Source organism: Rhinoraja longicauda, chromosome 1, assembly GCF_053455715.1.
Source record: "Rhinoraja longicauda isolate Sanriku21f chromosome 1, sRhiLon1.1, whole genome shotgun sequence".
Lineage (NCBI taxonomy): Eukaryota > Metazoa > Chordata > Chondrichthyes > Rajiformes > Arhynchobatidae > Rhinoraja > Rhinoraja longicauda.
In genome coordinates, this window is record NC_135953.1 from 104619174 (window position 1) to 104763352 (window position 144179).

General features: G+C 45.0%; 1 protein-coding gene across 1 annotated transcript; it reads right to left on the minus strand.

Moving 5' to 3' along the window:
* Nucleotides 1–7258: 7258 nt before the first annotated feature.
* On the minus strand, nucleotides 7259–57444 carry pofut3 (protein O-fucosyltransferase 3). Its single transcript, XM_078403834.1, has 4 exons — nucleotides 57283–57444; nucleotides 42693–42972; nucleotides 13079–13914; nucleotides 7259–12095 (listed from the first exon to the last, which is right to left on the minus strand). The coding sequence occupies exons 1-4, from the start codon at nucleotides 57439–57441 to the stop codon at nucleotides 11871–11873; spliced, it is 1500 nt and encodes a 499-aa protein (XP_078259960.1). The 5' UTR covers nucleotides 57442–57444; the 3' UTR covers nucleotides 7259–11870.
* Between the last annotated feature and the right edge of the window lie 86735 nt (nucleotides 57445–144179).

A 144179-nucleotide genomic window follows, 5' to 3' on the forward strand; every position in this document is an offset into this window, starting at 1 on the left:
TGTCCTGGACCTCCTCCATTGGCAGAGTGAGGTCACACACAAACTGGAGGAACAGCAAATGGTATTCCACTTGGGTCGCTTACAACCAAACAGTATTAACGTTGAATTCTCCAATTTTAGGAAAACCTATCACAACCTCCTACCCCTCCCCTCCCCCTTCCCTGGGGATGGAACTGTAGTAGCATCCATCACCAGAGTGAGTGCAACTGTCTCTGAAGAAAGCATATTGTCTATCCCCACAGGTAGCTCTAGTGAGAAGATCCTGCTCAACATCCAATAGAGAATTATGAGGTCTACTCAACTTGCTGCCTAAAGTTTGACTAAATTAAACCCAATGTTATAAATGTAAATAGCCTCATTGTACCCATCCCATTTTAAACCAATATACTGTAAGTTCCGTCCAAGAGCCTGTTCCAAGTTGTCCCCCTGCACTATCACCCCCACAGGTGCAGCAAGATGACAGATCTGCTGGTATCTGACCCTCAGCTGTTTCCAGTCTGCGATCCTGGGCTCCAACCTTGAAACACAAAACAAAGCTCTGGAGAAACTCAGCGAGTCAGACAGCATCTGCGGAGGGAAATGGTCATTCAATATTTTGGGATCAGGACCCTTCAGATTGCTGAAGGGGGAATAACTCTCCAAAGGTGTCCATTTCCATTAGGTGCCCATAGCCTGTGCAATGCAGTATTCTCAAATATGGAATATTTTTTTCCTTTCATATTTGGAAGCTAGGCGATCTTGTTTTTTTTAAAACAATTTCTGCATTTTACTTGCACAAATTGCCATTTGTGTTTCCTACACTCTAATGTCACCTGTGCCTTAAAGATATCTCATAGGCTTTAAAATGACTTGGAGTGCCCTCAAGTCACTGCATTAATGCAAGTACTTTTTTAAACAGTTTGTGAATTTGGCTCAAGCCTCTTGTGACAATAATCTAAAAGGATGTGGTCACGAAGTGCAAAATGAAAACTGTCTTTGATGATCTAACTGAAATCTGGAGAAAAGGCTTTCCGCTGCTTTTGGAGTTCCCTGAATCTCAAACAGGAAAGTTTGATCAATCTGTCCAACTCTCAGACTTAAACTTCTCTTTAGTTTTGGAGAAGTTGGAGTGTTTTCTCCAGGTGCTCCGGTTTCCTCCCACACTCCAAAGACGTATGGGTTTCAAGGTTAATTGGCCTCTGTGAATTGTAAGTTGTCCCTAGTGTGTAGGATAGTGCTAGTGTACAGGGTGATCGCTGGTCGGCGTGGACTCGGTGGGCTTAAGGGTCTGTTCCTTGTCCTGTAGTTTTGGAGAATTCCTTGTCCCCTAAATCGCAGAGAAATTGTGTTCCAATCAAAAGTCTGCAAACGACGAAGAAGGCCTGCCGCCGGCCACGGGAGTCAAGATCGTCCCATTAATGGAAGGTTAGAGGCCTCCGACTGCTGGAGGACAAAGAAGGGAGAGATTGAATATTTCTTCGCCTTCTATCACACTGAGGAATGTGGAGGAGTCACTGTGGTGGATGTTTATGTTAAAATGTATTTTGTGTGTTCTGTTGCTTTTTATTGGTATGACTGTATGCCAAATGAAATTCCTCGTATGTTGCAAAACATACTTGGTTAATAAAGTATGATTATGATGAGAGCTTTTATAAGTGGGATTTAGATATCCTTGATAAATCGCAGCCTATTATGAGTATTTGAATTAGTATTCAGGTTCTGAATAAAGCTTGTAACATAGTAAGTCCATAAAATTTGTAGGTGTAAGATGTCTGGAATTAAGGAATTTTTCAGAAATGGTGTTTTACAGTATTAGGGGCAGCGATGGGCAAGCACCATGTTCACCAGTAATGTATGGAATTATGAACGTTCTTTTATAGAGCATATCCAATGGATCACTGCAATAGAGACAGAGATTGATGCATCTTTCTTCCAAGTCCTGGCAACAAACTCTACATTCATGCTGGCAGATGTGGGCAGGCATAACAAGGTGTGAGATTCGATCAGACGGAGATACTTTGGGTATTCTGCAGAGCAGATGTTCCATATACTCCACTGTCAATTAATAGTGTTTTCAATGACTACCACTTACCAATGGAATACTATGTACTGTGGACTTCTCCCACGATTCAGAAGTGCCCCACGCTAAATACAGGTCAAGCGAAGCTAAAAATAATAGGCTAAAAAATTGTAGGGGGCTCATGAACATAAATCATTAACAATCATGGGGAGGTATGATAAAGACCTTAACGTACAGAGCATGGAACCACAGGAAATTATGTTCTCACAATAACCCCATCTGAAGTACTGTGAGTGCTGCTTTAGACGCCAATAATTGGGAAAGGCATATTAGTCAATGGACAATAGGCACAGGAGTAGGCCATTCGGCCCTTCGAGCCAGCACCACCATTCAAAGTGATCATGGCTGATCATTCTCACTCAGTACCCCGTTCCTGCCTTCTCCCCATACCCCCTGACTCCGCTATCCTTAAGAGCTCTATCTAGCTCTCTCTTGAATGCATTCAGAGACTTGGCCGCCACTGCCTTCTGAGGCAGAGAATTCCACAGATTCACAACTCTCTGACTGAAAAAGTTTTTCCTCATCTCTGTTCTAAATGGCCTACCCCTTATTCTTAAACTGTGGCCCCTGGTTCTGGACTCCCCCAACATTGGGAACATGTTTCCTGCCTCTAACGTGTCCAACCCCTTAATAATCTTATATGTTTTGATAAGATCCCCTCTCATTCTTCTAAATTCCAGTGTATACAAGCCTAGCCGCTCCAGTCTTTCAACATAGAGGGAGTGCAGTGTAGATTTACCAGAACGTTACCTATATTCAGAAAGTTAAACTGTGAAGAGCAGTTACACCAAGCAGATTTGCATTTCTTGGAATTTAATAAAGTGGTGATTTGATGGTGACTTTTAAGATATTAAGGGAAACAGGCTTCCTGTTGGTTGCGATAGACTATTGACATTAAAATTACGGCCAAGCTTTTAAAAATTAAAATGGGAGTTATTTTGACATGCAAAGGATGGTCCCCTGCATACTGCTGGCAAATGTTCAAGCTATTGAGAACAAACATGGATGAACTTAAAGCGAGATTTACCTTAGAGGGGCAGCACGGTGGCACATTATTATATTCAGAATATTACTATATTCGGCACTTTGTATCTTCCTCTTTGCTCTATCTATCGTACTTGAGTTTGAACTGATTGTATCTATGTATGGTATATCTGATCTATTTGGATATCATGCAAAAACAAAGCTTTTAATTGTACCTCAGTACATGTGACAATAATAAGCCTAAACCTAGAAAGTTTCAAGTTTTGTTCAATGAAGACCAATTGATGTCAATTTATGAATTTAAAATGTCTTGATAGATTTTTCTTTACTGCAGTTACCAATGGAAATGAGGCAACTATTAATGCATTTGGAGCAGATTGGCCATGGCTTCCTGACTCCCCACCATGGACTCCAACTGTATTTCATGCAGCCTCAGTAAAGGAGCCAATATATTCAATGACCTTTTCCACCCTGGTCAATCCTTCCTCGCCCCATTCCCATTGTGCAGAAGGTACAGAAGCTTGAAAGCGTGCACCACCAGACTCAGGAACAGTTTCTTCCAATCTGTTATCAGATTCTGAATGGTCTTTCCATAAGCTTGGTTTCAGCCCGATTCTCCAATCTACCTCATTGCGGACTTTGGACCTTGACTCTGAAACTGTTACGTTACAATGCTGAGAACTATATTCTGCACTCTGTATCTTTCCCTTCGTTCTACCCATTGGACCTGAGTGTGGCTTGATTGTATTTATGTATGGTGTTCTCTGATTTGATTGGATAGTATGAAAAACAAAAGCTTTTCACTGTACCTCAGTACAAGTGGCAATAATAAATCTACACCTAAGGGAGACCAAGCTAGAGGACACAAATAGCCTACCTGTCCCTATGCAGTCTCACCCTTATCACATCATACCCTTGTCCAACTGATGAGATTTCATGCTTTGTCATTCCTAGTGTGAAGATAAGAACATAATTCACTGCCAGCATGGGGCAGCAAGAAATAAGTAGTAATTTTGAGACAAATTATTACTGTTCTCCATTTCTTGCACAAGCAGAATCACACACATTTCATAAATGATCCAAATGATAAATTAGGCACAAAAAAAACTGCAAATGCTGAAGATCTCAATTGAAAACAGTTTTGCCGGCAATACTCAACTGATCAGGCAGGCGGGCGAGTGGGGACAGGGAAGGGGAGAGGGTGCCACTCACCGCGGCCCCGTGCCGCCAGCGCTGCAGCCAGAGCGAGCCGTACCCTAAGCCTCTCCAGCATTGGTCGAACACCCTCCTCTACCCCCCACTCACCCCCCCTCCCCATCCCCAACCCCTCCCCCTCCCCAACCCTACTCCCTCCCTCCCCAACCCTACTCCCTCCCTCCCCTCCCCCCCACCCCCACTCTCCCTACCCCCACCCCTGCTCCCCCATCCCCACTCACTCCCCCCCTCACTCCCTCCCCACCCCTACTCCCCACTCCCCTTCACCCTCACTCCCCCTCTCCCTACCCCCCACCCCTACTCCCCCCTCACTCCCCCCCCTCCCCTCCCCTCCCCTCCCCCACCCCTACTCCCCCTCCCCCTCCACTCCCCCCCACCCCTCATTGGCCGTGACTCCCTGGGCCCCCTTCCCTCATTGGACGTCACTCGGGCGGGTCCCATTGTGATGTCACACGCTGAACACGGCAAGAAATCTTTTTTTAAGGTAATTTTTAAACTTAAAAATCTCTCTACCTTTAAAAATATAACACCAATTTGAATGAAACTTGGATGAAAGGGTCCCAGGAAAAGGGTGAGTAAGGTGGTCCTAACATTGTCACGCTATCGTGTAACAGGGGTACAAAAATACAGTTACATCACAGGCATCGGCAAATAAATATATCTCAGACTGACATCCCTCACACTGACAGAGTTTTAGTAATATAAAGATGAATCACGCATCATTTGTATTATAGAAAATATTTTATTTATCAAATCTTAAGTCAGTATAAAGATTATTCCAAAGTGTGCAAAATTAGTACATTTCACATTCTATCTGAGAGCAATGTAAGTTCAGTGGATATGTTACTGGTTGAGTAATCAAGAGGCCTAAATTGGGGACAAGAGTTGGAATCCAACCTTAGGAAATTTAAATTGAGTTAAATAAATAAACCTGCAATAAAATGTTGACAATATGAATGGTGATCAATGAATTACTAATAAAGCAAATCTGCTGTCCTTACTCAATATAGCCAAAGTGTGCCTCTGGATCCACAGTAAAGTGGTTAGATTTTAATTGTCTTCTGAAAAGGTTTAGTTAAGACACTCAGCTTTGAAAGCAAGTAGGGACAGGCGATAAACTGACTTCTGGCAGGGAGCTCCCATCCTGGCACTGCATGGTATCAGCGCAGTGGGTAATGCTGCCTCCTCGTAATACCAGCGTCCTGGGTTCAATCCTGACCTCTGGTGCTGTCAGTATGGAGTTTGTATGATCCCTGTGACTATGTGGGTTTTCCCCAGGTATTCTCCACATCCCACAAACGTGTTAGTTGGCAGATTTCTTGTTTGTTGTATAGCTTACACATAGTACAGGTGGGTGGTAGGAGAATCGGGGGTAAGGTAATGGGCAGAAGATAGACACAAAGTGCTGGAGTAACAGCGGGTCAGGCAGTGCCTCTGGAGAAAAAGGATGGGTGACATTTCAGGTCAGGACCCTTATTCAGACTGAAAGTAGAGGGGAGGGAACTGGAGGTTAAAAAAAACGCCATAACAATAGATGGCCAAGGAAGGGTGGAGCCCATAACAGCCCATTGTTAGCTGGGGAAGAGATAAAATAATAGGCATTTGAGGGAGAATGGGTCACAGGTAAATAACTAAAGGAAAAGAATTAAAGGGATTGCTCTGACAGCAGGCATAGACCCAATGGTTGAATGGCCTCCTCCTGTTATGTCTGAAGGGCATATATGAACCTTAACATTTTACAAGATCTTGGAGAGTTCTCACCTTACCACTTCTGAAAGAGCCCTGGAGAACTGGCATCAATTACTGTTCAGTATAGTTTCATTCATTCGTCAAAAATTAGATAATGCAAACATTTTGCGGAGTGAAAGACAGAAAATACAATACAATACAAAATCTGTATTTTTTTCAAAATTAAAAGCATTAATTCCCTACTGAGGGAATGAGAGACCACACTCGTAAAAAAAAAAGTTTTCAGGACAGAACGACTTGTTCAGTGGTACTGTTAACATTCAATGCAGTTAACAATTGAAATAATCCACAATATATCAGCCCTTAAGTTTTTAACCATCATTAGTGTAAAATCGAAGGCGGTACAACAGGGACACATCAATGCAGTCATTTCATTTACCGAATAATGAAAGGCAAAGATAGAGTGGATGTGGAGAGGATGTTTCCAGTAGTGGGAGTCCAGGACCAGAGGGCACAGCCTCAGAAAAAAAGGATGTAGCTTTTGAATTGAGATGAGAATTTCTTTAGCCAGTGGGCGGGTCATGTGTGGAATTCATTGCCACAGGCGACTGTGGAAGCCAAGTCATTGGGCATTTTTAAAACAGAAGTTGATAGGTTCTTGATTAGTAAGGGCTTCAAAGGTTATGGGGAGAAGGCAGAAGACCGGGGTTGAGAAGGAAAAATAGATCAGCCATGATTGAATGGCGAAGTAGACCGAATAGCCTAATTCTGCTCCTTTGCCTTATGAGGACCTCATTAGAACATCCTAACTTCTTTCTACAGCAGCTTTCCACCTTTGAATAGATACGCCAGAATCTGCTGTCCTAATTTGTAAAACAGAAAAAATTGGTCCTAAAACAGAATCTAATCCATGGAAGTCTTCAAGTTACATTTTTGTCCTGTATATGTGTACATCGCATGTGTAATTGTGCTGTAACATAACCATACATCAGGTCTAATGGTGTTTACTTGCAACATTTGGATTGCTCAAAAGGCATACTTTACATCTGTAGATGTATATTACCAATTTGTGCCTTACTTGTAAAAACATTCTTCTGAGGCTGTCAGATGTAACATTAATATCCAGCATATGATCAGTATGTTGGGAGTCAAAAAACTGTAAATCAATCAAGACATTCTGAAGGATTTATCATCATAAGCAACATGTAGAGATCCAATTACACACTTAAATCCCAGTATAACATATTATTTTGAAGTAGTACTGGAAACATCAATTACTGCTTTGGTAATGCTTTAATAACACATTCCATGGCAGTAACACTGCTCAACCAAGTACGACAATAGCGAATTATGAATTATCAATACATAATTGTCCAAGAATTGCAAGAGGCCATGTTAAATTTGGAGTATTGCATGTAGTTCTGGTAGCCCCATTACAAGAAGTTTGGGTACTGTGTGGAGAAGATGCAGAGGAGGTTTACCAGAATGCTGCCTGGATTATTGGATTTCTGCTACAGGGAGAGGTTGGGCAGACTAGGGGTTTATTCATTGGAGCTCAGGAAGCTGAAAAGTGATCTTATAGAGGTGCACAAAATCATGAGGGGAATAGTTAGGGTGAATGCACAAGTCATTTACCCAGGGTAGGTGGAATCAAGAACCAGTGGACAGAAGTTGAAAGTTAAAAAGGGCAGGATTTAATAAAAACATGAGGGGCAACTTTTTCTCTCAGAGGGTGATTCATATATATGGAACAAGGTCCAGAAGCAAGTACAAGAAACAGCATTAAAAAAAACACTTATGGAGGTACATAGGTAGGAAAGGCTTAGAGGGATATGGGACAACATGGGCAAACGGGACTAGCATAGATGGAACATCTGGGTCAGCACAGACAAGTTAGGCCAAAGGGCCAGTTTCCATGCTGTATGACTCTATGTACTAAAATTCTTTGCTTTGATGACATGGTGTCATGTTGAATTGCGAAGGCTATATGAAGAACAGGAAACCTTGGACAGATTTATTGTTATAAAGGAAGATTGGAGAAATTTGGATTGCTTTCTCTGGAGCATTGGAGGCCGCGGAGTGACCTTATCAAAGCATATAAAATTATGAAAGCATGGATACGCAGTCTTTTTTTACCAATGGTAAAAATGTTAAATAATAGGGCATAGCTTTAAGTCAAGAGAGTGGAAATTCAGAGTCAAACAGCATGGAAATAGGCTCTTCTGCCCAACTTGCCCACGCCGGCCAACATGCCCCATCTGCACTAGTCCCACCTGGCTGCTTTTGGCCCACATCCTTCTCATCCTACCCTATTCATGTACCTGTCCAAATGTTTCATAAACGTTGTGATAGTACCTGCCTCAACTACCTCCTCTGGCAGCTTGTTCCATACACCCACCACCCTTTGTGTGAAAAAGTTACCCCTCAGGTTCCCATTAAATCTTTCCCGCTACACCTTATACCTATGTCCTCTGGTTCTCGATTCCCCTACTCTGCACAAAAGACTGTGCACTTACCCGATCTTTATTTTAAAGGAGATTTATATTTTATTTTTCGATAAAGTCTTGGGTGCCAGGCACACGCTGCCAGGCCGGGTGGTGAAAGCAGATACGAAAGCACCATTTAAGAGGATTTAGGAATGCTCACGAACAGGCAGGGAATGAAAGGATATAGACCATGTGTAGGCAAATGGGATTAGTTAAGACTGGCATCATGGTTGGCACAGTTATGGTGGGCCAATGCTCTGTTCCTCTGCTGCACTGTTCTATATACTATGTTCTATATACTATGTATTTACTAACGAAAATAGCAAAACCCTCTCAACACCAAAAATTGAAAACCACTCATGTTGGGTAGGAGCCCTTTAAACACTCGATTTCATTCCTGAGGACATTACTCTTCATTTCCATTCACTGCACTAAACTAGGTTACCTTTAGAGGAATTAGATTTACCATTAGGGACTTTGTTGGAAGTACCCAATAAAAAGTTGTGGACATCTGATTTAAATGAGTATTAAAACTTTCCGTTTGAAGCTGAAAACACAGCTGATTAACATTTGGTTTGTTTTTGTAAAATACTAACAACTCTTATCTATGAAGATGTTTTTGTATACTAAACAAACTAAAGGGATTTATCATGTTTATGGAATAGAATTACACAGTGGAAATTTACCACTAGTTGGCATCACTGATCGCAAAGGAGGGACAGTGTACAATGTGCCAGGCATTCCACGCTAAAGACCAGGGATACATTTCTAGGCAAATGTATTTCAGCTTAGTGTGAATACCTGGAAGTGGTCTGTATTTCAATCTCAACAGGAAGCACTGTTAATCAGTTCAGGAATTATCGCACGCACAATGGTTCTTCATTGAAAGAGTGCGTCATCTGTTTGCTCTCACCAGGAGAATTTACGGAACAGATTATTTTGCATTAAAAGCATCGAAATGTAGGATAACAGGCTGAAAAGTGATGGGCAGTCAGGGCTATCAGGACAGACGGTGACGCTGATAGACGGGAAGGGAAAGTTGAAATGTAGTAGACATGTGTGTCCGTGTAGGAACAAGGAACAGCAGATGCTGGTTTACACAAAAAGACACAAAATGCTGGAGTAATTCAGCGGGTCACAGAGCACCACTTGAGAACATGGATAGGTGACATTTCAAGTTGGGACTTTATGTCTATCTCCGTCCTTGTTATCACCTACACAAAGGTGGCTGTGTATGCACAGATATCTCTCACTACATTTACGTTTCTTGCACAGTTCATATTTTCACATTTTTTGCCCTATCGTGCAGTTTGTTTAAATTTGGTGCCTGCTGTGTAAAAAGAGGTATGACAGACTGATTACGGTACAAAGAGCTAGATGTGGTTGGTCACTGCTAGTAAACTGAAGGTATTCAACAGTAGAAACGGCCAGGTCCCCATCTTCTTTGTCTGCATCCCCAAATATTCAGGTTCATGGTTTACTGAGGGATTTGAAGGCCAAATCCTACACTTCAATGTGCAGCTGGCCTCCACAACAGTTGAGCACACTCTTGCTGGGAATCCCCGCAATACATGAGAACCCACTGGTTTTAATTGCTGGACATATGATTAGGAACCAGTTACTCTGTACAAAATTATTTCAACTGAATGTTTCAGTGGCACAGTGGTGCATCTGCTGCCTGACAGTGCCAGAGATCCGGGTTCAATCCTGACTATTGGTACTTGGTCTGCACCAAGTTTGTACGTTCTCCTTGTAACCATGTAGGTATCCTCCGGGTGCTCCGGCTTCCATCCACATTCCAAAGATGTACAGGTTCATAGGTTGACACAAAATGCTGGAGTAACTCAGCATCTCTGGAGAGAAGGAATGGGTGACGTTTTGGGTCGAGACCCTTCTTCAGACTGATGTCAGGGGAGTGGGCGGGACAGAGATAGAATATAGTCGGAGACAGGAAGACTAGTGGAGAACTTGGAAAGGGGGGGGGGGGGGGGTGGAGAGAGAGGGAAAGCAGAGGCCAAGACATTACCAAAGGCAAAATCTGCCATTAATTTCTTCATAAATTTTGAATCCCACTTTCCAGCAGAGTTACAGTTGAACTAAAAATACCAAGTCAGCAAAAGTTAGAGAAGTCAATGTTCATACCACTTTGGTGTAAACTACCCAAGCAAAATATGAGGTGCTGTTCCTCCAATTTGCGCTGGGCCTCACTCTGACAATGGAGGAGGCCCAGGACAGAAAAGTCAGATTGGGAATCGGAGAGGGATTTAACGTGCTGAGCAACCGGGAGATCAGCCTGCGCCTGGTCTCGCCGATGTACAGGAGTTGACACCTGGAACAGCGGATACAGTAGATGAGGTTGGAGGAGGTGCAAGTGAACCTCTGCCTCACCTGGAAAGACTGTCAGGGTCCTTGGATAGAGTCGAGGTGGGAGGTAAAGGGACAGGTGTTGCATCTCCTGCGGTTGCAGGGGAAAGTACCTGGGGAGGGGGTGGTTTGGGTGGGAAGGGACGAGTTGACCAGGAAGTCGGGGAGCTAACGGTCCCTGCAGAAAGCAGAAAGGGGTAGAGATGGGAAGATGTGGCCAGTAGTGGGATCCCGTTGGAGATGGCAAAAGTGTTGGAGGATTATATGCTGCGTGTGACAGCTGATGGGGTGGAAGGTGAGGACAAGGGGGTTAATGGGTGTAATCTATCATGTGAATAGCAAAAAAAACTTCAGGAGTTGAAGTTTACCTAAAGTTCAAGGTGTGAAAGCATTGGACTAGTTGACTCTGGAGATAGTAAAAAGGCACTTGTTCAAATTCCACCTCCAGCAAGGCTAAGGGAGGGTAGGAGACAGGCTGAGAACTCTGAGTGTCTATTGCAAAGTTCATTTTTTGTCATTTAGTTGCTGGTCAGATTCAAGTTTGTATTGTGCTATTATGAAAAATCGTGCTTGATATGCAACTGTGTGCAATTTGTGCCATCAATTTAGCCTTTCCGTTAAGTCCTTGTCTCTGTGGTCTCGCACCGGTGGTGTGAGATAACATGTGTTTCCAAGGCTCCTATTTCTGCTGCTCCAACGATGTGAGGTTCTAGTCCTTCCAGAGGGTTAACACTTCATCGGAAATAGTAGGGCACTTTTCAAACACTTACCATACCACAGCATACTTCCAAGAGATGTGCAAACGTTCTCACTGAACTCTCAAATGCATGAGAAAACATTACTGCCTTTGAGATGTTTTCAGTTGACTGATCCTGCAGTTAATTGTTAAATCCACTTGAACTAAACAATCACACGGCCGCAATATGGCCTCTAGTCATTATTTTGCTGGATTTCATGTCAAATACAGTCTGCATTGCAGATAATTCCTGTCACTGAGTGCACATTATGGATTATGGTAACCCTCAGAAGCACTTGAAAAGCATTAATTTCAGGGGATGGAAATCTCAATGCCATTAGTCACTAAACACCATTCTCCAGAATTTTTCCACTGTAAAGTTTTGGTTCAGTTCCACTAGGTGCCTCAGTGCTGCAGCTTCTCGCTTGGATTGGTCAAAGCTTGGCTTCCACAGATCTTGGACAACTTTCCCCACATTTGAAGGCTGCAAGAAGGTAAAAGCCTTTGGCGCAGGGCAGCTGAGATGGTTGGCTTGTCCCTGCCTTTCAATTGGTGATAAGCCCTGTGATCAATGGAAATCAAGAGGAAAAAAAAGGTCACCTGGGCTGAAAGGAACAAACATTACAAAATCCCAGTTAAGTTTCCAACAGCTGTGGAAAGTTGCCAGCCTTTTTTTTATGAATCTCCAATTCAAGTTTCTATGAAAGCATTAGTCATCTGCATGTTTTCTGTAGGTCCCACCACTCTGGCATGTTTCAGACACCCTTGGAAGGGATGGGTTTCTTGAAACTTCTCAAGCCTGAGGACTTCAGAAGATCCCAAGGGATGAGTGACAGGTTTGAAATGATCTGCATGTTCTTTTTGGACGGATTATTTTCTCTGGAACACCAGAGGCCACGGGAAGACCTGATAGAAGTATATAAAATTATGAGAGCCATTGATAGGGTACACAATCAGCGAGGGCATAGCTTTAAGATGATAGGGGCAAAGTTTAAAGGATATATGCGGGCAATTTTTTTTACACAGAGGGTGGTGCCTGGAACGGTGGCTGAGGCGGATAAGATAGCAGCATTTCAGAAGCTTTGGGATAGGCATATGGATATGCAAAGAATGGAGGGATATGGATTATGCACAGGTAGATTAGAGGTGGTCATGGCACCATGTTTGGCATGGACATTGCGAGCCGAAGGGCCTGTTCTTGTGCTACGTTCATGCGTTATAGGAATCCTATGGCTGACTTGATGGTGATGTTGGAAGGACCATTGGAAGATTGGTTCATGCACCCCACTTTGCCTCAGTTCCCAATGCTGCTTGGATTTTGAAGCCTGGTTTACAATTAAATACAGCTAAACCAAACTGGATCTGAGATACCTTAAATATTTCTAACCTAACCAGGAAAATAGCAAACAAGTTCTCCCTCAAACCAGGAATTTCACTGCCACGCTAACAGTGAAGCATAAAGGGCATTATTCCCTTTCTCTTTTTTGTTTTCTGCAATGTTTCAGGCATTGTCAGCAGGTTGAGAGAACCTTACACACAGCGTACCTTTTGCTTTCTTCTGAGGTTTTCCCACACGCCGTTGCACACCACACACTCAAAGGCATCAATGTAGTTGTCCTGGGAAACATCTCGGACTCCCCACCTACGCTCTTTCATGGCAGTAAGCAGCTTCTGGTTGGAGATCAGGCCTTTGCGTTTCCACCCGAGAAAGACTTCATATGCCTGGTCATTACCGTCCAAGTGTATGATGTAGTCAGCCAGGTCCTTGGGGTGTGAGAAGTTTCTCACAAGTATTGCACTTTTGTTGCTGGGTAGCCAATCTGCTATACTTGGAGAACCATAGTAAACTGGAACCGCACCTAATTTGAATGGTCTCCACAATTTCTCAGTGACATAATCATCACAAACAGCATTCTCGAAAGCAAGAATGAATTTGTACTGAGCGAGAATCCCGTAGAATGCCTCGTCATCCATGGTTGTAGGATCCTTCAGGTTAGTCGGAAGGTCCTTGTTGTGTAGACATTCTCCGTAAGAGTCCACCTGGATGTATTTCATCAACTCCCGCACGTAGCTGTCCCGATCGGAAGGAGGGTCGCAGTCAGACTGGACGTACACCAATGGGGCCAAATGTTCCCTCAGCCGGTTCTTCTCAGGCAGTGGGAGCATGTACTTGAGTGACTTCAGCTCTTCGATGCTCTCGAGATACTGGGTGGTCAGAGGCAGATGAGAGTTGCGGCTGAATGTGGAGGTGTAATTAAACAACGTGACAGAGGGCTCATGGAAGAGCTTGTAATTATTCTTCGGAGACTCTTCGTGGAACAAGGCCCATTCGTGATGGGGTTTCCGAGGCAGCGGCAAACTATTAATTTGAAAGTCTGTGCCTAATCAAACGGGTAAGAGAAATAACGTCAAATGTTGCCAGTAAACCTGTACACTTACATCAGGTGCATGTGCAGCCATCAGCAAAATTCAAAGTGCTGGAGGAACTCAGCGTGTCAGGCATTATCTGTGGAGGGAATGGACAGGACAGGTTGGGACCCTTCTTCAGACTGCTGCCCACAGATCATAAGGTCATAAATGATAGGAGCAGAATTAGGCCATTCGGCCCATCAAGTCTACTCCGCTATTTAATCATGGCTGATCTATCTCTCCCTACTAACCCTTCTCCCCATAACCCTTGACGCCCGTACTAATCAAGAATCAATCTGTCACTGCCTTAAAAATATCCATTGACTGCCTTCATACCCTTCTGTGGCAAAGAATTCCACAGATCTACCACTATCTGACTAAAGAATTTCCTCCTTATCTCCTTGCTAAAGGAACGTCCTTTAATTCTGAGGCTGTGATCTCTGGTCCTGGACTCTCCCTCTAGTGGAAACATCACCTCCACATCCAGATGCTGCCTGACCCACTGAGTTCCTCCAGCACTTTGTGCTTTGCTCAAGGTTCCAGCATCTGCAGATCCTTGTGTTTGCAAGTAAAACTATCATTAGTTCTGACGATGCATTAATTATCAGTATGGCTCTTCATTCAGTGGACTCTACACTAACTGGGAATGCGGAGAAACTAACTTTGGACAAGAATGGTACAACTGAGATTCTGTACAGAGCATGGTCTTAAATTACTGTGGCTACATAGACCGCAAGCAGCGCTAGATCTCGTTAATGGAGTAACTTTAGAGCATTTTTTATATTTGGAAAATTAAGAAGTTTTAACTTTATTTAGAAATATTTAGCATGTATTAATTGATTCATTCATTATTACTAACAGAAAGAAAACTGAAATCCAACGTAATAAGAAGTCAGTTGTTTCAAGTCTCAACCATGATATAAAGGACTCTCTGAACAGCCAGCATTTCTGAAGCTGTTGGTCAACTTTTCAAAGTTTTGTGGGTTGGTGATGAAGTCTATTGCAAATGTTCAGACTCCAGACAGGTAACCAAACACTTGAACTAATGAATGTGAGTTCAAATCCCACCAAGAGAATTTCAAATCAGCTCAGGAATCATTTGGAAGTAGAAAAATGGTACCAGTTTAGTTGACTCCCGACGGGAGACACTGCCCACCGTGGAACCAGGAACCTGCCTGGAAGGGGAAGCTGCCGTGCCCGGCCCCTGCTCAACCCCAACGTCTGGAGTACCTGAGAGGAGGGTGGAGGGAGTCGGAGACGGCAGTGGATGCAAGAACAAAGGGCAAGAAAGAAGATCCGGGAGGGGGGGCGGTCTCACCTTCTGCGTCCTCAAGGTCACCTGCGGGAGGCGCCCCCAGGAGCACAAAGGCTGAAGGTGGCCGGGCGAGGGATGATCCGGATGGAGGTTACGGCTGCAACAGACCTTTATGGCACTGGGACTTGAAAATGGCGCCAAACCCTGGTGACTCTTGCATATGGTCTCAGTGGGCTGTCTCCATATACTCTGCACTAAATCTGGCATTGTACTTATATATAGTGAAAATTTACTAAACTATATACAAAAATAAATTTCACTGTACCTTGGCACATGTGATAATAAAAAAACATTGACAATAGACAATAGACAATAGGTGCAGGAGGAGGCCATTCGGCCCTTCGAGCCAGCACCGCCATTCAATGTGATCATGGCTGATCATTCTCAATCAGTACCCCTTTCCTGCCTTCTCTCCATACAATAGACAATAGACAATAGGTGCAGGAGTAGGCCATTCAGCCCTTCGAGCCAGCACCGCCATTCAATGCGATCATGGCTGATCACTATCAATCAGTACCCCGTTCCTGCCTTCTCCCCATACCCCCTCACTCCGCTATCCTTAAGAGCTCTATCCAGCTCTCTCTTGAAAGCATCCAACGAACTGGCCTCCACTGCCTTCTGAGGCAGAGAATTCCACACCTTCACCACCCTCTGACTGAAAAAGTTCTTCCTCATCTCCGTTCTAAATGGCCTACCCCTTATTCTCAAACTGTGGCCCCTTGTTCTGGACTCCCCCAACATTGGGAACATGTTATCTGCCTCTAATGTGTCCAATCCCCTAATTATCTTATATGTTTCAATAAGATCCCCCCTCATCCTTCTAAATTCCAGTGTATACAAGCCCAATCGCTCCAGCCTTTCAACATACGACAGTCCCGCCATTCCGGGAATTAATCTAGTGAACCTACGCTGCACGCCCTCCATAGCAAGAATATCCTTCCTCAAATTTGGAGACCAAAACTGCACACAGTACTCCAGGTGCGGTCTCACCAGGGCCCGGTACAACTGTAGAAGGACCTCTTTGCTCCTATACTCAACTCCTCTTGTTACGAAGGCCAACATTCCATTGGCTTTCTTCACTGCCTGCTGAACCTGCATGCTTCCTTTCATTGACTGATGCACTAGGACACCCAGATCTCGTTGAACTCCCCCTCCTCCTAACTTGACACCATTCAGATAATAATCTGCCTTTCTATTCTTACTTCCAAAGTGAATAACCTCACACTTATCTACATTAAACTGCATCTGCCATGTATCCGCCCACTCACACAACCTGTCCAGGTCACCCTGCAGCCTTATTGCATCTTCCTCACAATTCACACTACCCCCCAACTTAGTATATCTGCAAATTTGCTAATGGTACTTTTAATCCCTTCGTCTAAGTCATTAATGTATATCGTAAATAGCTGGGGTCCCAGCACCGAACCTTGCGGTACCCCACTGGTCACTGCCTGCCATTCCGAAAGGGACCCATTTATCCCCACTCTTTGCTTTCTGTCTGTTAACCAATTTTCTATCCATGTCAGTACCCTACCCCCAATACCATGTGCCCTAATTTTGCCCACTAATCTCCTATGTGGGACCTTGTCGAAGGCTTTCTGAAAGTCGAGGTACACCACATCCACTGACTCTCCCTTGTCAATTTTCCTAGTTACATCCTCAAAAAATTCCAGTAGATTTGTCAAGCATGATTTCCCCTTCGTAAATCCATGCTGACTCGGAACGATCCCGTTACTGCTATCCAAATGCTCAGCAATTTCGTCTTTTATAATTGACTCCAGCATTTTCCCCACCACTGATGTCAGACTAACTGGTCTATAATTACCCGTTTTCTCTCTCCCTCCTTTCTTAAAAAGTGGGATAACATTTGCTATTCTCCAATCCACAGGAACTGATCCTGAATCTATAGAACATTGAAAAATGATCTCCAATGCTTCCACTATTTCTAGAGCCACCTCCTTAAGTACTCTGGGATGCAGACCATCAGGCCCTGGGGATTTATCAGCCTTCAGTCCCATCAGTCTACCCAAAACCATTTCCTGCCTAACGTGGATTTCCTTCAGTTCCTCCATCACCCTAGGTTCTCCAGCCCCTAGAACATTTGGGAGATTGTGTGTATCTTCCTCAGTGAAGACAGATCCAAAGTAACGGTTTAACTCGTCTGCCATTTCTTTGTTCCCCATAATAAATTCCCCTGCTTCTGTCTTCAAGGGACCCACATTTGCCTTGACTATTTTTTTCCTCTTCACGTACCTAAAAAAACTTTTGCTATCCTCCTTTATATTATTGGCTAGTTTACCCTCGTACCTCATCTTTTCTCCTCGTATTGCCTTTTTAGTTAACTTTTGTTGCTCTTTAAAAGAGTCCCAATCCTCTGTCTTCCCACTCTTCTTTGCTATGTTATACTTCCTCTCCTTAATTTTTATGCTGTCCCTGACTTCCCTTGTCAGCCACAGGTGTCTCTTACTCCCCTTAGAGTCTTTCCACCTCTTTGGAATAAATTGATCCTGCAACCTCTGCATTATTCCCAGGAATACCTGCCATTGCTGTTCTACCGTCTTCCCTGCTAGGGCCTCCTTCCAATCAATTTTGGCCAGCTCCCGCCTCATGCCTCTGTAATCCCCTTTGCTATACTGTAATACCGACACTTCCGATTTTCCCTTCTGCCTTTCCATTTGCAGAGTAAAACTTATCATGTTGTGATCACTGCCTCCTAATGGCTCTTTTACCTCTAGTCCCCTTATCAGATCAGGATCATTACACAACACTAAATCCAGAATTGCCTTCTCCCTGGTAGGCTCCAGTACAAGCTGTTCTAAGAATCCATCTCGAAGGCACTCTACAAACTCTCTTTCCTGGGGTCCATTTCCAACCTGATTTTCCCAGTCTACCTGCATGTTGAAATCTCCCATAACCACCGTAGCATTACATTTTTGACACGCCAATTTTATCTCCTGATTTAACTTGCACCCTAAGTCGAGGCTACTGTTTGGGGGCCTATAGATAACTCCCATTAGTGTCTTTTTACCCTTACAATTTCTCATTTCTATCCATACTGATTCAACATCTCCTGATTCTATGTCACCCCTTGCAAGGGAATGAATATCATTCCTTACCATCAGAGCAACCCCACCCCCTCTGCCCACCTGTCTGTCTTTTCTATACGATGTGTACCCCTGAATATTCAGTTCCCAGCCCTGGTCCTCTTGTAGCCATGTCTCAGTGATCCCTACAACATCATACTTGCCCATGACTAACTGAGCCTCAAGCTCATCCACTTTATTTTTTATACTACGCGCATTTAAGTACAACACTTTAACTTCTGTATTTACCTCCCCTCTCACATCGTTCACAATTGGCCCTGCCCTTAATTTCTTTTCCGCTCTAGAACTTCTGTTCCCATTCTTCCGAGAGTCTTTTGCAATATCTCCTGTATTCCCTTTTACCTCATCTTCATATTCACAATTTGTTAACCCCTCCCCCCCACTACTTAGTTTAAAGCCACAGGTGTCACACTAGCAAACCTGCCTGCCAGAATGTTTGTCCCCCTGCTGTTAAGATGCAACCCGTCCCTTTTGTACAAGTCACCCCTAGCCCAGAAGAGATCCTAGCCCCTAGCCCCTGACTCCGCTATCCTTAAGAGCTCTATCCAGCTCTCTCTTGAATGCATTCAGAGAATTGGCCTCCACTGCCTTCTGAGGCAGAGAATTCCACAGATTCACAACTCTCTGACTGAAAAAGGTTTTCCTCATCTCAGTTCTAAATGGCCCACCCCTTATTCTTAAACTGTGGCCCCTTGTTCTGGACTCCCCCAACATTGGGAACATGTTTCCTGCCTCTAACGTGTCCAACCCCTTAATAATCTTATACGTTTCGATAAGATCTCCTCTCCATTGAACCATTGAGGGGAAAGCTATCAGATGTGCAAAGACTCAGTTGGTTTGCTAATGTTCTACAAATCTGATGTCCTTACCCAGACAGATAGAAGCCCACCATCAATTACTCAATGGCAATAGGTGATGGACTGGAATGCCCTTTCGAAGGCCAAATTCTGCTCCTATGACTTATGGTCTTATAAATCCATGCATCCAACATACTTCGTGTGGAGTGTCAGACCTTGCCAAAACGATACAACTTTAAAATTGCTAACCGATGCAGGTTTAATGATAGTCATTAACAGCTGTGGAATCAGATACAAACTATAATCAGTGAGTCTCATTTGCTCATGCAGAGCTGATAGCCTTAAAAGCGTTGGCCTGGCAATTGAGGCGGTGCAGAGCAAACCACTAAGATGATATTGGTGTAAGAATGATCTGTCTGGGGATGGGTAGGTCTGTCTGTACGTGTTCCAAGGATGGGGAGTTTGGTCATTTCAGGGTGGGATTTTATACACTCACCGAGGATGTGGAGGGAGTGGTTTTAGGTGAGCCTATAAACATATACAATGCGTAAATGCACAGAGTTGGGAGTAAGTAATCTACCAAGTACTTACACATACACTGCTATGCCGAAATTTCCTCTGGCTCTGGGCCCTCCCTCCTACCTTGGGGTTCTAAAACAAACATTGTTTCTTTCCTCTTCCCTCCCACCCCCTTCCCATCCTTCCCTCCAGAAGAAGCAGGAAGGAACTCCAGTTTGGGTCGACTTTCATTCCGTTTATCGAAACCTCTCTTTAGTAGTCACTCTATACAAGCAACCTGTCTCTTCCACCAGCCGAAAACTATAAACGTTGGCACACACCACTTCCTCCCGCACTCAAATTTCAGCGTTGAATATACAAGTGGGCAATCATAAAATCCATCAAACAGATTTAAACGTTCATCAGACAACACATGAAACCAATGGCTCTGTAACGGAATATGCATCACCGGGTCAGCTCAACAGATAAAGTTGGAAATTCTGCATTTGTGTCCACTGAACCTTTTAGTGGCTGGCTCAAGCTGTCTGCAACTCTATCAAGACTTTGTGTTCCATTTTGTTTACAGTCAAAGGACTGTGCTATGGCTTTAGTGCAATTTTATGCTCCATTGCCCACAATCCACAATGTCTCCTATTCCCTGTATTAAACAGTGGACTATACTGTAAATCTACAGACCTGATGGATTGTAAGCCAAAGGAAACCTATCTGCGTTGTTGTTAAATACTTTTCACGTTCTATCAAACTGTTTTATAACCAGTGAAGCTCTTATGAAACAATAATTGCAGCAATATAGCACAGTAACTAATTTGTGCACAGCACGTTTCCAGAATAAGCAATGTGTTAACATCCAAATAATTTACTTTTTAGTAATCGTGAGTGAGGGATTAATATGAGTCGATGAAAAGCCTTCATGCTCTTTTTCAACATGGTGTCACATCATCTTTTAAACCACCTGAGAGGGGAGACAAGAACTTGGCTTAATTACTCATCTGAACACTGGTAGTTTGTATTTCTTTATGGCATTGATAGAGGTCACTCAGCCCATTGAATTTAAACTGGCTCTCTGAATATTGCCATCAATTCCATTTCCTCCGCATTTCATTGTGTTGGGAGACCAAAAAGCTTCGGGCAGACCAAAGGTGCCCTTCACTGAGTTGATCGCCTTCCAGCAGCCCCTGATGTGCGTCTTCTTTATGTCTCTGGGAACATCCCGTATGTATTTGCTCGAGATGAACCGTGACAAGGACCCATTCATCCTTCTCCACACCCTCTTCACAAATCCACACTCTGTGAAAAGATGTGCAACTGTCAACCGTCTCCTCTACAAATAACAGCCATCCTGAGGACAGCGTGCGTCAGGAGCTAAGACTCAGACGGTACAGGCATATCACCAGACAGTACAAGGAACCAGCCCACAGGCTCCATCGAGGCCTTATCCGGCAGTGCGTGCAGGATGTTCCGTGTTGATCACTGCCTGATGGACTTGTGGTCAATGGTGTTGGTCTGGAAGAACTTTCCGGTCGTTGGGAAGAGGGTCCAGAGGAAGTTTATGAGAATGAACCCGGGGATGATTGGATTAACGTAAGATGAGCGCTTGACGGCATTAGGCCTGTACGTGCTGGAGTTTAGAATGATGAGGGAGGTTCTCATTAAAACTTACCAAATAGTGAAAGACCTAGATAGAGTGGATGTGGAGATGATGTTTCCACTAGTGGGAGAGTCTGGGACCAGAGGGCATAGCCTCAGAATAAAAGGACGCACCTTTAGAAAGAAGATGAGGAGTTTCTTTAGTCAGAGGGTGGTAAATCTGTGGAATTCATTGCCACGGACAGTTGTAGAGGCCAAGTCATTGGGTATTTTCAATGCGGAGATTGACAAATTCTTGATTAGTAAGGGTGTCAAGGGTTATGGGGGAAATGGGGTTGAAAGGGAATGATATATCAGCCATGATTGAATTACAGAGTAGACTCGATGGGCCAAATGGCCTACTTCTGCTCCAATGACATGAACTTTCCCTCATGGACAGGTGGTGCAGCAATGTCCAGCTGACCGACATGCTGCACGACAGCAGTGCCAGGCCCACCCTTCGCAACACCGGGGACAGGTCGAACCTCAGGAGTTGGTCCCACGTGGTTTGGATGGTAACCTAAAGTTTTATGCACCAGTCTCAGGAATGGGACTTAAAACTAGGACCTTTTGGTTTCGAGGCAACAACACAATACACATGACACCAGTTAATATATTACAACTTTGTATCAAGAGAGGAAATATCAATAACATTTCAAAGGCTGCTTCAATTCTTTAAACATATTTTCACTAATGGGATTTGGAGTGTTTTTTTTAATAAATAGCGATTTTTTTAAAAAAGGACGATATTTACGAAAGGTTTTAAAACAGCAATCAATTAACATACAATTGACATTTAAAAATGAAGAAACAAAGAACTGCAGATGCTGGTTTATACCAACGGTAGACACAAAATGCTGGAGTAACTCAGTGGGTCAGGCAGCATCTCTGGAGGAAAAGGATAAATTGACAGATTCCTGATTAGTACGGGTGTCATGGGTTAAGGAGAAAAAAGCAGGAGAATGGGGTTGAGAGGGAAAGGCAGATCAGCCAGAAGTGAATTGTGGAATATACTCGATGGGCCGAATGGCCTAATTCTGCTCCTACGACTTATAAACTTATGAACATGAGAGGTGATGTCTGAAGAAGGGTCACGACCTGGACCGTCACCCTGAACCGTCACTCCACAGATGCTGCTTGACCTGCTGAATTACTCCAGCACTTTGTATCTATCTTTAGTTGATATTTCAAGCTTTTTCTAACGTCTGGTTCAGTTCTATTATTAAGAAGCCTGAGGTGGTGCTGCAGTACTTGGAAAAAAAAAGCACTGTTCATTTCAAAAGCAAGATCAATTATAGAAGGAATGACAGCGAACAAGAGGTAGCATTGATGGGCAGGGCCGGCTTCCTCACTGCACACTCACAACGCGCAATGGGATTTCTTGGCTACAAGACACAATCATTAAGCTTGGACAGAACAGGAGATGTTTTAGTTTAGTTTAAAGATACAGCCTGAAAACAGGCCCTTCAGCCCAACAGGCCCTTGCCAACCAACAATTATCCCGACACAAGTTCTATGCCAATTAACATACAATCCTGCACGTCTTTGTGTGGGAGTGTAGGAGGAAACCAGAGCACCCAATGAAAACCCACACGGTCACAGGGAGAACTTATGCATAAGAAAATAACTGCAGATGCTGGTACAAATCGATTTATTCACAAAATGCTGGAGTAACTCAGCAGGTCAGGCAGCATCTCGGGAGTTTTTTTTTTTTACTCCAGCATTTTATGACCCGAGATGCTGCCTGACCTGCTGAGTTACTCCAGCATTTTGTGAAAAAAATCTCCCGAGATGCTGCCTGACCTGCTGAGTTACTCCAGCATTTTGTGAATAAATCACAGGGAGAACTTACAAACTGCACACAGACAACACCCGTAGTCAGGATTGAACCTGGATCTCTGATGCTGTAAGGCAGCAGTTCTACCGCTGCATCACTATGGAGTACCATAACCTCCCTCAGTCATAGCTGCCGTGGTAATCATTACAAATTCCGACTTATGAGGTCTATTGCTGAAGCTTTGTCTTCAGATCATCTGACAATCACAGCATTTTAAATAAACGATTTAGTTTTAACCTGTTCAACCAAAGTCCCAGCGTGATTTCAGTGGCATAAAATCTATAAGCAGCTCTTAAGAAACAAGACACCAGTCAACTTCAATACTGTACCAATGACATGCCAATTTAATTCTCTCAGTTCTCCCTCTCAATCACGCTTCCATCACTTGGAGAGTGTCTTTCACCCAGATTCAAACATCTCTGGTTTGAACGACGAAGGTCTTTACTTTCCATAGAAAATAGTTGTCTGGTCACCATCCTTATTTCTGCTTGTTCATCACTGTCAGCACTGATCAAAACGACGCCAAACTGATTAAACATATGCAATCTTACTTCTAACCAACCCACTGATTATAACGCAACACAAAAGCAGAGAAATAAAGGGAGAGAGGAGCACTATTGGCCTTGAATCATCTACTACAGCTCATCATGTATGTACATGGTTAAGTACAATTTATCTTTGATGAATAGCATCTCGTGTTCTACCTGGTTACATTGAAGCCTTTGGGAATCAACAGCAAATTGAACAGTTTTAACAAACTCACTTATTATGGAGACACAAGAGACTGCACTCTGTTCTCACCCTTGCTCCCTTCAGACAGACAGGGATAGAGTTCCTTTTGGTCCTTTGCCTTCTCCCTCACTGGCCTCTACATCCAGTGCTGGATCATTCTTTGACATTTCGCTGGCTACAACGTGAACATATCACCTGTCACATCTCCATCGCCCCACCCCTGTGCTTTCCACAGGGACCACTCTCCATAATTCCCTTATTTGTTCGTTAACCCCCCCCCCCCCTCCTCCTCCCTACCTGTCCCTCGCACATCCCAGGCAAAGTTGTAAGCATAACACCTGTGAACACAACCCAGACCATTACACAAACCAACCTCCCTTCCATTGACTTCATCTACACCTCAAGCTGCCTCAGCATGGCCAGCAGCATAATCAAGGACGAGTCTCACCCCTCTTCTCCCCTCTCCCATCAGGCAAGAGGTACAGAAGAGTGAAAACGCACACCTCCAGATTCAGGGACAGTATCTTCCCAGTCATTCTATCAACAACTAAGGAGCGGTCCTGAGCTACGAACTACCTCATTGGAGACCATCGGACTTTACTGGACTTCATATTGCACTAAACATTACTCCCTTTTATCATGCATCTGTACACCGTGGATGGTTCAATTGTAATCATTTATTTCCTTCTCCTGGCTGGTGAGCATGCAGCAAAAGCTATTCACTGTACCTCAGTACACATGACATTAAACTAAACTAAAGTATCACAACTCCTCCACCCTCAGCATAATCCAGGGATTCAAAGAACCCTCCAGGTGAGTGATTTAAATGCACCTCCTCCAACCCCATCTGTTACATTCTTCGCTTCAGACTCCCGCTTTGTCAGCATCATTCCCTCGCCTGCCAAGTCCATCAGATCGAACAAGGTGCATTCCTGCTGACTCCTCACCACGTGCTCTTCCTCCTCCACGCGCTCTTGCATTAATTTCTCTCGCTGTGGTCTACTTTACATTGGTGACACCAAGAGCAGACTAAGCAACTGCTTTGTCAAGCATCTGCACTCTGTCTCCCACGGCCACCTGGAGCTCCTGGTTGCAAACCAGCTAAATTCCTCTTCCCATTCCTTTACTGACCTGTCTTTCCTTGTCCTCCTCCATGGCCATGGTGAGGCCAAACTGAATTGAAATTAGAAAAACAGCACCTCATATATCCTGGTTGTCAAACATTTTAACACCCCTTCCCACACTGATCTTTCTGTCCTGGCCCTACTCCATTGTCAGAGTGAGGCCACACACAAATTGGAGGAACAGCAACTCATATTTTGCTTGGGCAGTTTACAATCCAACGGTGTGATTTCATGTAACCTCTGCATTCCCTCTCTCCCCTCCCCCACCCTAGCCGAACTATTAGTTCCACTGTCCACATCCCTGTATCCCCTCGTTATCATCTCTTCCCCAGCCAACAATGAGCCTTTATGGGCTCCATACTTCTTTGGTCACATGTTGATGGCCCTGATTTGTTCAGGCCTTTTCCTACCTCCAACACCCCCCCCCCCCCCCCTCCTCTACTTTCAGTTTGAAGAAGTATTGCATCCCAAAATGCTGTCTGACCCACTGAATTGCTCCAGCACTTTGTGTCTATCTTCGGTATAAAGTGTGAAACGTACACGTTCAGATTCAGGGACATTTTGTTCCAGCTGTTATCAGGCAACTGAACTATCCTATCGCAACCACAGAGGAATCCTGAACTACTATCTACCTCATTGGTGACCCTCGGATTATCTTTGATCAGACTTTACTGGGCTTTATGTTGCACTAAATGTTATTCGAGTTATTCCCTTCAACATGGATTAGTAAACTGTGGATGGCTCGATTATAATCATGTATTGTCCTTCTGCTGACTGGTTAGCACACAAAAAAAGCATTTCACTGTACCTCAGTACACGTGACAATAAACTAAACTCAACTCAACAACTGAAGGATTGCTTGCAGTGTCTTGTTTGGATCATTGGTAATAGGGAGTGTAAGGTTAGATAGGAGCCTTGCCCGGGAAAAGGTCTACAATGACAGAGGCAGCTTTCAAGGCAATTGATCTCCAAAGGCAGCTGGTTTTGGGACGCTACAATCGAAGGCCAACGTGGAGAAAGTGCCTGTCTTAGTACCTGAAGCAGCTTAGTAATGAGGAGAAAAATGAGGCTTGTTTAATTCATCGATGTGCAGAAGTGACAGTTGCCTAAGGAAAGATGGCTGGGGAATTCAGCAGGATATTTAATCACAATTATAATTATTCACAATGTCAAAGGTAACTGGCTTAATTAACTGAGCAATTTCTCTGATGTATGCTAAATCATTCACAGTTACCATTGCGCCTTAACCAGACTGAACACTCGGTGTTCTTGCATTAACTTTCACACTTAAGACATAAATCAGCCAATTTACTGAACCAGCCATGAATTTGGAAGTCTCTCCCCGTGGGAGACTCTGGTACCTTGCTCCTCAGGTAGGTGTTCTGCCTCACTCTTCTCCGCTATTTCAAATTTTGTTAACACACTTGGCAGCTGTTACCCGTCCTATAGCACACACTCATGACGTCTCCCAGGCCAAATGTTAACATGGATTTAATTCTGGAGCACACATGCCTACTTTGTGGGCATTTGAGCAGTAGACCATGCGTGCTTCATTGAGTGTGCATTACGTCGCATCTGTTGTTGTTGTTCGTCCTTCGGGTTCGAAGATGACCACGACTTCACTTTCAGTTGGAGGATTGGTATCTGTGGGTCCGGAAGTGACTGGTGAGGCCAATCCGGGCCCGGAAGGCACGCCCACACGTAGGACACAAGTGGATGGCTGCTGCAGTGGAAGTGGAAGTAGCCCGGGCCTTGCAGGCGGTGCGTTTCCTCTGGGTCTCTGCAGTGCGTCTGTTCTCTGCTGCACGGGCTCCTGTGGTGAGCTTGCTACGCCAGGTTGGACGGTCTAGAGCAAGAGACTCCCAAGTGCTGAGGTTGATGTCCAAGTCTTTGAGGGACACTTTGAGGCAGTCCTTAAACCGTTTCTTATGTCCTCCTACTGAGTGCTTGCCCTGACACAATTCTCCATACAGAAGCTGTTTTGGCAGTCGACTCTCGGGCATTCTGACGACATGGCCTGCCCATCTGGCTTGGGCTTTCCGTAGGAGTGTGTGGACGCTGGGGATTCCGGCCCGTTCCAAGACCTCTGTGTCGGGAATTTTGTCCTGCCACCTGATGTGAAGGAGTCTACGTAGGCAGCTCAAGTGAAAGTGGTTGAGCTGTTTGGCATGTCTGCTGTAGACAGTCCAGGTCTCACTGGCATAGAGAAGAGTGGTGAGTACCATTGCACGGTAGACCTTCAGCTTGGTGGTAAGGCTGAGTCCTTTCCGCTCCCAAACATTCCCACGGAGTCGCCCAAAGGCAGCGCTGGCCTTGGCAATCCTGCGTCGCATGCGTCGCATCTACTGCCACATCAGCCACATTGCCACAGAAGGCTGAGGAGGCCAAGTCAATGGATATTCTTACGGTGGAGATTGACAGATTCTTCATGAGACCAGATGTCAGGGGTTGTGGGGAGAAATTAGGAGAATGGGGTTGAGAGGGAAAGATAGATCAGTCATGATTAAATGGCGGAGTAGACTTGATGGGCCGAATGGCCTAATTCTGCTTCTATAATTCACAAATTTATGAAATTATCAGCCTCACTCATTTCACTCCCACCATTGGGAAGAAGGTATTGGACTTTGAAAACCGTGACCACTGGGTTCAAGAATAGCTTCTTCCCAGTCTGACGAAGGGTTCTGATCCAAAATGTCACCTATCCTTTTCTCCAGAGATGCGTCGATTTCTCCGAGACCTTCGATTGCCTTGCACACTCCAAAGACGTACGGGTTTGTAGGTTAATTGACTTAGTATAAATGTAAAATGATCCCTCGATGTGTAGGGTAGCGTTAATATGCGGGGATCGCTGGTCGGTGCAGACTCGGTGAGCCCAATTGCCCATCTTCGCGCTGTATCTGTAAACTAATCTAAAGTGAATCTAAGCTCTCCCACTTACCTGTCTGGAGCATTCCCTCTGTTATCCTCTGTTATTGAAGAGAATCCCCCTCTCGCCCCGTCCCAGTCCACTACCCATTTCAATAACACGTGCTACACGCCCAAACAGAACGCCTTCATTCAACACCAGGTCGGTAACACGGCACGGCAACAAGCCTCAATGAATTGAACTTCTGACTATCCCTCTTTGTTGCTCCATTTTGGATGCACCCACAGCTAAGTTGTACTGTGAAGGATTCGAACAAAAAAGGAACAAAAAGGTATAGGAGCAGGAGTGTACCACTCGGCCCCTCAAGCCTGCCCTGCTATTCAATATCATCCTGGCTGATCTACATTGGCCTCAAACCAAAAGTATTCCTGGAATGAAGGATTTTAATTATGGAAATAAGTTGCAGTTTGCTTTGGAAGGGAGGAGGTGGTGAGCGGATCTAATCGAGATGTTTAAAATCATGAAGAAAATAAACAGAAGAGATAGAAATAATTCTTCCTCTTCTGTATCAGTTTTCTTATCACCCTCAATCCCTTAGGTTTCAAATATTTATCTCTCCCTACCTTAAAAATATATAATGATCCAAGCCCCCAACCACAGGGGGCATAGAATTCCAGAGAATCACCATAGACAATAGACAATAGACAATAGGTGCAGGAGGAGGCCATTCGGCCCTTCGAGCCAGCACCACCATTCAATGTGATCATGGCTGATCATTCTCAATCAGTACCCCGTTCCTGCCTTCTCCCCATACCCCCTGACTCCGCTATCTTTAAAAGCTCTATCTAGCTCTCTCTTGAAAGCATCCAGAGAATTGGCCTCCGCTGCTTTTTGGGGCAGAGAATTCCACAGATTTGCAACTCTCTGACTGGAAAAGTTTTTCCTCATCTCCGTTCTAAATGGCCTACCCCTTATTCTAAAACTGTGGCCCCTGGTTCCGGACTCCCTCAACATTGGGAACATGTTTCCTGCCTCTAACGTGTCCAATCCCTTAATAATCTTATATGTTTCAATAAGATCCTTTCTCATCCTTCTAAATTCCAGTGTATACAAGCCTAGTCGCTCCAGTCTTTCAACATAGGACAGTCCCGCCATTCCGGGAATTAACCTAGTGAACCTCAATAGCAAGAATATCCTTCCTCAAATTTGGACACCAAAACTGCACACAGTACTCCAGGTGCGGTCTCACTAGGGCCCTGTACAACTGCAGAAGGACCTCTTTGCTCCTATACTCAACTCCTCTTGTTTTGAAGGCCAACATTCCATTGGCTTTCTTCCACTGCCTGCTGTACCTGCATGTTTCCTTTCAGTAACAGATGCACTAGGACACCCAGATCCTCTGGGATGTCTGATAAGACTAGTCTGATGAAGGATTCCGACCCGAAACGTCACTTATTCTTTTATTCCAGAGATGCTGCCTGACCTACTGAGTTACTCCTGCATTTTCTGTCTATCTACGGTATAAACCAGTATCTGCAGTGCCTTCTGATGCATTACCAAAACAATGTGTAGGAAAAAGAATGGTGGGATAAGTTTCTACACATTTTTAAATATGTGGCCCCATACCTTGTAGTGATGTTCCTTTATTTATGACTCTCCGCCTTGTGGAAACATCTCAACCTCTACCTTGTAAAGCCCCTGAGAATCTTATATATTTGAATAAGGTCTCCTCTTATTCTTCTCAACTCCAAAGAATGAGACCCAAACTATCTAACCTCTTTTAATAGGACAACCTTCTCTTCCCAATTGGGGGAGGTAGTCATGTTCATAAGTCATAGGAGCAGTATTAGGCTGTACAGCCCATCGAGTTTATTGCACCATTCAACCATGGCTGATCTACCTTTCTTTCTCAACCCCGCTCCTGTCTTCTCTCCATACCCTTTGACACCCTTACTAATCAAGAACCTGTCAATTTACCCTTTAACAATACACAATAACTTGGCCTCCACATCCTCTCCATATCCACTCTGTCCAGGCCTTTCACTGTTCAGTAAGTCTCAATGAGATCCCCTCTCATCCTTCCAAAACATATTCCCTGTACCTTTCCTTGAGGACAAAGAAATTTAATTGCACTTGAGTGAACCTGCTTCAGAATTATCAACGTGCCAAACCTACTCCTCCTGCATTTGCTGTTCAAATTCTACTCTTCCCTCCAGGAAGATGGATTTCATCACAGGCAGGACATGACAGGGAATAAATTCATAGGGAACCCAAATTGTTGTTTATGTGTATATTTACAATTATATTTGAAAGACGTGGGCAAGTGGTTCTAGCTCAGGTAGGCAAATTGGTCAACACGGATGAGTGGGGCCAAAGGGCCTGTTGCTATGCTGTATGACTCTATGATTTCATTCTTGTGACACTCAGCCCATTGAGTCTATACTAGCTCCCAGTGAAATATCCCAATACCTATTTATTTCCCTGTAACTTATTCAGCTGCACAGGGGTCAATTTGCAGTAACACTGGTTCAACCTTGGACAGATACCAGGATGAAGGAAGGGGCTACTGATTAGGGAATGGTCCGTGCCTTAACATTATAAACCAATCCTCTGTAGCTTTATTCAGGGGATTCGACAAACAAGATTAAAAATAGTTTTGGCAAGGGAAGAATTTTTCTTTCCCATCTCATACTGTTAGGTAGATGAAATGCAATTTTTCATTGAGCATGGCTCATTAAACTTGGCATTGTGAAACATATCTATAGCCAACGAGACAGGCACACGTTAGAGTCAAGAAGATTCCCTCCTCAGCCCACCTGTCTAAAAGGCAGAAAGTGAAACCGCACTACTCTGCCACTGAGTGGAATTAATTGCATTACAATCAGCTTGCTTAAGTGGATATGAAGCTCCCTCTACAGGGCAAAGGAATTGTTCAGTCATTGCAGTTTTACCTCCTAATCAGCAGCTCAGAGTTATGGTCAAGTCGATTCGTGTAAAGGGAAAGCAAAAGCACGAGGGAAGTAAAAATTGAAGGATTAATCTAACGTTAAAAATGGCCAAACAAATCTTCATAAAAGCCTGACCTGTATGTCCACTCAGCTGAACGCAGGATATTTCCTGCCGATATTCAAAGACCAATTTTCTCCTCGGTATTGGCCAGTATTTACTAACACTTCAATCGGTAAGCTGCTCATGTTGCTTGTGGGTTCTTGCTGAGTGCAAAAATGGCTGCCGCTTTGCCTGCACTATGGTTGTGACTATACCCAAAGTATCTATTACCTGTAAAGTGTTCTAGGGGTTCCTGAGACTGTGACAGGCTTCAACAGAAAATGCAAATTCCACCTTTTACTGAGCAATACAGCCCAAATAATTAATGAAACTATACTCCACATGATTAATTACAGATTGCCTTTCATTCAAGTCAGGCAGAAAGGAGGATGAGCTGTAAATCAGACCACTCATTTTAGCACAATTGCAAAGAATCCTTGACAAGAAAATGGAGTTCAATTAGCGGAAATTAATTGCAAAATTTGTTCTGCTCCCACTGGTCCCCACTGTTGGCTCTCCACACAAAGGGAACGTTTCTCGTTATCAAATGCTGCTGGAAGACTATCGATTCAGTGAAAGATGCTCTTTGGTTTTCCTGAAGTCTTGTTGTTCATCCAGCACAGCAAGATGCCTGTCAGGGAACGTTGCTGTCCAGCCCATTCCAGACTGCAGGAGTACGTGCTGAGGGATGCACTGAAGGCATTGTGGGGGAGGACCACAGTTTGGGCTCCATCCGCTGCTGGACATTGAGGGGCTGAGCCTATGAGGACACCCCAACGGTCTCCAATGAGGTAGATGGGAGCTCAGGACTGCTCTCTAGTTGTTGATAAGATGGATTAGTTGCCTGATAACAGCTGGGAACAAACTGTCCCTGAGTCTAGACATGAGCGTTTTCACACTTCTATACCTCTTGCCTGATTGGTGAGGGAAGAAGAGGTAGTGTCCTTGATTATGCTGGTGGCCTAGCCAAGGCAGAGTGAAGTATAAATTAAGTAAATGGGAGGTGGTTGGTTTGTGTGATGGTCTGGGCAGCGTCCATAATTCATTGCAATTTCTTGCTGTCTTGGATGGAGCTGCTCCCAAACCATGCTGTGATACATCCCCATAAAATGCTTTCTGTCAGTGCATCTGTAGGAGTTGGAGAGGGTTGTTGGGGACCTGTCGAACTTCCTGAGCCTGCTAAGGGAAGAATTCTAGGTTTGGAATCCCTGAGAAGATATCAAGCAACAACAGCCCACATTTTACAGGCAAGGTGGTACTAGAATTAATGAAAGTCTTGCAGTACAAACATCACTTCACTTGTCCGTATCAACCTCAATTGAATGCAGATTGCACGAGGAGACAGGACTAAAGTAACCAGAGGTGTTTCCACTGGCCCTCATGACAATGCGCAGCGCTCTGAACCGCGTAATAGGCTTCTCTCCACACAAGGTAGTATTGGGACATCCCATGCACTAACCAGTCATTCCTACCCTCTCTCTCACAGATTGGCATCCATGCCATGAATGATAGCATGTTGCAGTATCGTGCAGCATTAGCACGGACTCTTAAAAAGTTTCCAGCAACAGGTAACTGAAGCTCAGAAGGTAGTGTCAACTAAGGAGTGTCATACATACCGGCCCGGATATTGGGAATTCATGAAATCCTACCGACAGAAAAATTGCCTCGGTGGGAAGATCCATACCAATGGTGGCACGGTAGCGCTGCGGTAGAGTTGCTGCCTTACAGCGCCAGAGACCCGGGTTCAAACCTGCCTACGGGTGCTGTCTGTACAGAGTTTGTACCTTCTCCCCGTGACCGCGTGGGTTTCCTCACACACTCCAAAGATGTGCAGATTTGTAGGTTAATTGGCTTCCATAAATTGTAAATTGCCCCGAGTGTGTAGGATAGTGTTAGTGCACAGAGAGTTCACAAGATTTCTTTTGATCAAAATCTGTATAACAATTGACATTTCCGGGCAGAACTTTAGAGCAGTACGGTTACTGGGACTGTGCTGCTCTCCTTGTGCACAAGCAAATAAAGTGTGTCTGGAAAACACACTGGGACTGTGCTGCTCTCCTGGTGCACAAGCAAATAAAGTGTGTCTGTAAGTTGTCAGAGTCCAGTTGATCGGCGACGACAACTACACTTCTGACTCATGCCCTGGAGATAGTGGAAAAGCTTCCGTGAGCCAGGAAACTAATCAATTCCTGCAGAATATCCTTTGACTTTTATATCTGATCCTTGGTGTAACAAGATCCAGAACTCTGCCATACTGGAATGTACTGTGCTTTGGCACAGAATCCACACTGAACAAATGTCCCGAAGTATCACTTAAAGAGTCTTGGCAAAATCCTCTCCCATAATCCCACCTCAAAATGTCTCTCGATACAATAAGAGCCCCTCCCTCCACAGCCACATCCAATAAAAGAGTTCAAACCACACAAACGAGCTATTCACTGAAGTTGTATAAACACTAAGCGCTGGAGTATCTCAGCAGGTCAGGCAGCAACTCCTGACGACAGTTACTCCAAGCACTTTGCAATTTGCCAGAATCTGCAGTTTCTTGTGTCTACAATTCACTGAAGTTGGGGCCCACCAATGTAGATGTCCCTTAAAGAGACAAATTATTATATTTTAATCGCCTTATTAATAGTCAAACTATCAAGAGAAAATCTCAAGGCCAAAAGATTAGTTCAGAAAGAAAGGTAGAAGATTGGCTGCTGGTTGATTGATAGGGTATGGAAGTTGAGAATTCACGTGTTACAGATAGAGACCAGAGGGGGTTGGTGAGCCTCGTCAGACAGAGACTAGAGGGCGATGGTGAGACTCGTCAGACAGAGACCAGAGGGGGGATGGTGAGACTCGTCAGACAGAGACCAGAGGGGGGAAGGTGAGCCTCGTCAGATAGAGACCAGAGGGGGTTGGTGAGCCTCGTCAGACAGAGACCAGAGGGGGTTGGTGAGCCTCGTCAGACAGAGACCAGAGGGGCTTGGTGAGACTCGTCAGACAGAGACCAGAGGGGGGAAGGTGAGCCTCGTCAGATAGAGACCAGAGGGGGTTGGTGAGACTCGTCAGACAGAGACCAGATACTCAACTAGTCCCTTCAATTGGAAATTCTTTGATGTGCATAACTGCAACAACCCCACCATCCCCTCCACCACTATCCTGGCTTTCCAACTACCAAACTACAAGAAAACGAGGTTCATCCAATGCATTCTCTGAAGGATACCAGGGGACAGTTAAATATGTTCTGACTCTAACAGAATTGTGTCTACCATTTCATTCTGACAACTGTAAATATGACCAGAAATAAGGAACTGCAGGTGCTAGTTTACAAAAAAAAAGACACAAAGCGCTGGAACATGGATAAGTGATGTTTCGGGTGAGGGCTCTTCTTCGGACTGATTGTTGGGCAGGGTGTTGGGGGGGGGGAGATGGAGAAAGTTGGATGAGGGATGGGGGGCAAATAACAGGTTGATATCTATTCCTCTCATTAACATATCACCTCTATAAGATCACCCCTCGGCCTCCTGCGCTCCAAGGAATAAAGTCCGAGCATGCCGAACCTCTCCCTAGAGCTCAACCCTTCAAGTCCTGGCAACATCCTCGTAAATCTTCTCTGCACTCTTTCCAGCTTAAGTATAACACAAAACTCCAAATGCCACCAACTTGTATAACTGTAACATAACATCCCAACTTCTACTCTTCATATCCAGACTGATGAAGGCCAATGTACCAAAAACCTTTTTGACCACCCCCGTCTACCTGTGTTGCCACTTTCAAGGAACTATGTACCTATACTCCTAGATCCCTCTGCTTTACAACACTCCCCAGGGTACTGCCATTCACTGTGAAGGTCCTGCCCTAGTTTGACCTCCCAAAATGCAACACCTCGCACTTATCTGTATTAAACTACATTAACCATTTCTTAGGTAGACACAAAATACTGGAGTAACTCAACGGGACAGGCAGCATCTCTGGAGAGAAGGAATGGTTGACGTTTCGGGTCGAGACCCTTCAGCATTTCTTAGCCAACTTGCCCAACTGATCAAGAACCTGCATAATTTTTTTAAACCATCTTCGCTATCTACGATACAACCCACTTAATTATATCTGCATCTTACTAATCAATCCTTCTACATTCTCATCCAAATCGTTGATATAAACCACAAACAGCAATGGCCCAGCACCGATCCCTGAAGCACACCATTAATCACAGACCTCCAGTCCAAAAAAATATCCTACCACCTTCAGCCTCTGCTTCCTTCCATGAAGCCAATTCTCTATCTAGTCTGTGAGCTCTCCCAGGATCCCATGCGATCTAACCTCCAGAGCAGTCTACCATGCAGAACTTTATCAAGTGCTTTTAGATTTTAGATTTAGTGATACAGTGCAGAAACAGGCCCTTCGGCCCACCGGGTCAGCGCCGCCCAGCGATCCCCACACACTAACACTATCTTAGGGACAATTTGTTTTTTTACATTTGCCCAGCCAATTAACCTACATACCTGTACGTCTTTGGAGTGTGGGAGGAAACTGAAGATCTCGGAGAAAACCCACGCAGGTCACGGGGAGAAAGTACAAACTCCGCACAGACGGCGCCCGTAGTCAGGATCGAACCCGAGTCTCCGGCGCTGCATTCGCTATAAGACAGCAATTCTACCGCTGCGCCACCGTGCCGCCGGTAGAGTTTTTGCAGAAGTCCATATAGACAACGTCTACGACGTTGCCCTCATCATCCTTTTTGGTTACTTCAAAAAACTCAATCAAATTCGTAAGACAAGATCTCCCGTGAACAAAACCATGCTGACTATCCCTAATCACCCGTCTATTCAAATTCATACGTATTTTATCTCTCAGAATACTGGTTATGGTTTAATTCTCTCAAAATATTTCCACGTCTCATTTTTTTAAATTTTATTTTACCAGAGTCTGATATTTCAACATTGATCTTAATCATGATTATTTTGTTCTTGGGTAAAATTTTGTCAATCTACCTTTGTCAAAGGTAAGAGAGGCTCACTTCCTGGTTTGTTGTCTATAAGGATCCAACAAACTGACTGGCTGCTCATCAAGTGTGATGATATCACTATTACTGATGCCAGAATAAAGGGGTAATTCTGCTCCAGAAATCACCAGATCTTTGTTTCAAGACTGACGACAATACATGTCATTGTCTACCTATGGTTGGTTGCAGGAAACGTTTTTGTAAAATGTTTTTTTTGAGACACATTTCTGCAAGATAAAATCTTGATAGATTACTGTTAATGTTTTGTAAGTGGGTGGAAAATTAACTGACGGTGGAGGGGGTAATCTCTTCACAATCTCTAAATGGTTGAACTGTAAATCCAACATCCAATATTGGATGATGCGGCGTTTTCTCCAACTAAATGTTATGAAGATTGAGTACACTGCCTTTGGTCCCAGGCATATACTGTGTTCCCCATCACCAAATTCATCCTTCCCCATGCAATGTATCTGAAACCAGGTCAGACTGCTTGTACCCTTGACCCCCAAGATGAGATTCAAACCACACGTCTTCGCTACCAGTTAGATATTTCCACCCCTCTTTTGTGATCTGGCCCCACTGCTAACTCTGCTTGTCTGCTGTAGAAATCCGCATGGATGTCGTCGGTTTCTCTAGACTACCATTCCAGTGCATCACTGATTGTTTGCCTCATTCTTTTACTGTAAACTTAAGAGAGGCCAGTGCTTTAATTTACATCAGGTTCCATTTAGCCATCATTCTTGTGCCTTCCAAACATGTTGCCCAAAGTCTCGATTTCGGAATTCTTTTCATTGACTTTAAAGTACTGCTTTGTCTTACCCTTCCAAAATCATCTGCTCATGGTATATCTGTTTCTCAATTCTGGTCTCGTGATCATCCCTTTATCTTAATTTCTTCGCTGTTAATAGCGGCACCTTCAGCCGCCGAGGATCTGAGCTCATGAAAAAAGTCCTCTCCACTTTGCACGTTTTTGAGGTGGTCCATTACACCTGTCTTTCATCTCACCCAATAACTCTTCATGGCATCAACCTTTACTGATATTTTGCCACACCTTGTTACTATTTAAATGCAGATGTTGCCATTTATCATTCCATTAGAGCAATACAGAACGCAACACAGCACAGCGCAGCACAAGAACAGGCCCTTTAGCCCACGACTGCATCGAATAGAATGCCAAGACCATCATTTATTTACCCGCACATAACCCATTTTCCTGCATTCCCTGCAGATCCATACACCTATATCTTTTAAATGCCACTAATGTATCTGGCAGCTCATTCCAGGCACTCACTACCCTCCGTTAAAAAATAACTTTCCCTGTGCTTCTCCTTTAAACTTTGTCCCTCCCACCTTATAGCTATGCCCTCTATTATTAAATGTTTTCCATCCTGGGAGAAAGATTCTGAATGTCTACCCTATTTCTGCCTCTCATCATTTTATATACTTCTATCGGGTCTTCCCGCGCCTCCAGCATTCTAGAGAAAACAATCCGTCTGTCCAACCTTTCCTAGTTAATACCCCCTAATCCAGTAATCATTCTGACAAACTTCCTCTGCACTCTTTCAAAGTCTTCACTTTCTTCTTGTAATAGGATGACCAAAACTGCACGCAATGCTCCAAATGAGGCATAATGTCTTTTAGGAGCCGGGTGTACATACAATATGACTTCTGATACATTGCTGTAATGGATACTGCCATTTGCTGCCAGCCAGGGACCAACACAGGATGTTCTTGTGATAGCTCTAGTGATAGTGGTGGCCCGGTGGTACAGGGGTAGAGTTGCTGCCTTATAGAGCCAGAGACCCGGGTTCGATCCTGACTATGGGTGTAGTCTGTACGGGGTTTGTACCTTTTCCCTGTGACAGAGTGGGTTTTCTCCGGGTGCTCTGGTTTCCTCCTACATTCCAAAGACGTGCGGATTTGCAGGTTCATTAGCTTCTGTAAATTATCCCTAGTGTGTAGGATAGAACTAGTGCACAGGTGTAGTGTACAGATAATCGTTGGTCGACACTGACTTGGCGGAACCTATTTCCATGTTGTATCTCTAAACTAAACTAAACTCTGCTCTCATTTGCCTTTACAATTGTAACTGTATAGAATCTGCAGACACCACAACAACCTACAAACACCACAACAACCTACAGACACCACAACAACCTACAGACACCACAACAACCTACAGACACCACAACAACCTACAGACACCACAACAACCTACAGACACCACAACAACCTATAAACACCACAATTCAAAATAGCCGCAAGTCAATAGGATCTTCAAGGCCACTTTGCCATTCAATTGTATTATGGTTGGTCTGCACAGCAACCCATAGAATTATACATAGATACATAGACAATAGGTGCAGGAGTAGGCCATTTGGCCCTTCGAGCCAGCACCGCCATTCAATGTGATCATGGCTGATCATCCACAATCAGTACCCCGTTCCTGCCTTCTCCCCATACCCCTTGATTCCGCCAGCCCTAAGAGCTTTATCTAACTCTCTTTTTAAAACATCCAGCGAATCGGCCTCCACTGCTTTCTGTCCTCCACACAACTCTCTGTGTGAAAAAGTTTTTCCTCATCTCGGTTCTAAATGGCCTACCCCTTATTCTTAAATTATAGGCCCTGGTTCGAGACTCCCCCAACATCGGGAACATGTTTCCTGCATCTAGCGTGTCCAATCCCTTAATAATTTTATATGTTTCTAAATTCCAGTGAATTCTTAGCTCTCCTTCCACTGGCAACTTGTGGTAACACTAATCAATCTCAGTGTTTTTGACCAGGGATCTAATTCAGGAGAATTCAATTCTACAAATGAACTCAGTGGGGAAAAAGTACCTAGCTGCCATTTTTTTTAACTTTGTAGACTCCTTGAATCTAATAACAGAGGAAATGACTTGAGGATGTCTCAAAGTACTTTTCAATCTACGACACAGGCCTAACCACATTTGTTTAGCAGGACACACAAACTTGCAAACAGCAAGTCCCTACTTCACATAGTAACAAGATAACTCTAATCATTTCTGCAATACTGGTGGAGGAAGGAACACTGGTCAGGACACCGAAGTGAACTTTATTGATTTTAATTGTACTGCAAAAGTTGCCTGGTCCATTTGAAAGTGTGGACCATATAATGTTTTATCCAATGTTGCAGAATTTCATTAGAACATGTAACATAGAATGGTACAGCACAAGAATAGACCATTCAGCCCACTATATCTGCAACGAACATGATGCCAAGACCATCACTTATCTGCCTGCACATAATCCATATCCCTCCATTCCATGCATAATCTATATGCCTATCCAAAAGTCTCTGAAATGCCACTATCGTGCTTTAACCGGCGGCACGATCCAGGCACTCACCACCTCTGGGTAAAAAACTTTCCTTGCACATCTTTGTTAAACTTTGCCCCTCTCTTCTTAAAGCTATGTTCTAGTATTTGAATTTTCTAACCTGGGGAGAAAAATATTCTGTCTACCCAATCTATGCTCTCATTAGCTACTTAAATTTCAACAAAATCTAACTTCAAGACTCCTTTTCAAGATAGATTCCAATTTGATTTGTAGTTAAGACAGTTACCACCATTTATTTTGTTTCCCATGTCCAATAGGCAAATGCACGATACATATTGCTTGCCTTTTGATTACTTATTTGTCAAGGGCAATTCTTGGGAGACACCATTCACTTAAGAAAAAAAAGAGCTTGCCATTTATTGAAATAGAAAGACAGCCAAAGTGTGAAGTGCAAAGATGTAGCCGTGTTATCTGCGATAAATCGGTGCTACATTGAAGAGCTCTCTGTAGTTATTGTCCTTCAGCATAAACAGTTGGCTCCGTTTGCAAAATACTTTTTGCTTGAATGTCACATTCCCAGTGGGTACATGACAACAGGCCAAGAGAAGCTTGGTTTCACTCAAGCTGCAGCATCCATCGGGAATTCAGCTTTGTTTCCCCATAATTAATCATTAGTTTGAATATCATTCCATTTTAAGGAAAGGAATTAAAATTTGGTAAAACTTGGCAGTTCAATTCGTAGATTGAAAATGCATAATAAAGGCAACTACGAACAATGGAATATTTAATCAGATGCTACTGGGAAATTTAACAGTTTAATGCAGTCTTAATTAAGACTGACAAAGTGCAAATACTTGTCTTGATTACAGTTGGCACAGTCAACATCTCCCTCTCTCTGATGAAGGGTGACCAACAACCAATAAAGCCAAAAATCAACCAGCCTGAAACTGTTCTTCTTTCATGTCACCTGAGTACGTTTCAGAAAAGGGACTATACCAAAGGATTTATCATTGCAGTGAAGACAAGCCCAGACTTGATGCAACATCTCAGAGAGGTAGCTAGAGCCTCATTTTTGGGCGCTTTTGTGCACAGTCATGCATAACTCAACAAATAACGAGGACAAAGCTCTTTTTGTACCATTTATCCAGCTACATTTTGGCGTGAATGAAGGAAGTTATGATGAATAGAACATTTCTTCAAGCTTTAAATCTTTACAGCAAGCATTGTTTACTTTAAGATGATGTATAATATAACGGGTGCAGGAAACTGTTATACCCACAGCTGTACAATAATAGATTTCGTCATTCCAAACAAATTCTGAGCTGCTTAACAAAAGGATGAAGTACTTGTTTTGGTGATACATTTGGAATTATGTATCTACAGAACATACTGACACATAGAGGTGGAGTACAAAATACTGGAGTAACTCAGCAGGACAGGCAGCATCTCTGGAGGGAAGGAGCGGGGGACATTTGAAGACTCTTCCTCAGACTGAGAGTCAGGGAAGAGGGAAACGAGATATGGAAAGGTAAGGTGTGAAAACGACAGATCAAAGCAGATGCTGATCAAGGAAATGTAGAATGGTCCATTATTGGCTGTGGAGAAGGTGACAACGAAGCACACAAACAATAAAATTAATCAGGAGGACAGTGAAACTAGTTGGGAAACTAGGATGGGGAAGGGATGGAGAGAGAGGGAAAGCAACGGTTACTTGAAGTTAGAGAAATCAATATTCATACCGCTGGGTTGTATGCTGAACCCAGGCGAAATATGAGATGCTGTTCCTCCAATTTGCATTTGGCCTCACTCTGACAGTGGAGAAGGCCCAGGACAGAAAGGTCAGTATGGGAATGGGATGGGGAGTTAAAATGGTTAGCCACTGGGTGATCACGAAGGCCTAGGTGGACTGAACAAAGGTGTTCACCCTTGCTCTCCCTCTCTTTTCAGCTATTTCTTATATCCTGAAAACTAAAAACAAAACTGTAGCATTCTAGAAATCAGAAATAAAAACAGAAAACACTGGGGTTAATCAGGTTAACATTTAGGGGTTGATGTACCTTCCCTTCATCACAACTGAAAAATTGAGAAAACGGGATTTTTAGTTTAGTTTAGTTCAGAGATAGAGCATGGAAACAGGTCTTTTGCCCCACTAAGTCAACGGCAACTATCAATTACCCATTCACATTAATTCTATGTTACTCCACTTCCTCATCCACTTTGAACACTTTAGGGATAATATTACACCCTGCAAAGCCGCACGTCTTTAGAAAGTGGGAGGAAACAGGAGCAGCCCGAGGAAACCCACGGGGTCATGGAGAGATCGTGTAAACTCCACACAGACAGCACCTGAGGTCAGGATCGAAGCTGGGTCTCTGAAGTTGCGAGGCAGCAGCTTAGACAGTGCCGGCACAGGGTTTTGCATTCGAGAGACGAGGAGGGTGGAGAAAACGAAAGGAACATCTGTGACTGTGTGGAGACCAAGATTGTCCAGACAAATCTAAGAAAGGAAAATTAATGTTTGTAAATTATAGCTGATCTGTCTGTTTTAGACTTTAGCTTTAGAGGTTCAGCATGGAAACAGATCGTTCGGCCGACGGATCCGCACCGACCAGTGATCCCCTACCAGTGATCACCAGTGATACACTAGCACTATCCTACACACTAGGGACAATTTACAATCTTTACCAAAGCCAATTAACCTACAAACTTATATGTTTTTAGAATGTGGGAGGAAACCGGAGCATCTGGAGAAAACCTGCACAGTCACAGTGTGAACATACAAATTCCATGCAGACAGCACCCATAGTCAGGATCGCACCCGGGTCTCTTGCGCTGTAAAGCAGCAACTCTACCGCTACGGCATTGTCCCATCTGTTGGAATAAATAGAGAGAGAGAGATGGATGAAGACAGTATAGAGAAAGAGGGGGAAAAAACATGCTGGAACATAGCAAGTGGTGGAAATACGAAATCAAAGAGAATTCTGGAAATACTCAGCAGATCAGGTAGTACCTGTATAGGAAAAAAAGAGTTCATGTTAAAGATGCTTGACTTTACATCAGAACACGCCATTTGCGGCAAAAACTGAAAAGTATGGTTACCTGGAATTAGTGAATTGGATATTGGGTTTCAAGGAATGTTTCTGCGATCAAAGGGATCAAAGAATTTTGCGTGGAACAGGAAAATGGCATTAGAGGTAGATCACCCATGATCTTGTATGACGACCAGGCTCAAGGGAGCAAATGACCTGCTCCCACTTCCTATATCATAAGGATGCTGAAATTTGACTTTGAAGAGAAAATAGGTGTTGACAAAGTGGTTACATGTTATCTGGTTCCTCACCCATTAGCTTCTACATAAGCAGACAGCTAACAATTACAGCCAATTTTGTGGTCTGATCCTAGTCTGATCCTACCATCTCCAACAGTCTATGCGTTGGTATACTTAATACTCATCAGTTGACAACAGCAGACCATGAATTTTGAAGAAAACTTACCATAAAACAGGAAGGCTCGTGTCTTGTGATGATCGCGATAGGTCCTGTTAACAGTGAAGAAACAAGTATCTGCTCCACACTGGCCTAGTCGCCCTAATTCTCCAGTCAGTGGCGACCACCAGAGAATAATGGGGCAGTCAATTCCAACGTCGGAATATTTCTTCACACTGTTCCGTAAATCATTTGTTTCTTTCAACTGACTCCAATCTTCCACTCGGCCGCTGTGCAGTTCCTCACCTTTTATTTCCTTTGTTTCGAATTGTCCCAATTCTACCATCACCTGCAGATAAAAGCACTCCGGTTACACAGAGCTTCTGGCTGGCACAACACTGTGAACTCAAGCACCACTTTGTTGGGCGAGGGGAATACAGTGCAACACAGACCAAACCCGACAGCAACAATTCCCAGTGTCCAAACCTTTCAAATTGGACTGTCATGGAATTATATGAACATTCAACATGAAGAAATATTGATGATAATTAATAGAAACATAGAAACATAGAAAATAGATGCAGGAGGAGGCCATTTGGCCCTTCGAGCCAGCACCGCCATTCATTGTGATCATGGCTGATCGTCCACAATTAATAACACGTGCCTGCCTTCTCCCCATATCCCTTGGTTCCACTAGCCCCTAGAGCTCTATCTAACTCTCGCTTAAATTCATCCAGTGATTTGGCTTCCACTGCCCTCTGTGGCAGCGAATTCCACAAATTCACAACTGTCTGTGTGAAAAAGTTTCTTTTCACCTCAGTTTTAAATGGCCTCCCCTTTATTCTAAGACTGTGGCCCCTGGTTCTGGACTCGCCCAACATTGGGAACATTTTTCCTGCATCTAGCTTGTCTAGTCCTTTTATAATTTTATATGTTTCTATAAGATCCCCTCTCATCCTTCTAAACTCCAGTGAATACAAGCCTAGTCTTTTCAATCTTTCCTCATATGACAGTCCCGCCATCCCAGGGATCAATCTCGTGAACCTACGCTGCACTGCCTCAATTACAAGGATATCCTTCCTCAAATTAGGAGACCAAAACTGTACACAATACTCCAGATGTGGTCTTACCAGGGCCCTATACAACTGCAGAAGAACCTTTTTACTCCTATACTGAAATCCTCATGTTATGAAGGCCAACATGCCATTAGCTTTCTTCACTGCCTGCTGTACCTGCACACCAACTTTCAGTGACTGGTGTACAAGGACACCCAGGTCTCGCTGCTCCTCTCCCTTACCTAACCTAACACCATTGAGATAATAATCTGCCTCCTTGTTTTTGCCGCCAAAGTGGATAACCTCACATTTATCTATATTATACTGCATCTGCCACGCATCTGCCCACTCACTCAACCTGTCCAGGTCACTCTGCAACCTCCTAACATCCTCTTCACAGTTCACGCTGCCACCCAGCTTTGTGTCATCCGCAAACTTGCTAGTGTTGCTTTTAATTCCCTCTTCCAAATCATTAATATATATGGTAAATAGTTGCGGCCCCAACACTGAGCCTTGCGGCACTCCACTCGCCACTGCCTTCCATTCTGAAAAGGACCCGTTTACTCCTACTCTTTGCTTCCTGTCTGCTAACCAATTTTCTATCGATGTCAGCACCCTACCCCCGTACCATGTGCTCTAATTTTAGTCAATCTGCCGTGCGGGACCTTATCAAAGACTTTCTGAAAGTGGATACACTACATCCACTGGCTCCCCTTCATCCATTTTAATTGTCACATCCTCAAAAAATTCCAGAAGATTAGTCAAGCATGATTTCCCTTTCATAAATCCAAGCTGACTTGAACTTATCCTTTTACTGCTATCCAAATGCACCGTTATTACCTCTTTAATAATTGACTCCAGCATCTTTCCTACCACCGAAGTCAGGCTCACTGGTCCGTAATTCCCCGTTTTCTCTCTCGCTCCTTTCTTGAAAAGTGGGATAACATTAGCTATCCTCCAATCCACAGGAACTGATCCTGAATCTATTGAACATTGGAAAATGTCCACTATTTCTAGAGCCACCTCCCTGAGGACCCTGGGATGCAGACCATCAGGCCCAGGGGTTTATCATCCTTCAGTCCCATTAGTCTACCCAATACTACTTCTCGCCTAATGACGATTTCTTTCAGTTACTCTACCTTCTCTTGTGCCTTCTCTTCTATGCAATGCATCAACCCATTCCATTTACTTGTTTTGCATCCAGCAGATTGTGTTCTGGGTTATTATTCCAATCACATATTTTTTTCCATAAGTAGTAAAGAACATAGAACTTTGAAATGTACAGCACAGGAACAGACTCTTCAGTTCAAAATGTCTGTGCCGAACATAATGCCAAGATAAATTAATCTAATTTGCCTGCACATTACAGTTCAGAAAGAGGCCCTTCAGCCCACTGAGCCCATGCCGACCAGCAATCACCATACACTAACACTATCGTACACACTGGGAACAATTTACAATTTTTACCGAAGTCAATTAACCTACAAATCTGTACATCTTTGGAGTGTGGGAGGAAACCGGAGCACCAGACGAAAACCCATGCAGTCAGGTGGAAAACGTACAAACTCTGTACAGTCAGCACCTGGAGTCAGGACTGAACTCGGGTCTCTGGCGCTGTGAGGTTGCAACTCTACTGCTGCGCCAACGTGTCACCCCACGTGATTCATATCCCTCCATTCCTTCCAAATCCATGTGCTTATCTAAGCAATTCTTACACACCACTATCGTATCTGCTTCCACCACCACTCCTGGCAGCATGTTCCAGCACCTAACACACCTTATGTAAAAACAAAACATGCCCCACACATCTCCTCTAAACCCTCTCGCCTTAAAGCTATGCCCTCCAGTCTTTAACATTTTCACCCCGGGAGAAAGGTTCTGACTGTCTACCCTGAGTGTGAATGATGTTTTTAAGGTGAGGTGAGTGTTATTCGGTAATTGAACCGCGATAATCCTATTGCTGTAAGTAACATCACCTATTACAAGATAAGAATTAGGAGCAGAAGTTGGCCCTTTAAGGCTGCCCCACTTTAAGTGACGTTGGAACAAACCACAGAACGTATGCCCAACACCATCCGCCACTTCCACGATTTCTGGCAGAAACATCCTGCTCGGATTGGGAAAAGAAACTGCTGCCCTTTCGTACAAATTTCTGTGTCTTTTAATCTTTTATGAGATATCTTATGGCGTAAACTGACATATAGCCCAACTCCCATCAAATCAATCAGCTTATGCCAAGTTGTCGACAGACTGGTCCTTACGTGGACTGGTCCTTGGTCTGACCTACAACCTCTTACTGGCTACACATGATGGGGTTCGGTGTATTAGTATTGGTATTGGTTTATTATTGTACATGTACTAACATACAGTGAAAAATCCTCTTTGCATGCTATCCAGTCAAATCATACCATACACGAACGAGTACAATCAAACCATACACAAGTACAGCAACCAGGTAGCACAAAGAGAACAAATATCAGAATGCAGAATATAGTGTTGCAGCATAATAGTGTTATAGTTACAGAGAAAGTGCAGGAAAAAAGAGCAAGGTCTGTAATAATGTTAGGATGGAAGATCGAGAGGGACCAACCGGTGGTACGTGCTTTCAAGCTTTTGTTTCTTCTGTGCAACTGGAGAGAGGAGAAGAGAGAATGACCAGGGTGAGAGCATCCACCACATTTTTGTCAGACACAAGAACCTCACTGGATGATATCTATTGTTTAGTTCAGTTTAGAGATACAACGCAGAAAGACCCTTCGGCCCACCGAAACCGTGCCAACCAGCATTCAACCCACACAATAGCAGTAGCCGACACACTAGGGACAATTTACAATTCTTACCGAAGCCAATTAACCTACAATCCTTTACGTCGTTGGCGCGTGGGGAAAAACTGGAGCACCCGGGGGAAACCCATGCGGACGCAGAGGGAACGTACAAACTCCGTGCAGACAGCACCCGTAGTTAGGATCAAACCCGGGTCTCTGGTGCTGTGAGGCAGCAACTCGACCGTTGCACCAAAGTGCTGCCCTGATGGGTAATAATTAGATATTTGCAGGTTATATTGCATATTGGTGATGGGTAATGGATCTACTCCCATGTTCAGAGAGGCTACCTGAAGTGTAACTTAAAACCATAAGCTTCCAATTACAAGAGGTAGCGATGCAGCCATAGTGCAGAGGCACACTCCTACACCACACAGGTACATGAAAGCAACGATGGAAGCTTATCATCAAATACACATGCTAAAGCAGCTTTGTTAATATCTGTCAGCTTTGTTAATATCTGTTTTAAAAAGGCTCATGTTTAACTCGTCTAGCTACTATAATGTTCTTCTCTTGAAAAGGTACAGCCAGAAAATAAAATTGCCTTTAACCATAATTTATAAATATTCAAATTACATTTAAATAGTCCCCATCAAAATAATCAGCAAGCACATGTATCACACAAAGACCCATCCATAGTTCGGAGATTTAGGCACAGCAGACTATTACATTCCTACCAGCTATGATGTTCTACATCACTCCTGTTGCTACAATAAACCCCTGCTGGACATGTAAGAAATCCTCAGCAGAAGGAAACGTTAGATATTTGCATATTTTGTTATGCCACATTGTATCATTCATAAAGCTTAGCCTTATTGTTAGCTGTGAAGGGATCAGCTCATCCAATCGACATTCAATCTGCGCCACCAGCCCTGAATGTCTTTCCATCTGCACAATTTGCATAGATCACAAAACCGTACAGCACAGGAACTATATCTGCGGCGAACGTAATGCCAACTAAAGTAAGCTCCACGGCCTGCATGTGATCCATATCCCACTGTTCCCTGCATATCCATGTGCCTTTTTAAAAGCTTCTTAAATGCCCCTGTGGTATCTGCCTCCACCACCACCCCTGGCAGCGCATTCCAGGCATCCCCCCCCCCCCCCTACACTCACTGTATAGAAAACCTTGCCCCACATATCTCCTTTAAACTTTGCCCTTCCAACCTCAAATCTAGTCATTGACATTTCCATCTCGGGATAAAGGTTCTGACTATTTTTACATCTCTCATAATTTTATATACTTCTATCAGGTCTCCCCTCAACCTTCGAAGTTCCAGTGAAAACAATCCAAGTTTGTCCAAACTCTCCTTATAGATAAGTTAACATGCTCAAACCAATATTTTTTTGTAATCGACAAGACCAAGAGTAGACTCGTCGACCATTTCACTAAACACTTGCACAGTCTGCCAAGACCTACAGGATCTCCCGGTTACCAACCTTATTAACTCCCCTTCCCATTCTCATTCTGACCTTTTTGTCCTGGGCCTCCTCCATTGCCAGAGTCTCTTGCACAAACTAACCCCCCTTTCTCCCCCACAATTCCACCTCCCCTTTTGCCCCAACCAAGACTTGGCCTATTTCTACCCTCATCCTACATTCCATCAACTGGCTTCACAATTTGCATCTCTTCAATCCTTTTATCTCACACCTTGTTTTAATTTCTGGCCTTGATCCAATCATCTGCCTATCAAAAAACTCCGCCACCTGTGCCCATCTAGCTCAACTGGCCCATCTGCCAGTGTTGCTTCTGCCTCTCATCGCTCTCAGCTTTCTTCCCCCCCCCCCCCCCACACACCCCCACAATCAGTCTGAAGAAGAATCCCAACACAAAACGTCACCTATCTTTGTTCTCCAGGGATGCTGCCTGACCCGCTGAGTTACTCCAGCATTTGTGTCTTTTTTGGTAACCCAGCATCTGCAGTTCTTTTGCCTCCATGGTACTGGCATTTTATTTTGTTTTTAGGTCCTAGAGATAGGATGTTGGACGGAACGCGTTGGTCCATGTGAATGGTATTCTGGCCAAAATAACTTTTCTCATCCTGTCAACATAACCTTTTAATCAGCTTCACATATTAAAAGGGACCATGCATTCACACATTTTGACTAAATAACAATTAAAATAAAGGTTATATTACTCAATGCACTCAAAATCTCGTTGCGGCCTGACATTCAATACATTTGTGAATTTTATCCACAGTAATTAAAAACAGTGGTTGATTTGTCCAGAAAATACAAGATAATGCAGATCAACAGTGCTTTTAATTCTTTTAATTTTGCTTTGATCGAAGATGATTAGATTAAAAACCACAATCCCAAAATAACAAATTCAGCATATAATTATTAACACGACTTGCTAGTTTATGGAGAAAAATAATCTTGCCAAGCTAGATTTTAACCACTGCCAACAAATAGCTATCACATGAGTCGTCTCAAGAATCAACATGTATCGAGGCAGCAACAAATTTAATAAGGACACAAAGTCACATTTGTTTGGCATTTCAGAAAGTTATTTTTTACAAGTTGTACACACACAAAACTTGTATTCAAAGTTCAAAGGTCAGTTTATTGTCACGTGTACAAACTACGGTACACTGAAACTCGAATTACTTCAAAAAGATTTTACCAAACAACAGTACTCTAATACACTCACATTCAGTCTGGGGCAGGATTCAGATTGGAGGCCCAAAGCACAACTAAGCCTAGGGAGCTTTATTCACAATTACTGGAGTGCACACTTTGGAAAGGGCACACAGTACTGGAGTAACTCAGTGGGTCAAGCAGCATCCCTGGAGAACATTGATAGGTGACATGTTGGGTCTGGACCCTTCTTCAGACTGTGTAAACCAGCAACTGCAGTTCCGTGTTTCTGCACATTCAGAAAGGTTGCTTCAATCAACCCATCCTATGCACACAATAAACCTGTACACTTGGGAAAGGAACTGGAAGAGGTTTCCAATGATTACTTGATGAATATCAAAGCATTTTAAAGGGGCATCCTCTTCCTCAGTTATGGACCAGCCTAACACTTAAAGACCTTGAATTAATTTTGGTCAATGGCAGAATACAATCCACATGAACAAGTGACCTAAGACAGCCCACACAGGCACTTTAGATGGGATAATGTGGATGTGATGGGTCAGGGTGTTGAGGCATGATGATAAAGAGGTCTTGTATGAGAACAGACAAGGTGAGGAGGGATAGATTGCAAAGTTTGAGAAGGCAATTCCATATATTCATCAAAAGGAACTCCTTCCATCGGGCAGTAGATTAAAGGCCTTCTACGCCCGCACCTCCAGACTCAGGAACAGCTTCATCCCCAGGGCCATAGCTGCTATGAACTGGTCCTGCTGAGCCGGATGGTCACATCGCACAATGATCCAGCACAGATCTACTTGCACTTTATTCTGTCTTAAAACTGCTACAATTTGTTTTGTTGGGTTGTTGTTGTTTAAATTAATTAAATTATTGCATCGTATGGGAGGCGCATTCCCAATCTCGTTGTACCCCTGTACAATGACAATAAAGATATATTGTATTGTATTGTATTGTAAAAGAGAATTGAACATTGAATTCTCCAATTCAAAGATACTTTATTGTCACATGTACCTCAGTACAGTGAAATGGTTTCTTTTGCATACAACCCAGTAAAATTATATATTACCGACCTCACCTAAACAGTACACGAGTCACCATGTTCCTGGCGCCGACAAGGTTACAAAAAGTTCACCGAACAACCCTACCTTCTGCCTGCCTGGTGGTGCCCCCGCCAGGTCCCCCTTCGATTTTGGCAGCCCACCCCCGTCACGTCTCATGCGTTCTCCCAATTTTAGGTAACCTATAACAAGCCCCCCCCCCCCTCCCTTCCTCCCCCCCACCCCCCCCCCCCTCCCTTCCTCCCCCCCACCCCCCCCCCCTCCCTTCCTCCCCCCCACCCCCCCCACTCCCCCCCACACTCCCCCCCCCCCAACTCTACCCCCCCCCCCAATCTACCCCCCCCCCTCCCCTGTGCCCCACAGGCTTGACAATTTGCAACTCTTCAATCACTCTGTCTCTTACCTTCTGCTTTAATCTCAGGCCTTTGTTCCAACCACCTGCCTATCAAACACCCCTGCCTCGCCTATGTTCAGCTATTAGTTGCCAGTTTGTCCTGCTCTCCTGATTCCAAACGTGCACAACTCCCCCCCCGCCCCCCCCCCTGATCCATGTTCGCCAGAGATGCTGCCTGACCTACTGAATTACCTCCCCTCTCAACTCCATCCAAGGACCCAAACAGTCTTTCCAGGTGAGGCAGAGGTTCACCTGCACCTCCTCCAAACTCATCTATTGTATCCGCTGTTCCAGATGTCAACTTCTCTACATCGGCGAGACCAAACGCAGGCTCGGCGATCGTTTCGTCCACAGTCCGCCTTAACCAACGTGATCTCCCGGTGGCTCAGCACTTCAACTCCCACTCCCAGTCTGACCCTTCTGTCATGGGCCTCCTGCAGCATCATAGTGAGGCCCACCGCAAATTGGAGGAACAGCACCTCATATTTCACTTGGACAGCTTACAGCCTAACGGTATGAACATTGACTTCTCTAACTTTAGATAGTTCCTCTGTCCCTCTCTTCCCCTTCCCTTCCCAGATCTCCCTCTATCTTCCTGTCTCCACCTATATTCTTTCTTTGTCCCGCCCCCCTGACATCAGTCTGAAGAAGGGTCTCGACCAGAGTACGTCACCCATTCCTTCTCTCCAGAAATGCTGCCTGACCTGCTGAGTTACTCCAACATTTTGTGATACCTTCTGAATTACTCCAGCACTTTGTGTCCTTAAGTGTGAACTAACATCTGTAGCTCCTTGTTTCAACATCATGACCAGAGGGGGTGGATTGTTGGGAAGCAGGGGGCTGGGGAGGGGTCATTGATTGCTGTATGAGACAGTACAGATAAGACTAGAGGCAGATGAATGGTTTACAGGAGGAGTTTGAAGGGCTGGAAGAGGTTACATTAACAAGGAGGCAAGGAGCATTTCTAAGGGAATAAGAATTTAAAGTTTGTGAAGAAGAGAATGCAGGTCTGGAAGAACAATGAAAAAGTATCACAGAGATGCCAAACAGTCTGAATCAATCTGATTACAATGGATGGAAAAATGAAATTAGTGACAAAGACACAGAGAAGACTTACTTCAGCCACTTTAGCATCTATTCTCTTTCATGTAAAAGGGAACTATCGCTTACTAAACAAGCGTGGGACTGAAGATGCCCTGTGTAGGTCAACCAAAGCAGAGTCAAGTCAAGACTCAAAAAGCTGGAGTAACTCAGTGGGTCAGGTGCATCTCTGTAGAAAAGAAATAGATAACATTTCGAGTTGAGACCCTTCTTCAGAAACGTCACCCATTCCTTTTCTCCAGAGATGCTGCCTGACCCGCTGAGTTACTCCAGCTTTTTGTGTCGAACTTCGGTGTAAACCAGCATCTACAGTTCCTTCCTACACATAAGTCAAGTCAAGTTTATTGTCACATGCACAAGTATGGTGAGGTACAGGTACAATAAAAATCTTGCTTGTAGCAGCAACATTCCGGGAACATAGATTCAGACAACACACAAAACAAATTATACAAGAGTGTGAAGAGAAAACGACAATAGTGCAAAACACAACAAGAAAACAAGTCCTTGATAGTGCAAGAGGTGGTTCATAGTGTTCCATTGCTGAGGTACGATTAACATCTCAAGAATCACAGAGGGAAGCACAACCTGCACCAGGTCACACTCTAAAGATACTTCATGGAGATTGCAAGATTTCTTCTGAGTCTTGGACAAGGACAAAAGTTCGTAAATTATCAAATCAATAATGCGCTCACACAGGGATCAGTGAATGCTGTTGTGAGCATTGCTACTGTCCTATTCAATATTGCACTTACACAGACTTCAACCTCGTTGGTTGGATTGAATCTCAATGCACACACCATCTCAACATCCTAGCCTGCTCTGTACAACCTTCCATCCTCAGCATCAAATTCACAACTTCAGATTAGAACTTCTGCCCTAAATTTCCCCAGACGGTTGGTATGGAGGTACTTCCACTGTTGCCATTCAAGCCCTCTTTGATTTTGCCGTTGAGTATTCCCTTGCCCCACAACTATCTCCTTTTCAAGGTATCACAATCCCATCCACCAGGCCTGCTCTCATTTCACCCTACTCCCCGGCCTGTAAATCTATTTAAATGCCTTTAGTAAACCTCTAACATCTTCAAATTCTGGCTGGGGTGAAGGGTCATTAAACCAATGTTTTGACTCTTGTTTCTCTCCCAAAAGATGTTTCTTACTGTTCCCATCCTTCTGATACCTTGCATCGGCAGTTTTCTGCTTTGATTATTACATGGCTGTTGGTTATTAAACGCTGTCACTGTAAAAGAAAATTAGTGGAAGCAATGAAATGTCAAGTTATGCTTCATAAATGTATATATAGACACATATATACGAGGAGGAACAGAGTGAGGTTAGAAGAGTGTCCACAGGCTGTAAATTACAGGATCAGCAATGAGAAGCAGGAACTGGTAAAGGCTGCTCAGGGAGAAAGGAAAGCCTGGAAGAGGTCGCAAACTACTGTAGAATATATCCTGCAGAAAGAGAGCAAAGATAAGTAATATGCATCATCCACAGAATTTCCAATAACATCCGTTTAACTGCATGATGTAGAAACCAAAACCAAAATTTAGACATAGAGTCACACAGCGTGGAAACAGGCCCTTCGACCCAACTTTCCCATGCCGTCAAGGATGGACGGCATCCCATCTACCGTAGTCCCATTTGCCTGTATTTGTCGCACATCCCACTAATCCTTCCTGATCCATGTACCTGTCCAAAAGTCTTTTAAATGCTGGTAATAGTACCTCAACTACCTCTTCTGGCAGCTCATTCAATGTATCCACCATCCTCTGTGTGAAAACCTTGTCCCTCAGGATCCTATTAATTTTTTCCCCTCTCACGTTAAACCTTTTTCTGCAGAGCTTGAAGTTGATTTAGAAAACAAAACAATTAAGTAAGTGAAAGCAAACTACAGTGCCCACCATAATGTTTGGGACAAAGACTCATCATTTATTTATTTGGCTCTGTACTTTATAATTTGAGATTTGTAATAGAAAACAAATTACATATGGTTAAAGTGCACATTGTCAGATTGTATTAAAGGATATTTTTACACATTTTGGTTTCACCATGTAGACATTACAGCTGTGTTTATACATAGTCTCCCCCCATTTCAGGGCACCATAAAGTTTGGGACTCATGGCATCACAGGTTTTTGTAATTGCTCAGGTGTGTTTAATTGCCTCCTTAATGCAGGTATAAGAGAACTCTCAACACCCAATCTTTCCTCCAGTCATTCCAGAAACAGATCAGAAACACTCTTCAGGAGTCAGGTGTGGATTTGTCAATGACCACTGTCCGCAGAAGACTTCATGAACAGAAATACGGAGGCTACGCTGCAAGATGCAAACTGCTGGTTAGCCGCAAAAATAGGATGGCCAGGTTACAATTTGCCAAGAAGTACTTAAAAGAGCAACCTCAGTTCTGGAAAAAGGTCTTGTGGACAGATGAGACGAAGATTAACTTATATCAGAGTGATGGCAAGAGCAAAGTATGGAGGAGAGAAGGAACTGCCCAAGATCCAAAGCATACCACCTCATCTGTGAAACACGGTGGTGGGGTTGTTATGGCCTGGGCATATATGGCTGCTGAAGGTACTGGCTCACTTATCTTCATTGATGATACAATTGCTGATGGTAGTAGCATAATGAATTCTGAAGTGTATAGATGCATCCTATCTGCTCAAGTTCAAACAAATGCCTCAAAACTCATTGGCCGGCGGTTCATTCTACAGCAAGACAATGATCCCAAACATACTGCTCAAGCAACAAAGGAGTTATCAAAGCTAAAAAATTGTAAATTCTTGAGTGGCCAGGTCGATCACCCGATCTGAATCCAATTGAACATGTCTTTTATATGCTGAAGAGAAAACTGAAGAGGACCTGCCCCCAAAACAAGCTTAAGCGAAAGATGGCTGCAATACAGGCCTGGCAGAGCATCACCAGAGAAGACACCCAGCAACTGGTGATGTCCATGAATCACAGACTTCAAGCAGTCATTGCATGCAAAGGATATGCAACAAAATACTAAACATGACTACTTTAATTTACATGACATTGCTGTGGCCCAAACATTATGGTGTCCTGAAATGAGGGGACTATGTATAAACACTGCTGTAATTTCTACATGGTAAAACCAAAATGTATAAAAATGGCCTTTATTAAAATTTGACAATGTGCACTTTAACCACATGTGATTTTTTTTCTCTCAAATCGCAAATTGTGGAGTACAGAGGCATATAAATAAATGTTTATATATAAACGTCTTTGTCCCAAACATTATGGAGGGCTCTGTAGGTGTAAGTTTACGTTTTTCAACTCATACAGGGGAGTTACTTAGACAGAACATGATGCAACTTGTATATCAGTACAGCTATTCCATCTTCACACTTTAATGCAAGATCCCACTCCATTTTAGGTAGGTAAGGAGACATCCCTTCAAGATTGCACATAGTGCTGAAGTAATTCAGTCAGTCAGCATCTCTGGAGAACATGAATAGGTGATGTTTCTGAAGAAGGGTCCTGACCTGAAATGTCACTTATCCATGTCCTCCAGAGATGCTGCCAGACACTGAGTTATTCCAGCACTTTGTGGTTGGGTTTTTTTAATATATAAACAAGCATCTGCAGTTCCTATTTTTTCCTCAAGGTTGCATTTCCACAGCACTCTGTGTACATACCGTTCCATTGAGCAGAGTGGGATTGAAAGGTAACCAGGGAATGGTGTGGGAATGTTGGATCAACAAAATTGTCAAGGGCACAAGAGGAACCGGCTGTAATTGGCCACAATTATTTACATTCTTTGGGAGGATCAAGCATTTAAAATGATCTCTACAAAATCCAGGTAAATACAGCAACTTCCCGCTTATTTTATAAATTACAATTAAATTAGAAATAAACATACCCATACATCTAAAGTCATCCATTGTTATTGGCAATTCCACCTTCCCATCACATTGCTCCTTAGTACTATTTGTTCCATCCAAATATGCTCCAAGCATTATATCTGCATTCTGAAAACCATTTTCTTAATGTGACTGACATTACAACTCGTTAAAGAAAAAATTGAAAGCACATGTTTCGGAATTGGTAGAGGGTGTCAGCTGGGGTCCACCTTATAACTGCAAGCCACACCACAACTTCAATCAGGATGGAGCTGGAGGAAAGACCAGCTCTAAGGAGAACGGAAGATAGGCACAAATTGCAGGAGTAACTCAGTGGGGTCAAGCAGCATCTCTGAAGATAAAGGATGGGTGACCCTTCTTCAATTCTTTTTCTCCAGAGATACTGCCTGACATGCTGAGTTACCCCACTACTTTGTGTCTATCTTTGATATAAACCAGCATTTGCAGCTCTTTGTTTCTAGGAACATGGTCCCTGTAAAAACACTTCCTTGAAGAAATGTTTATTCCACATAAATGGGAACAATGTACAGTCATCATTCATTCATCAAATAGAAATATATCAAACCATAACTTTTGCTAATGTGAAAATGAGAGGCTTATTGTTCAATAGTAAAAGGAAAGACATGGCAAAAACAACCCCTTTTATACTATATATAAAACATGAATTAAGATCAGATCATCTGCTCGTATTATTTGCTCCCAGGGGACAAGTGTTTTTTTTTCCATTTATTATTAAAGATTCAAAAACTTTTCCCTTGCAGGCCACCATGATGGTGCAGAGGTTAGTCCTCTTGGCTCATAACTCCAGGACCCATATTCAATCCTGACATTGGGTGCTGTACAGAAATTGAGTGGTCTCTTCATGACTTGTAAGGGTTTCCACTCCAGTTTCCTTTCACAATCTGAATGTGGGTTAACTGACTACTATAAATTACACCTCAGAAGTGGCAGAGTATTAAAAGGGGATTTGATGAGTTTGTGGTGGAGTCAGGTGCAGATCAACAAAAAAAACGTGCATTTGCTCTGCTGTGGGCTGGCATGGATGTAACGGATCAAATGTCTTCTGCATCTTGGCAAGAAAGTAAACTGCAACGTAGACATCAACATTTTTGCAACTGGATTTTTAATTAATGGGAAACTTTTAAATGGAGGAAAATGGATTTTGTAGATTAACAATTTTTGTATGGCGATCATTTAAATGTCTAAACTATGGTTTATCCCAGGCATTATTCATAAAGACGAAGCTTGCACGTGTGCACATAAAAATCTTACATGTGCACACATTTACCAGTCAACTTTTTAATTCGTGAATTCCTGTTCCACTTTTATAACCGGAGTGCATTTGTGAATCTATCCAGTAGTAACCACAAATGCTGTGATTCCAGTACTTGCTTTGATTATGCAATGCCTCGAACCTAACTGACTGGCCGAATTGCACTTTATGGTCTGACCAGGGTGGTGAAAGGCGCCACGTAAATGCAAGTTTAATGGCACTATGTGGGCAGCGAGACCCATTGGCAGGAATATGCAAGTTTACTCGGAGCTTGCATTAAAAACGTGGACGTGAATGCAAAACGAAGTACAGGAAGGACATGACCTTTTACAGAGAGGGTGTTACTGCTGCCCCGCAAACTTCTACTGCAGATGATCCATCCCTGCACCGTCTGGTCTGATCAGACTGGGAGGGTAGGGAGGTGGCAATGGGGCCTCTGTCTCCAAATGGGACAGAGCAGCAAGAAAGCGCCTGACCTGCAGAGTCACAAGGAGGAACAGCAGCGCGCAGCAGCACAAGCAGTGCAACCAGAGGCATCTCCTGCCGCTGCTGCTGCTGCTGCTGCTGTTGTTGGTGTTGTTGTTGTTGCCGCGCCGCTGCCGCTGCCGCTGCCCCCTCGCCCACGGCTCCTCCATCTTGCTACAGTCACAAAGGGGGCCTGGTCCCGCCCACTTCGCCAGCTCCCATTGGCCCGCCTGCTCCCTCCCCGACCCCCCCTTTGTGACGTCCACGCAGCCTGCGTGCGAATGGCCGCCTCCGCTGTCAATCAATCGCGCCCCCTCTCCCCACGTGACCCTCTCGGTGGACCACCTACCCTCTGAGCTCTTTCTCCTGGGCTGCCAGATGGTTCTCTGTTTGTTCAGCCAAGCCTACATCTGGCAAGGTGTGCCAAGCGTGCCAGGCATGCACAGAGGTCGAAAGAGCAAGATAGTTATCCGCCTTTCCGCATCAATTGAGAATTCTAACCATATTTGTGCAAAGTCATGAAGTAATTGGGCACGGAAGCAAGCCCTTCGTCCCAGCTTGCCCACGCCAACTAAGGTGCCCCATCTACGCTAGTCCCACGTTGCCTGGGTTTGGCCAATATATCCCTGCAAACCTTTCCTGTCCAAATTTAAATCTCCAAATCTCAGTGTTAACTTGTTGAATCATTCCTGCGATAGATACAAAAAATGGAGTAACTCAGCGGGACAGGCAGCATCTCCGGAGAGAAAGAATGGGTGACGTTTCGGGTCGAGACCCATCTTCGGACTGGAGAAGTGTCTCGACTCGAAACGTCACCCATTCCTTCTCTATGGAGATGCTGCCTGTCCCGCTGAGTTACTCCAGCATTTTGTGTCTATCTTCGGTTTAAACCAGCATCGGCAGTTCCTTGTTACACAAATCAATCCTGCATCTCACTCCCAAGACTGTATAATGTTTCTGAGAGATGTGGTCACAACAGAATAAAGATTCAGAATGGAAGACGGGCTGAATATTGCTGTTTGTAAGTGAGGCATAGCTCCTGATGTTCCAACCTGCTAGGCATTAAATCCATAGTATGCAACCTTTTAAGTACTCTGTTGCTGAACAGTTCCGAGCTCCTCGTTAAATAGCTCAACCCAGTTGCTCATTTAGTAGATCTGCTGCCTCACGGCTCCAGCAATCTTGGTACAATCCTGATCTCAGTGCTGTCTGTGTGGAGTCTGCATGTTCTCCGTGATTGCATGGGTTTCCTCGAAGTCCCCCAAGACATGCAGGTTGATAGGTTAATTGGCCACTGAAAATTGCTCCTGGTATGAACATGAGTATCATGTATCTTTGGGGTGCTGGTGAGAGCGTGCAGAGATTAAAATGGCTGAGGATAGGATTAGGGTAAAAATGAGTGGTTGATGGTCGGCGTGGACCCAGTGCGCCGAAGGACATGTTTGCAAGCGGTATCTTTATGACTCTGGAGAGAACCCGGATTTATCTTAAAGCAAACTCATGGAAATCCTGGAATTTTGAAATAAAAATGGTTCAATGGTTCTTTATTGTCACATGTACAGATGTACAGTGAAATTTATTTTTTGCATACAGTTCAGTAAAGCATCGCCATACCTAGGCACAATCCCCGATTAGTACAAGGTGTGGAGGAATAGTCCACTGAGCCTGCATGCAATAGTTGGTAGGTTTAAAAAGCCATTTTCATAAGTTCATAAGTGATAGGAGTAGAATTAGGCCATTCGGCCCATCATCTACTATGCCATTCAATCATGGCTGCTCTAGCTTTCCCTCTCAACCCCATTCTCCTGCCTTCTCCCCATAACCACTCTCACCTGTACTAATCAATAATCTGAGCACTCGATCTTCTGGAGCAAGGGCCGATCCAGGAGAGCCGCAGGCTGCTGGTACAAATCGATTTATTCACAAAATGCTGGAGTAACTCAGCAGGTCGGGCAGCATCTCGGGAGAGAAGGAATGGGTGACGTTTCGGGTCGAGACCCTTCTTCAGACTGATGTCAGGGGGGCGGGACAAAGGCTGCTGCGGTTTCCGCCAGCCATAACTTCCATCCGGATCGTCAAGCGAACCATCGTCCCTCTCCAAGCCTGGCTATCTCCAGCCTATGCTCCCAGAGTTGCTCCCTGCCATCAACCTTGAGGGTGCAGAGGGTAAGACCCTGGTTCACCCTCTCACCGGCCCCTGCTTTTGTGTCCGCCGTCGCCGGCTCCCTCCAACCTCCTTTCCGGTTCTCCGGTCCTTGAGGGGCCGAGCAGGAGCCAGCTCGGCGGATTCCCTCTGCAAGTCTCGGCCTGCCAGTGCCTTCATGCTCGCTATGCGACCCGCCATGACTTGACACTTTGTGCCTGCTCCACGAACATGGAGATCAAGGCTAATCTTCTCCCTCAGCACAATTTTCTAGAACTATCCCTATATCCCTTAATGTGCTTAATACCCAATAATCCATCAATCTCTGGTATGAATGAACATAATTCCAAACTTCCATGCCCCTCAAGTGGTCTCTCTGTCATAAAAGCCTTATTCTCAAACTATACACCCACAGCTTCAACTCCTTAAGATGCAGTCAAGCAAAATTTTTGTTTTGCTTGTTAAACCAGATCATATAATACAATAATTTATTCATTAACCATTAACATTAACCATATCTAGTTTCAGTTCTGAGAAAGGGTCTCTGATCTAAAACAAATAGTTTTGTTTCTCTTCCCGCATACACTGGCTGACCTGCTAAATGCTTCCAGTAGTTTTGGGGGGATTTTTAAATCTCAGGTATCCAGCATCTAGATTTTTATTTAGTTTTCATTTACTTCAGATTTCTAGCATCAGCATTTGTTTTAAATTTGATTTTCATTTACTCTAGAATCCGTGCTGCTCATTTAAGGTCAGCTTTCCAAAGACATGAGGAACATTCCTCCTGAAGAATTTTTTTTTCAGAAACCCCACAAAAAGTAACATTGTATTCAACTCCAACCCCACTCTACTGTGAAGCTTTCAACAGTTCCAAGCATTAACTTCAAAAGAACACAAACTGTGCTTGTAAATTTGGAGGGGATTAACTAACTCTTGGCTATGTGCCTGATGATTGATATTCTGCAGCTGCAATTTGCTTGAACCAGCAATGAAGACAAACCTTTCCATTTTTTTTCTCATTAGCGCTTTTGTGCATTAAATCAGTTCTTCAAGGATGACATGGAACCATGCCAAGGAGAGATGGCACTGAGAGATAGTCTTTCCATTTAAAACTTTAAGCTAATCGTTATTAAGCTTCTCTGCCCCAAAAGCAATTATTTTTGATAACATTTTGTGTTCAGTAAATCGAATATATCAACATAAGAAATAAAAGCAGGAGCACACTATCCAGTCCTTTGTGGTGCACTGCCACTCAATAAGATAATTTGGCTCAATGCCACTTTCCTGCACTCACCTCATATTCCTGGATTCCCATAATATCTAGAAATGAAATCTTGAGTATAATGAGCATGTGAGCCTCCACAACCCCCCTGAGCAGAGAATTCCAAAGATTTGCAACCTTCTTGTTGAAGACATCTATTTTCTGAACGCATCGTGTGGATAGAAGGAATGGGCGATGGGCAGTTCACACCCCAGCGGTATGAATATTGACTTCTCTAATTTCAGGTAACCCTTGCTTTCTCCCTCGCTCCAACCCTCCCCCTTCCCAGTTCTCGGACCAGTCTGATTACGGTGTATCTCTGTTTGTTTTGTCGTTACCTTCTCCTAGCTAACAATGATCTATTCTACATTTCTTAATGACCTTCATCTCTTTTGATCTCTTTCACTTCCTTATCTCTGTAACCCTCTCTCCCCTGATGCTGTATGAAAGGTCTTGACCAAGACGTCACCCATTCTTTCTATCCAGAGATGCTGCCTGTCCCGTGGAGTTACTCCAGCATTTTGTGTCTGTCTTCAGTGTAAACCAGCATCTGCAGTTCCTTCCTACACATTTTGAATGCATCATGGCCTGGTTCACCAACTTGAATGCACACGAACAAGGGAGATTACAGACAATGGTAGATACGGCTTGGCCCATCACTGATAATGACCTTCCCACCATCAAAGGGATTTAGAGGAAACACGACCTCCAAAAGCTAGCTGATATCATCAAAGACCCATACTTATTAGATAGAGCTCTAGGGGCTAGTGGAATCAAGGGATATGGGGAGAAGGCAGGCACGGGATATTGATTGGGGACGATCAGCCATGATCACAATGGAGGGTGCACAAAGGCATGCATTTTTATGATGGACTTACAGAACCTGTGGACAACCTAAATAATTGTTCTGTTGAAATAAAGTCACTGTCGTGACATAGCATTCACTCAGCAGGTGAATGACTTGTAAATGCCAACATGCTATTAGTAAAAGGGTAGCTTACCATCAAACGGAATGAACATTGTATTCTCCAATTTTAGGTAGCCTCTATCAACCATACCCACCCACCCATCCCCCTTCTGCTCCACAATCCCTCTTTCACTTTACCCCTCCCTCCCCCGCCTCCCCCTGCCCTGCGTCCCACCTGGACTCTGACCTATTTGACCTCTGACCAGAGACCTGGGTTCGATCCGGACTATGGGTGCTGTCCGTACGGAGTTTGTACGTTCTCCCTGTGAACTCATGGGTTTTCTCCAGCTGCTTCAGTTTAGACAATAGACAATAGGTGCAGGAGTAGGCCATTCTGCCCTTCGAGCCAGCACTGTCATTCACCGTGATCATGGCTGATCATCCACAATCAGTACCCCCTTCCTGCCTTCTCTCCATAACCCTTGACTCCACTATCATTAAGAGCTCTATCTAACTCTCTCTTGAATGCATTCAGAGAATTGGCCTCCACTGCCTTCTGAGGCAGAGAGTTCCACAGCTTCACAACTGTCTGAGTGAAAACGTTTCTCCTCACGGTGGCGCAGCGGTAGAGTTGCTACCTTACAGCGAATGCAGCGCCGGAGACTCAGGTTCGATCCTGACTATGGGCGCCGTCTGTACGGAGTTTGTACGTTCTCCACATGATCTGCGTGGGTTTTTTCCGAGATCTTCGGTTTCCTCCCACACTCCAAAGACGTACAGGTATGTAGGTTAATTGGCTGGGCAAATGTAAAACAATTGTCCCTAGTGTGTGTAGGATAGTGTTAGTGTGCGGGGATCGCTGGGCGGCGCGGACCCGGTGGGCCGGAGGGCCTGTTTCTGCGCTGTCTCTCTAAATCTAAAAAAATCCTCATCTCCGTTCTAAATGGCCTACCCTTTATTCTTAAACTGTGGCCCCTGGCTCTGGACTCTCCCAAAATCGGGAACATGTTTCCTGCCTCAAGCGTGTCCAATCCCTTAATAATCTTATATGTTTCAATAAGATCCCCTCTCATCCTTCTAAATTCCAGAGTTACAAGCCCAGTCTTTCAACATACGACAGTCCCGCCACTCCGGGAATTAACCTTGTGAACCTACGCTGCACGCCCTCAATAGTAAGAATGTCCTTCCTCAAATTTGGAGACCAAAACTGCACACATTACTCCAGGCGTGGTCTCACTAGGGCCCTGTACAACTGCAGGACCTCTTTGCTCCTATACTCAATTCCTCTTGTTATGAAGTCCAACATTCCATTCGCTTTCTTCACTGCCTGCTGTATCTGCATGCTTACTTTCAGTGACTGATGAACTAGGACACCCAGATCTCGTTGTACTTCCCCTTTTCCTAATTTGACACCATTCAGATAATAATTTGCCTTCCTGTTCTTACCACCAAACTGGATAACCTCACATTTATCCACATTAAACTGCACCTGCCATGTGTCTGCCCACTCACACAAACTGTCCAAGTCACCCTGCATCCTCATAGCATCCTCCTCACACTTCACACTGCCACCCAGCTATGTGTCATCTGCAAATTTGCTAATGTTACTTTTAACCCCTTCATCTAAGTCATTAAAGTATATTGTAAATAGCTGCGGTCCCAGCACTGAGCTTTGCGGTACCCCACTAGTCACTGCCTGCCATTCTGAAAGAAACCCATTTATCCCTATTCTTTGTTTCCTGTCTGCCAACCAAATTTCTATCCATGTCAGTACCTTACCCCCAATACCATTTGCTCTAATTTTGCTCCCACACTCCAAAGACATGCTGTTTTGTAGGTTAATTGGCTTTGGTAAAATAGACACAAAAAAGCTGGAGTAACTCAGTGGGTCAGACAGCATCTCTGGAGAAAAGGAATAGATGACGTTTCAGTTCGAGACCCCTCTTCAGACTTAGATATAAGTGTACTTTAATTATTGTCACGTGAACCAAGGTACAGGAAAAAGCTATGTTTTGTACGATATCTAAATAAATCAAATAATACTGTATATAAATACAACCACATCAAATTCAAGTACAATAGTGTAAAAGGATGCCACTCGTAGGCAGAGTCTTTTACTATATATAAGTTTATTCATAACACTGCACATACATTATGCCCTAGCTGTCCGTGGTCATCACTGGCACTAGAGAGCGAGCTGGAGGTGGGGAAGTTACAATTATACCAAAGACAATGGGGAGTGGTTAGTAGTGGTGAGGTCACTATGTTAAAGGAACATGCACTGATCTACATCCTTCCTCTTGGAAACAAAGTGACCACGGCTCATGCGCTAGGCTCAAACTACAAACAGACTACTCGTACACACCGTACCGGACAGGCGGCCTGACCACTCTCCCAGAGCGGGTGCGCAACCCACCATCCCCGCCGGTCGAAGGAGCAGCATGAACGGGTGCGGGTACAGAGGCCGGGGAACCAGGGGAAGGAGGAGGACTGGGAAGCGATGCACGCACAGGCGAGGGAGGGGTAGGTAGCTGGGGCGACTGCGGATGTACCGGAGCAGGAGGCACATCAGGCACCTTGTAGTGGACGGGAGGCGAATACGGGATCGCGGGGGGCGGTGCAGGTTCGTTTACCAGCATCAGGTGCTGGCGGGTACGACGGTACACGGTACCCTCGTAGTTGACCAGGTACGACCGTGGAGAGTCAGCATTGCCGACGACCACGGCCAGCCGGTGGTGGCCGGAGGACGACTCCATCCGGACAACCTGGCCAGCGAACAAAGGTGGAAGGGGACGGGACGATTTGTCAAAGGAGCGCTTCCGAATGAGCTGCTTCTCAGTGATGCGCTCCCTGACAGCGGCAGGGCTCCGAGCCGTGGGTTTCAGGGATTGCTGGGAGACGGGGATGGGGGGTCTAGTGGTGCGGGACAGGAGGCGTTGCGCAGGGGAACCGAGCGCGGGGTCCCGGGAGATGTTGCGGAGGTTGAGGAGGGCAAGGTACAAGTCCGAACTGTCAAGCCGGCAACGTTCCATCAGCTCCTTAGCGCTGCGGACAGCGCGCTCTGCAAGTCCATTGCTTTGCGGGTACTCGGGGCTGCTGGTGATGTGGCGGAAGTTCCAGCGATTTGCAAAAACAGCAAACTCCGCGCTGGTAAACTGGCTGCCGTTGTCGGACTGGAGAGATGCCGGGGAACCAAAGGTCGAGAAGTGGCGGCGAAGCTTCCCGATGACGGCAGCAGACGTGAGGGACGGCAGCAGGTCCACCTCGAACCAGCTTGAGTAGGAGTCCACCAGGACCAGGTAGTGTTTGCCACGCCACTCGAAAATATCGGCGGCAACAGCCGTCCACGGCAACTCGGGAGCCGGCTGCTGCAGGAGAGGCTGACGCTGCTGATGAGGTAATAGGCTGTTGCTGGCAGCGCAGGCGGAGACCCTGTCCCGGATCTCCTTGACCATGCCAGGCCAGTAAAACTGTGCTTGGGCCTGGGATAACGTGGCCTCCACCCCTGGGTGTCCGTTGTGGGCAGTGTGGAAGTAGTGATCTCGCAGCGCAGCCGGCACCACAACCTTGTGACCCTTCACCACCACACCCGCGTGCAGCACCAGTTCATCCCGAACCAGGAAGTAGGGCACGGCACCAGCCGGCAGGGAAGACCGTCGTTCAGGCCAGCCACGGCGGATGACGCCCGCAAGCTGTTGGAGGTCCGGATCCGCGGCAGTGTGTGTGACCAGGGACTGCAGCTGCCAAGATGGAACAATGTTGACGTTCAACACCATCAGGTCCGCCGATTCGTACGGATGGCGGGAAATGGAAGGTAGTGGGGCGCGGGACAGAGTGTCTGCCACGAACATCTCCTTGCCTTTGCGGTACACGATTTCGAATTGAAAACGCTGCAGCTGCAGCATCATTCGCTGCAGGCGGGACGATGCTGCGTGGATGGGCTTGTTTAAAATCGAGACCAGCGGCTGGTGGTCAGTTTCGATGGTGAAAGTTTTTCCCAGAACGTAGTCTCTGAACTTGGAGCAAGCGAACACCACGGCAAGGAGCTCCTTCTCAATCTGCGCGTAGCGCTGTTCAGCAGGGGTCATTGTTCGAGAGGCATAGGAGACGGGCAGCTGTCGGTCGTCGTAGAGCTGCAGGCAGGCAGCACCCAGTCCGAACCGAGATGCATCGCAGGTGAGGACAATTGGCCTGTTTAAGTCGAAAAACCGCAAAGTCGGGGTCCGCGCGAGTCTGGACCTCAGGGCTACGAAGGCCGATTGGTGGTGAGGGAGCCAGACCCAGGCATTGTCCTTCTTGGTCAGCTCTCTCAGGGGGGCACTTAGTTCGCTGAGGTCGGGTATGAACTTACCCAGGTAGTTGACCATGCCCAGGAAGCGCTGCAGGCCGGGCACGTCAGTGGGAGCGGGCATTTCGGTGATCGCCGCCGTCTTCTCGGGGTCTGGCTTCAGGCCCCCCGCCGTGAAAACGTGGCCTACGTAGGTGACTTCCGCAACGCGGAACCGACACTTCCTTCGATTAAGCTTGAGGTTTATCTCACGAGCCTTGTCCAGGACTTGGCGGAGGTGTCGGTCATGCTCAGCAATGTCCCTCCCGTACACCAGGATGTCATCCACGATGATGGCGCACGGCAACCCAGCAAACAGCTGCTCCATCGTACGCTGAAAAACCTCGCTTGCCGAGTTGATACCAAAAGGCATGCGGAGGAAACGGAACCTGCCGAACGGTGTGCTGAAGGTGGTCAGGAAGGAGGAACGTGCGTCCAGCGGGATCTGCCAAAAGGAGCTCTTGGCATCCAGGACCGAGAAAACTGTGGCTGGACCGACCTGTGCCGCGACGTCCTCCACCGTCCGCATGGGGTAGTGCGGGCGTTTAATAGCCAGGTTCAGGTCCTTGGGGTTGATACAGATCCTGATCTCGCTCGCGTCCTTCTTGGCAACGACCACCATGGTGGAGACCCACTGGGTGGGGGCACTCACCTCCTTGAGGATGCCCAAGTCCACCATGCCACGTAGTGTGGACTCCACGCGGCCCTTCATGGCAAAAGACACACGGTGGGCCGGTCTGACCACTGGGTCGACCCCCGGGTCCACAACGATCTTGTAGGCACAGGGCAGCTTCCCCAGGACGTCATCAAATCGGTCAGGGTACTCGACCAGGGGGTCCATGGGGGCCTGCACCAGGTGGATGTCGCGGTGAAATGAGACCAAACCAAAGTCCTGGCATGCACGGGCGCCCAGCAGGGTGACGTTTTCAGATGCTAGCAGGAGGAACGTGAGGGGCCGAGAGGTATCCAGAACAGTACAGACAACCGTTGCCTTTCCCACGGCAATCAGAACGCCTCCCCCATAGGCATGGAGGCGGGAGTTGTCAGGAGTAACCCTCTCCCCCGAATTTATCTGCTCGAAGAGGCCCACAGACATAACATTGGCAAACGCCCCAGTGTCGACCTTGGCAGGGAAGGAGTGTCCATTGACTGTAACTTGCACGGATGGATCCGTTATCAATGCAGGTGCTCCCAAGAGCGAAAACACCAGAGAGTCTCCATGGGAGGAAGTCGTATCTGAGCCATCGAGGACCTCATGTTGGTACCGGGAACCGGTTGCGTTATCGCTTGCAAGGTTGTTTAGACTCCCTCTAGGAGCAGGGACAGGTCTCCCACGAGAACGACAGGCTGCAGAAAAATGGTTCTGCTTCCCACATGAATTACAAGTTTTGCCCTGCGCTGGGCAAATGTTATACCTGTGTGACGAGAAGTTGCAGTTTGGGCATCTGCGAGGGGTGGCCATAGTGGGCGCGGAGGGGGCGACCCTGGGCTGTGGGTCATTCAATCGCCGGCGGCTGGTGAAATTTATGTCCTGGGGGGCCGGCCGGGATACTGAGCCAACAGCAGAGGCCATTCGTGCGGCATGTATTGCGTCCGTAAGCGACAGGTCAGGCTTCATTAGGAGCTCATCCCGCAGCCTAGAGTTTAGGAGACCGTTGACCAGGACGTCCCTGATCATCTCGTCGGGTGTAATCGTTTGAAGGCGGCACCGCCGAGCCATATGTCTTAAAGATGCAATAAAGGCGTCAACGTGCTCCCCTGGAGTCTGACGCCGCGAGAAAAATTTAAAACGTTCGATGATATTGTTGGTGGGTATGTCGCACAGGGCAGTGAACTTAGCAATGAGACATACCGGGTCGTTGCGGTCCTCTGGAGGGACGAATTGGAACGACGCATAGCGTTCCATTGCCTCCGGACCAGCCAGGTTGAGGAGCAGGTGGGCTTTTATCGCAGCAGTCGCATCAGGATGGGCAATGGCTATATAGTGTTCGTAGTCCCGCTGGAAGACAGTCCAGCGGTGCACGATGTCCTCATCGAAAACGAGCGTGTCCGGACGACGACACGAGGAAGACATGGCAAAGTGGAAGGAGGGGACACAATTGGGAGAAACAAATAATAAAATAAAAAACCGATAAACAGGAGGCGCAAGTCTACCGATCTGACACCATGTAAAAGGATGCCACTCGTAGGCAGAGTCTTTTACTATATATAAGTTTATTCATAACACTGCACATACATTATGCCCTAGCTGTCCGTGGTCATCACTGGCACTAGAGAGCGAGCTGGAGGTGGGGAAGTTACAATTATACCAAAGACAATGGGGAGTGGTTAGTAGTGGTGAGGTCACTATGTTAAAGGAACATGCACTGATCTACAAATAGGTAGAGTAAAGTGGAAGATATAGAGTGCAGAATATAGTTCTCAGCATTGTAGCGCACCAGTTCCATACAATGAAGAATGATCGCAGATCTAATCTCATAACATGTAACACAGGGTCAGTTTCTAAATCCTAAAATCCTATTGGTATTAGCTTGGTAAATATTAATACAATTTAAATCCCTTGTCATGTACAATTAATGATAATGGGTTTCAACATGACTGCCTCTTTCTTCCTGCACCAGTCTTAGTTTAACGCTGCATTCTATTCCTCGATGTAACATCAACTCATACACAGGAAGCTGAAGGGAATGGGACTTTTAAATTTACAATTTGCTCAAGAAATTTGAATGTTTTATCAGATAATTCAATGAACGTCCCATTGAATGAGAACAAATTTGTCTGAAATGGAAGGGAATTGATTCTGTGCCTCAGCATTTCTCAGCTTCAGAAGTGACCTTTTCATACTAATTATTTATGTCTTTGTCGCAAATGACAGGAGAACGTAAAAACACCTAATGACTATCTTTAGTCCCATTTATCAAAACACATTGATATTCCGAAGCAATTTCTTCCTCCAGATTGATGACACAGACTTTTGAAAAGAAAATCAAAGTTAAACGTTGCATATGATAATTAAAAGTTTCCACCCACCGACTCAGTTCAAGGGAAACAGAATGGAAAAGCATTGTGTTTAAATCATACCTTCCTTAGAAATATGTGAACAGTTTCTCGGAGCTTAAACCCTGCATATCACTGACCTCACCTACCTATTCAAGGTGTTAATGTCATTGCCAGAGTTGGCAATTGTGGGCCACCTCCAGGAGCCAGGCTTTGCTGGACCTCTTCAGAGGTAGATTAAAGACCATAAGGCCAGGACTCGAGGGTCTGAGCTATAGGGAGGGGTTGAGCAGGCTGGGACTCAATTCCTTGGATCGCAGGAGGATGAGGGATGATCTTATAGAGGTGTACAATATCATGAGAGGATGAGATCGGGTAAATGCACTGAATCTCTTGCCCAGAGTAGGGGAATCGAGAACCAGAGGACATGGATTAAGGTGAAGGGGGTGGGAAGATTTAATAGAAACCTGAGGGGTAAGATATTTACACAAAAAGCAGTGGGTGTATGGAACTAGCTGCCAGTGGAGATAGCTAAGGCAGGTACTATCACAACATTTAATAAACATTTTGACAGGTATATGGATGGAATAGGTTTAGAGGGATATGGGCCAAACGTAGGTATGTGGGACTAGTGTAGATGGGGCATATTGGTTGGCATGGGCAAGTTGGACTGAAGAACCTGTTTCTACTCTGTATGGTTCTAGAAGACAAAGGAGCAGAATTAGGCCATTCAGCTCATTGAGTCTACTCTGCCAATCGAGCAATTATTCCCTCTTAATCCCATTCTCCTGCCTTTTCCCTGTAACCTTTGACACCCTTACTAATCAAGTCAGTTGCATTAGCGCGGAATTCAGGTGCAAGATGTGCCAACCAGAAGGCTGACACTAAATCCTCTGTCCAGGGGCAATAGGCTGTAAATGGTGGCCTAGCTAATGATGCTCACATGAATAAATATTTACAAAATGGATGTCTGGTTCCAAAAATGACAACAATACACCAATTTCAGGGTCAGTTATGCTGATAGGGCCCTTAAAGTTCTGGGTTGTGCTGGGTCGAGGAGCAGATCGGGTAGACACACAGAGCCTCTTGCCCAGAGTAGAGGAATCAATAACCAAAGGTTTAAGGTGAAGGGGGAAAGGTTTAACAGGAACGTGCGGCACAGTGGCACAGCGGTAGAGTTGCTGCCTTACAGTCTACTCCGCCGTTCAATCGAGTCTACTCCGCCTTTCAATCATGGCTGATCTATCTTTCCCTCTCAACCCCATTCTCCTCCCTTCTCCCCATTACCTCTGGCACCCTGACAAAATCAATAATATTTCACTCAGAGAGTTGTGAATCTGTGGAATTTACTGCCACAGAAGGCATTGGAGGCCAATTCATTGGATGTTTTCAAGAACAAATTAGATTTAGCTCTTGGGCCAATGGAATCAAGGGATCTAGGGAAAAAGCAGAAACAGGGTACTAATTTTGGATGATGAGCCATGATCATATTGAACGGCGGTGCTGGCTCGAAGGGCCGAATGGCCAACTTCTGCACCTGTTTCTATGTTTCTAAGAACCTGTCAATCTCCACTTTTAAAAATACCCAAAGATTTGGACTTCAAAGCCATCTGTGGCAATGAATTCTACCGATTCATCTTTAAATTAGTTCTTCGAGCAGATTGTTTGTAGCTGGCGATTCCAGCATCTGCAGTCTCTTACATCATTTTGGGTTGGGACCATTCATCTGGACTCCTGAAACAGTTTGTTTTTGCCTATTCCTTTACTCCAGAGAAGCTGCCTGATCCACTGGGTTTTATCAACATTTTGTGTATAAATTATACATAACATTTCTAAAAACAATTAAACGTTAGAATAACTGTAAGGGGGCAAACATGTCGACGGGATCCCGAGGAGGTAATGGGCAGGTAATATTTCAGGTCACTCCTTTCTACCATCTGAAGAAGGATCCCAACCCAAAGACTGATGAGACTGAAGGCTGATAAATCCCCAGGGCCCGATGGTCTGCATCCCAGGGTACTTAAGGAGGTGGCTCTAAAAATCGTGGATGCATTGGTGATCATTTTCCAATGTTCTATAGATTCAGGATCAGTTCCTGTGGATTGGAGGGTAGCAAATATTATCCCACTTTTTAAGAAAGGAGGGAGAGAGAAAACGGGAAATTAAAGACCAGTTAGTCTGACATCAGTGGTGGGGAAGATGCTGAAGTGAATTATAAAAGACGAAATTGCGAAGCATTTGGATAGCAATAACAGGATCATTCAGAGTCAGCATGGATTTACAAAGGGGAAATCATGCTTGACTAATCTTCTGGAATTTTTTGAGGATGTAACTAAGAAAATTGACAGGGGCGAGCTGGTGGATGTGGTGTACCTTGACTTTCAGAAAGCCTTCGGCAAGGTCCCACATAGGAGATTAGAGGGGAAAATTAGGGCACATGGTATTGGGGGTAGGGTACTGACATGGATAGAAAATTGGTTGGCAGACAGAAAGCAAAGAGTGGGGATAAATGGGTCCCTTTCAGAATGGCAGGCAGTGAGTAGTGGGGTACCGCAAGGCTCGGTGCTGGGACCGCAGCTATTTACAATATACATTAATGACTTGGATGAAGGGATTAAAAGTACCATTAGCAAAGCTGGGTGGTAGTGTGAACTGTGAGGAAGATGCTATGAGGTTGCAGGGTGACTTGGACAGGTTGTGAAGGCGGATGCATGGCAGATGCAATTTAATGTGGATAAGTGTGAGGTAAGAATAGGAAGGCAGATTAATATCTGAATGGTGTCAAGTTAGGAAAAGGGGACGTACAATGAGATCTGGGTGTCCTAGTGCATCAGTCACTTAAAGGAAGCATGCAGGTACAGCAGGCAGTGAAGAAAGCCAATGGAATGTTGGCCTTCATAACAAGAGGACTTGAGTATAGGAACAAAGACGTCCTTCTGCAGTTGTATAGGGCCCTAGTGAGACCGCACCTGGAGTACTGTGTGCAGTTTTCGTCTCCAAATTTGAGGAAGGATATTCTTGCTATTGAGGGCGTGCAGCATAGCTTTACTGGCTTAATTCCCGGAATGGCGGGACTGTTATATTTTGAAAGACTGGAGCGACTAGGCTTGTATACACTGGAATTTAGAAGGATGAGAGGGGATCTTATCGAAACATATAAGATTATTAAGGGGTTGGACACGTTAGAGGCAGGAAACATGTTTCCAATGTTGGGAGAGTCCCGAACTAGGGGCCACAGTTAAGAATAAGGGGTGGGCCATTTAGAACGGAGATGAGGAAAAACTTTTTCAGTCAGAGAGTTGTAAATCTGTGGAATTCTCTGCCTCAGAAGGCAGTGGAGGCCAATTCTCTGAATGCATTCAAGAGAGAGCTAGATAGAGCTCTTGAGGATAGCGGAGTCACGGGGTATGGGGAGAAGGCAGGAATGGGGTACTGATTGAGAATGATCAGCCATGATCACATTGAATGGTGGTGCTGGCTCGAAGGGCCGAATGGCCTCCTCCTGCACCCATTGTCTATTGTCTATTGTCTATTCTCTATTGTCCACTCATCCACAGATGCTACCTGACCTGCTGAGTTCCTCCAGCATTTTGTGTTTTGCTCAAGTTTCCATTATCTTCAGTTCCTTGTGTCTCCATGTAGAGTAGATAGGAACATGGAACTCACTCACAGAGATACTGAATGCTCCTCTTGAAAGCAGCGTGTATTGTTTTCACTGTAGGTACATCTCTCTCTCTGTTTGGCATTCAATGCAGATTTTGATTATTGAAAACCTGAACAGTTGTGCTTTGTAGCCAAACTATTTTCTTGAAGGACAATTAATATTTCCTTTCTAAATAAAACTGTTGTTCTCCATTGCTTTGTGTTATGGTCTCCTGTTAGTGTAAATGTACACCAACAAACAGAGATGTTGGATGACTCAGAATTTGAAGGGAAGAGATGGTAATAAAGAACTTTTTAATTTCATTCCAGCTCATCCGGTGGAATTTCATTCCAGCTCATCTCATCTCATTATTCACTTGAAGATGAAACACTAAACATGTTTGTCATTTAATGAAAAAATACAATGGGGACCAATCTGATGTAGAACGTGCTTTGATACATCACCGGGAATATAAATGCCAAGGCAAAGGAAACAATTAAACATTGATCCATTGCCATCTGCAACTGCTCCCAACACAGGTTTATTGAAAAGCAAAGCTTGCTTTAAAGCTGCAACAATAATGCGCCTTTCTCCCAATGTGGTGCAGTGGTGCAGTGGTAGAGTTGCTGCATTTTATCACCAGGGACTTGGGTTCGATCCTGACTATGGGTGCTGTCTTGGGCATTCTCCCTGCGACCGCGTGGGTTTTCTCCAGGCGATCTGGTTTCTCCCCACACTCCGAAGATGTGCATGTTTGTAGGTTAATTGGCTTCTGAAAATTGCCCCTGTACGCAAGATGCAAAAGCATCCTGAGCCATAATAATTCTTTGACTTAATAAATACAACCCAACTTTCATTGTTTGGTGTGCATGGGTTGAGAGGGCTTAAAGTATAAGGATGCACAGTACACAGTTAGTAGAGCTGCTGCTTCACAGCTCCAGTGACTGGGTTCAATCCTGATCTGCGGTGCTGTCTTTGCGGAGTTTTCACAGTCTCTCTTTGCCCACATGCGGTTCCTCCGGGTGTTCTAGTTTGTTCCCAAAAATGTGCCATTAGAAGGCTAAGTAGTTAACATTAGTATCGAGATCTGAAGAGCAGATGTTCATAAGTGCTGGGAACAGAATTTGTCATTCAGTCCATTGTCTATTCCGCCAATGGATCATGGCTGATCTATCTTTCCCTCTCAACCCCATTCTCCCATCTTCTCCCCATAACCCCTGACACCCTACTAATCAAGAATCTGTCAATGTCCGCCTTAAAAATGAATTCCACAAATTCACCACCCTCTGACTAAAGAAATTCCTCCTCGTCTCCTTTCTAAAGGTACATCCTTTTATTTTGGGGCTGTGGCCTCTGGTCCTAGACTTTCCCAAAGATAAAAGGGAAGGTCACACAGGACCCACCAACCTGTCTATTTTAACTGCCTGCCTGATTTTCGCTGGGTAGTTGAGGGTTAAACTTGCTCTGCTATTTAAATCCTGTCTTGTAATTGACAGTCTGTTCATAGTTATTGCATCTTTGTTGTGTGACCACAATGACAAGGGTAGTCCAGATCATGGAATGCTTTTCCAATCATCATGTAGATGGTATTTTAGCGTTACAGTACGGAGCGATGTGCATCAGTCATTTCCTCACCCTGTCAGCAGTCTTGAGGTCAATCTAATTATGAAGCAGATTTTAATACCATCACACAATTGCAGAAGTGCTTACAGGCAAATCTTTCTTGCACTGCTGGTCCTGACGGTTTATTAAATTCCATTCTGGAAAATCACTGCAAATGACATGTGGCTCATTTTTTTAACCGGACTGCTGCTTTATATTAAGCTTGCCGAAGAGCAAGTAAAGTCACTATAACTTACCCACTGTCATATTTAACCTTTTTTGTTATCGGGCCCTGCCACACTCAGGTAACCTCTGGAGACCCCACTGTAGGGAGTGAATGGATTTTAAAATAATCTTTTATTTGGTAACTAATTATAAAGACAAAAAGGACGAGAGGGGACATGTGGGATGTTGAATACAATACTTACTTTTAAGTGTAATAATGTTTAAGGCAATGGACCATTTTACAGATGCAATTTACAAGAATGAACCTGGGGATGATTGGGTTAAAGTATGAACGTATTAACAGATGGTTCTGGGCTTATACTCACTGGAGTTTAGAAGGATAAGGGAAATCTCATTGAAACCTATAGAATAATGAAAGGCCTGGATATAGTGGATGTGGATAGCATGTTTCCAGTCATGGGAGAATCTAGGACCAGAGTGCACATAATAAAAGGACAATCCTGTTGGATAGAAATGAGGATGAATATTTTTAACCGGAGGTTGGTGAATCTGTGGAAATTCATTGCCATTGATCTTGATTAGTGAGGGTGTCTAAGGATATGGGGAGAAGGCAGGAAATGGGATTGAGAGGGAAATATAGATCAGCCATGATAAAATGGTGGAGCAGATTCTGAGCCAAATGGCCTAATTCTGCTTCATTGTCTTATGAACATGAGCTGATGCAGACCAAACCTTTTCAAAGTAACATTTCTGTTCTTATTTGTGTACTTTTACTGCAATTTCCTCTCTCCAATAAACACATGAAGAGTGCCATTGTAAATATGGCATGCTGTGAATACATCTTCCTGTTAGAGAAAGGGTGAAGTTGTGGCTTGATGGTCCAGAAACTCAGAGTCATAGAGTCATACAGCGTGGAAACAGGTCCTTCAGTCTAACTTGCCCGCACCGGCCAACATGTCCCATCTACATTAGTCCCACCTGCCCATCTACACTAGTCCCATGTACACTAACACTATCCTCCTACATACTGGGGACAGTTTACAATTTACCGAAGCCAATTAATCGACAAACCTGTATGTCTTTGGAGTGTGGGAGGAAACCGGAGCACCCAGAGAAAACCCGGGAGAACACAGGGAGAACGTACAAACTCCATAAAGACAGCACCTGGAGTCAGGATCGAACTCGTGTCTCAGGTGCTGTAAGACAGCAACTCTACCACTACACCACTGTCAAATTGTCAAATGTATGGAAATGGAAGCATGGAAGTCTTACTTGGAGCAGCACAACAGATATGTAGATATAGTAAACAACAAAAAGGAAGTTCAATATATAAAAACAAACAAACATACTGTATAGTGCAAAAACGAATACAATGCGCCCCAACCCAAGTCCCTCGTGTAAACAAGGCAGTTTGTCATTCAGAGTTTAGTTGGAGTTCATTGTGTTCAATAGCCTGATGGTTGTTGGGAAGAAGCTGTTCCTGAACCTAGATATTACAGTTTTCAGGCTCCTATACCTTCTTCCCAATGGCAGGAGTGAAATGAGAGCGTGGCCAGGATGGTGTGGGTTCTTGAAAATACTGGCTGGCTGCCTCCTCTCGATCCCTTCAATGGTGGGGTGGTCAGTATCGGTGATGGACTGGGCAATGTGATTTAACAGAACTGGAACATCATTAAACTTTGTTCTATTGATTCTTGATCCCTTCAATGATTTTTCTGCTTCATAGCAGAGTACAATTCCATAAAGGTGAACACATCTTTTAGAACACAGTCTGGTGCTACTGTTTAGTTTAGTTCAGTTTATTATTGTCCATGTGTACTGAATTATGGCGATTAACTTTTTGCTGTGTGCTATCCAGTCAAAGAAAATGCTATACATGATTATAATCAAGCCGTCCACAGTCTGCAGATAAAGGATAAAGGGTACAGCATGTAGTGCAAGATAAGGTCTGATTAAAGATAGTTCAAAGATTTTCATTGAGGTAGATGTGAGGTCAGGACAGCCCTCTAGCTGGTGAGAGGATGGTTCAGTTGCCTGATAACAGCTAGGAAGGAACTGTCTCTGAATCTGGATGTGTGCCAGTTCAAACTTCAGTACCTCTTGCCTGATGGGAAAGGGGAGAAGAGGGAGTTATCGGGGTGAGACTGATCCTTGATTATGCTGACAAACGTCGAGGCAATATGAAGTGTAGATGGAGTCCATAGAAAGGAGGTGTTGCGTGATTTTTATTAGCACTTTCCTCTTGGTGTTCTGCTAGTTTCTGACCAGCAAACTGTTCCCGTTGCCAGAAAGGGGAAAGGCGTAACAGAAGTTTGATTTTTTTAGAGATACAGTGTGGAAACAGGCCCTTCGGCCCACCAAGTCCATGCTGACCAGAGATCATCCTATACACTAGCACTATCCTATATGCTAGGGACAATTTTACAATTTTACCAAAGCCAATTGACCTACAAATCTGCACGGACTGTGGGAGGAAATGGAGCACCCAGAGAAAACCCATGAGGTCACAGGGAGAACGTACAAACTCCGTTCAGACAGCACCAGTAGTCAGGATGAAACCCGGGTCTCTAGCGCTGTAAGGCAGCAACTCTACCGCTGCGCCACTGTGCCGACCCTATGTTGTCACGAGGGATATGTTGATCACTGAAACTATTCCCCACTATGAGACAGCACCACATTGAGATGATGGAAGACGAGCAGAGAGTAATTGATTCAAGGGTCAGACAGATGATTCATTACTTTCTCAGTTCTCTTTAGCTCGAGCCCATTCAAGTTGTGGATCAGTAGCATTAAGATAGTAAAGTTGGACCGTGTTCAGAGACCGAAGTTGAAGCTGTCAGTGCAGTGCAGTGAGGCTTAACAATGTATCCAGAGAGCATCATTATGTTAGCTCAGGGACCTATTACTGTCAGAATCAGCTGCATAACCTTTTGCCTTTCCAAAACATTGAAGCGAGATGCTTTGCTACAACCGTTACATTAACGCTCTCCCAGCGTGTACTGAAACATCTGTCCTAAAAGGTTAGTTTAAATGGACAGTCAACTGAGGGTTACGCTCTTCACACTTTCTGATGAGGCCGTGTTCTTTTGTGTCGGTTAAATCAAAGTAATTGGCTTCACAGTGATCAGATCACACTTCGGACCGAAATCGCAGAGTGACATGATGAGACATGGGCCTCACTAGATTTCCTCTGACAATGTTTAACCCTGTGAAAGGTCACCAGCGGGGGAGAGCTACCTTTAGTAGTTCAGCGGGATCCTGCAGATGCACATTGCAGTATCTGCTTAGAACATCAATCAGCCACTTACCCCTGAGGGTGCTTCTCGGTAAAGCGTGTTGCACTATCTATTAGGGCTCTGCACAAATAAATCCCACTCTAACAGATTGCCTTTCGCATCATTTCCAGCACATTGACCCTGCGACGAAATTTGCTATTCTCGTAGCATAGACTGGATTAAATGGAGATGGATTAGATTTAATTGATGATGCAATAATGTTACACTTATGGATGCAATGTGAAGGAGGATTTGTACGAAAATAGTGGTTGCATTTAAACAATGAGATTCTTCTCATATATTATTTTAAGGGGACATCACCTGAATGTTGGTGCTCCCTATTGCTATAATAATTTTAATAATTTTTATTATCAATTTGAGAACCAGAGGACATTGAGAACCAGAGGAGATAGGTTCGGGAACCAGGGGACGTGGAGGCCTGTGACTAGTGGTGTGCCTCAGGGTTCGGTGCTAGGTCCATTGCTGTTTGTTATCTATATCAATTATTTGGATGAGAATCTACATGGCATGATTTGTTTGCAGATGATACAAAAATGGGTGATATTGTCGGTAGTGAAGATAGTTGTCAAAAATTGCAGCAGGATCTTGATCAATTGACCAGGTGGGCTGAGAAATGGTTGATGAAATTTAATACAGACAAATGTGAGGTGTTGCATTTTGGGAAGTCTAATATGGGTAGGTCCAACACAGTGAATGGTAGGGCTCTGGGGAGTGTTGGAGAGCAGAGGGATCTAGGAGTGCAGATGCATGGTTCCTTGAATGTGGCGTCATAAGTAGATAGGATGGTAAAAAAGGCGTTCGGCACATTGGCCTTCATCAGTCAAAGTATCTATACACTAAAACTCTCGTTTGTTTGTTTGTTTGTTCCTGAACTACAGCCAAAATGGTACACGATAGCGCGACAATTTTAGGCCCACCTTACTCACCGTCGTCCCTTTGGTGCTAATGGAAGAAGTTTCATTGAAATCGGTGTTTTATATTTTTAAACTTATGCACATTTTAAAGTTTAAATCTATCTCCTAGGTAGGGAGGGAGGAGGAAGGGAGGGAGGGCGGTGGAGGGAGGGAGGATAAGGGGGGGTTGAGGGGGATGGAGTGGGGGGGAGAGGAAGAGGGAGAGGGAGGGGAAAGGGAGAGGGAGGGGGGAGGGGAGGGGGAGTAGCGAGGTGTGAGGAGGAAGGGAGGGGGAGGGGGAGGGGAGGGGTGGGAGGAGGGGGGAGGGGGAGGGAGGGGAGGAGAGGGTGCTGCACCAATGCAGGAGAGGTTTGGGCCCAACGAGTCCACTTGGTCTAGTTGACTATAGAAGTTGGCAGGTCAAGTTGCAGTTATATAAGTCATTAGTGAGGCCATATTTAGAGTATTAGAGTATTGTGCTCATTTTTGGCACCATGTTATAGGAAAGACGTTGTCAAGTTGGAAAAGGTGCAGAGAAGATTTACGAGGATGTTGCCAGGACTCGAGGGCCTGAGCTATACAGAGAGGTTAAGCAGGCTGGGACTCTATTCCTTGTAGCGAAGGAGGATGAAGGGTGATCTTATAGGAGATCTTATGGGAGGAGTTGGCTGCACCTAACGGCTGCGGCTCTCCGGCAGTCTGTTTGTCTTTTTTGTCTTTTTTTCTTTTTTTTTGTTTGTGTCGGTGTTGGGATGGTTTTTGTTTCTGTTTTTGGCTGTGTATGTGTGGGGGGGGGGGGGGGGGGGGGGTGGGTGTGTTGGGGGGGGGTGGGGCGGGGGAAACCTTTCTTTATTAGGTCTCTTCCCCGGGGCGCAGCTCGCCCGCGGGGCCTTCCATCGCCCGGCGCGGCTCGGCCGCTGGACTTAACATCGCCGGCGCCGCTCGGCCGCGGGACGTTTCAGTGCCCGGTGCGGCTCGGCTGCGGGACTAAAAAAAATCGCCGGCGCGGCTCGGCTGCGGGACTTAACATCGCCGGCGCGGCTCGGCTGCGGGACGTTTCAGTGCCCGGCGCGGCTCGGCTGCGGGACGTTTCAGTGCCCGGCGCGGCTCGGCCGGGGGGCCTTCCATCCCCTTGCGGGGGCTGTGCGTGTCGGTTGCCTCGGTAGGGGTCGAGCTGTCTGTCCGTGGGTGCGGGGGGAGGAGAGGGGAAGTTTTGTTGCCTCCATCACAGTGAGGGGGTGTTTGGAGTTACTGTGATGGATGTTGGTGTTGGGGTCGTGTGTCCTGTGTTCTTTTCTTTTTTTTGCTGTGACTGCTGAAATTTCGTTCGGTGTTGTGCCGAGTGACAATAAAGTTTTGTTATGTTATGTTATGTTATAGAGGTGTTCAAAATTCTGAGAGGAATAGATTGGGTAAACAGAGTCTCATGCCCAGAGTAGAGGAATCAAGGACCACAGAACATAGGTTTGTGAGGGGGGAAAAATTTAATAGGAACCCGAGGGGCAACAATCTTACACAAAAGTTGGTGGGTGTACGGAACGAGCAGCCGGAGGAGGTAGTCGAGGCAGGTACCATCACAACATCTAAAGATCTTCCTTCCTGAAAAACATGAGTGAAACATCTGGGTTTTTAAATCAATCTCATAGTTTATGATTATGACGTGATTTTTTTGTATTTATTCCAAATTTATTTAATTACTTTAAAGTAGGTTCCCAGCTGCCATGGTGCCTTTCAACATCTGTATGAATATAGAATATAGAACATTATCGTGTAAGGAAAGGCCTTTGCATATCTGTGCATCTGCCTGCACATAATCCATATCCCCCCATTTACCAGAGTATCTGGATTAATGGCTCAGACTGCTGGTCCAGGAAATTAACCACTGTGCTACTGTGCTGGGCATAGTTAGCAGTATCATGCTGGGCGGTACGGTGGCGCAATAGTAGAGTTGCTGCCTTACATACCCAGGTTCGCCAGAGACTATGGGTGCTGTCTATACGGTGTTGTACGTTCTCCCTGTGACTGCGTGGGTTTTCTCTGGGTGCTCCAATTTCCACCCACACTCCAAAGATGTACCGGTTTGTAGGTTAATTGGCTTCAGTAAAGCTTGTAAATAGTCCATAGTGTGTAGGGGGATAGTGCTTGTACGTGGGGATCGGTGGTCAATGTGGTCAGTGGGCTGAAGGGCCTGTTTCTGTGCTACATCTCAAAACTAAACTAAAAACCATGTGAGGAAATAAATGTGTAAAGGAGGAATTGAGTACTTTTTATTTGATCATTGCAGATCAGAGTGTACAAAATAAGCTCATACACACATGTATACAGTTTAATAAATCAATTCCAGTGTCAATGGTTGAGGTGGAATTGAAGAGTCACATTGAAGACAAAAGAGGAAACTGAAATTGGAATAAGAATGGAAAATTGATTTGCACATAATGAAGTCAAACACTGACTTGGTGCTAACATGCTGTGCTGTAACAATCTATTCCTACATTCCTCCCTGGAGTCATGCTGCTTTATAAGAGAGTCGTTACATATAGGGTGGCACAGTGGCAGAGCTGGTAGAGCCGCTGCCTCACAGCGCCAGAGAACAGAGTTCAATCCTGACCTCAGGAGCTGTCTGTGTGGAGTTTACTCATTTTCCTGTGACTGCGTAGGATTCCTCCGAATGCTCCGGTTTCCCCCACTCCCAAAGATGTGCATATGTTTAGGTTAATTGGCATATGACATTTCCCCTAATATGTCGGGAGTGGATAGGAAAGTGGGATTAAGTAGAACTAATGTGGACGTGAGATGATGGTTAGCTTAGACTCAGTGAGCCGAAGGGACTGTTTCCATGCAGTATCTCTAAACTAAACTAAAACCTGGTTCAATCCTGACCTCGGGTGCTCTCTGTGTGGAGTTTGCACATTCTCCCTGTGACTGCGTGGGTTTCCTTCAGGAGCTCTAGTTTCTTCCCACACCCCAAAGACAGTGACACAGCTGGTAGAGCTGGATAATACAGTTTAGAAGATTGAGGAGGGACCTCATTGAAACTTACAGAATAATGAAAGGCATAGATAGAGTGGATGTGGAAAGGATGTTTTCACTGGTGGGAGAGTCTAGGACCAGAGGTCATAGCCTCAGAATTAAAGGGCGCTTTTTTAGAAAGGAGATGAGGAGGAACTTCTTTAGTCAGAGGGTAGTTAATCTGTGGAACTCATTGCCATAGAGGGCTGTGGAGGCCAAGTCAGTAGATATTTATAAGGCAGAGATAGACAATTTCTTGATTAGAACGGGTGTCAAGGGTTACGCGGAGAAGGCAGGAAAATGGGATTAGGTGGTAGAGATCAGCCATGATTGATTGGCGGAGTGGACCCGAGGGACCAAATGGCCTAATCCTATTCCTATAACTTGTGAACTTGTGTGAACTGGTGTTCGATGGTTAGTGAGGACTTAATGGGCTGAAGGGCCTGTTTCCATGCTGTATCTCTAAACCTACAACTCCTGGACCCACTAACTTAAGGAGACTAACTTGATGCCACTAATTTTGCTGTGTTTAATTGTTGTCTTAAAGTAGTGGTTCCCTGTTTCTGTTAACATGATATGTTGTTTCACTGCTTTCCAACAAATTAACTATTGTAATGTTTAAGAAACATTTAGACAGGTCCATGGATGGGACAGGTTTAGAGGGACAGGTTTAATGGGCGAATTGCAGGCAGGTGGGACTAGTGTAGATGGGCATTTTGGTTGGCATGGGCAAGTTGGACCAAAGGGCCTGTTTCCATGCTGTACAGCTCCATACAACTGAATGCACCCAGTCTGAAGAAGGGTTCCGACCCGAAACATCACCCATCCTTTTTCTCCAGGGATGCTGCCTGGCCTGCTGATTTACTCCAGCACTTTGTGCCAATCCATGCATCTATATCCTTCCATCCTTTCTTCCTTATATTTTCCCTTACAATGTATGTGCTATTTAATTTATTTTGCTTGCAGTGGAGGATTCTCAGCTCCCCAGTCTTCCACTATACAGAGGGAAAGTCCCAGAAAATATATTTGTGCAACATTGAGACACGGAGGTTGAATAGAAAGGGATCTCATTTTGCTGGGTCTTCATACATTTGTTGAGATTTAATGAAAATGAGTTTGACAGTAATCCCCATTTTCTGAAAGGAAAACGAACTGGAGGTTTAATTTTGATCTTGTTTGTTGCCTCTCGATTTCTTTGCACTTTGTCTCTGCAGTCAAATTAAGTGCCCCACTTGTAGTTTTCCTACTTCATCGATCAAGTCCTCTTGGCGCCAGCACTTCAATTCATCACTGCCGCGTGTTCACTAGAGCTGGCCCACTCTGTCTCTTTACTGTGCAGTCAGGTGAGATGAAGTTGATTGTGCAGTTTTTTGATGGATTTTCAATCAAACATCAGAGTTGATGTCAGGAGATGAAAGATGAATGATGCTCAAGGGTAGCGTGGCTAGTTTTTAGAAATAGTTTATTCCCACCACCATCTAGCATATGATCACACATACACGCACAACCACACACTCACCTGTACACACACCCATACACACATACCCACAAACACACACACACCCACACACACACACACTCCCATACATGGGGAAGGGTATAAAACAATTTCTGCAGCATTGCAGGTCCCAAAGAGCACAGTGGCCTCCGTCATTCTTAAATGGAAGAACTTTGGAACCACCAGGACTCTTCATAGAGCTGGCCACCTGGCCAAACAGAGCAATCAGGGGAGAAGGGCCTTGGTCAGGGAGGTGACCAAGAACCCGATGGTCACTCTGACAGAGCTCCAGAGTTCCTCTCTGCAGATGGGACAACCTTCCAGAAGGACAACTATATCTGCAGCACTCCACCAATCAGGCCTTTATGGTAGAGTGGCCAGACGGAAGCCACTCCTCAGTAAAAGGCACATGACAGCCCGCTTGGAGTTTGCCAAAAGGCACCTAAAGGACCCTCAGACCATGAGAAACAAGATTCTCTGGTCTGATGAAACCAAGATTGAACACTTTGGCCTGAATGCCAAGCATCACATCTGGAGGAAACAAGGCACCGCTCATCACCTGGCCAATACCATACCTATGGTGAAGCATGGCGGTGGCAGCATCATGCTGTGGGGATGTTTTTCAGTGGCAGGAACTGGGAGACTAGTCAGGATCGAGGGAAAGATGAACGGAGCAAAGTACAGAGAGATCCTTGATGAAAACCTGCTCCAGAGCGTTCTGGAGTGTGTAGATTGACGATAACATTTTTTAAAATCCATTTTAATATAAGACTGTAACGTAACAAAATGTGGAAAAAGTGAAGGTGTCTGAATACTTTCTGAATGCACTGTAAACACACCCACACACATACACACACCCTGTATGGAGTTTGTACGTTCTCTCCGTGACCTGCGTGGGTTTTCTCCGAGATCTTTGGTTTCCTCCCACACTCCAAAGACGTACAGGTTTATAGGTTAATTGACTAGGTAAATGTAAAAAAATATCCCTAGTGGATGCAGGATGGTGTTAATGTGCGGGGATCGCTGGTCGACGCGGACCCGGTGGGCCGTAGGGCTTATTTCCGCGCTGTATCTCTAAACTAATCTAAACACCCACACAGATACCAATAAACATGCACAACCTTACACACATCCCCCCCCTCCCCCCACACACATACACGCACACAACTTTTATATCATATCATATCATATATATACAGCCGGAAACAGGCCTTTTCGGCCCACCAAGTCCGTGCCGCCCAGCGATCCCCGTACATTAACACTATCCTACACCCACTAGGGACAACTTTTACATTTACCCAGCCAATTAACCTACATACCTGTACGTCTTTAACACACTTAATCAGACAGAATAGTGCCATTTCTGGATATCCCAGTAACATTTGAAGACTTGAAGAAGGAAAATAGAGATGAAATTAAAAATAAATGCATATGTTGGCTAAAATTGGAAAATGTTGGAAACACTCAGCTGGTCAGGCAGCATCAGTGGAAAGAGAAACTGTTAACATTACAGGTCTAGGATCCTTCAATCCGAAATGAGAAAGAGAGAAATCAAATTAGTTTTAGTTTGAAAGAAGGCAGGAGAGACATGTGGATATGCTGGACTGGGAAGGACCAGCTGACCTAATGCAGCAGAGGCATGGATATAGAGAGATACCCAGATGACCTTGCATACCTAAAACTTTTTTTTGGTTTTTGCCCACCCTCTCTTATTGCTAGCACGTGGGGTTTAGTTCTGCTGTCAGTTCCTGTACTTCCCAACATGGTCTACCCACCCTCATGAAGATTACTGTCTCGGTGACAATGCCTAGCACCCATGACGAGCCTCACACTTCTTTGACTTAATGCTAAAACACAGCAAACCACTGGCCTGGGGATTTGCAGTCGACAAATGACCAATTGATCGGTATTGGTCACTATTATTCCTTGAAACTCACTGCAACGCTGTCATCCCAAGGTTGCCGTCAACGAATCAAGTGGGTGCCATAGACTCCTTTAATTTTGTGCAAAATACCCTGCAAATGTTAAATGTTACTCATAAGAGTTACAAGGAACTGCCGATACAATCTTGAGCAAAACACTAAGTGCCCACAAAACTCAATGCATCTGGCAGCCTCTGTGTTTAGTTTAGTTTAGTTAATTGTCACGTGTGCCGAGGTACAGTGAAAAGCTTTTGTTGCATGCTATCCAGTCAGCGGAAAGACAATACATGATTACAATTGAGCCTTCCACAGTGTACAGATACATGATAAAGGAAATAACATGAATAACGTTTAGTGCAAGATTAAGCCAGTAAAGTCAGATCAAAGATAGTCCAAAGATAGTCTCGAATGAGGTAGATAGTAGCTCAGGACTGCTGTCTAGTGTTGGTAGGATGGATCAGTTGCTTGATAACGGGTGGGAAGAAACACCATGTATCAGGCCAAACTCAAGTACAATAGGCAGAGCATAGGGAAAGCTGCAGAGTACAGAATGTAGTTCTCAGCATCATAGCACAACAGTTCCAAAGACTTGAATGAGATAGAGGGGAATCGGACAGTACCCTAGCTTATGGAAGGACCCGTTCAGAAGCCTGATAACAGAAGGGAAGAAGCTGTTACTGAGTCTGGAAGTGCGTGCTTTCATGCTTCTGTACCTTCATCCCATCCGGGGCAGGGAGATGAAGAAATGACCAGGGTGGGAAAGGTCTTTGAATATGTTGGCTGCTTTCCTGAGACAGCATGAAGTGCAGATGGAGTCCATGGTGGGGTGGCTGATCTGTGTGATAGACAGGTCTACATCCACAACTCTCTGCAATTTCTTCCGACCTTCCAGCAACATGCAAAAACTTAGATGGGGCATTCCTGTCATTTCCAAATGTGCAAGGTGCAAATTGACATGAATCATGTTATTGACCAGATTATCACATTAAACGATTACATCGCCATCAACGTGGTCATGAAGACTAAACGATGTAATGTTTTTTCAAGCAACATTAATTCTGTCATTAGGCACATTCTGCAATAGTGTTTCTGCGTTGCAAATCTGGCATGAATTATATTTATTTTTGAAAGCGATTATCTACACTTCACAACAAATATCATTTTATACCTCACCACAAGAAGGAGCATAATCTGAAAGTAAATGGGATTCTCTTTATAGCTCTCTGATATTGAAGAATCTCTTAATTGCACTTACGCTAAGTGCATGCTGTGCAGAGACTGGCGGAATGCCTTGCAGTCTGTAATGAATCTCATTGATGTGACAATTTTACTTAAGTGAGCCCCTTTGTGCAGCTAAGTGAGCATTTTTGAGCTGCACCAAATTAGCGATGATCCCGATTGCTCCACGATATCTTCATGAGGCTCTGCAGATCTGATCAGATCATTTTGATGAGTAATGTGCAGCATAACTAACTTTATGAAGACTTGTGAATACGTTAGCAATTTCACAAGTTAAAAATGTAGACACAAAGTGCTAAATTAACTGTGGGTAAGGCAGCATCCCCGGAAAACATGGATAGGTGACGTTTCGGGTCAGGACCCTTCATCAGACCCGAAACATCAGAGTCTGAAGAAGGGTCCCGACCTGAAATTTCACCTATCCATGTTCTCCAAAGATGCTGCTTGATCAGCTGAGTTACTCCAGGACTTTGTGTCATTTTTTGTAAACCACCATCTGCAGTTCCTTGTTTCGAAGCTAAAAATGTATTCAGACTTTAAATATGAACTAATTCCTGGACATAGATGTCATCGACAAGCCCAATGTTACTCAAATAAATTGCATGGCTTGCTATATAATTTCAGAAGCAAATTGTCTCTTATTCATTCATGGTAGATTACTGGAGAAACTGGCATTTCTTACCCACTATTCGGCACAATTCACAGCTGAGGAGGGTCTGGAGTTTCATATAGTTGACACAGGTTGAGGACTGCTGCTTTCCTCATTAATAAGCCATAATGAACTAAATGGATTTAATAGCACCACTTTCCAGATGCATTTATTTCCTCCTGTATTTCTCTATCATGCCTTCTTGCGAGAAGGGAGAAGTTGATCACAATATTTCCTTTTCATAGGATATTGGACCTGGCTGGATTGGGAGTGGGGGGGGGGGGCATTGAGGAATGTTGTGATGGCCCCCATGGTTGAAGCGGTATTGAACCCAACACTTAGTGAGCGCACAGCCCACAGATAATGGTAGATGGCCATCTACAAACCAGCATTCTCCCCCATAAACCAGTCAAACAGCAATCTCTTTGTAGAGCCACTCTCCGACTTACGCAAAAGGCAACTTATGTAAACTCACACTTAAGCAAACAATTCTATACTCAGTCCCTAATGCAATCGAGGCAGGTTGTAATTTAGTTTAGTTTGGTTTAATTTATTTATTATTGTCACATGTACCGAGGTACTGTGGAAACCTTTTTTGTCGTGTGCTATCCACTCAATGAGAGGACTCTACATGATTAAAATCAAGTCATCCACATTGTTTAGATACAGGATAAAGGGAATAATGTTTAGTGCAATATAGTCCAGTAAAGTCCGTTTAAAGATAGTTCAAAGGTCTCCGATGAGGTAAATGGTAGGTCAGGACTGCTCTCTAGCTGGCAATAGGATGGCTCAATTGCATGATAACAGCAGAGAAGAAACTGTTCCTGAAACTGGAGATATGCGTTTTCACACTTCTGTACCTCTTGCCTGATGGGAGAGGGGAGAAGAGGGAGTGACTCATTCCTTGATTATGTTGGTGGCCTTGCCGAGGCAGCGTGAGGTGTAAATGGAATTTCCACGACTCTGAAGGACCACTCAAGTTTACATCGGAAACAAACCAGCAATGGCGGCAGTGCTTGCCCAGAAAGCCACGGGCTGCAGAAAGTGCCCCAGACACAGCTGGACACAGCTGAGACAGTCAATTCTCTCAGTGAGTTATTTCGGGCAGGGAATGGGGATGGTGATTATGACTTACATAAATTCTGACTGACACATGTATGGGTTCACTGAACGTAACACTTATGTAGGTCGGGGAGTGCCTGTATACAATTTTGTCTATCAATTCAAAGTCACAGTCATAGAGCACCAAACACAGGCCCGCCAGGCCACCATGTCCTTGCCAACCATCAAATACTCATCTATACTAATCCCATTTACTGAAACTCGGTCCAAATCCTTCGATGCCTTGGCAACACAGACACTATCTTTTACTGCATTAAGCTGATTAGCAATTTTCCAGTAAAGTCAATCATTTCTTTTTAATTACGAATATGTTCCAAATATAACCTAACTGCATGATAATTAATGAGAAGTACTAAAAATACCGAATCAAATGATTATCGTTTCAGAAAGCAAAGGTCGGTCTTTGTAAGGAACTGATTGGTTTAGGCATTAAGCATTTTAAAAGATTTTACTGTATCGATCAGTATGCCATTGGGAGCATTTGTCTGTCCTTGACATAGAAAGTAAGGCTACAAAGGACTTGAATGATGAAGAAATCATTGCAAACTTGATATTTGTCTTACTTTGGTCTAAGTGGGAGAATTTAAGCTAACCTAACAGTTTTCAAATTAATTTTGCAATTAATAAAATTGGCCCTGTCTGTTCACTGAGGCAAGTTTCAAAAATTAACAGGCACGTTAGTGAGTGCTTAGAGTAAATGAAGCTTTGCGGCAGAACAATTCCACAGATTGTAATGAGTGAAACAAGATACCAGGAACCAACTCAAAAGGAAAATCTAATTACAGAATTACACAAACATATAAAGTACCCACTGAGAAGCGTGGATAAAAGATACTGCACAGAAACAGGTCCATTGGTCCACCATGAATCAAGAACCAGAGGACATAAGTTTAAGGTGGGAGGGGAAAGATTTAATAGGAACCCGAGGAACAGCTTTTTCACGTGAAGGGCGGTGGGTATATGGAACAAACTGCCAGAGGAGGTAGTTAAGGCGGTACTATCACAACATTAAAAAAATATTTGGACAGGTACATGGATAGGAAAGGTTTAGAAGGATATAAGCCAAATGCAGATGTGGGACTAGTGTAGATGGGGCATGTTGGTCGGCACGGGCAAGTTGAACCGAAGGGCTTGTTTTCACGCTGTATGACTACGACTCTATAATTCTGAGTGCTGGAGTAACTTAGCAGATCAGGCAGCATCTCTGGAGAACATGGATAGGTGATGTTTTTGGTCGAGACACTTCTTCAGACTGAAGCTTCAGTTTATGTTAGGGCAAGTAGAAATGGCCGGCATGGGCAGGTTGGGCCGGATAACCTGTTTCCGTGCTGCATAACTCTGTGACTAAAAGTCAACATCAACGATCAACCATTCATTTACACTAATTGTACATTAATCCCATTTTATTTTATTTCCCTTTTATTCTCATTGTTCTCTTCCAATATTCTACCATTCACCTACACACTAGAATAGCTAATTAAGAGTAGCCTAATTAACCTACTAACCCGCACATTTTGGGATGTGAGAGAAAACCCACACAGTCACAGAGACGACATGTAAACTCCACACAGTCAGCACCTGTGGTCACGATTGAACCCAGGTCTCTGGCGCTGTGAGGCAACGCCTCTAATCACTGTACCACTGGGTCACCTACCTGCCATTTCAGGAAATATCACTGTTTCTGTAGGTGAATATAAAACCTGGTTTTGAGATTTGTCAGATTTAGCTTGTTGGACCAAATGTGCTTTTCCTAAACTTTCCTTCTTTCTGAAGGATTATATTTACTGTGCAGTAGCAATGCGATCGGTTAGCATACCCAGATAGTTTTTCTGGTGTATATATTTTTTTACCATGGTTAGATAGTGCAATAAAACAAATATTTTTAATTTGAGCACTTTAACAAGTAGGATGAGAATATTGATGCGTTGGAATGCAGATGCTGGGATCTTGAGTAAAACACAAGGTGCAGAAATCTGAGAAGCTTTTAGATAGGCACATGGTAAGGCTTTTTGGTAGGCAGGGAATGGAGGGATATGGATTATGTGCAGACAGATGAAATTAGTTATCTTGGCATCATGTTCAGCACAGACATTGTGGACCATTGTGGTTCCGGTGCTGTACTTTACTATGTTCTATATAACATCACACAAACCAACCTCTCTTCCATTGACTCCATTTACACATCACGCTGCCTCAGCAAGGCCACCAGCATAATCGAGGACGAGTTGCACCCCAGCCACTCCCTTTTCTCCCCTCTCCCATCGGGTAAAATGTATAGAAATGTGAAAACGCACACCTCGAGATTCAGGAACAGTTTCTTCCCAGCTGTTATTAAGGCAACTGAACCATCCTACCAACAACTAGAGAGCAGTTGTGAACTCCTATCATTGGAGACCTTCGGACGATCTTTGATCAGACTTTATTGGCTTTATCTTGCACTAAACGTTATTCATGTTATTCCTTTTATCATGTATCTGTACACTGTGGATGGCTCGATTGTAATCATGTATTGTCTTTCCGCTGACGGGTTAGCATGCAACAAAAGATTTTCACTGTACCTCTGTACGTGACAATATATTAACCTAAACTAAACTAAACTAAACTAAGCTAAGCTAAGCTAAACTAAACTAAATGGAGCTAAACTAAACTAAACTTAGCAGGAATCAGGTTGAAGAAAGGTCCCGACCCAAAACATCGCCTGTCTATTCCCTTCCCAGATTCAGACTGACTAGTTGAGTTTTCCAGCGCTTAGTGTTTTGCATGAGAATGCTGTTAATTAGAAATCCAGTTTATGTTCCATACCTTTTCAGAACCTTAGCGAGTGCAAAGCACTTGGATGGGAGATGACACTGTTCACACTGGGTCACACTCTATGAGGGCAGGCTGAGAGTCCAGTGCAGACCCAGGGTGAATCATTACACCACGGCCCCATCCTCTCACTCACATCGACAGAAAGGACCCCGTACTAACATTCAACGGAGAACAGGAAAGTTCTCCTGGTTTTACTGAACACCATTTAATCCTCAAAGGGCAGCACAGTGACGCAGCTGGTAAAGCTGCTGCCTCACAACACCAGAGATTTGAGTTCAATACGAGCCTCTGTTTGCAGGGAGTTTATATTCTCCCTGTGACTGTGTGGGATGCCTCCTGGTGATCTGATTTCCTCCCATATCCCAAAGATGTGTAGTCTGAAAATCACGACCTCCAGGTTCAGATTCAGCTTCTTCCGAAAAGCCATCAGGCTATTGAACACTACAAACACCAACTAAACTTCAAACTGCAAACTGCTTTGGTTGCACTAGGGACTTTGGGCATTTGTTTTTGCACTAATATTGATTTCTTTTCATTTGATTTTTTTGGTTGTTTTTATTATGTTACCTATGAAATATTGTGTTTACAGACCTGTGTTACGCTGCTGCATGTCAGCATTTAATTGTTCAATTTCAGTACACATGACAATTAAACACTCTTGACTTTTGACTTGTACGGGTTGTAGTCCCTTGTAACTTGCCCCAGTGTGCAGGAAGTGGATGAAAAAGTGGGATAACTTAGAACTAGTGTGAGTGGGTGTTCAATGGTTAGAATGGACTCAGTGAGGGCCTGTTTCAATCATTCAATCAAACCCACTAAAACTTTTCTTATTTATCGAGAATGCTTTCTGAAAATTTGGTGGTTTAATAAAACACATTTGTTGTTTTATTAATTTCCAAAACTACAAAGTCCACACTTCAAAGGCTCTGAAACATTTAGAATATCTTAAGCTTTCACTGGTCCTCCCTTGGTAATGAATGTTTATGGACTTACAGATACCCTGTACATAGGTTCTAGGAGCAGAATTTGGCTATTCGACGCATCAAGTCCTCTCCATCATTCAATCATGGCCGATCTATCTTTCCATCTCAACCCCATTCCCCAGCCTTCTCCCCATGACACCTGACACCCTTACTAATCAAGAATCTGTCAGTCTCAACCTTAAAAACATCCATTGACTTGACCTCCACCACAGCCATCTGTGGCAATGAATTCCACATACGAATGAGTATTGGTTGGATGGTTGGGGATGGATTTGCCGGCTGCTACAAGGCTGCAGGCATCGTCTGCTAGGTGGGAATGGGGCATTTCAGCGTGCCTTCCCTCCCCACCTCCAACCAACCCTCCCTCGAGCCGCGCCAGTCGGGGGCTGGGTTGAGTTGAGCAGATTCACTGTGGGCCAAAGGGCCCATTCCCCTGCTGTACTGTTCTACGTTCTTAACTTTGCACTCCACAATATAAAATCTTACAGTATTCTTGTTAAACGTCGTTTCATTTGAATTTCTAAATGATTCTGATTTCTGTTCAGCTCTTCTAGTTTTGAATTATATTTAAAGCTAGATATATCCTTTTTTTCCCCCCTCGGGGAAACAGTGAGGGAGAATAGGAATGACACTAGGTCAACGGGAGCTATTCAGCCTTGCAAAGAAATGAATTGAGTTTTGTACTGCCTGGAGAAATAATTCAGTGCTTTAGATTTGATTACCCTGGTAGGTCAAATTGAAAACTGCCAAGATTTTGTGGTGCTGGCTGCACTCACATCAATAAACAAATTTCATTCCTTTCAGTTTAACATTTCTCCTTAAATAGTTCAATTCTTTTCTCCAGGCTTTCGAATATATATGCAGAGCTAAATGCCTGCACCTGCAAGTTTTACCTCTAACACATTGTTTTCTGTTGTGATCCTTTCACTGGAATTTTGAAGATGTGCGCAAAATGGGTGACAATACTTCACTATTTATATTTACAATTTCATTATGTCCATATCATTCATTATTATTCCCCATCTATGTCTTTCTCTTCCCTGCTGTCTTCTCCCGCGGTCAGGCTGGTGAAATTGTCATGTCGGGGCAATTTGACCTACCAGGGTAATCTTGTCCCCTCCCCCATCAGGCAAGAGGTACATAAGTGTGAAAACATAGACCTCCAGATTCAGGGACAGTTTCTTTCCAGCCGTTATCAGGCAACCGAACCATCCTATCACCAACTAGAGAGCAGCCCTGACCTACCACCAACCTTATTGGAGACCCTCGGATGATCTTTAATCGGACTTTGCTGGTCTTTATCTTGCACTAATCGTTATTCCCTTAATCCTGTATCAACACTGTGGATGGCTTGATTGTAATCATGTATAATCTGACTGGATAGCACGCAACAAAAAAGCTTTCCATTGTAGCTTGGTACATGTGACAATGAATAAATTAAACGAAACACTGTTCGATTATTGAAAAAAATGCTCAGCAAGTACTCTGAAGAAAATGCTGGAATGAACTTTGCTGATACAGCACACAACAGAGTTGATCTAATCAGCAGAGTGCATCAGCAAAGAATATAATGTCATTGTTGAGAGAACTCATTTTATTTACTTCAATGTATTTGATCACTTTGGTGATGAGAATGTAAAATAAGATATACTAAAGCAATCCAGACTAAATAGGACTTTGAAAAATGCCTCATTCAAAAAAAAACCAGCTAAAAGAAGGAATTGAATATTTTTGCGAAGAGAATAAGTTGATGCAGGCAGCCACCGCATAGCAAAGGATTGATTGCGTTCTGAGAGTATGTCCTGTATCATGAACACTTTAAGCAGAGAGCATGAGCCAAAGCAGTTCCAAAGTCTGTGAGCAGGTAAGGACTTGTTGTTTTCAGACCCGACAACCTTTGCAGTCTGAAGAAGGGTCAAGATCCAAAACAGCACCTATCCATGTTCTCCGGAGATGCTGCCTGACCCACTGAGTTACTCCAGCACTTTGTGACCTTTGCAGAAACTAGAATGGAGAGGGGATCCAGCAGATGTGTCCATTTGGAGTGGCCATTTGGAGAAGGCCATTTGAGGTGTAAGTGTTGCTGGTACGTTTCCCAGAATGCTGCCTGCATTAGAGGATATTCCTGTCAGAATAGGTTGGACAAACATGATTTATTTTCTCTGAAAATTTAGAGGATAAAGGGAGACTTGATAAAAGGGAAGCTAAGGACAGTATAAAAATAAAAAAGAAGACGTGTAACAAATTAAAGATGAGCGGGAAGCCAGAGGATTGGGAAACTTTTAAAGATCACCAGAAGGTAACTAAAAAGGCAGTACAGGGAGAAAAGATGAAATACACTGGTAAGCTAGCCAAGAATATAAAGGAGGATAGTAAAAGCTTCTTGAGGTATGTGAAGAGGAAAAAATTAGTTAAGCCAAAAATGGGTCCCTTGAAGACAGAAACAGGTGAATTTATTATGGGGAACAAGGAAATGGCAGACGAGTTGAACAAGTACTTTGGTTCTGTATTCACTAAGGAAGACACAACCAATCTCCCAGATGTAATAGGGAACAGAGGACCAAGGGTGATGGAGGAACTGAAAGAAATTCACATTAGTCAGGAAGTGGTGTTGGGTAGACTGATGGGACTGAAGGCTGATAAATCCCCAGGGCCTGATTGTCTGCATCCCAGGGTACCCAGGAAGTTGGCTCAAGAAATCGTGGATGCATTGGTGATCATTTTCCAATGTTCTATAGATTCTGGATCAGTTCCTGTGGATTGGAGGGTAGCTAATGTTATCCCACTTTTCAAGAAAGGAGGGAGAGAGAAAGCAGGGAATTATAGACCAGTTAGCCTGACATCGGTGGTGGGGAAGATGCTGGAGTCGATTATCAAAGAAGTAAAAGCGGCACATTTGGATAGCAGTAACAGGATCGGACCAAGTCAGCATGGAATTACGAAGCGGAAAATCATGCTTGACAAATATTCTGGAATTTTTTGAGGATGTAACAAGTAAAATGGACAAGGGAGAGCCAGTGGATGTAGTGTACCTGGACTTTCAGAAAGCCTTTGATAAGGTCTCACACAGGAGATTAGTAGGCAAAATTAGAGCACATGGTATTGGGGGTAGGGTATTGACATGGATAGAAAATTGGTTGGCAGACAAGAAACAAAGTAGGGATTAACGGGTCCCTTTCAGAATGGCAGGCAGTGACTAGTGGGGTGCCGCAAGGCTCGGTGCTAGGACCGCAGCTATTTACAATATACATTAATGATTTAGATGGAATTAAAAGTAACATTAGCAAATTTGCAGATGACACAAAGCTGGGTGGCAGTGTGAACTGTGAAGATGATGCTATGAGGATGCAGAGTTACTTGGACAGGTTGGGTGAGTGGGCAAATACATGGCAGATGCAGTATAATATGGATAAATGTGAGGTTATCCACTTTGGAGGCAAGGAAGATTATTATCTGAATGGTGTCAGGTTAGGAAAAGGAGAAGTACAGTGAGACCTGGGTGTCCTTGTACATCAGCCAATGAAAGTAGGCATACAGGTACAACAGGTAGTGAAGAACGCTAATGGCATGTTGGCCTTCATAACGAGAGGAGTTGAGTATTGGAGCAAAGAGGTCCTTCTGCAGTTTTATAAGGCCCTGGTGAGACCACACCTGGAGTATTGTGTGCAGTTTTGGTCTCCTAATTTGAGGAAGGACATTGTTGCCATTGAGGGAGTGCAGCATAGGTTCACGAGGTTAATTCTCGGGATGGCGGGACTGTCATATGATGAAAGAATGGAGCAACTGGGCTTGTATTCACTGGAATTTAGAAGGATGAGTGAGGATCTTATAGAAACATATAAAATTATTAAGGGATTGGACACACTAGATGCAGGAAACATGTTTCCGATGTTGGGGAAGTCCAGAACCAGGGACCACAGTTTAAGAATAAGGGGTAGGCCATTTAGAACTGAGATGACGAAATCCTTTTCACCCAGAGAGTTGTGAATTTGTGGAATTCTTTGCCTCAGAAGGCAGTGGAGGCCCATTCACTGAATGCATTCAAAAGAGAGTTAGATAGAGCTCTTAGGGCTAGTGGAATCAAGGGGTATGGGGAGAAGGGAAGAATGGGGTACTGATTGTGAATGATCAGCCATGATCACATTGAATGGTGGTGCTGGCTCGAAGGGCCAAATGGCCTACTCCTGCACCAATTGTCTATGTATCTATGTATCTATGTATACATAGATCACGGGCTCATCACGGGCGACGAGGACAGGGCGTATAGAGAACTGATCAAGGAGTTTGTGGACTGGTGCCAGCGGAACTGCCTCCGGATCAACGTGGGGAAAACCAGGGAGATGGTGGTAGATTTCCGCAGGCGCAGCCAGGTCCCCCCGACACCGGTGAACATCCAGGGAATGGACATCGAGGGGGTGGATTCTTATAGGTACCTGGGTGTCTACCTCAACAATAAACTGGACTGGACTGAAAACACCAATGCGCTATACAGAAAGGGCCAGAGCAGGCTTTATCTGCTAAGGAGATTCAGGTCCTTTGGAGTGCAGGGGGCACTCCTAAGGACCTTCTATAACACGGTGGTTGCATCGGCCATTTTCTATGGAATGGTCTGCTGGAGCAGCAGCATCTCAGCGACAGAAGGGAAGGGACTCGACAAGCTGGTCAGGAAGGCCAGCTCTGTCCTGGGTTGCCCCCTCGACTCAGTGCAGGTGGTGGTAGAGAGGAGGATGATGGCAAAACTAACATCGCTGCTGGACAACGACTCCCACCCCCATGCAGGACACTGTCACTGCACTGAGTAGCTCCTTCAGTGTCAGACTCCTTCACCCCAAGTGCGTGAAGAATAGATATAGGAGGTCCTTCCTTCCCGCTGCTGCGAGACTGCACAACCAGCACTGCTCCCAGCAGACGAGTCAACAATAACAGCTAAGAACACAGAAAACTGATGACAATTTATGTATCTTTTATTTATAATGAATGATGTCTTGCTCTCTTGCTATCCACTTTGCTGCTGTAACACTGTAAATTTCCCCCGTGTGGGATGAATAAAGGAATATAATATTATTATTATTATTATTATAAGGTAGATAGTTAGAACCTTTATCTCAGGGTGGAAGTATCAAGGACTAGCGGGCCCAGATTTAAGGTGTGAGGGACAAACTTTAAAGGAGATGTGTGGGGCAAGTTTTTTAACATAGAGGGTGGTGGGTGCCTGGAACACACTGCCAGAGGTGGTGGTGGAGGTATATATATGTGCAGGGGATAGAGGTTTATGGATCACGTGCATGCAAAGGAGTTTAGTTTCACTTGGCATTATGTTGGGCCAAACATCTTGGGCCAAATGGCCTGTTCCCATGCTGTACCATTCTATGTACGTCAAGGTGAGAGGCTTGGTGAATATCTGGGCTTCAGTGAAGAGGGAAAAGAGGAACATAAGGCATTTAAGATTTTACCTCTTTAAGTTCACAATGTTTATTTTAATAGAGGTATTAAGGGGCAGTGATCGCTGTCAGTGAAGTGGTTGCTCCTTCTCTCATGTGTGGGAAGTCACAGATCAGTCACGTGTCCTTGACGACTATGACTGCTGGAAGTGTGTCCAGTGTGCAACTCTCTTAGTGAGGACAGGTGGAGGATCATTCGCGGAGGATAGGCGAAGGATAATCCTCAAGACTGGTGCCCCACTAGGACCTCCCCACTACTGAAAGGATCTACAAGAGCCGCTGCCTCAAAAAGGCAGCCAGCATCATCAGAGATCCACACCACCCTGGCCACACTCTCATTTCCCTCCTGCCATCAGGAAGAAGGTATAGGAGCTTGAAAACTGTAATGTCCAGGTTCAGGAGCAGCTTATTCCCTACAACTATTAGGCTATTAAACACTCCAACCTCCAAATAGGATCAAAAGCATATAAACTTGGGGGGCATTATTTTTGACTTGCACTATTGTTGTTTATTGTTTTGTTTGTTTATATGTATATAGAACGTCCGTTATGGGTTTGACAGAGTATTATGTACTATGTATATGTATTATTTAACTGTAAATAAGAATTTCATTGTTCAGTTTCGGGACATATAACAATAAGCCACTCTAGACTCTGGACTCTTGGATGTGTACTCAGCACCCTATTATACTCCTTATACATTCATGACTGTGCAGCCGAATACCAATCCAACTCAATTTACAAGTTTGCAAACCACACCACCGTAGTGGTCCAGATATCAAATAATGATGAGACGGAAGGAGACTGTGAACCTCCTAACCTGGTGCCAAGACAGCAACCTTTCCCTCGATGTCAACAAGACAAAGGAGATTGTGATTGACTTCAGGAAGTGAATAAGTGCACAAATCCCAGTACACATTGATGGTGCCAATGTAGAAATGGTTGAATGCTACAAATTCTTAGGAATTAATATCACCATTAATTTGTCCTGGACCAGCCACACCAAAGGTTTCAACCAGATGGTAGGTGACCACCACAAGAAGAAGGCAGGTAGTCTCCAGCAAGTATACTGTTTTGGATACTAGTGGGGGGAATGGGGGGCTGGGGAGGAGGAAATGGCAGATAGCAGCAGCTGCTAAAACTGTGGCACCACTTCAGGCTCCATTGAACAACAGAGTAGAGTTAAGTCTAGATGAGCAGTAGTGAAAAATAACTCATGAGTTCATAAGTCATAGGAGCAGAATTAGGCCATTCGGCTCATCGACTCTACTCCGCCGTCCAATCATGGCTGACCCATCTTTCCCTCTCAGCACCATTTTACTGCCTTCTCCCCATAACCATTGATACCCATACTAATCAAGAATCTGCCAATCTCCACTGGCTAGGACTTTAGTCCTTGGAGCACAAGAGGTGGAAGGGTGATCTGATGGAGGTGTATCAGATCATGAGGGGAATAGATAGGGTGAGTCTTACCCAGAGTAGGTGAAAAAAGAACGTCACCTATTCCTTTTCTCCAGAGATGCTGCCTGACCCGTTGAGTTACCCCAGCTTTTTGTGTCTGTCGTTAGTCACGGATAGAGACAGTAGTTTCTGCTCATTGCAGGAAATTGTTATTTGTGCTATAAAATTTGTTGAGAAGCTGATATTATTAACAAGTTGGGGAGTTGCAGCCAACAGTGTGAACTGATGCCACCTCTCTCACCAACACTTCACTGTCTTTGTCTCAGATTCCAAACCTATTCCAAACCTATATTCTATATTTCTCACGCTGAGTAAGTTTTCAGCCTTTTCTATTAAGAAAATGTAATGCTACGGTGGTTATGGGAGATTTCAACATGCAGGTAGACTGGGAAAATCAGGTTGGAAATGGACCCCAGGAAAGAGAGTTTGTGGAGAGCGTTCGAGATGGATTCTTAGAACAGCTTGTACTGGAGCCTACCAGGGAGAAGGCAATTCTGGATTTAGTGTTGTGTAATGATCCTGATCTGATAAGGGGACGAGGTAAAAGAGCCATTAGGAGGCAGTGATCACAACATGATAAGTTTTACTCTGCAAATGGAAAGGCAGAAGGGAAGTGTCAGTATTACAGTATAGCAAAGGGGATTACAGAGGCATGAGGTGGGAGTTGGCCAAAATTGACTGGAAGGAGCCCCTAGCAGGGAAGACGGTAGAACATCAATGGCAGGTATTCCTGGGAATAATGCAGAGGTTGCAGGATCAATTTATCCCAAAGAGGCGGAAAGACTCTAAGGGGAGTAAGAGACACCTGTGGCTGACGAGGGAAGTCAAGGACAGCATAAAAATTAAGGCGAGGAAGTATAACATAGCAAAGAAGAGTGGGAAGACAGAGGATTGGGACTCTTTTAAAGAGCAACAAAAGTTAACTAAAAAGGCAATACGGGGAGAAAAGATGAGGTACGAGGGTAAACTAGGCAATAATATAAAGGAGGATAGCAAAAGTTTTTTTAGGTACGTGAAGAGGAAAAAAATAGTCAAGGCAAATGTGGGTCCCTTGAAGACAGAAGCAGGGGAATTTATTATGGGGAACAAAGAAATGGCAGACGAGTTAAACCGTTACTTTGGATCTGTCTTCACTGAGGAAGATACACACAATCTCCCAAATGTTCTAGGGGCCGGAGAACCTAGGGTGATGGAGGAACTGAAGGAAATCCACATTAGGCAGGAAATGGTTTTGGGTAGACTGATGGGACTGAAGGCTGATAAATCCCCAGGGCCTGATGGATTGCATCCCAGGGTACTTAAGGAGGTGGCTCTAGAAATAGTGGAAGCATTGGAGATCATTTTTCAATGTTCTATAGATTCAGGATCAGTTCCTGTGGATTGGAGGATAGCAAATGTTATCCCACTTTTTAAGAAAGGAGGGAGAGAGAAAACGGGTAACTATAGACCAGTTAGTCTGACATCAGTGGTGGGGAAGATGCTGGAGTCAATTATAAAAGATGAAATTGCTGAGCATTTGGATAGCGGTAACAGGATCATTCCGAGTCAGCATGGATTTACGAAGGGGAAATCATGCTTGACAAATCTACTGGAATTTTTTGAGGATGTAACTAGGAAAATTGACAGGGGAGAGTCGGTGGATGTGGTGTACCTCGACTTTCAGAAAGCCTTCGACAAGGTCCTACATAGGAGATTAGTGGGCAAAATTAGAGCACATGGTATTGGGGGGTAGGGTACTGACATGGATAGAAAATTGGTTGACAGACAGAAAGCAAAGAGTGGGGATAAATGGGTCCCTTTCGGAATGGCAGGCAGTGACCAGTGGGGTACCGCAAGGTTTGGTGCTGGGACCCCAGCTATTTACGATATACATTAATGACTTAGATGAAGGGATTAAAAGTACCATTAGCAAATTTGCAGATGATACTAAGCTGGGGGGTAGTGTGAATTGTGAGGAAGATGCAATAAGGCTGCAGGGTGACTTGGACAGGTTGTGTGAGTGGGCGGATACATGGCAGATGCAGTTTAATGTAGATAAGTGTGAGGTTATTCACTTTGGAAGTAAGAATAGAAAGGCAGACTATTATCTGAATGGTGTCAAGTTAGGAAGAGGGGATGTTCAACGAGATCTGGGTGTCCTAGTGCATCAGTCACTGAAAGGAAGCATGCAGGTACAACAGGCAGTGAAGAAAGCCAATGGAATGTTGGCCTTCATAACAAGAGGAGTTGAGTATAGGAGCAAAGAGGTCCTTCTACAGTTGTACCGGGCCCTGGTGAGACCGCACCTGGAGTACTGTGTGCAGTTTTGGTCTCCAAATTTGAGGAAGGATATTCTTGAGGGCGTGCAGCATAGGTTCACTAGGTTAATTCCTGGAATGGCGGGACTGTCGTATGTTGAAAGGCTGGAGCAATTAGGCTTGTATACACTGGAATTTAGAAGGATGAGGGGGGATCTTATTGAAACATATAAGATAATTAGGGGATTGGACACATTAGAGGCAGGAAACATGTTCCCAATGTTGGGGGAGTCCAGAACAAGGGGCCACAGTTTAAGAATAAGGGGTAGGCCATTTAGAACGGAGATGAGGAAGAACTTTTTCAGTCAGAGAGTGGTGAAGGTGTGGAATTCTCTGCCTCAGAAGGCAGTGGAGGCCAGTTCGTTGGATGCTTTCAAGAGAGAGCTGGATAGAGCTCTTAAGGATAGCGGAGTGAGGGGGTATGGGGAGAAGGCAGGAACGGGGTACTGATTGAGAGTGATCAGCCATGATCGCATTGAATGGCGGTGCTGGCTCGAAGGGCTGAATGGCCTACTCCTGCACCTATTGTCTATTGTCTATTGAAAACAAACGTTATTATTACGAATGTGCAAATGACTAGACAGACATCAGAATCTTCTTGGAATCTAAAACATTGCCTGGAAAGCACTTACCTGGAGGTTAAGTTTTATTAAATATTGTCTTGCAACATTGGTTTCACCTGGAATAGATGGCATAAAGGATAATTTCTACGTGAAATCGCACCAGTCGTTAAATTGGACTGCAGAATTTCAGCTGTTATCCACCTGCATACTTGCATATTTTCTTGGCTATAGGTACACACCTAAAAGAATCATAGAGTTATACAGCATGGAAACAGGCCCTTTGGCCCAACTAGTCCATGTCGACCAAGATGCCCTATCTGAAGTAGTCCCATTTGCTCACGTTTGGCCTATATCCCTCATAACCTTTACTATTATACCTGTCCAAGTATCTTTTAAATGTTGTCATCGTACCTGCCTCAACTACCTCTGGCAGCTCGTTCCATGTACCCACCACCCTCGGAGTGAAAATGTTGTCTCTTGGGTTCCTATTAAACCATCCCCTTCTCACCTTAAACCTATGTCCTCCAGTTCTTTTTTAACCTTCTCTCGGTAAAAGACTGTGCATTCACCCTACCAAGTCCCCTCATGATCTTATACACCTCTATAAGATCACTCCTCCGCCTCTTGTGCTCCAACTAAAGTCCCAGCCGGCCCAACCTCTCCCGACAGCTCAGGCCCTTGAGTCCAGGCAACATCTTCTTACATCTTCTCTGCACTCTTTGCAGCCTAAATCCTCTCTGCACTCTTTCCAGCTTAATACTGTACATGTAATTATGTCCATGTTTCTTCATAAACTGAACCTCTACAACCTTTGTGGAAGTCTCAGGCAAGCTAGGATCACATTATGATAGCTTATGACATTCCTCACTATTTGGAAGAACGAACTTCTGTCATTGAGAGACCTGACTGGGTGACATTAAAACCCAGAGCGGACTGTGTTGCAGCAAACAAGGAAGCCAAATGCACACAGCAACAATATAATAATAACCAGGTAAGGGTTTAAATATTTAAGGGCTATATGTTGACCAAATACATCTGGAACGACACGGCCATGTAGTTTAGTTTAGTTTATTGTCACGTGCACGTTAAGCATGAAAAGCTTAAGATTTAAGCATTCACGAACAGGCAAATAGGTTGTCATTGTTAACATCAGGGGGTATGGGGAGAAGGCAGGAATGGGGTACTGATTGACAATGATCAGCCATGATCACATTGAATGGCGGTGCTGGCTCGAAGGGCCGAATGGCCTTCTCCTGCACCTATTTTCTATTGTCTATTATCTCACTGAAATAATGGCACCACTCATAGCACCCCAGGGACTTAAATTTCAAATTATGTTCTATGCACAAGTAACTCAAGGGATTTGAAACCATCCTTTATAAACTCATTGGGTAAAATTTGCACATCTATTCAATCTTACAATTGCGACAGAGGTCAAGAACATGAAGTAACACCACAAAACTCTGGAAACTCTCAGCACATCAGGCAGCAGCTGAAGAGGGACATTTTGGGCTCAAAAGGAGTCTGTCTCCACAGATGCCAAAAGCAAACCACTGGAGGAACTCAACGGGTCAGGCACCTTCTGTGGAACAAAATGAACAGACCACATTTGGGAGTGAAACATCGTCTCACCATTTCCTCCCACAGAGTATAGAAGTTGGGAGGTCATGTTGCAGTTGTATAAGACATTGGTGAGACTGCATTTAGAGTATTGTGTTCAGTTCTGGGCACCATGTTATAGGAAAGATATTGTCAAGCTTGAAATGGTTCAGAGAAGATTTACAAGAATGTTTCCAGGACTAGAGGGTCTGAGCTATAGGGAGAGGTTGAGTAGACTGGGTCTCTATTCCTTGGAGCGCAGGAGGATGAGGGGTGATTTTATAGAGGTGTATAAAATCATGAGAGGAATAGATCGGGTAGATGCACAGAATCTTTTGCCCAGAGTAAAGGAATTGAGGACCAGAGGACATAGGTTCAAGGTGAAGGGGGAAAGATTTCATAGGAATCTGAGGGGTAACTTCTTCACTCAAAGAGTGGTGGTTGTATGGAACAAGCTGGCAGAGGAGGTATTTGAGGCTGGGGCTATCTCAATGTTTACGAAACAGTTAGACAGGTACATGGAAAGGACAAGTTTGGAGGGATATGAACCAAGCGCAGGCAGGTGGGACTAGTGTAGCTGGGACATGTTGGCCGGTATGGGCAAGATGGGCCGGCGTGGGCAAGTTGGGCCGAAGGGCCTGTTTCCACACTGTATCACTCTATGACTCTATGCTGCCTGATCCGCTGAGTTCCTCCAGCAATTTGAAGCTTGCTCGAGTTTTCAGCACCTGCAATTTCTTGTTTCTCCACAGACACCATCCAGACATCACCAGACCATTTCCAGCACCTTCAACTTTAATTCACTCAGTTGTTCCATTTCTTTGAGCTCATTATTTTTTTGGCTGAGAGTAAGAAAAACTTAATGTTAAAAACTTATGATAACAGCATTTTAATTTAATGGTCATGCTGTAATGCCTCTTCATTGCCCGAGTCGTTCCTGATGTCAAATATCAAAAACTTGCAAGATGAACTGACCTTTCAGCTTAAGTAGAGTGGCGGAAAATGATGAGCTGGCCTTAAAGAATTGAAATTTATAGTTTTGTTGTAAATGTTAATGGCAGTGGCAGGGAATATCTGAAGTCTGCCTGCGATTGGCAGGCCGGGATGACATTTGGCATTGAGGTCCATTTGTTACAGTTTTGCCAATAAGCGATGTAAACGGAGATGGAAATTTCAGGTGACTTGTTTCTCTGCTGTTGCAGACAAGGGGCTCTATAGGTTGTCAGTCAATGTTTCTGAAACTGGAAGTAGGTTTTCATATGGAGCATCAGCGCCCCCCACTGTCTGCTTCAGTTTAAATACTCAATAATCCACTCCCATGCCGACCTTGTAACCAACGGCATTAGGAAATAAAAGAAAATCAAGCACTCTCTTCAATTGATTTTTAGCTTAGAGATGGAGCGCAGAAACAGGCCCTTCGGCCCACCGAGTCCGTGCCGACCAGCAATCACCCAATACACTAACACCACCCTATACACTAAGGACAATTTTCACAATTTTACCAAGCCGGTTAATCTACAAACTTATATGTCTTTAGAGCGTGGGAGGAAGCCAGAGCTCCCAGCGAAAACCCACACAGGTCTCGGAGAGAACGTACAAACTCCGTACAGACAGCACCTGCAGTCAGGATCAATCCCGCACCTCTACTGCTGCACTAGCATGCCAATAGTCAATAGTCAATTTATTTGTCACATACACATAAATGTGCAGTGAATGAAAGATTACCCACAGTCCAACAATAAGACCAATAAAAATAAGCAATAAAAATAGCAATAACACACACAATCATAAACCAACACCAAACAAAAAGAAACATCCATCACAGTGAGTCTCCTCCAGTCACCTCCTCACTGTGATGGAAGGCCAGAATGTCTTTTCTCTTCCCCTGCTGTCTTCTCCCGCGGTCAGGCTGTTGAAGTTGCCACGTCGGGGCATTCGGGGCTCCCTATATTGAAGCCCCCGCCGGGCACAGAAAATCCCGCGGCCTATTCCAGGCCGGGCCGGACGGTGAGCCGACCCAAGCCCCGCGATTCGAGGCGGGCGAAGACGTTGCCGCGGCCGGAGCTCCGGATGTCTGCCCCCACTCAGGGGCCTGCGAGCTTCCGACGTCCACGCGGCCTGATGAAATCAAATTTTTGCCAGCACCAATAATTCGGAGTTCAAACGGATTGTTTTCTATGGAACAGCAGAGATTTAGGGGAGACCTGATAGAAATACATAATAAGTAGATCTATAAAAGTATATAATATTTTGAGAGGCATAGATAGGGTAGATCGAACGGAACCTTTTTTCCCCAGGGTGGAAATGTCAAAGATTAGAGGGCATAGCTTTAAAGTGAGATGGGAAATGTTTTAAGGAGATGTGCGGGGCAAGTTTTTTTTGGCACAGAGAGTAGTGGATGCCTGGAACGCACTGCCAAGGATGGAGGTGGAGTCAGATACTAAGATAGGTGAAAAGGGAATGAAGTGACACGGAATGAAGTTATATGAATCATGTGCAGGCAGAGGAGATTAGTTTATTTTGGCATCATGTTCGAACAGACTCTGCTGGCTAAATGGCCTGTTCCTTGGCTTTATTTTCTAAAGTTCAATGTAATTCGATCCCAAAGGAAACAATAAAATGATACCTGGAGCAAAATATAAGACTATTCATTAAACCATTATAATCTCCACAAATATTAATAGGACAAAGGTACATTTTGCTCGTTTAAGAAAAAAGGAACGGTGGCACAGCAGTTGAGCTGCTGCCTAAAAGCGCCAGAGATCCGGGTTTGATCCCGACTATGGGTGCTGTATGGATGTTTGTCTGTATGGAGTTTGTGTGTTCTCCCCGTGACCTGCATTGGTTTTCTCCGAGATCTGCAGTTTCCTCCTACACTCCAAAGACATACAGGTTTGTAGGTTAATTGGCTTTGTATAAATGTCAAATTGTTCCTAGTGTGTGGAGGATCGTGTTAGTGTGCAGGGATCACTGGTCGGTGTGGACTCAGTGGCCGAAGGGACTGTTTCCGTGCTGTATCTCTTAATTAAGTTCTTAATTAAGAGAAAGACCCACGCTCTCGTAACATTGGGGAAAAGGGGTTTCTGTAGACTTTTTATTTCCAATGTATAAAGAGATCTAGATCTCAGTGCCAAAACACCTACTACACTCATTAGTCCGAAGCAAACAAGTAATCATCAACGATATACATGAGCCCATCAAATTGGCCGGGCATGGTTTGGGAAGATTTACTGAAACGATAGTCTCAAGCAGTCACTGTCAGCAACACTAAACAAAGCTGACAGTATAATCTCCACTTGACTTTGACAAGTTTGCCGAATTTCCACCAGTCATTTAAGTTTTTCCAGCATTCTGCATTTTCAGATTTTATATCATATTGGTTCATTTTTTCTTGTCCTATATGTTCAGTCTGGCTTTCTGGACATTTCCCACACCATGCTATTAACATCATATTCCACCATTTCCACCTATTACACCATTTCAACGAATCATGCCATGGCGCATCGGGGGCTGGCGGCGCCGACAGCCCCCCCCATGCGCCAGCCATGGCGCCGCCTCCGCGCCGACAGCCCCCCCATGCGCCAGCCATGGCGCCGCCTCCGCGCCGACAGCCCCCCCCATGCACTAGCCATGGCGCGGCGGCGGAGCCGACAGCCCCCCCCATGCGCCAGCCATGGCGCCGCCTCCGCGCCGACAGCCCCCCCATGCGCCAGCCATGGCGCCGCCTCCGCGCCGACAGCCCCCCCATGCGCCAGCCATGGCGCCGCCTCCGCGCCGACAGCCCCCCCCATGCACTAGCCATGGCGCGGCGGCGGAGCCGACAGCCCCCCCCATGCGCCAGCCATGGCGCGGCGGCGGCGCCGACAGCCCACCCCATGCGCCAGCCATGGCGCCGCCTCCGCGCCGACAGCCCCCCCATGCGCCAGCCATGGCGCGGCGGTGGCGCCGACAGCCCACCCCATGCGCCAGCCATGGCGCCGCCTCCGCGCCGACAGCCCCCCCATGCGCCAGCCATGGCGCGGCGGCGGAGCCGACAGCCCCCCCCATGCGCCAGCCATGGCGCGGCGGCGGCGCCGATAGCCCCCCCTTGCGACAGGCTGCTGCTGCTGCTGCTGCTGCCGCTGCTGCCGCTGCTGCCGCTGCTGCTGCTGCTGCTGCCTGTTCCCCGCTCCCTGTTCCCCAGTCCCCTGTTCCCCAGTCCCTTGTCCCGATGCTCCTCGCCCTCAAAAGACTCCCTTCACCCCACGCGCAGGTTCTGTTCATCAATTACTCGCGCGCAGGTGTGTGTCTCTCCACCGCCCACGCCGAGGGGGAGGAGCCTGGTCCCTCCTTCAATCCACAAAATGACACTCCCACACTCTCTCATCATTTTTTCTTGCACCGCCCCCTTTTTTTTCTTTTGCCCATTAAACATCATCACCGTCTTTTTAGGGGGGAATCCGTCGGCAGCTGCGGCTCCCATGGCAGCGGCGCTGTAGGCCGCAGCGGCACCCATGGCAACGGCGCTGTAGGCCGCAGCGGCACCCACGGCAACGGCGCTGTAGGCCGCAGCGGCACCCACGGCAACGGCACTGTAGGCCGCAGCGGCACCCACGGCAACGGCACTGTAGGCCGCAGCGGCACCCATGGCAACGGCGCTGTAGGCCGCAGGCTCCAGGTTAACACTCACTCACCTGAGGAGTTTTCCTCTCATCTCCCTTTCCCATCCCATCACCTGAGGCCATCCCCCTCCCTCCCTCCCTCCCTCCCTCCCTCCCTCCCTCCCTCCCTCCCTCCCTCCCTCCCTCCCTCCCTCCCTCCCTCCCTCCCTCCCTCCCTCCCTCCCTCCCTCCCTCCCTCCCTCCCTCCCTCCCTCCCTCCCTCCCTCCCTCCCTCCCTCCCTCCCTCCCTCCCTCCCTCCCTTCCCTTCCCTTCCCTTCCCTTCCCTTCCCTTCCCTTCCCTTCCCTCCCCTCCCCTCTCCTCCCCTCCCCTCCATCCCCTCCCCTCCCTGTGGAAGCTGGTGTACTTGTTGTACACGGCCGTGCATCCATAGGCCGCGCAACTGGTCAGCATTATCTTCAAAAATAACAAATCCCCCCCAAAACCTCTTACACAAAATAAAGCAAAGTTTCCATCACCCATTTGTAACGCCTCTGGTGCCTTTTCCTCCTCCCATTCGTTTCTCAATCTCTCTCTCTTGCTTTCCTTTCCTTCCCCCCACCGGACCTCCTTCACTGATGGCGGGTTGGTGAGTAGAGACCTTGCTGTGGGTGGGTGGGGAAAGTGGGACATTCTCGTTTAAGTGCATGGCCTGAGCGGGGACGTCTTTCCCCTCTCCTCTCCCTCACCCTGGGCAAACGCCATATTCCAGCTCAAGGTAGGGTGACGTTTGTTTTACCTTGAATACAACACAAAAGTGCTGGGGCAACTCAGTGGGAAGTTGGGAAGGAATTCCCTCTAAAGATGCTGCCTAAACCACATAGTTCGTCCAGCACTTTTAAGCTCAAAGTCCCAGTCCACCTGTTCCCGTTCCCCTGTTCCCCAACTCAAAATTCCCAACATCTGCAGTTCCTTGTGTTTGTCTCTCTCTCTTTGTTTTTCTTTTAACCTTGGCTGTACTTAGGCAGGAGAGTGCGGAGGATGTAAGATAAATTGCATCTTGTTCTCATTGGAGGCCGGAACACTTGTATGTACAGAACAATTAAAAAATAATAATTTGGCATCTCCTGCCTACTCTACAATTCAATGATAGATAGCCATGATATTCTTCTCATTACAACTCGCCCTCACTAACCCTATATCGTTTCATTTGCTCCAAGTTAAATTTTGCAAGTGCTGAATTCTGTTCACGAACTTAAAATGTAGTGGCCAGTTGGAGTCACAAGAGACTGTGGGTGATGTAATTTAGAGAGAGAAAAACAGCCTATTGTAGGAATTCAGCATCCGTGGACTGATTGGCTAGTTTTTTTGGTGCTCCATGTGTTCTTTGCAGAAATTATATATTTGCATTCTTGGGCACCTGTTCATCTATACATTTGTAACATTGGGCAGTTTTTCAAAATTATTTCTGTTGGGATTGAGCAATGTTCTGAGATACAAGACAATACAATACAATACCATACAATATATCTTTATTGTCATTGTACAGGGGCACAACGAGATTGGGAATGTGCCTCCCATATGACCCATTTGGTTTGTTTAAAAAAGTACTGATGCAAACTGATGAAAATGCTCCCTTTAGACACCACCTGATAATTGACACACCATTTGGGAGGGTTTGGTGGTATTAGATTAAACCTTTATAACAATACTAAAAGTATAAACAATAATAAGTGTAATCTTATAAGAGTGGTATTCTTTAAAAAACCTTTTCAGTTATTCAAAGTTCAATAGTTAGCAACAAATATAATTTAAATATATTTTAAAAAATCTAAATTAAACACAAACCAAATTTTAACTTTTAGTATATATGTCTGTTCAAATGTCTCTGGTTTTATGTATTTCCTTTTTTTCATTCTACCCCTTCCCTTGTTATCACCTATCCTTGTGCTTTAACTCTTTTCTATATTTCTTAAATTCATTACTTTTAACAAAAATCTTAATTTCACTGACTAAACAACTGACAAAACCTCCGTTGTTCTCAAGGCAGACAACTGCACATTTCCACTGTCATAAAGAGAAATAAGTGCTTACTGACATCATCCACAGACAGATAAAACGCTATCAAATTAGAAGGATGAGGGGGGATCTTATTGAAACATATAAGATAATTAGGGGATTGGACACATTAGAGGCAGGAAACATGTTCCCAATGTTGGGGGAGTCCAGAACAAGGGGCCACATTTTAAGAATAAGGGGTAGGCCATTTAGAATGGAGATGAGGAAGAACTTTTTCAGTCAGAGAGTGGTGAAGGTGTGGAATTCTCTGCCTCAGAAGGCAGTGGAAGCCAGTTCGTTGGATGCTTTCAAGAGAGAGCTGGATAGAGCTCTTAAGGATAGCGGAGTGAGGGGGTATGGGGAGAAGGCAGGAACGGGGTACTGATTGAGAGTGATCAGCCATGATCGCATTGAATGGCGGTGCTGGCTCGAAGGGCTGAATGGCCTACTCCTGCACCTATTGTCTATTGTCTATAAAAGGAACGTCCAATATTCTTTGCTCTTCCATGACAGAGCAGATAGCTTATCTTTGTTAGTTCTTCAATCAGTTTTAATGCTGAATATAGAGAATATCTAAAGTTTCAGGAATACAGGACTAGCCGACACACCTACCCACTATAGTCCCAAATCATCGTTGCTAATTAGCATTTTATGCCACTCCAAGGTCATATTTCCTTCCTGGTTTATTTACCAGCACTGAACAGAATAATCTAGAAGAAAGTGCACGCATTAACTTTAGAGCTGTATCCTTGATGTTAAGGCAAAAATCCATTTGACCTTTTTATATATTTTGCCTTTCCACAAAAGGTTCTTCAGTTAGATTCTTGTCTTCTTGGGGGGAAAAAATCTGTGGTGTTTAATTAGAATCCAAAATGGATCCACATTCAATGTCATCGTTTTCATCACTCCCAATTTGTTAATGCCGTTTCTCAATTTTCTGTTTCTATCTACACTATTTACTGCATGAGGGTGTTGATCTGAAAAGTCACCTATCCATATTCTCTTGAGATGCTTTACTCACTGGGTTACTTCAGCATTTAAAAAAAATCTTTCTTTGGTAAATCAGCATCTGCAGTTACTTGTTATTACACTATTTACTGTTAGAAATGTCATTAAAAGGTTTTACTGGTTTGGGAACTATCCAAGTCTGCAAGAAATTGCAGTGAGGTGGGGATATAGCCCAGTCCGTCACGCAAACCAGGCTTTCCGCCTCTGACTCCATGTGCACTTCACGCAACCTCGGAAAAGCAGCCAAAGTAATCAGAGACTTGTCTCACCCAGGTCATTCCTTCTTCTCCCTGCTCTTTTTGGGCAGATCCCCATCTGTTATCAGGATTCTGAATAGTCCTTCCATAAGCTCGGGGAACTGTCCGATTCACCTCTACTACTTGAGATGTGCCTCTACTACTTGAGACTGCTTCTCCATCACGTAAAAGGGCCAGTATCCTTCGATTCATCGAGGACACATGACGGACATATTCTTCCTTCCTTCAAAGACGTCTGCATAGACAGAGGTTTGTTGCAAACTGACGACCATTGGCAACAGACGATGGAAGATGCTGAGCGGACAAGACTCCCTGAAGCAATGAGAGATTTGTTTGTTTTGCTGACGATTGCTGAGATCAACACTTCTCGACAATTATAGGATCGCTTCAAGAATTCAATGTCTGAAGATTACCTTCAAAGAGAACGGAGAACAATCGATGATCCAAATATCATGATTGATGAGAGGCATCATGATCAGGCTCTGTTGTATGTTCAGGACAAGCTTGTGAATTACAACAAGACACTGGGATACTTTCATGTGCCACTACCAAAACATGGAAGGATGAACTTTGATGGTGGCAATCCAGAATTGCTGAGTGAACTGCAGTACAATAGACCTGAACAACAGTGATTTGTTGAAGAGAAGGAGCCCCTGCTGAATGCTGAGCAAAGAGCAGTGTATGACCATGTGTGCAGCTGCTTGGAAAGGAATTTTCTTTCAATGTTTTTCATTGATACACCAGCAGGAATGGGCAAAACAATTCTCACCAATTTGATCCTCTCCAAAGTTCGAGGTCAAGTTGATGTTGCTTTTGCTGTAGCATCCTCTGGTATAGAAGCTACATTGATGCCTGATGGAAGAACTGCACATTCTCGATTCAAGATACCCATCGAAGTGACCGATAATACCATGTGCAACATTGAGAAGAACTCCAACATGGTTCATTTGATCAGGAGTGTGAGACTGATTGTTCGGGATGAGTGCCCGATGATTAGGAGGGAGAGCTTTGAAGTGGTGGACAGAACTCTTCGACATCTATGCAAAAAGAACGATGAGCCTTTTGGAGGGCATTCTTACCTTTTGTTGTGGCGATTTTCGCCAACTCCTTCCTGTTGTGAAAAGGGGAAATGATGCTGATGTTGAAAATTCCTGCATCAAGAAATCCTATTAACGTTCAAATTGTTATATTTTGTTATTCACATTTTAAACTTTAATAAATCCCTTTTCCACTTGCTGTGCCCGTCAGCCGCCCATGCGCAGTAATACCTCCATGTTCCACGTCACAATGGAAACCCAACGGGCGGGAATGGCGGCGCCGCCAGAGAGCCCCTAAGAATGGAGGGAGGAGATAAGGGGGGATGGAGTGGGTGACTGGGTTGTGGGAGGGGAAGGGGGGAGTGGGTGGGGAAGAAGAGGAGTTGAAGGGATGGAGTGAGGGAGGGGAGGGGAGGGTGCTAGACCAATGCAGAAAAAAAACATTTTAAAGAAAAATCGTGATTTTCATTGAGATTTTTTTTATTTTTTAAAGGCATTTATTTTAAAGAAAAAAGTGCAATTTTTCCCAACATCACAATGGCAACCCAATGAGTTATGGGCCCAACGGGTCCACTTGGTCTATTATCCCTCTAAACCTTTCCTATCCATGTACCTGTCTAACTGTTTCTTAAATGTTGGGAGTCCCTGCCTCAACTATCTCCCCTGGCAAATTGTTTCATGCACCCACCACCCTTTGTGTGAAAAAGTTACCCCTCAGATTCCTATTAATTTTTTCCCCCTTATTCTTAAACCTGTGTCATCTGGTCCTCGATTCACCTACTCTGAGCAAGAGACTCTGTGTATCTACCCAATCTATTCCTCACATGATTTTATACATCTCTATAAGATCACAGCTCATCCTCCTGAGCTCAAAGGAATAGAGTCCCAGCCCACTCAACCTCTCATTCAGCTCAGACCATCTAGTCCTGGCAACATCCTCGTAAATCTTCTCTGTACCCTTTCCAGCTTGACAACATCTTTCCTATAACATGGTGCCCAGAACTGAACATAATACTCTCAATACGGTCTCAACAACGTCTTATACAACTGCAACATGACCTCCCTACTGCTAAACTCAATACTCTGACTGATGAAGGCCAATGTGCCAAAAGCCTTTTTGACCACCTAACTGTGACTTGACCTTCAAGGAACCATGTACCTGCACTCCTAGATCCATCTGCTCTACAACACTCCCCAGAGCCCCACTGTGTAGGTCCTGTCCATGTTAGACTTCCCAAAATGTAACACCTTTGTGAGACACGACCTACCACATACATAACCATGCTGACTCTCCCTAATCAGCCCTTGTCCATCTAAATGCCTGTATATCCCATCCCTCAGAATACTTTCTAGTAACTTTCCGACTACAGATGTTAAGTTCACTGGCCTAAAGTTCCCAATATTTTCCCTGCAGCCCTTCTTGAATAGTGGCACAACATTTGCCACCCTCCCATCTAAGGGTTTTTCATTTTATTCTGAGACTATGGACTCTGGTACTAGACCCTCCCACTAATGGAAACATCCTCTCCACATCCACCCTTTCATGTTTGCACATCTTTGGAGAGTGTGAGAAAACTGGAGCACCCAAATAAAACCCATGCAGTCACAAGGAGAACGTACAAACTCTGTACAGACAGCCCCCATAGTCAGGATTTAAGTTAGGTTCTGGCGCTGTAAGGCAGCAACTCTAATACTGCGCTGCTCCTGCGCCACTGTGCAATACTGGAGGTTGTCCCCCAAATCACACACCACCCTGTCTTGGACATATGTCACCATTCATTCACCATCGCTGGGTTAAGATCCTGGAACTCTCTCCATAACAGCATTTGGAATACCCACTCTTCAAGGACTGCAGAGGTTTAAGAAGGCAGACACCTTCTCAAGGGTCATCAGCGATGGGCAATTAAATGTTGCCTCAGACTGCAAAGCCCATGTCATATCATATCATATCATATCATATATATACAGCCGGAAACAGGCCTTTTCGGCCCTCCAAGTCCGTGCCGCCCAGTGATCCCCGTACATTAACACTATCCTACACCCACTAGGGACAATTTTTTACATTTTACCCAGCCAATTAACCTACATACCTGTACGTCTTTGGAGTGTGGGAGGAAACCGAAGATCTCGGAGTAAACCCACGCAGGTCACGGGGAGAACGTACAAACTCCTTACAGTGCAGCACCCGTAGTCAGGATCGAACCTGAGTCTCCGGCGCTGCATTCGCTGTAAAGCAGCAACTCTACCGCTGCGCTACCGTGCCGCCCCTCACTAAATAATAAAAGAGAAACATTTGACAGGGGAAGGATTCGAAAAGGACACAAAAATGTTTCAAAGAAATACCATTGATTTTTACAATGAAGGCAAATCTGAAAGGTCAGAAAAAGGCTAAATCATCAGCAAACTGACAACATCATCAATTAGCTGCAAACAGGAAGCAAGAGCAAACAAACTGACAAGCAGGAAACTTCAATAAAGTTCACAGTGACTCCTGGACTCTCAAGCAAAATTCATTTTTAGCCACATGTGCGAAACACGCTTTGGAATGTCAGTCATTCAACTGCTGTTCAAATGGTGAACGACACTCTTGTTTAAATTCATACCAATAACTATGGGTTTAAATTCATACCAATAACTATGGGTGAAATTCTCCTCAGGTTGCAGACCAAAGAGTCATTTTGTTACCTATTGCCAGCCCAGATTTTTTCTGGTTTTTTCTCGCCTCCAGTTTATCCCCCCCCCCCCCCCCCCCCCACCACCACCCCCCTCCTCCCCCTCCTGCTAATTCTTTCAGTCTGAAGAAGAGTTCCTACCAGAAACATCACCTATTTTTTGTACTGCCTGACCCATTAGGTTACCCCAGCACTTTGTGTCTTTCTTGAGACATTTTCTAGATTGGGGTGCCTGCAGATGCTAAAATCTAAAGAAGAAAAGGTGCTTGCTCTCAGGTTATGGTTATGGAAGGAAAGTATCCTGTCACTGTTCAGCCATTGGAATTGCTGCTGGAAGGTCCCAGAGGTATATTGCACCCATCCTTGATAGCCATCCTTTTCTCCAGAGATGCTGCCTGACCTATTGAGTTACTCCAACATTTTGTGTCTATCGAAGCAATGGAGAAACACCCAGCACCAGTAAGAGGGGGGGGAAATCATAAAATTCCTCTCCCGCCTCCCTGAAGTGATCAAAAAAGCTCAAGGAGTCTAGTGATCATCATTATCAACAAAACCTTTTACTTTCTATGCAATGTGAACAGCTCCTATTCTCTCATGGTGAGTGGTATTTGAGAGGTAAATCAAAGTGAAACAGCAGGGACATGTTAAAGGTAAGACACATTTGACAGATATACCATTTTTTTTTCAAGGACGTACACGCCACTGGAGATAAATGGGTCTACTGTGGATAGGGTGAGCAGTATTAAATACTTGGGAGTCCGCATCACAGAGGATCTGACGTGGGCAACGCACATTGCCGCACTGGTGGGTAAGGCTAAGCAGCGCCTTTACCACCTTAGACAATTGAGGAAATTCAGAGTGTCTCTGAGGATCCTTCATTGCTTCTACTCTGGGGCTGTAGAGAGCATCCTGTCTGGCAACATTACAGTCTGGTTTGGGAACAGCTCTACCCAGGACAGGATGGCCCTGCAGAGAGTAGTGCGTTCGGCAGAACGCACCATGGGAACTACACTCATCCCCCTGCAGGACCTATACATCAGGAGGTGCAGATCCAGAGCAAGCAAGATCATGAGGGACCCCTGCCACCCCAGTAACGGACTGTTCCAGATGCTACAATCAGGCAAACGCCTCCGCTGTCACGCTGCGAAAACGGAGAGGATGAGACGGAGCTTCTTCCCACAGGCCATCAGGACTGTCAACTTTTATAACCCCAGAGACTAAATTTTTGTCGACACTAATAGTAACTTATTAACTTTATTTATATGCTGTAACTGTAATTCTTTTTTGTGCACAACCCGCAGGCATTGCCACTTTCATTTCACTGCACATCGTGTATGTGTATGTGACAAATAAATTTGACTTGACTTGACTTGACATTCACAAGTCTTGACTCTTGAAACCGAAGTATATGATTCCAGAGGATGTTTCCATTGAAAATATAGGAACAAAGGTCTGGGTATCATGAGTGTGGTCTAGTCTGGTGTGGTCGCGTGGACTGGAGGAAGTTGCAAGTGATGAATCTGGGGTCAGATCAGCGACAATTTTTGTTCTCAGTGCGTACTCAGTTATAGAGTCATACAGCGTGAAAACAAGCCTTTCAACCCAACTTGCCCATGCACCCCAACATGCCCTGTCTACATTAGTCCCACCTGCCTGCATTTTGCCCATATCCCAGTAAACCTATCCTATCCATGTATCTGTCTAAATGTTTCTTAAACATTGAGATAGTACCTGCCTCAACTACCTCCTCCGGCAGCTTGTTCCATACACCCACCACGCTTTGTGAATTTACCCTACCTATTCCTCTCACGATCTTGTATATTGCTATAAGATCACCCCTCAACCTTCTGCTCTCTAAGGAATAAAGACCTAGCCTGCTCAACCTCTCCCTATGGCTCGGGCCCTTGAGACCAGGCAACATCCTTGTAAATCTTGTCTGTGCCATTTCCAGCTTAACAACATCTTTCCTTATAACATGGTGACTAATACTTAAAAAAGAGGCCTCACCAATGTCTTGTACAAGTGTAACATGACCTCCCAAATTTTATACTCACTACTCCGACTGATGAAGGCCAATGTGCTGAAAGCATTCTTGACCACCCTTTCTACTTGTGACTCCACTGTTATGGAACTATGTACCTGCACTGCTAGATCCATCTGCTCTGCAATGGAACTCTGCCATTCACTGCTTAGGTCCTGCCCTGGTTTGACTTCCCAAAATGGAACATCTTGCACTTCTCTGCATTTAACTCCATTAACCATTCCTCAGTCCACCTGCCCAACTGATCAAGACCCTGCTGAAAACTTTGGCAACCTTCTTCACTATCTACATTACCACCTACTTTTGTGTCATCCTCACAAATTACTAGTCATGCCATATACTTTCCCATCCAAATCATGTAGATGAGAAACAGCAATGGGCCCAGCACTGAACCCTGAGCAAACACCAGTCGTCACAGGCCTCCAGTCCGAAAAACAACCGTCCACCATCACACTCTGCTTAATTCCACAAAGCCAATTTTCTATCTGATGTCTTAGAATTGGGTACAGGGAATAAAGTCTTACCTCTGAGAATAAACACAGGAGATTTGGTAAACGCAGGGGAAAAAGTGAACAAAAATAGTATAAAGCATTATGTGAAAGAAAGACAGACTGGAAATGTGTAGTGATAGATAATGCCAGGAGTGTTGATGATCTGAGAGTTATAGGTTCATCTACGTCTATTCACTAGAGCAGATAGGCTGGAAGGAGATTCAATAAAGGGTCTTTAATATACTGTATGAAACAGAATGAATGATTGTGGGAATAAGTGGAAAAATAGCAATTGCTGAAAGGTAAAATAGCAAACTGCTGGAGGAACTCAGTGGCTCAGGCAGCATCTGTGGAGTGAAATGGACAGATGACATTTCAGATCGGGACTCTTCTTTGAGAAGGGTCATAGAGTCATACAGCCCAGAAACAGGCCCTTCAGTCCAACTTGCCCACCAACCAAGTCGCCCCATCGAACTGCCCACGTTTGGCCCATATCCCTCTAAACCTTTAAACTTTGGTTCTTCAGGACCGATCCCAAATGTTGTCTGTTCCAGTCGCTCCACAGATGCTGCCTGACCAGTTGTATTCCTTCCGTAGTTTGTTTTTCTTTGCTCAAGATATCAGCATCTGCAATACCTCATGTCTCCATTTTACTTGTTCAATAGTGTGGGAGAGAAGGCAGATTAACTGTTTACAGGATAGTAAAATAAAGACAAGAATGACGTTCTTTGGTTGATAAAGTTGTTGAGGTGGGGTATATGGGTTCTTTAAAGGGACAATTGGGTGAATATTTGCAGCTGAAAAAAGGTGCAAAGGTGAAAGCGCGGACCTCGGTTGGTTTCACTTTGATCTTAGAATGTGCCATCACATGATTGTTGAAATGGCTAAGCTACTTCGATGGAGAGAGCTGTGTTTCAACTGAGACAGTTACTGGAATTATGAGATCTACCATGGCAACACATTGGTGTGAAGAACTCAGTTTCCATGGTTGCAGTTATGTACAGAAAGCAAAACTTACATTATGAAAGTGTCAATCCAGAAGTCTGGACAAACAATCGTGAGATGGAAAATTCAAATCCTGTAATAATACAATTCAAATTCAGTCACGGATCGCTGTCACCTCAACTTCACAGCAAGTCCTGGGTCTCTTCACACTTGAATCAATATCATCATCATATCATATCATCATATATATACAGCCGGAAACAAGCCTTTTTGGCCCTCCAAGTCCGTGCCGCCCAGCGATCCCCGTACATTAACACTATCCTACACCTACTAGGGACAATTTTTTACATTTACCCAGCCAATTAACCTACATACCCTGTACGTCTTTGGAGTGTGGGAGGAAACCGAAGATCTCGGAGAAAACCCACGCAGGTCACGGGGAGAACGTACAAACTCCTTGTCAAAGTCTTCCAAATTCTCATGACAACTTAGTGTTTGACAGAGGAACTCGCAAGCCTTTAGTTCAAGACTTGTATTTGACTGCAATATCGGTGTGAGACTTCTAATGCGGGCTTAAAAGATCTCAACACACTATGTGGAAAAAGAACGAGAGAATTCTGCCCATTGTCCTATCCAAGTTTCAACGGTTCAATGGCTCTTTTATTATCACGTATACCAAGGGGGGGGTGGGGGGGTCAGGCGGGCAGGGGGGTGCCTTCCGCAGTTTGATGTCATGGCCAATAATACAAATCCCCTAGATGGATGTCTCATAGATGCTTATGGGACTTTGCTGTCCGTAATCAGCTAATGCGCTTCCCTGCACTAAAAGATGGATTACATTTTAAAAGGATCTTTTTAGGCTGCAAAATACTTTGGGACATCCTGAAGTGGTGGAAGGTACAATCTAAAGCATTTGCACGGTACATCTTCCATCATTAATCAATTGTTTTTCATGGTAAGGATGGCACAGTAGTGGAGCTGGTAGAGCTTGGAGTTTGTACGTTCTCACTGTGACCGCATGGGTTTTCCCCGGGTATTTTAAAGGGAGAATGGGGTGTATATTTGGTGAATAAAATAGTGAAAGGCCTGGATAGAGTGGATGTGGGGCGGATGTTTCCATTTGTGGGAGAGCCTAGGACTGGAGGTGATAACCTCAGAATTAAAGGACATTCTTTTAGGAAAGTGATGAGAAGGAACTTTTTTAGTCTCGGAGGGTGGTGAATCTGTGGAATTATTTGCCACAGAAGGCTGTGGAGGCCGTCAATGGATATTTTTAAGGTAGAGATAGGTAGATTCTTGATTAGTATGGGTGTCAAGAGTTATGGGGAGAAGGCAGGAGAATGGGGTAAGGAGGGAGAGATAGATCAGCCATGATTGAATAGAAGAGTAGACCTGGTGGGCCGAATGGCCTAATTCTGCTCCTATCAAATGACCTTAAGACTTTATGACATTGTACGTTACTTGGCTTTAATAAAATTGTAAATTGTCTCTAATGTGTAGGATAGTGCGAGTCTATGGGGATCGCTGGACAGCACGAAGTCAGTGGGATGAAGGGCCTGTTTCCACGCTGTATCTCTAAAGTCTGAAGTCTAATGTTGCTGCCTCACAGCACCAGAGACCTGGGTTTGACCTGACCTCAGGTGCTGACTTTGTGGAGTTTGCTTGTTCTCCCTGTGACAGCATGGTTTTACCCCAGGGTACTCCAGATTCCTTCCACATCCTAAAGTCGAGCAGGTTTGCAGGTTAATTGACCTCTATAAAATTGCCTCCAATGTGATGAGAGTGGGTGAGAAAGTGTCATAGAGTCATCTAGCATGGAAACAGGCCCTTCGGCCCATCTTGCCCATACCAACATGCCCCATTTACGCTAGTCCCATCTGCCTGCATTTGGTCCATATCCCTCTAAACCTATCCTATCCCTCACAGGTAGAATAACATAGAACTAGTGGGAAAGGCAGATCGATGGTTCTCAAGGACTTGGTGGGCCGAAGGGCTCGTTTCCATACTGTAACGCTAAACTAAAATCTAAAAACAGAGCACTTCCAAGTAGAGACACAAAATGCTGGAGTAACTAAGTCAATCTAGTGACATGAAAAGACACAAAGTGCTGGAGTAACTCAGTAGGTCAAGCGGAATCTGTGGAGAATATGGATAGGTGATGTTTCGGTTCGGGACTCTTCTTCAGTCCCAACCCGAAATGTCATCTATCCTTTTTGTTACACTTCCAAGTATGTTGGCACTCATCATTGAAAAAGGACGGTACAGTGGCGCAGCAGTACAGCTGCTTCCTTACAGCGCCAGAGACCCGGGATCGATACTGACTACAGGTGCTGTCTGTACGGAGTTTGTAAGTTCTTACTGTGACCACAACAGTTTTCTCCGGGTGCTCCGGTTTTCTCCCACACTGCAAAGACGAGCAGGTTTTTTGGTTAATTGGCTTCTGTAAATTGTAAATTATCCCTTGTGTGTAGGATAGTGCTAGTGTACGGGCTGATCACTAGTTGGCACGGACTCAGTGGGCCAATATTTCCATGCTGTATTTCTGAAGTCTAAAGAAAATAACCTCCATCAGAAATAAATTGCTCACAGATCATAAAATCTGAACTAAATGTTTAGAACAGACACGTGGATAGATTTAATTTCACAGACATGAACAGCCTTTAATTCAGTCTTTGCTATCCACCTTTGAGTGAATGAGTTATGCAGGGCTCAGAGAACTAAATGCTTTCAATGCGACAATGAAGAGTTGGACACCCTGCAATCCAATCTGCCAGAGGTTATTTACGTGATCAAATCGGAGTGCGAGTGAGAGATGAAAGTTAAACATACCAAACCTGCATCCACCGTCGCAGCAAAAACAGACAAGAGAATTCTTCAAAGAAATAATAGCAAGCTTAACAAAGTGCCAGAATTGCTCATTCTCAGAAGAAAATAATATGGTCAGATTTGACCTTTAAACAAGTGAAAGAGAATTACTAACTTTAGGGCAACATTCACCTTCATGAAAGCACGTGGACATTAGCCTCCCAACTTCCCTGCTGCCCCAGCCTCGCCACTGTCAATTAACTTTTTAATCCCAAATTTAGTTTAGTTTAGAAATACATCATGTAAACCAACCATTCAGCCCACTGAGCTCACGCCAACCATTGATCACCTGTTCACACTGGTTCTATGTTATTCTACTTTCTCATCCACTCTCTACACACAAGGGACAATTTTACACAGGCCAATTAACCTGCAAACCCACATGCCTTTGGGATGTGGGAGGAAACCGGAGCACCCGGAGGAAACCCATGAGGTCACACGGGGAACATGCAAAGTCCAAACAGACAGCACCCGAGGTCAGGATCGGACATGGGTGTGTGGCGCTGGCTGTGAGGATTTGATTATTTTCGAAGGATTTGTTTGGCGAGGACAAACGAAAGCAGTCAGAATTTGCTTTTTGGACTTCTGTCGGAAAGCAGAGACTCTCTTTGTTGAAAGAGTCCTCTAATTGGGGAGGATTTGTTCGTGTTTTCTGAAAGTCGTAGGAGCGGCAGTGGCTGGCGGAAGGCCAAGTTGCACTTGAACTGGTGGGAGCTGAGTCTAGAGCGGTGTTTGTGGGCTGTAGCATCGGAAAGCTCCCTCCCACACCGACTTTGCCCGGTCCAGGTGTGCCGGGTAAGTACGGCAACAGTGCATTGGATTTTCGTTGAAGCCGGGAGGGCGACCGAGACCTGGGGAAGAAGCCTCCGGAAGCTCCATTTTCTACGACGGGAGGATTGGCACGGACTTTTCCCTATCTTATCAGGAGGAGACTGCTTCTGTTGCTTTGCCAGGAAAGCCTTCACAAGACTTTAAACTGCTGCAAATGCGTGGAGGTGCAGCAATAGCAGAAAGACTGCTTTGACTTATAAAATACTGAGACGTTTTGTTTTGCTCCACGCCCTAAAGATGGCGGCCCCTAAGAATTATGCAGCTGCCGTACAGTCGGCAGTCTCCGTTACTAAGGGCCATGAGTCATTGGGGCGTATACATGGGGTGAAAGTGACCTTGCAGGGCAACATTATCTTCAAGGCTGTGCTAACCGCGCTGGGGGAGACTGTTGGCAAGAAGGCCATAATCGCAGGCGCGGTGGTCAGTGGGAAGGCTGTTGTCATCCTAAAGACTGAGCAGTCGGTGGCTACCACACTGGAAAGGGGGATCACGGTGGCTGGGATTTACATGGCGGTGGACCCATGGGGACGGCCCGTGCTGCCGGTCATGCTGTCCAACGTTCCCCCTTATGTTCCGGACGCGCTCCTGCTCCCACATGTAACTAAGCTGGGGGAGGTGCGGTCTGGGCCCACCAAACTGTTGCATAGGTTGGATGATCCCGAAATGCAGCATGTATTAACGTTCAATCGCCGCGTGTACATACAGCTGGCACAGGGGATTGATATGGAGGGGAGTTTTGAGGTTGAATGGGAAGGATTCTGCTATCGCGTGTTTTGGAACACGGGCCAAGCACGCTGCCATGCATGCAAAGAGGTGGGGCATTTCCGCAGGAATGGTCCCAAGCACCGGGCTGCCAGCTCTACCAAGGTGGCCCAGGAAGGCAGTGCTGGCCCATCTGGGGCTGCTGGTTCTACCACGGTGGCCCGTGATTACTTTGTTCCCTTGCCCCCAACCTCCATTCCCCCACCACCCCCATGTCCCGTACCTGTGGCGGAGGATGCCGGTGCAGTGTGGGGGGTGGATGAGGGGCACTGGGAGAGACAGAAGAGTAAGAAAGTTAAAAAGAAGAAGAAGTACGTTCAAGCGGGACGCCAGGCAGAAGGTCACCTTAATGAGGGTCCCCCGGCAGTAGATATTATCGAGCTCGCCTCTGAGCCTAGCTCAGGGAAGCCTGAGGGTCTGAAGGCTGGAGAGGATGAGCAGGTAGATGGCGGGGCGGAGGAACAGGCTTCAGCAATGGAGCTCACTGTACCACCGCACCCTAGTGGTTATAAGAGGAGGAGGCGTGCGTCCTCTGACACGGAGAACGGCCCTGAAGGTCAGGGGCGACTTGAAGGGAGGCGTTTCTCCCCTGTTGAGGCAGAGTACCCAGGGCACGCTTCCTGTGGGCAGGAGGATGCCTCTGTAGTGCAGGGACCACCTGAGAGTGGTGTCACACTACCCGAGGGGGCTGTTCCCCCAGGGATTGCATCCGCTGGCTTAGAGGGTGACCAGGGGAAGATTGATGGGGGGGACTTGAGTGTGGGGGTGGGTCCCCAGCCCATGCTCCCCGTTGAGGCTACGAGTCCTATTGAGGGGTGTGCTGCCCCACCGGCTGAGGGAGCAGGGGAGACTCCGGGAACATCGCCCCCTGAGGGCCAGAGCGAGGTGGTTCCCCTGGTGGTGGGGGACGGGGACTCTCTGGGTGACGGTGCTGGGGCGGGTGCCCTGGGTGTGAAGGAGGACAGGGTCGTTTCGGATCGGGTCCTTCGGTCGGACTCCAGACGTACCCTCTCACTGCCCGCCCCGGAGACTTCCTCCGACATCACTGCCCCCAATCCGGTTACAGAGGGCGGTGGGGGTGTGCAGGAGCCTGGCCATTTACCAGGCAGCTTGCCACAGTTAGAGGTACCGGTACCTGCCCCCGTCACTGATCCTGGGGGTGGGATGGTGACGGAGGAGGGACCGGGTGATGTGGCCGACCCGCCCACCTCACAGGGAGGGGTGAGCGAGGCGGCTGGGAGTCAGAACTATCCAGACTCGGGCTCAGACATTGAGTGGGAGGAGGAGGGGGACGTGGAGTCCAGCGACAGTGAGTTGATGGACTGTCCCACCCGCAGCCCCGTGTCTCGGCTTGTTGATATCTGGGAACTCCGGAGCTTTCTGAGGGACAGCAGAGGGAAGAGGAATAAGGCAGATCTGGCTGTTGACCGCTGGTCGGACCTGACAGTACCCTTGCAGTCCATTTATGCCATCCTTCAGGAGGAGGGGAACGAGGCAGGTGTATCGAAAAATGAGCGGCGCCAGCTCCAAGAGCTTTTTAAGTCCCTAAAGAAAGGGCAGAGGGCTCGGGGAGGCTCCATTCCGTCATGGGGGGCTGGTAAAAGTTCTTGTGCGCTTTCAAAATGAAGCTCACTATAGCCAGCCTGAATATTAATGGGGGCCAGGGGGTCTCTCCGTAGGTTTCACCATCTCTCGGTGCTGAGGGACGGGAGGTACGCGGTGAGCTTCCTGCAGGAAACACACACTGTGGCAAGTGACGAGCCCACCTGGCTCCTGGAGTGGGAAGGGGGGGTCTACATGAGCCATCTCACCTCCATTTCGAGTGGAGTGGCCTTCCTGTTGGCCCCATCTTTCCAGCCGGAGATTGTCAAGGTGCAGGACATTGTACCAGGCCGGTTGTTGTATCTGGCCGTGCGCCTGGATGGCGTGCCGTTAAATTTTGTTAATGTGTACGCCCCCAAGAGCGGTGCTATGCAGACGCGGTTAACACAAGAAGTGACCGCGCTGTTGAACACCATCGATCGGGGGGAGTGTGTTTTCCTGGGGGGTGATTTTAATTGTACCCTTGAGGCGAGAGATTGCTCTGGCATTCAGCGCGATCCGGCAGCGGTCAAGACATTAAGGGAGTTGGTGGATTCTTTTGAGCTAGTAGATGCTTGGAGGAATTTCCATCCCAACTCCGGCGCCTTCTCATACAGGTTTAAGGGGGGTGGTTCCCGTATTGACCGTGTATATGTGTCTAAGGCCTATGTGTCCTGTGTCTCGGCAGCCTCCATGCGGTTGGAGCCGTGCTCGGACCACTGCCTGGTGCGAGTGGACTTTATCCCGACGCGCACACGGGCAGGGTCCGCGTACTGGCACTTCAACAACCGGCTGCTGGAGGAGCGCCGGTTCCGGTATTCATTCAAGCAGTTCTGGGCGAAGTGGAGGGAAAGGCAGGGGCGTTTCCCTTCCCTAAGGCAGTGGTGGGATGTAGGGAAGGCTTACGTCCGTCTGTTTTGCCAGGACTACACGAGGGGGTCGACCAAGGGGCGGGACTCCGAGATCGGACGGCTTGAGAGAGAGTTGCTCGACTCGGAGTCTCGCCTGGGTCAGACGGAGGGGGGCTCGTGTGAGTGGGAGGAGTACCAGGAGAAGAAAGGGGCACTGAGGGACTTGCAGCTGAGGAGGTCCCGGGGCGCGTATGTGAGGTCGCGAGTCCAGATGTTGAACGATCTGGACCGCGCCTCCCCCTTTTTCTTCTCCCTGGAGAAGTGCCGAGGTGCCCGCAGGCAGTTTGTCGAGTTGCTTGTGGACGATGGCTCCCCCGTTACGGATCCAGAGAGGATCGGTGCCTCAGTTTGGTCGTTCTATGACATTCTGTTCTCCGAGGGAACATCTAGTGGGGTGCTGTGGGAGGGCTTACCCGTAGTGTGCAAAGAGGTGGCCGAGCGCCTCGATGATCCCCTAACTCTGGAGGAGTTGACTGGTGCCCTGCACCAGCTCAGGAGGGGCAAGTCTCCGGGGCTGGATGGGCTGACTGTGGAGTTTCTTCGAGCCTTCTGGGGTGTCCTGGGGGGCGACTATGTGAAGGTGTTGGGGGAGAGCCTGGCGACCGGGGAGATGCCCTTCTCGTCGCGCAGGGCAGTCGTCGTCCCGCTGCCCAAGAAGGGCGATCTCCGCCTCTTGAAGAACTGGCGCCCTGTCTCTCTTCTCAGTACGGGTTACAAAGTCTTTGCCCGGGCATTGGCCAATCGCCTGGGGCCCATGCTGTCCCATGTGATCCACCCTGACCAGTCCTACACAGTCCTGGGCCGGTCCATCCAGGACAATATCCATCTGGTCCGGGACCTGATCCATCTGTGCCAGAGGGCTGGTCAGTCCGTTGCCTTTCTCTCCCTTGACCAGGAGAAAGCGTTTGACCGGGTGGGACACGACTACCTTCTCGGGACTCTGCGGGCGTTTGGATTCGGACCCCATTTTGTGGCCCGGGTCCGGCTCCTATACGCTGCTGCAGAGTGCCTGGTCAAGGTCAATGGCTCTTGATGCCCCATGTCCGGCCAGCTTTATTCCCTCTGTGTGGAGCCATTCCTGTGCCTCCTACGGAGGCGGCTGGCAGGTTTGGCTTTGCCGGGGCCGGGGGTGGAGGTGGTTCTCTCAGCCTACGCAGACGATGTGCTACTAATGTTCACCGACCCGGTTGACCTGCGGAGGATGCGTGTGTGCTAGCGGGTGTTCTCAGCCGCATCCTCCGCCAGGATCAACTGGGGGAAGTGTGCTGGGCTCTTGGTGGGTCAGTGGCAGGTGGACTCCCTGCCGGAGGAGATGGCAGTTTTTGCGTGGAGCACCACGCACCTCCTCTATCTGGGGATCTACCTGAGTCCCACTGAGGGGGCTTGGCAGGCGAATTGGCAGGTGCTGGAGGTGAAGGTGGTCGCCTGTGTGGGGCGCTGGTCAGGCCTCCTTGGTGTGTTATCATATCGGGGTAAGGCTTTGGTCATAAACCAGCTGGTGGCCTCTCTGCTGTGGTACCGGCTGGCCACTCTGGTCCCGTCCTCTTGTTTCATCGCCATGATACAGAGGAGGTTAGTTAACTTCTTCTGGGGTGAGAGGAACCACTGGGTCTCTGCTGGGGTTCTGAGTCTCCCGTTGGAGGAGGGCGGTCAGGCGCTGGTCTGCGTCCGCACTCAGGTGGCGGCCCTCCGACTCAGGACCCTGCAGAGGTACGTGTACTCCGAGTGCCCTCCCAGGTGGCACTCGCTGGCCACGTACTTTTTCTGCCAGGGGCGCTGCCTCCAGGAGGGATCACGGCTCCCGGTAGCGGGCATGAGTCATGATAATGACCCAATTTTTATATTTTACAGCCCGATTTATGAAAGCTTCTTCACCACCCTATCAACCTGTGTTGGTACTTTCAGGGAACAATGGACCAAAACCCAACCTATCGATGTTCTCGACAGATGCTGCCCGACCCACTGAGCACTTTATCTCTTTTTTTGAACTTCCAACCTTATGGCTATTCAATGAAGCATTGACTAATGCATTTCAGATCATTATTTGCAGCCTGTTAATCCTGCTCAAAACTACTCCATCCCAAAATTATCCTTTTGGAACAAAAAAAATCAGCATTCTGAGAATATATTGAGGCCAGCAACTCCTGCCTCATCCCTCTGACCTCAGGTCATCTAGCCTGATTAGTTAGATGCTGGATCATGTGCAGGTTATAATACCACATAGAGAGCCATCTCTCCAGCTGCTTTCACTGTTTTCAGTTATTGCAATCATCTCTTGAGAGTGCAGTGTTGAGTTGCCAAGGAAACAAATGGAGGATTTTTCACAGATTGAGCTTGAGTTTAGTTTAATGTCACGTGTACCGAGGTACAGTGAAAAGCTTTTTGTTGCATGCTGACCAGTCAGCGGAAAGACAATACATGATTACAATCGAGCCATCCACAGTGTACAGATACAGTGCCCTCCATAATGTTTGGGACAAAGACCCATCATTCATTTATTTGCCTCTGTACTCCACAATTTGAGATTTGTAATTAAAAAAATCGCATGTGGTTAAAGTGCACATTGTCAGATTTTAATAAAGGCCATATTTATACATTTTGGTTTCACCATGTAGAAATTATAGCAGTGTTTATACATAATCCCCCCCATTTCAGGGCACCATAATGTTTGGGACACATGGCTTCACAGGCTTTTGTAATTGCTCAGGTGTGTTTAATTACTTCCTTAATGCAGGTAGAAGAGAGCTCTCAGCAACTAGTCTTTCCTCCAGTCTTTCCATCACCTTTGGAAACTTTTATTGCTGTTTATCAACATGAGGACCAAAGTTGTGCCAATGAAAGTCAAAGAAGCCATTATGAGACTGAGAAACAAGAATAAAACTGTTCGAGACATCAGCCAAATCGTAGGCTTACCAAAATCAACTGTTTGGAACATCATTAAGAAGAAAGAGAGCACTGGTGAGCTGACTAATCACAAAGTGACTGGCAGGCCAAGGAAGACCTCCACAGCTGATGACAGAAGAATTCTCTCTATAATAAAGAAAAATCCCTAAACACCTGTCCGACAGATCAGAAACACTCTTCAGGAGTCAGGTGTGGATTTGTCAATGACCACTGTCTGCAGAAGACTTAATGAACAGAAATACAGAGGCTACACTGCAAGATGAAAACCACTGGTTAGCCACAAAAATAGGATGGCCAGGTTACAGTTTGTCAAGAAGTACAACCACAGTTCTGGAAAAAGGTCTTGTGGACAGATGAGACGAAGCTTAACTTATATCAGAGTGATGGCAAGAGCAAAGTATGGAGGAGAGAAGGAACTGCCCAAGATCCAAAGCATACCACCTCATCTGTGAAACACGGTGGTGGGGGTGTTATGGCCTGGGCATATATGGCTGCTGAAGGTACTGGCTCACTTATCTTCATTGATGATACAATTGCTGATGGTAGTAGCATAATGAATTCTGAAGTGTATAGACACATCCTATCTGCTCAAGTTCAAACAAATGCCTCAAAACTCATTGGCCGGCGGTTCATTCTACAGCAAGACAATGATCCCAAACATACTGCTAAAGCAACAAAAGAGTTTTTCAAAGCTAAAAAATGGTCAATTCTTGAGTGGCCAAGCCAATCACCCGATCTGAACCCAATTGAGCATGCCTTTTATATGCTGAAGAGAAAACTGAAGGGCACTAGCCCCCCAAAACAAGCATAAGCTAAAGATGGCTGCAATACAGGCCTGGCAGAGCATCACCAGAGAAGACACCCAGCAACTGGTGATGTCCATGAATCGCAGACTTCAAGCAGTCATTGCATGCAAAGGATATGCAACAAAATATTGAACATGACTACTTTCATTTACATGACATTGCTGTGGCCCAAACATTATGGTGCCCTGAAATGGGTGGACTATGTATAAACACTGCTGTAATTTCTACATGGTGAAACCAAGGTGTTTAAAAATGGTCTTTATTAAAATCTGACAATGTGCACTTTAACCACATGTGATATTTTCCTATTACAAATCTCAAATTGTGGAGTACAGAGGCAAATAAATAAATGATGGGTCTTTGTCCCAAACATTAGGGAGGGCACTGTACATGGTAAAGGGTATAACATTTAGTGAAAAACCTTTAGTGCAAGATAAAGTCAGTAAAGTCCTATAAAGATAGTCCAAAGGTATCCAGTGAGGTAGATAGAGTTCAAGACTGCTCTCTAGTTGTTGGTAGGATGGGTTTAGTTGCCCGATAACAGCTGTGAAGAAACTGTCCCTGAATCTGGACCTTTGCATTTACACATTTCTGTACCTTTTGCACGATGGGAGAGGGGAGAAGAATGAGTGACCAGGGTGCGACCCGTCCATGATTAGCTGGTGGCCTTGCCGAGACAGCATGAGGTGTAAATGGAGTCGATGGAAAAGAGGATGGTTTGTGTGATGGTCCGGGCTGTGTCCACAATTCTCTGCAATTTCTTGCGGTCTGGGATGATTAGCACAATAATATAAAGATGAGCACTTTCTTATCCTAATGCCATGAAGGTGTATATGAATGTTGCCAATGGTGAACTCGCATGAAGGCACTCTCTATCCAGGTAGTAATATGGCTCTGCGATATGGAAGAGAAAGAAACTACCAATAACCAAAAATAAATACACTTAATGCTCCGTTTCCATGACACCTCCCTTTTAATGTTCAGCATCGATGATTCATAAGCACATTAAATGTCACGAATGCAGTTAAATTCACTGAAATCATAGGGGAGAAAAGCTTCTGAGAAGGGATGGGGTGCAGTTAGTGGCATAATGGTTGTAAACCATTAGTGTTTCAGTGAATGACATGTCCTCTCTAGGTCATGTGTGGGTGTGAAATTCCTCTATAAATTATTCTTCTATCCAGCCAGTCTGATACTACTGTGACAAGTTAAGAATCCCAATGCATCCAACCCTGAAACTATGCATCCTCGCCTGTAAAGGAATAAAAGAGCAAAATAATCAGGGGGTGGTGAATCTATGGCATTCATTGCCACAGACAGTGGTGGAGGCCAAGTCTTTGGATATTTTCCAAGCGGAGATTGATAGGTTCTTCACTGGTAAGGGCATCAAAGTTTACGGGGAGAAGGCAAGAGAATGGAGTTGAAAGTGAAAAATATATTAGCCGTGATCAAATGGCGGAGCAGACTCGATGGACTGAATGGCCTAATTCTGCTTCTATGTCTTATGGTCTTTAGACTCTAGACATGCAGCATGGAAACAGCCCCTTCAGCCCGCCGAGTCTGCACCGACCAGCGATCACTCCGTACACTAAGCTGCGCACATTAGGGACAATTGTACAAACTTACCAACGCCAATTAACTGTCAACCCCGCACTTATTTGGCGTGTGGGAGGAAACTGGAGCACCCGGAGAAAACCCACGTAGTCACAGGAAGACCGTACAAACTCCGTAGAGCCACCATCCATAGTCAAGATTGAACCCGGGTCTCTGGTGCTGTAAGGCAGCAACTCTATTGCTACGTCACTGTGCTGCCCTAAATAGTCTGGCTGAAATAGAGGCTGGCTCAATAATGTTTAAAAGACATTTGGACATGGATATGGATAGGATAGTTTTAGAGGGATATAAGGCAAGCAAATGGGTTTGGAACAGATAAGTATCTCAGTCGGCATGGAAGGTATAGGGCAGAAGGGCCTATTTCCATGCAGTAAACTCTATGAATCAAAGTGGACTGACAAATCGTTATCAAGCCTTCATACACTAACACTCAAAATGAATTCATGGCCTGTATTTTTAAACATGAACATAGGAAGTAGGAGCATGAGTGGGCCATTCAGCCTCCCTTGCCTGCCCCCATTACTTCATCAGATCAAGCTTGATACCCACAGACGGCTGTGGAGGCCGAGTCATTAGGTATTTTGAAGGTGGAGATTGACTGATTCTTGATTAGTACAGGTGTTAGGGGTAATGGGGAGATGGTAGGAGAATGGGGTTGACTGGGAAAAATAGATCAGCCATGATTGAATGGCAGAGTAAACTCGATGGGCCGAATGGCCTAATTCTGCTCCTATGACTTATGAATTTATCAAACATCTGCTGTTATTGCTTTTGCTGAGGAAAGATTTGCTGATAAACAACAGTTTCACAATTCCACTTGGTAAAGACTCAAGACTGTGGAAAAAGCAGTCAATCGTGACTAGCTAATAACACTGAAATATTTTGCCTTTTTCTAATTAATGTGCCACACCGACTGATATGATTTGCATTTTGTTAAACATTTCTACAAAAACACTGAATCATATGGGAAAATTTTCCTGCTCCTGTGCCCGGCTGCATCAGATTATCTTCACACAGCCGGTATGAGCTGAGTTCTTTAACAGGAACGTGCTCTGACTAATCTCACCACCTCCCCGATTTCCCTGTGTGTGGAGAAGATCTCTTATACCCAGTTCTGCAAGGCAAGCCATTGACTACTTCAGGTTCATTAAAAAAAGCTGTTGTCTCCATTTCCTTGCCTTTGCCCCTTACATATACAGAAAACCATAAGACCTTAACACAGTAATGGGGTTAGGAGGGAGAGATAAATCAGCCATGATTGAATAGCGGAGTAGATTTGATGGGCTGCATGGCCTAATTTCTGCTCCAATCACTTATGGTCTTATGATAAGACATAGTAGCAAAAATAGACCATTCAGCCCATCAAGTCTACTCCACCATTCAATCATGGTCGATCTATCCTTCCCTCTCAACTACATTGTCCTGCCTTCTCCCCATAACCTTTGACGCCCTTCCTAATCAAGAACCTATCAATCTCAGGTTAAAAATGTTAGCCAAAAGATACAAGGGGAAAATGAGGGGAATACCCCTCACTTGTATCCACCTATTACTTGCCAGGCTTTGGCCTGCCCATCCTAGGAAGAAATTGTCAAACATTGGAGGACATAGAATTAAGGTGAGAGGTGGAAAGTTTAAGGGAGATTTATGGGGCAAGTTCTTTTTTACGCACAGAGACTGGTAAGTGTCTGGAATGCACTGCCAGGAGAGGTGGAAACAGGCACAATAACAACGTTTAAGAGGCATTTAGACAGATTCATAAGCAGACAGGGAATAGGGGTATATATAGTAGATCATGTGTAGGCAGAAGGGATTAGTTAGACTAGACTGGCATGATATTTGGTACTGACGTGGTGGACTGGAGAAACTGGCTATACACCTGGATCCCCAATGTTTCCGATCCCTGCTCCAACTGCATACCCAGATCACCCTCCGGACCCTGACTCCGGCTGCGCATCCGGCGGATTCCCTGGAATTTGGCTCCAGTCACAAACCTACACACCTTTCTGGCCCCTGATGTTCCTAAGTCCAGCACCATCTGCATATCCAGCACCATAGTGGAGCATATCATCTTGGGCCTCGATCGGACTTTTCAGAGACTTGGAAGCTGCAAGGTGGCACAGGAACGAGGCGACTCCTTATGCTGTTTGAGAAGAGGATCTATTGTATTCATTCATTCAGTCTGAAGAAGGGTCTTGACCCGAAAAGTCACCCAATTCTTCTCTCCAGAGATGCTGCCTGTCCTACTGAGTTACTCCAGCATTTTGTGTCTCCCTTCAATTTAAACCAGCATCTGCAGTTCTTTCCTACATATCTAGTGTATTCATGTACGGTACAACATTGTACAACCTTATCATGTATCTATACACTGTAAATATATTGATTGTAATCATGTATTATCTTTCCGCTGACTGGTTAGCACGCAACAAAAGCTTTTCACTGCACATGACAATAAACTAAACTAGCTAATTAACAATTTGATAGATAGCAAGCAGAATAAGCATTTCAATGTACCTCTGTACACGTGACAATAGAGAAATCATTGAACCACTGAACTATTCATGTGCTGTCCTATGTTTTAGATTTTATGTTCTTTGTTCTATAATGTGCAGTTCCTTGCCTGTTGGGAATGTGGAAACTCAATGAATTGGAGCTTTCAGAAAGGATTTGCATTAGTAAGTGAGATCAAATAAATTGCTGGGTTTAGGAAATAGCATGCATCAAGAAAGGCAATGTTTACCTTCTAAAATAAAAAAAGCTTCAAGTTGTATTTGATTAAGAAAAAAATCTATATCCTTGCCATCACTTTACATAATTTTGCATTATATATTTTTAAAAAAACATTTTACATAATGCAACTGTTTATTGGCAGAAACTGCCAAAATCTACCTGCAGTTTTATATAATAACAGCAAAGGAAAACCTTGCTCTAGATTATGGTTCAGATGGTAGAGTTCTTGCTTCAGTGTAGGATGGTTGTGGTACGGGACACAAAGTGCTGGAGTAACTCATTGGGTGAGCCAGCATCTCTGAAGATCATGGATAGGCAATGTTTAAGGTTGGGATCCTTCTTCAGACTGTTTGCAATGGGGGTTGTGGGGGGGGGGGGGGGGGGAGGGGGGAAGCTGGAAGAGAAGTGAGGGTGGGACAAAGCCAAGCAAATGATGGATGGTTACAGGTGGTGGATGGGTGGACAAAGGCCAGAGATGAAATGGAGATAAAAGGCTTGAATTGTGAGGCCAGAGGAAGCGATGTAGGTGGAAGGGGGACAGAGGAGAAGGAGAAGGGGGGGGGGGGGGATATTGGGAGAAATGGGTGCTTATAACAACATTTAAAAGACATTTGGACAGTTACATGGATAGGACAGGTTTAGAAGGATATGGGCCAAACGCAGGCAGGTGGGACTAGCGTTGATGGGGTATCTTGGTCCGCAAGGGTGAGTTGGGCTGTATGACACAATTATTCAATTGGGGCACATGGAAGAGATGGGGAAGAATAAATGGATTTGGAGTTGGTTAGTTATCTAGAGTTGGTGAATTCAATGTCCTTACGTATGGGTTGTAAGCTACCCAAACGGAAGATGGTGCCATTCCTCTGGGAATGAGGAGGCCCAGTTATGAGAGGTTGGTATGGGAATGGGAAGGCGAGCAAACATGGTTAACAACCAGAAGCTCCAGCAGGCCTGGGTTCAAACCACTTTTCTGAGATCTTTAATACCAAGGTGTAGGTTGATGCGGACGGACACCTCCACCATAAATTCACAAGTTATAGGAGCAGAATTAGGCTATTCAGCCCATCGGGCCTACTCCGTCATTCAATCATGGCTGATCTATCTTTCCCTCTCAACCCCAATCTCCTGCCTTCTCCCCATAACTCCTGACACCCTTACTAATCAAGAATCTGTCAATCTCCGCCATAAAGCTCAGAATTCCACAGATTCACCACCCTCTGACTAAAGAAATTACCCCTCATCTCTTTTATAAAGGTATGTCATTTTATTCTGAGGCTGTGGCCTCTATGGCTCCACCACTGAGAACGTTCTACCTATTTCCATGTTTGCTTCCTCAAGTGTACACGGGAGACATCATTTGGAAAACAAAAAGGGAGTGGCATTACTAAAGCAGATTATCTGCTCATTATGGTCCTGACATTTGTGGGAGCCTACCAACCACTAATTATTTATGTTACAGCTGTGAATAGATGTCAAACATTTTGGATGTGATGAACATTTGATTGATCCTTCAAGAATGTAGAAGGCACTGCGAGGAATTCATCCCTCATTAGCAATGCTACATAGATGCACGGTATATATTGGGCGGCACGGTAGCGTAGCGGTAGAGTTGCTGCTTCACAGCGAATGCAGCGCCGGAGACTCAGGTTCGATCCTGACTACGGGTGCTGCACTGTAAGGAGTTTGTACGTTCTCCCCGTGACCTGCGTGGGTTTTCTCCGAGATCTTCGGTTTCCTCCCACACTCCAAAGACGTACAGGTATGTAGGTAAATTGGCTGGGTAAATGTAAAAATTGTCCCTAGTGGGTGTAGGATAGTGTTAATGTACGGGGATCACTGGGCGGCACGGACACTTTGCCACCGACTGGGCTGTAGTCTGGATAATGTGTTTAGTCCCACAGACTGGGAATAAGCTTCTAAGAAGCAAATCTTTCTTTATTGGAGAAGATCAATTTAAAACCCCTTCATATCCCAGCTATTGTCTCTGTTGAAAACCGATTTCTTTGTTGTCTTGACGACGTGATATTTGTGGCCTCTAGTTACCATGTTATAATCAAAGGAAATAGACTTTATCTCATCAGAATACCATATTGACTTAAAGCGCCTCAGTCCGCTCACTGTGCAGTTGCCTTTCTTCTGACGGAAAGATCATTGTCCTATTTTAAACGATAGATTAGTTTACCATGGAGGAATACATTGGTCTTGACCACAGCACATTCAGCTCCCATGTCATCCTTGAGCTATCTGGGGAGAAATAATTAATTAAAAAAATTATAATGACGCTTCGATGTGGCAGTGTAAAAAACGAATTCTCTTGATGTACATTCACATGAGATGTCTTTAGAAGGCTTTTTAAAAAGAACATAAGAGCCTCCACTAAATTAGAACAAATGAACTGCCAATAGCAAAAGACTGACTCTGCTGGAGCACAGATTTAAGTGTCTCGAAGTAGCTGCCGTGATAACGGAGCAGCCATTATCATCAAGAAGTGAATTTTTATTAAAGGCGACAGAATGTCAAAATCTCTCCAATATAACATGCGGCAGGTGACTAAAAATTACCTTGAATATTGATGTGAATTGTGGACCCTCTAAGGCGGAGGGGAGATATGAAAGAAGTATATAATGTTATAGATATGGTAGACAGTCAGGACCTTGATCCAGGGTAGAAATTCAAGGATTAGAGGGCAAAATGAGAGTGGCAAAGTTTGAAAGAGATGTGTGCGGCAAGATTAATTTTTATATGGGGAGTGGTGTGTGCCTGGAACGCACTGTTAGGGGTGGTGGTGGAGGCAGGTGTGATAGTGGCATTTAAGAGGCATTTAGATAGGCACCTGGATAGGCAGGGAATGGAGGGATATTGATCCCTTGCAGATAGAGGACATTGATTTAACTGGGCATTATGCTCAGCGTGGACATTGTGGGCCAAAAGGAACATGAATTATGTGCAGGTAGACACAAAATGCTGGAGTGACTCAGCCGGTCAGGCAGCATCTCAGGAGAGAAGGAATGTGTGATGTTTCGAGTCGAGACCCTTCTTCAGACTGAGCAAGCAGAAATGGTGCCAAGACGAACTCTTACCTGCCTGCACATGATCCATATCCCTCCATTCCCTGAATATCCACATGCATATCCAAAAGCCTCTTAAATACCACTTGTATCTACGTCCAGCACAGCAGCTAGCAGTGCGTTTCAGGCACCCACCCTCCTCTGTGTAAAGAAAACAGCCTCGTACATCTTTTGCACTGATATTATTTATCATCTGTGAACATCACACGAACAAGGAATCTCATTGCTCCCTGATGCACATGACAATAAACTAATTTGAAGCTGAATCTTGCACTGCTGAAATACAAATTCCTGCCTCTTAATAATGCAATATGTTCAAACTCAAGTTTGGGTGGAATTCTAGTTGCCACATTGCAGGAAGGATTCAGAGGATTTAGTGAGGGTGCCGAAGAGGTTCAGCAGGATGTTGCCCAAAGAGACTGTGGACAAACATGGGTCATTTTCACTGCAGTTTGAGAGATTGAGCAGCAGTCTGAGAAATGATGAGAAGCAGAGATAGAGTGGATGGTCAGAGTTTTTTTTCATAGGATGGAAATGTCAATACTAGAAAGCCTAGGTTTAAGATAAGAGGGGGAAAGTTTAAAGGAGATTTACAAGTCATGTTTTTTTAAACACAGTTTAAAGGTTCGGGGTGGCACAGTGGCGCAGCAGTAGAGTTGCTGCCTTGCAGCTCCAGGGACCCGGGTTTGATCCTAGAACGAGTGTAAAGGTGATCGCTGTTTCCATGCTGTATCTCTAAACTAAACTAAACACAGAGAGTGATAGTTGCCTGGAATGCACTGCCATGGAAAGTGGTAGAAGCAGATATGACAGGAATGTTTAAGAAACATTTAGGCAGGGAATAGAGGGGCATGGACTTTGTGCAAGCAAGCAGGATAAGATTAGATAGGCATCATAGTTAACACATGTTGTGGGCTGAAGGGCCCATTTCTCTGCTGTACTGTATTCTAACCTCGCACCAATGTACGCGGCCCCATTGAGAGCTGAATCTGGTCTGTGGGAGTTAGAGGAATGGCTAAACAAATGGTTTACAGGACTGAGGGCTTTCAGATGTGGCACGGGAGATCTTGCTGATGAAATTATGACTACAGGATGTGCCATCTACAAAATGCACTGCAGATACAAGGTTACTTGACAACACCTCCCAAACAAGCAAACCTCTACCTCTAGGAGACACAAACACTGACATGGGCAAGCCACAAAGTGCTGGAGTAACTCTGCGGGTCAGGCAGCATTTTTGGAGAACATGTATGGGTGATGTCTCGGATCGGGAACCTTCTTCGAACTTTCTGAAGAACGGTCCTTACCTGATATGTCACCTATTCATGTTCTCCAGAGATGCTGCCTGAGCCATTAAGTTACTCCAGCACTTTGTGCCTTTTGTTTTGTAAACCAGCATCTGCAGTTCCTCGTATCTACATTTCTCCTCCAGTTATACAATAGGGATCTTATTTTTGGCATCCCTAGAGCATTCAGCAGCACACTAGGTTTCTCATCTATCTGTACACTGTGGAGACTGTGAACTGCTTGATTGTAATCATGTACAGTCTTTCCTCTGACTGGATAGCATGGAACAAAAAGCTTTTCACTTTCACTTTACATAGGTAGATGTGACAATAAACTACGCTAAAAAATATATATATTCTGAAAGACCAGCAATGCTTGGCAGTTCTTTTGAAAAGTGTCTCTGTCATTATGGCCCAGAGCCATGATTTGATTTTGAACAGCTGGAATGATTCCATCAATTCTGTTTGCCATCCCATGTCAAAGTGGAAAACGGAGGAGAAGGTGAATGTGCACCTCTAATGATGCGAATGAAATATAGCAGAAAATAAATCCAGACAGCAACTAAATCCCTCAGGAAAGACAAGAGGAATGAACCGTAGAAGGCAATGCCAAGGTCTAAGGTGCATCGCTTTAGACTTCAACGTACACTTTATTGTCCTTCTTCTTTGACTATATTAAATTTGCAGGAATTAAGAATAATATAGTAATCAAAAAACACAATAAAATTGGAACATTGTCCTTCCACTATTGTCAGTTTGAAAGTTGTTTGATCTTATAATTTTAAAATAAAATTTCAACACGGTTTATATTGGAGCACAAACCTTTTGGAACGTTGTCAATGCATTAACCAGACCTGGGCTGGCTATACCTTGGGAGTTTGTAGGGTAAACCAATCTACGTTTCTCCTTGGGGAATTACATCTCCCTAATTCTATTAACTAGCCCTAATGTTGCAAAATGCCATTAGTGATTTTCAGTCAAACTGGTCTTTTTTGAGGGCAGTTAGCAAATGCAGACCAGTTGTCTGCCATCTTCATGGAAGCACAGAACATAATTCACACAACATTCACTCCATTACAAGAATTTCTTAACCACTGTAGAACATAAAGTGCTGGAGTAATTCACTGGGTCAGGCACTATCTGTGGAGGACATGGCAAAGTGACATTTTGGATTGGGACCCTTCTTCAGACTGCCCGTAACAGGAGGAGAAAGCTGGAAAAGAGATGGGAGCGGGACAAAGCTTGACAAGTGATAGGTGGATACAAGCGGGGGGGTGATGATTGGCAGACGGGTGGATGAAGAGATGAAAACGAGACAAAAGAGTGACAAAAAGTATCTTAACACATTGGCCGACCAACGTAACCAGTCTATGGAAACAGACATGAAAGTATTTACCAAAGATAAGTTATATTGTGATAAGTATGCCTGACAGCTGTTATTTCCTCAGTCAGCTAGGGGAATCGGTACAGGAAATGCATGTAAGAGAGGTCCACCCTGAAGTCACCAAGGGACTGAAGGGAGATTTTGTGAATAAATATGATAGATTGGGGTGGTCAAACCTTTGGAAATATGACAGTTCATCTATCATCCTCTGTAAGTATTATTGAGGAATATCAATTCTCGGGCAAATAAAAAAAGAAAACAAATCCATGCATTTCAGAAAGAGAACCAACTTTTAAAGAGGAGGGAAGGATCTTGATCCGAAACGTCACCCATTCCTTCTCTCCAGAGATGCTGCCTATCCTGCAGAGTTACTCCAGCATTTTGTGTCTACCTTCAACTTTTAAATAGAATCAGTTCTGAAGCCCCATTGAAAACCCAGTTCTTTGAAGGCTTGCGTGATGCAGCTCTGCATGACATAGAACAGAATGTTCCTATGAACACCCTTTTTCTTTTCTCGGGATTTATCATTGATGTTTTTGGGGTTGGGTAATTTTGGGTGCCTGTTTAGTGCTTTTATTGTTGGACTGTGGGTGATTGAATTAACATTTTGTTCAAGATGGCCGCGCCGTTGTGTTTGGCTGCCTGCCACTGTATGTTTCTTTTTTTTCCTGGTCAGATGTGCAGCACTTTGGTCAACGTGGGTTGTTTTTAAATGTGCTATACAAATAAATTGACTTGACTTGACTATGGAGGCTAGGTACTGTATGTATCACCCACGGTTACTGGTTCTCCCCAATGAATGATGATTTCACTCAGGCCAATGGATAAATAACTCATCATCAGTCACTTGTGACTTATAATGTATAGTATCCTACTCTTAAGCCGATGTTGCCAAGACGCAATAGACAATAGACAATAGACAATAGGTGCAGGAGGAGGCCATTCGGCCCTTCGAGCCAGCACCGCCATTCAATGTGATCATGGCCGATCATTCTCAATCAGTACCCCGTTCCTGCCTTCTCCCCATACCCCCTGACTCCGCTATCCTTAAGAGCTCTATCCAGCTCTCTCTTGAATGCATTCAGAGAATTGGCCTCCACTGCCTTCTGAGGCAGAGAATTCCACAGATTCACAACTCTCTGACTGAAAATGTTTTTCCTCATCTCCGTTCTAAATGGCCTACCCCTTATTCTTAAACTGTGGCCCCTTGTTCTGGACTCCCCCAACATTGGGAACATGTTTCCTGCCTCTAACGTGTCCAACCCCTTAATAATCTTATATGTTTCGATAAGATCTCCTCTCATCCTTCTAAATTCCAGTGTGTACAAGCCTAGACGCTCCAGTCTTTCAACATATGAAAGTCCCGCCATTCCGGGAATTAACCTAGTAAACCTTTTTGTGTCTGGAAATATGACTGTTCATCCGGTTTACGTGGATGTTGCCAAGACTCGAGGGTCTGAGCTATAGAGTGAGGTTGAGCAGGCTGGGACTCTATTCCTTGGAGCGCAGGAGGATGACGAGTGATCTTATAGAGGTGTATAAAATCATGAGAGGAATAGATCGGGTAGATGCACAGAGTTTCTTGCCCAGAGTGGAGGGAATCAAGAAACAAAGGACATAGGTTTAAGTTGAAGGGGGAAAGATTTAATAGGAATCTGAGGGGTAATGTTTTCAGACCAAGCTGCCAGAGGAGGTAGTTGAGGCAGGGAATATTGCAACGTTTAAGAAATAAATAGGCAGGTACATGGATAGGGCAGGTTTAGAGGGATATGGGCCAATCACAGGCAGGTGGGACTAGTGTAGATGGGACATGTTGGTTGGTGTGGGCAGGTTGGGCCAAAGGGCCTGTTTCCACGCTGCATGACTCTATGACTCTATGCTCTACTCAACTTGCAATATCTGAATCTCACACTATCTGGTCACTATCTGGTCACATTACAGCAGAGTCCTTGCCATTCTCAGCCTAAAGCAATGTCTTCCAGTCTTTGGCATCTCCACCCTGGCAAAAACATTCTGACTGTCCATCCTATCCATGCCTCTCATAATTTTATATAGTTCCATCAGGTTTCCCCTCAACCTCTGGCATTCCAGGTAAAACTATCCAGGTTTGTCCCACCTCTCCTTGTAGCTAATACCCACTAATCCAGGCAGTATTCTGGTAAACCTCTTCTGCACCCTCTTGAGAGCCTCTGCATCTTTTATGTAATGCATGCAATACAGACCAGAGCACGCAAGACTCCAAATGCAGCTGAACCAAAATCTTACGGAGTTGCATTATGATGTCCTGACTATTATATTTAATGCCCTGACCAATGGAGGCAAGCATACCATACATCTTCTTTATTGCTCTTTCTATTTATGTTACCACTTTCAGGGAACTGTGAACTTGGACTCCAACATCCCTCTGTACATCAAAGTGGAGAGGTGTAGGTATCTCAGGGTAGAACACTATCCTTGGGTGGTATGGCGGTGCATTGGTAGAGTTAGTGCCTTACAGCACCAGAGATCTGGGTTCGATCCTGACTACGGTTTTTGTCTGTATGGAGTTTGTACCTTCTCCTCCCAACCGTGTGGGATTTCCCTGGGTGTTCCGGTTTCCTCCTACACTCCAAAGACTTATGTGTTTGTAGGTTAATTGGCTTTGGTAAAAATTGTCCCTAGTGTGTAGAACAGTGCTAGTCTATAGGAATTGCTGGTTGGTGTGGATTCAGTGGGCTGACAGTTCTAAACTAAACTAAGCACAAAGTGCTGGAGTAATTCAGCGGGTCAGGCAGCATCTCTGGAGGACATGGATAGGTGACATTTTGGGTTTGGACCTTTCTCCCACTATTATAATCAGTCTGAAGAAGGGTCCCTATCCATGCTGCCTATCCATGGATCCAAGGGCTGCCTATCCATGTCCTCGAGAGAAGCTGCCTGACTTGTTTTAGTTGCGCAGAACTTTATGTTCTATGCCATATTCCAGCACCAACAGTTCTTTGTGTGTCCAGGTTTCTCAGGGTGTTGATGGGCTGGAGAATGTCCCAGAAATAGGAAAGGCATAAGCCCAAGGAAGGGATTTGAAACCAATAAGATGTTGATGAGAAACTGTGGAAATGTTTGTCCAGGAAACTAAACTTAATGAGCAAATCAACCTTCTTCCACAAGACCACATTGCAAATCAAAACTTGTTTGCAAGCTGCTAGGTGCAATTCAACTGAGATCAGAGGACTGAAACATTTCAAACCTCAAACAGGCATCTCTATACCCAAATGCTTCATAGAGTGTGGAGCTGCCTGAAGATGACACTTGGACATTATTTCCGGTTCTCTCAGCCAACAATGCTGTAAAGGGCTGGCAGTATCCACCTCCCACTGCTTCTCTTTCTTATCTCGTCCATCCATCGCTCTGGAACGTGAATTAGTTTAGTTTACGATAGAGATAAAGTCTGTCCGCACCGACCAGCGATCCCCGTGCACTAGCACTATCCTAAGCACTAGCAATAATTTACAATCTTTACCGAAGCCAATTAACCTGCAAACTTGTATGTCTTTGAAAAGTGTGAGGAAACCGGAGCACCAAAGGAAAACCCACGAGGTCACAGGGATTACATACAGGCATCCACCCGTAGTCAGGATTGAACTTGGGTCTGCGGCGCTGTAAGGCAGCAACTCTACCGTTGCGCCACCGTGCCACCCTTTGTGCCATCCTGCCGCCCCTCAATTCTCCCTTCAAATTATCCCCTCTCCACATTCTTTCCTCTTCATTCCTGTCATCAGACCCCGAGCTTTGAGGGAGGAAGTGTACTTCGTCCCGGTTTTATCCCACAGTCCTCAGTCCCGGTTTTATCCCACAGCTCTTATGCTTTTATGTCCTTCAAGTGCAGGGAGATCTATTATTTGAAAAAGCAAGCAGGGAACTAAATGCTCATTACGACGGAGATGAAAAAAAAACTATAACAACTTGACTTAATGCCAGCCTGTGTTGCTAAGTAATGTCCCTAAATGCCAATGCACATTGTACCAGCGATCTGTGGAAAGGACAAGTGCTGGAGTGCCAACAGCCTCGTGCAAACTGACTCCTCCTCTCCACCCTTAGCCTTTCAGCATGCCATTTCTAAATATTAATTTTCAATTTCAACCCAGCTTTTAGCCTTTGAGCCACTTTCAATAATAATGAGTCGCAATCCAGACATGCAGTTTCTGAGCTTATACGATGCTCTTGTGGAACAAACCAGGCAAGAAGAGCATTCACATCTATAATTATTCATCTACTGCTGTTATGTAATGTTGTGCCTTTAATTTAAAAAAACATTTGAATGTAGAATTTCAATCAGTGATTTATGTTCATATGTGATAAAGTCCAACGTCCACAATGGGACGTGTATGTTAGCCATGCAGACAAAGAAACCCAACTATCAGAACCACTATCTCTGAGTGTTAGCCTGTTAGAGGATGCCAGAATTGCTTCATTTCACCTGGCGATGGATTTGGAGCACTTTGCAATGTCAATGTTCTGGTACCTCCCCAGTACTTGAAATGCTTCCTGTAGGTTACTCCTGTCTCCAAGACATCCAGGTGGATGAAGAATCACTGGTAGATGATTAGTGGTGGGTTTGCAGTCTTGATCTTCAAACACCATGCATTATTATTTAAATTGGCCCGATCCAATGGTTATGTTGCAAACAGAATCCATTGTAATTATGAAGAGCAAAAGAGGGGGAGGGGGAGGGGGAGGGTGCTGCACCAATGCAGGTTTGGGCCCAACGGGTCCACTTGGTCTTATATTACAAAAAATCTCATCTTGTGTATATATATATGTATGTTCCTGAAATACAGCCGAAACAGTACAGAATAGCGCAACAATTCTAGAGTTACCGTACTCACCATTCGCCTGTGGTGTGCAGTATTAAGTTCCGTTCAAATTGTTGCGCTATCGTGTACCGTTTTGGCTGCATTTCGGACACATACCCCATGAAATAAACATCGGCATTTTGATCTAACACTTCCGTGTTGTCATTGTTGTCATTAAACGTTTGTTTCGTTGAACGATGACTCCTGCGGTAAATGCTCAAATTTTCTTCAAGTTAAGGTTTGACCGCTCAATAATATTAAAATTGTGTGTCTTTTTTTCCCCCATCAACCGCTGTCAGAACGGGAATCCAACAGGTCCACAGGTCATCTAGTATGACTTCAAAACACTCTTGACCTGCTAAGTTACTTCAGTAACGTGACTGGGTGGTGCTGTACGATGG

Excerpts from the sequence above, each read along its gene's own strand:
- pofut3 (XM_078403834.1), bottom strand. The coding sequence starts at position 57,441 with ATGGAGGAGCCGTGGGCGAGGGGGCAGCGGCAGCGGCAGCGGCGCGGC. Across the intron at positions 13,915-42,692 it reads ACGAGCCTTCCTGTTTTATG|GCACAGACTTTCAAATTAAT; the intron begins GTAAGTTTTCTT and ends CCGTTTGATTAG. Across the intron at positions 12,096-13,078 it reads ACCTCAGAAGAAAGCAAAAG|GGCTTATCACCAATTGAAAG; the intron begins GTACGCTGTGTG and ends CATTGATCACAG.